At 37.2% G+C, this 144179-nt stretch overlaps 1 protein-coding gene and 4 long non-coding RNA genes across 6 annotated transcripts, besides 5 other annotated features; 2 read left to right on the plus strand and 3 right to left on the minus strand.

The window, feature by feature from the left end:
• Positions 1-11173: 11173 nt before the first annotated feature.
• LOC105379136 (uncharacterized) lies at positions 11174-25565 on the plus strand. Its single transcript, XR_948692.2, has 3 exons — positions 11174-11368; positions 24237-24276; positions 25510-25565. It is a non-coding gene; the product is annotated as an uncharacterized LOC105379136 (long non-coding RNA).
• On the minus strand, positions 11684-29880 carry LOC105379135 (uncharacterized). The gene is made up of 4 exons (XR_948691.1): positions 29786-29880; positions 21321-21356; positions 14490-14643; positions 11684-11815 (listed from the first exon to the last, which is right to left on the minus strand). It is a non-coding gene; the product is annotated as an uncharacterized LOC105379135 (long non-coding RNA).
• LOC105379134 (uncharacterized) lies at positions 29211-31919 on the plus strand. Its single transcript, XR_948690.1, has 3 exons — positions 29211-29296; positions 31159-31255; positions 31770-31919. It is a non-coding gene; the product is annotated as an uncharacterized LOC105379134 (long non-coding RNA).
• Positions 31920-33386: 1467 nt separating this feature from the next.
• On the minus strand, positions 33387-65398 carry LOC105379137 (uncharacterized). Of its 2 annotated transcripts, none has more exons than XR_948694.3 (3): positions 65347-65398; positions 36407-36578; positions 33387-33772 (listed from the first exon to the last, which is right to left on the minus strand). It is a non-coding gene; the product is annotated as an uncharacterized LOC105379137 (long non-coding RNA). The 2 variants fall into 2 exon arrangements; XR_948693.3 differs by lacking the exon at positions 65347-65398 and adding an exon at positions 51260-51344.
• Positions 54034-55233: an enhancer, noted in NCBI's record as "BRD4-independent group 4 enhancer chr5:116277759-116278958 (GRCh37/hg19 assembly coordinates)". NCBI's record gives its function as "activates an origin of replication core promoter dependent on BRD2, P300/CBP, MED14 and CDK7 cofactors, and independent of BRD4, by STARR-seq in HCT116 cells {active_cell/tissue: HCT116}" and the evidence as "EXISTENCE:reporter gene assay evidence [ECO:0000049][PMID:35650434]".
• Positions 56246-56935: an enhancer, noted in NCBI's record as "NANOG-H3K27ac hESC enhancer chr5:116279971-116280660 (GRCh37/hg19 assembly coordinates)". NCBI's record gives its function as "activates a minimal SCP1, AML or CMV promoter by ChIP-STARR-seq in naive H9 embryonic stem cells {active_cell/tissue: H9 hESC(naive)}" and the evidence as "EXISTENCE:reporter gene assay evidence [ECO:0000049][PMID:30033119]".
• Positions 57628-58317: an enhancer, noted in NCBI's record as "OCT4-NANOG-H3K27ac hESC enhancer chr5:116281353-116282042 (GRCh37/hg19 assembly coordinates)". NCBI's record gives its function as "activates a minimal SCP1, AML or CMV promoter by ChIP-STARR-seq in naive and primed H9 embryonic stem cells {active_cell/tissue: H9 hESC(naive and primed)}" and the evidence as "EXISTENCE:reporter gene assay evidence [ECO:0000049][PMID:30033119]".
• Positions 114330-114988: an enhancer, noted in NCBI's record as "H3K27ac hESC enhancer chr5:116338055-116338713 (GRCh37/hg19 assembly coordinates)". NCBI's record gives its function as "activates a minimal SCP1, AML or CMV promoter by ChIP-STARR-seq in primed H9 embryonic stem cells {active_cell/tissue: H9 hESC(primed)}" and the evidence as "EXISTENCE:reporter gene assay evidence [ECO:0000049][PMID:30033119]".
• Positions 125216-125717: an enhancer, noted in NCBI's record as "H3K4me1 hESC enhancer chr5:116348941-116349442 (GRCh37/hg19 assembly coordinates)". NCBI's record gives its function as "activates a minimal SCP1, AML or CMV promoter by ChIP-STARR-seq in naive H9 embryonic stem cells {active_cell/tissue: H9 hESC(naive)}" and the evidence as "EXISTENCE:reporter gene assay evidence [ECO:0000049][PMID:30033119]".
• LOC107986375 (thymosin beta-15A-like) lies at positions 131513-131650 on the minus strand. The gene has a single exon (XM_047418000.1). The coding sequence runs from the start codon at positions 131648-131650 to the stop codon at positions 131513-131515; it is 138 nt and encodes a 45-aa protein (XP_047273956.1).
• Positions 131651-144179: the final 12529 nt, after the last annotated feature.

Genomic DNA, 144179 nt, shown 5'->3' on the forward strand with positions numbered 1-144179 from the left:
CACACCAAATGTTCACCAGATGCTTGCAGCTGGCATTTCCAGATAGCTCCCTACACAGCAAGTGACTGGCCCAGGCTGCTCATCCCCTGCCTGCAAGCCTGTTCTCACACTTGCCTTATAGAAAGGGAGAGCAGCAGGAGGGTGGTGATGTCTCTCCAGGGGCACACTTCTAATGTGGGCCCAACTGTACTAGGCAAGGAACCCCTTCCTGCAGTGAGACCTGGGCAGGCAACTGCTGACCCTGTTCTCTTGCAGTTCCAGCCTGCACCATGGGACATCACCGGTAACTGGCCAAGCCATTTATACACACAGCTGTCCCAGGCACCAGAGTCTTGACGCTCAGAGTCAGGCCCTCAGTTCTGGTATTTTTATATATCACTAGTGGGAGCAATTTTTATTGGCTTCAGTAGATAACTTTTTAAAGATGACAGAGGAATTATAAAGAGTGTCCAAACTTGAATTGAAAATGTTATATATGCCTTTTTCAGGGTACCAACATAAGCATAGTATACATTTAATTAACATTTCATTTTATGTAGGGCTAGCCTACATTAAAATTCTCAGAACACTTACATTAGCCTATGGTTGGATAAAATTGTCTAGCACAAAGCCTATTTTATAATAAAGTGTTGAATATCTCATGTAATTTATTGAATATTGTATTGAAAGAGAAAAACAGATGGTTTTGCACCATCGAAAAGTCAAAAAATCATAAGTTGGGGACTATCTATACACACTTTTTTTTTTTTTTTGGTGAGACAGAGTCTTGCTCTGTTGCCCAGGCTGGAGTGCAGTGGTGTGATCTCGGCTCACTGCAACCTCCACCTCCCAGATTCAAGCAATTCTTCTGCCTCAGCCTCCCGAGTAGCTGGGATTGCAGGCATGCACCACCAAGCCCGGCTAATTTTGTATTTTTAGTAGATATGGCGTTTCTCCATGTTGGTCAGGCTGATCTCGGCCTCCTGACCTCAGGTGATCCGCCTGCCTCGGCCTCCCAAAGTGCTGGGATTACAGGCATGAGCCACCGTGCCCGGCCCTATCTATACATATTTTAGGGGAAGATGGGTATTCATCAACTTCCAGATCCTCCTTACGAAAGGCCTTTGGAAATCTCTAGCTAATGTGGTAAGGGACACAGTTTCTGCTTTCCTATATCATGGTCCTCTTTCCTTTTTTGTCTTTGGGTTTCTCTTCTGTGGCTTATGTCATTGTTGCCCCATGCCAATCCGTGATAAGATAATGTAGAATCTTCATTACTGCCTTTTCATTATTACTCCTCAGTTTGATGTTCTCAAATGGTAGTGTTCATTAGAAGTATCTGGAGATCTTGTTTAAAAGAAAATGCAGCTTCCTGGCTGCACTCTGAGAGATGCAGATTTAACAGGTCTAGAATGGGCCCCAACTGTCTGTGTTTTTAACAAACATGCCTAGGTCATTCCAATGTATGTGACCCATGGATTGCACTTTGAGAAACATTGCTTTAAAGTTTGCATTTGAAAACATTCCAAGTTTGTTTCAAATACAGCCTTTGCCAAAGCTTTACTCTACAAAACGCTGGTTGCCCACTTTGTTAAATAAACTCCAGGAACAGCTTTTGCTGCTTACCTTGTCTTGCAGCTTTCTGTAACTCAATATCCTGTTTGGCCTCTGATCTCTTTATCCTCATGTATTCTCTCCTGTACACTAGGGTAAAATAAAAGAATTTTTATTCTGCCAAAAGTGTAACTTTTAGATAAAGGTCCTAATTAAAAAGAAATCTCCCTATTATACACAGTCATGTATAAATACCATTAAGCACCCCTCAGGCGGCAATTATTGGATTTTTATTGTTCAAACAACTGGAAAGATATGCTTGTGGATGGTCTAGTTTTTAGAAAACATGATAATTATCTATTAATCAAAAAGATGTCTTCTGTTTTCATTGCACTGTTTACATATATACATATACTTATTTATATATTAGAAAAAGAAAAGACAGTATACGTTCAGCAAATTTGATTCCTGCTTTAACTTCTAAATTATCCAATTCTCGTTCCCTTTTATTGCCACTGGCATACATTAAATAATGGGCACATGGCAATCCAGGCCTATACTTTGTTAACACCAGCCAGCGCTTTAATTCCAAGGATCTATCGAGCAGGCAACTGCCATTTTATGTGGTTAAAAAAGAGTAAGCAAGAAGATTGGTTTTTCTGACACTGAGAAGCAGAACGTTTCCACAACATGGCAGCTAATGCTATACCATATGTTAGGATAGCAAAACTGTGACCTCTAGGCCAAGTCAGGCCCATCACTTATTTTTGTAAGTAATGTTTTATCAAAGTACAGCCATGATCACTGGTTTATCCGCCTATGATTGCTTTTATGCTACAACATCAGAGTTGAGTAGTTTCAGCAGAGACTGCATGGCCCGCAAAGCCTATCAGACTTGCTATCTGGCCCTGTGCTACAGGATGGGCCTTTCTGTGGTCACTGTCCACATAGAATAAGTAGCAAGAGCATGTATAAGATTTGACCCCGAGGGGAACTACATTTCCTGCAGCCTTTCTGGAGGATTGGGATCACTCACTGGCTGAGTGTTTTGTTGTATTCCCTTTGGAATTAGTATAGAGCAGCTACATTTAAAGAACATTTACAATACTTTTTATAAATTTTCTTCTTTTCTCGCTGGCTTTAAAAATGTAAACATTTCCCAACTCATTTTCTAGGTAGAAGAACTTACCATTATAGATACCGTGAAAGGGATCTTATACCAGGGTTTTCCAAATAGTATTCTGAAGCACACTATTATTCTTTTACATCCGAATACATTTTTTTTTTTCTTGAGACAAGGTATCGCTGTGTTACCCAGGTTGGAGTGCAGGGGCACAACCATACCTCAGCGCTGCAGCCTCAACCTCCTGGGTTCAAGCGATCTTCCTGTCTTAGCCTCTTGAGTAGTTGGGGCTACAGGTGGTATGCCACCATGCCTGTCTAATTTTTATTATTTTTGTGGAGATGGGGTCTTGCTTTGTTGTCCAGGTTGGGCTTGAATTCTTGAGTCTCAAGCTATCCCCCTGCCTCGGCTTCTGAAAGTCCTGGGATTACAGGTGTGAGCCACTATGCCTGGCTTTAGATCTGAATAAATTTTTTAAATTAAAAAGTTCGATAAGTAATGGGGTGAACAAACTTTTACTTTTTTATGCTGTAGAATTTCTCAGAGCTTTAATATGCTCCAACTCTAAAAATAAACTATACCATGGAATATCTTCCAAACTTGTTTGTGTAGTGTTTACATATTTAACCAGAGAATATTTTTTGAGGAATAGTAATTTTTGAGAGAACATGGATTGGAAAGTGCTAGCCTAAGTCAAGTCCTTGCCTTTTATAGTGTGGTACTAAATAATTCTAAATAAGCATGATTTGCTTTTTTGCAAGTTTGTAGCAGGAAATTCTACCCTCTTAGTTGTAGCCCTGCTCACCTAGTTGAAACACTATTAATTTGTGGCTTCAAAGTCTGTATTCACAGCATTCCAGTGACTTGATCTGCTCATTCTAATTGTTTTAAACACTGTTGGTGTTAAAAACAGCCTCCAAAGACTGCCTCAAGAGCTTGCTCAATTATTTAAGAGGCTAAAGCAGGAAAGCAATATATCCTGAGGGAAGACACACCATTAATTAACATGTCTTCTGTCTTATCATTGTCCTTCTTCACGTTTTATCCCATTGTCAAATTTGTTTAGTTTATTAATAACTAAGGAAGAGGTGGAGCATGGTGGCTCACACCTGTAATCCCAGTATTTTGGGAGGCCGAGGTGGGTGGACCATCTGAGGTGAGGAGTTTGAGACCAGCCTGGCCAACATGGTGAAAGCCCGTTGCTACTCAAAATACAAAAAAAAAAAAAAAAAAAATTAGCCAGGCGTGGTGGTGCGCACCTGTAGTCCCAGCTACTTGGGAGGCTGAGGCAAGAGAATCACTCAAACCTGGGAGGCAGAGGTTGTAGTGAGCCAAGATCATACCACTGCACTCCAGCCTGGGCGACAGAGCGGTGAGACTCTGCCTAAAAAAAAAAAAAAAAAGCCATGAGACTCCATCTCAAAAACAAACAAACAAATAAAAACAAAACAAAAGAAGAGTTTGGTTGCATTTGGAACCTGCAATGTTTGTGGTCTTGTGGAAAAAAGAGTGATATCGGTCAGCTGGGTGCAATGGCTCACACCTGTAATCCCAGCACTTTGGGAGGCTGAGGCGGGTGGATCACAGGGTCAAGAGATTGAGACCGTTATGGCCAACATGGTGAAACCCCGTCTATACTAAAAATACAAAAATTAGCTGGGTGTGGTGGTGTGTGCCTGTAGTCTCAGCTACTCAGGAGGCTGAGGCAGGAGAATTGCTTCAACCTGGGAGGCGGAGGTTACCATGAGCTGAGATCACGCCATTGCACTCAAGCCTGGTGACAGAGCGAGACTTTGTCTCAAAAAAAAGAAAAAAAAGGTGGTATATTTATTATCTTACTATGTGCAAGAAGCTTAGTTTTTGTTTCTGCCTTTCCTTGTGTGTTGGGTTGGAACTTTACTAATAAAACAGTCAACCAGTAGACTAAGTTAATGATACATATGCCTTGACAAAATTTTTTCACTGTTTGTTGTTGTTTTTGATGGCTACAAGACTTTTATTATTGATATCTTCTTTTTTCCTCAGTCACAAATTAATTATTACATGTAGATTTGCTAATGTACTGCCCAGGTGGATTGTACTGCCTAATCCATCCCAAACCACTAATACTATCAATGGTTCTGGAATAAACTCATTATCCTTCTGCTCTGAGCCAATCAGCCCCTATTCTGGTTTGATAGATGCTGGAGACATTTATGAGATTTAAAATTAATATTTTCTCTGATAATTTAAGACATTTGGAGAGTGTCACGTGGGCATTTTAACTACTTTCTCCAAATTACTTTAGATGGCAATCTGGAAGCCCAGCCACCTGGAGCAGTAAACAAGCAGGTGTGGACTAGGCAGCCCAAATCCTCTAACTCAGGACAGACAGTGTGAAATTAAGATGGGAAACAGAGAAATGTGGTGGTGCCCTGAGACATGAGCTGCCTCCACAAGTGCTCCTGCAAGTGAGTTTCTGCTTCTGGAAACAAAACTCTAGTTCATATTGACTTTCTGTGATGTATCTGTATATGTCAGTCAGCAGTTGCTATGTGCATCAGGATAGCAGTGACCAAAGGCAGTGGCTGTTTTTTTTTTTTTTCCTCCCATGCCCTCTTTGTGAGGAAAGCCTAACATCTTAATCAGAAATAGCATGTGCCTGTAGGAATCTGATGTTTTTCTCATTATAATTCCCACCTGTGCAGATGGCAAAGCACCTTTGCCTTGGGACAGATGCTCTCCATACACTGCTCACCATTGGTTCTCTCTTATCTCCCAGATTGTGAATTTTCCAAGTGTTAGAGCTGTTTTTTACTAGCTCATGAGAGCCTGTATTTTACATATCTCTTCTCAACTCCATGTTCAGTGATGTTGAGGGGCTTTAAAGTGGCCAGATTGAGAGTATTTGTAAATTAAGGCCTCCTTCCCCCTACCAAGGGGACTGGTTGGTAAACATTCACTGGCAAACCACTGGTTCCTTCCTTCCTGATCTAGCCTCCCTGGACTTAACTTTGGCCTGTAGAACTTCAGTACCCACACAACCCAAACTAAATATTTCTAATTCTTTGTACCTGACATCTTTGGTTCATTTATTGCTTTATTTATATTTGAGCACATGCCAGGCACTATGTTACAGTTCCAGGGATGAAAAACAATATGCCTTATCCTTTAAAAAAAAAACAAAAACTTACCGAAGTTCAGGTGCAGTAGCTCAAGCTTATAATCCCAGCACTTTGGGAGGCCAAGGCAGGAGGACTTCTTGATCCCAGGGGTTTGAGACCAGCCTGGGCAACCAAGTGAGACCCTGTCTCTACGAAAAAAAAAAAATTAGCTGGGCATGTTGGCAAGTGCCTGTGGTGTCAGCTACATGGGTGACTGCGGCAGGAGGACTGCCCAGGAAGTCGAGGCTGCAACATTTATATCATCCCCAAAAGAAACTGTATATATCCCAGCTTTTGCTCTCTCCCTGCTCGACCCCTTTTTTAACCACTAATCTATTCTGTCTCTGTAGAATTGCCTATTCTGGACATTTTACTTAAATGGAATCATATAATATAGCCTTTTATATACCTATTTATATGATCTTTTATATCCGTCTTCTTTTACTTAGCACAACATTTTTTTCTTTTGAGATGGAGTTTCGCTCTTGTTGCCCAGGCTGGAGTGCAGTGGTGCGATCTTGGCTCACTGCAACCTCCGCCTCCCGGGTTCAAGCAATTCTCCAGCCTCAGCCTCCTGAGTAGCTGAGATTACAGGCACCTGCCACCATGCCCGGCTAGTTTTTTGTATTTTTAGTAGAGATAGGGTTTCATTGTGTTGGCCAGGCTGGACTCGAACTCCTGAACTCAGGTGATCCACTCGCCTCGGCCTTCCAAAGTGCTGGGATTACAGGCGTGAGCCACCACACCAGGCTGTTTTCTTTTTCTCTTTTTTGAGTCAGGGTCTCACTCTGTCACCCAAGCTGGAATGCAGTGGTGCGATCTTGGCTCACTGCAACCTCTGACTCCAGGGTTCAAGTGATTCTCCTGCCTTAACCTCCCAGGTAGCTGGGATTATAGGTGCTCGCCACCACGTACAGCTAATTTTTTGTATTTTTAGTAGAGATGGGGTTTTGCCATGTTAGCCAGGCTGGTCTCGAACTCCTGGCCTCAAGTGATCTACCTGTCTCAGCCTCCCAAAGTGCTGGGATTACTGGCGTGAGCCACTGCACCTGGCCAGAACAGTTTTCAAGATTCATCCATGTTGTAGCATTTATCAGTACTTTATAGCTTTTTTAAAATAGACAATTTTGTAGGTCAGTTTTATTTTTATTTTTATTATTTATTTATGTATTTATTTTTGTAGAGCAATTTTAGATTCACAGCAAAATTGAGAGGAAGGTACAGAAGTTTCTCATATCCCCCCACCCATGCATAGCTTCCCTATTATTAATATCCCCCACTGCAGTGGTACATTTGTTATAATTTATGAACCTTCATTGACACATCGCAATCACCCAAAGACCATGATTTACATTAGGGCTCACTCTTGGTGTTACCTGTTTTATGGATTTGGACACATGTATAATAACATATATCTACCATTATAGCATCATGCAGAGGAGTTTCACTGCCTTAAATATTCTCTTGTTCTATATGTTGTACGGGAGTTAATATACCTTTTCTCTTTACGTTCTAGGTTGATGTTTGAGGATGTTATAACAAAAGACAGATTAGCAGGAAGAAAGCATGCAAATTTAGTCACATCCAAACATATGTTTTTCTCTTGATAATCTGAACTTGGAAAATAACTGGCAGGAAATTTTTACCTTCTTTTCTCAACCGGACACTACAGACAAAGATCTGGGAGAGCTGACTTTAGTAAGAATTTTTACATTTTGCCAGCTTTTATTCATTGTGCTAGAATCCCATCCGTAGCTCTAAAGCAAATGGGGTTTTCAGCCACCCCATGTTGGGCTCCAGAAAACGTTGGTAGTGGAAAAAATAATCTTTTTCTCTACTCTACCTAGGTTTATGGCTGACACCCCTTTAACAATACAAATTAACAAGAGAAAAGCATACATATTCATTTCATATAAGCTTTATGTGACATGGGAATAACTGTAAAGAAGTGAAAACTCAAATAAATGGTTAAACCTGCGTATTTCTATGCTAGGTTTGATGAAAAATGGATAGTATGGATAGTTATGGGTAAATGTACCAGGTCAAAAAGGGTATGATCTAATGGTAACAAACTGAGGGAAATGTAGTGAGACCCATTTGTTCAGATTCTTCTCTGTGACCCTTTGTCTTCAGAGATATGGATATTCATAAGACCCCCATGTGAGACGTACTCTCCATGTACCAATAGGATAGGAACTTCCATATCTTATGAAAGTCAGAAAATTCATCCTAGGTTTTATGACCTGCTTCAGGAAAGAGTGGTGTGGGGAGGGTGAGAGTGACCTTCTTGTTTCTGTTGCTTTCTCAAATGCCAAGGTGCCATATTTTGGGGAAGTATATTCTGAACCCAATCAGTATTCATCTCCTTCTTCTCTAACCCCTGGCAACCACTGATCTTTATACTGTCTCTACAGTTTTGACTTTTCCAGAATGTCATATAGTTCAGGTCATGCAGTATGTGGCCTTTTCAGATTGCCTTCTTTCAGTTAGTCTATGCATTTAAGTTTCTTCCCTGTTTTTTCATGGCTTGTCAGCTTATTTCCTTCTACCACTGAGTACTATTCCATTATCTAGATGTACCTGTTTATTTATCTGCACACCTACGGCAGGCCATCTTGGATGCTTCAAAGTTTTGGCAACTATGAATAAAGCTACTATAAATATCCGTGTGCAGAGTTTTTGGTAGGTAAAAGTTTACAAAACCTTTGAGTAAATATCCAGAAATGCAATTGCTGAATCGTATGATAACAGTACGTTTAGTTTTGTAAGAAACTGCTAGACTATTTTCCAAAATGACTATAGCATTTTGCATTCCCAGCAACAATCAAAGAAAGTTCTTGTTGCTCCATGTGCACTTTATTTCTAACTGCCTAACATTCAGTTGTATGTATGAATATTACATGTTACTTATTTTTTTAAGAAATACCAAACTGTTTTCCACAATGTCTATACCAATATACCTTCCACTAGCAATGTATGAGGGTTCCAATTTTAATACATTATCAGCAATTCCTTTTATATTCTGATTTAAAAAAATTATAGTAATTCAGGTGGGTGGTATGTCATTATGATTTTGATTTTCATTTTTCTAACCCCCAATGATGTTAAACATCTTTGCATGTACTTATTGATATTTGTATTCATGTATCTTTTTGGGAGTTACACTTATTCAAATCTTTTGCCCCTTTTTTTTCCTTTTGTTAGTGAGTTGTAAGAGTGATTTATATATTCTAGATACTAGACCTTTTTCAAATATGTGATTTGCAAATATTCTCTCCCATTTTGTAGGTTGCATTTTCATTTTCTCAATAATGTTCTTTGTTGTTGTTGTAGTTGTTGTTGTTTTTGTTAAGACAGGGTCTTAATAAAAGCTGGAGTTCAGTGGTGTAATCATAGCTCTCTCTGCAGCTTTGACCTCCTGGGCTCAAGTGATCCTCCCACCTTGGCCTTCCATTTACTGAGATGGACAACACTGGAAATAAAAAGACAGGTTTGGGGAGAATAATTAACATGCTGTTTTAGATTTGTCGATGTTTTAGATTTTTATTTGACATCTACAAGAGCAAAGCTGGAGATATAAAATTTGGAAGTCAATAGCATATTTGTTCTTTAAGGTCTTGTGACTTGATGAGATTACATAGGAGCAGACTCTAATAGAGAGCTAATGAGGTCACAATACTGAACCCTCGTGTCTTTCTGACATTTGGAGGTTGGTAAAAGAGGATTCATTAAGTGGGAGAAAAACCAGAAGACAACTTGACTTTAGAGCTGGATAAGTAAAAATTAAAATAATATTGATAGTTATAGTAATAAGGATGAGTATAACACAAGGTGGGGAACTGTCTTCGTTTGGGAAACTCCTTGATAGTTATGTTAAATCTGTCTCTTAGAGTACAGATTTGAACAAAATAAAAAAAAAGATTGCTAATCTGCTATTCATAAAAGATAAGCAGGAATTTGGAGGACAGGGAGAATTTTAGTGAGGGTATTGGGAATAAGGGCAGAGTGAATGACTAAACAACACAGTAGGGTGGCTGAAGAACTTCTAGATTTTAAGTTATTTTAATAGCTAGAAGTCAATTCATCTGTTTCCCCAAGACTTCAGTAATATGTGCTACATAGAAAAGAGCTTTTAGTGACTGGTGTGTGTGTGTCTCTGTGTGCATATGTGTATTCATGTGTGCAACAATGAAGACACTCATATAGATTGGGTTCGGAGCTGAGCAGAGAGGAGGGGCAGAAGAGGCCACCCGTCTTGAGAGAAGAGTGGAATGCAGACTTATGTAGCAATAGAAATTTGAAGGCAGAATGGACATGGGAAGGGAAGTCATCGGGAATGCAGAGACATCTGGGGGTCTGGGATTGAACTACCTTCTAGGTTATACCTCTATGACCTACTAGCTGCCTGATTCCTCCACCATGTTAACTGCTTTGGACTAGGATCTCTTGTTACTTAACTCTTAGTATTTATGCTGATTTCCTTAGTTGCTTGGACTCCCATTCCTGCCTGCTGCTGGACAACACCATTGGGTTATCACTTTGCTCTGGCAGTACTCTTTCCTTTTAAAATAGGCCAAATGAGATTGATGTGTATTTCCTGCTTCTAAAGAAATACAAATAAATTAAATGAGAATGTGGCCTCCTCTGATGCAAAGAATGTATCTTGATATGTTTTCAGCTGCCAAGCTTTCAAAATATGCCCAGAATTTTTCCCCACTACTAGGTTTGTCTAGTTTTTGTCGATAGTGGTGATTAACTTTTTGTGTCATCACTTGTATAAATTAACTCTAAATTAAAAGAAAATCTTTTTTGTTCTTCCTAAACAAAAGTTTAATTTTTATGACCTTTGCTACCTTTTAGATAATGGCCAGTTGATTGTATTTTTTATAGACTCTGAATCTTTATTTCAATATCTGAAGACTAGACAGAGGATACACAAAAAAAGACTACATTCAAGTAACAGAAAAAATACTAGACTTATAAATTAGTTTTCAAACTCCCCAATAGTTCTTCATAAATAGTTGGATTAAACAATACTATTTTTTTGGTTTCTACCTAACCTTGTTCCTTCTTTAACTAACTGCCTCTTATCTCTCCCTTTCTCTCTTCCTTCTTTTATTCACAAATGTGTCCCATAACCTCTAAAGCTAAAGAAATTAGACGTACTGAACCACTGTTGAATAGAGGAATTTAAGAGCCCCAATCTGATCTATTAATAAGTTCAAATCTCAGCTTTACCACTTCCCATTCTTGTGATCTTCATAAGATGTTTAACCTTTGTGCTTTGGTTTCCTAACCTTTAAAATGTGGATAATAATAGTACCTGATCACATGGGGCTGCTAGGGAAACTGAAATAGATTATACACACACGAAGTACTTAGAGCAATGCCTAGCATAATAAACACTAGCTGTCATTACTTTCCACATTATCTCAGATTTAAACAAGATACTAATACTAGAGGGAAATAATTAAAGTATATTTTGCAGTGTTGTCTGTTTGTACAGAAGAAGTAACTGGGGCTGGGAGAAAGATTCAATGTATTTGAAGAATAGATGAAAAAGAGCCAGGTAATGGTCTAACTTCTTTAAGCGAATTTAGAAAATACTCTACCAGTTAGTTTGCTTTCTTGCTTTCCTTTTTATTTTATTTTATTTTATTTTTTTTAGAGATGGGGTCTAGCTATGTTTTCCAGGCTGGAATGCAGTGGCATAATCACAGCCCACTGCAACCTTGAACTACTGGACTCAAGCAATCCTCCCACCTCAGCCTCCCAAGTAGCTGGGACTGCAGGTGCCTGCTGCTGTGCCTGGCTTATTTAAAAAATTTTTTTTTTGTAGAGATGGGGTTCTTGCTTTGTTTGTTGCTCAGGCTGGTCTCAAACTCCTGGCCTCAAGTGATCCTCCTGCTTCAACCCCTGGTTTGTTTTCTTTATTGCTCTTCATCTCTGTGACTCTGCTACTTAGATGTCATTGAAAAAGAGCATGATGTCTGCAGTCCTCATATTTGTCTTGCCACTAAGAAAAAAAAAAGTGACTTTGAGCAATTTATTTAGCTTTGGGAGTCCTGATTTCTTATATCTAAAATGGAAAGAGTAACTTCGAATCAAGTGAACTTTGGAAATGCACTATGAAAATATTACCAAGAACCACCCTTGTCTGGAAGCTTTCTAAGATGCTATGATTGCTCAATGAAGGATGGATATGATTTTACAAAGTTCATCTGGTCTTTGCAGAGTGACTTACCCACACGAGTTCTGCTCTATGTTTCTAGGAAAATTACTTCAATTAATCCCTGAATTGTAGCCCTCTCCCCTGGTGCAGCAGACAACAGCTGTTCAATACTCCAGAACAGGAGACAGTAGTTTTGGTATAAAAAAGGGAGGATTCATTTTTTGTTCAACTATAATCACAGGGGAGTTTTGGGGATGGGTGGAAATTTTTCCAGAGGAGAATAATTTCCTCTCCTTTATTCAAAACAGAAAGCAAATACAGATTAACAGCTCCTACCCGTGCAATGACAAAAGAAACTCAATTCGGTCATGGTCCTTCTCTCTTGGCTGCTCATCCTTAGGGCCCAAGCACTTGAAAAATCTCTGAATCACCAACAGACTAGAGTATAATAGCCCTTTTGGAGCAGTTATGGTCTGTCTTGTCAGAGGTCTTTGGGGGACACTTTAATCCTTGTATTAATAATACAATAGCCTGAAAATGTCTTCTTGGAAATCATCTGAATGTACCATTACAAACCCCCCATGAGTTAGCAATCCAACTCAACCGACTAAAAACTCCTTTCCTGATTTAGATAAAAATTATGTCAGGGCATGAACAATATTATAACACCTTAGAACACTTTTCTTTTTTGTTGGAAATTGCAGACACTATAAGTTTATATTAGAGACCTATCACCTATAGGATTTCAGTGGAAAAGTCATAGCTATTATAAATATTCTCTTTTAGTAGCTAAAACCATAAGCCATTTCTTTTGGCCTTTCTAGTAGTGCCTCTCAAAAATGGTCAAACTGATTTACATTAAATCAAAACCATTTGCCCTTGCACAGGTCCTTGGTTTTCTTTGTGGTATGTTTGTGTAATTTTTTTCATTAACCGGTTGAGGCATTTTGGCAATTTCAGTGCTACAGGGAGATTAATGGAAGTTTAATTCAATAAACTGCATAGCATGAAACCCAGTGCCCAAAGTGAAGTGATGTGAGCTATTTTAATAAGGCTCTTAACTTTTCCTCTTTCCTCCCAAGACCCATGTTGGCTCCTGCCTTGACAAAATTATTTGTATATCTCTCAGAGCTATTTTCCTGATTGTGCAGAGTGTGTAACCAAGGTGGCCTATTTGATCCATTTAGTTTTTGTGGAAGTTTGTGCTTGGCTGAATGATTTTCTGTAAAGCATTAGAAAATGTTCTTTCCACCTAACCAAAGGGAAATGTAATGAGGAAAGTGCTTCCTTTTCCAGCTGAAGGAACTGATGTTCTGTATTAAAAGAAAAAGTCAGAAAAGAATTAGTAGGATATTGGTGGAAATAAGTCTTGGGTGGGGGAGCTCTCAAGACTCTAGGAGAGATGACTCCCAAAAGAGGGAGTTAGATGCTGATGAAAGAATTAATCATGAAGTTCATAGAAACTGAACAAGAACAACAAATTACACTTAGCAAAGCAGGAAGAAAAAATATAACTATAAATGCAAGAATTAATGAATTAGGAAAATAACAAAATTGGCTGGGCATGGTGGCTCATTTCTCTAATCCCAGCACTTTGGGAGGCTGAGGCAGGTGGATCACCTGAGGTTGGGAGTTCGAGACCACCCTGACCAACGTGGAGAAACCCCATCTCTACTAAAAAATACAATACAAAAATTAGCCAGGTGTGGTGGTGCATGCCTGTAATCCCAGCTACTTGGGAGGCTGAGGCAGGAGAATCACTTGAATCTGGGAGGCAGAGGTTGTGGTGAGCCAAGAGTTCACTATTGCACTCTAGCCTGGGCAACAAAAGCCAAACTCCATCTCAAAAAATAAAATAAAATTACAAAATTATTAAATGCATCCCATAGTATTTCTTATAATAAGAAAACAATAACAAATACAAATATTCAAATAAGTTACTAGGTCATCTATTTGTGAAAAATAGAGAAAAAACACAAATACATAATTAGGAATGAGAAAGATGAAATACCCACAGATAGGATATCAAAAAAAAGTATCAAAGAGCAGGCTAGTTTATATGAAGACCTTAATGAAAGAAATTGTTTCCTAGAAAAATATGAATTATCAAAATCAATTAGAGAAAAGTTTAAAAACCTGGCCAACTGAATATTCATGAAAAAGATGAGAATATTGAAAAATCTCCATAAAAGATTTGAGCCCACATAGTTTCACACAGAATTTTTTTAACTCCTTAAGCCACAGGTGATGCCTGTTATTTCTGCTGTTCTGGTATTGTTTTGTCTGGTTTTATTTTGTTCTTTTCTCTTTCTTCTTTTTCTTTTTCTTTTTTAAACAAAGCCAGCCAACCTTGACAAAATTAACACACACCCACTCACACATAAAATAGATTACTCTCACACGTGAACATTGATAAAGCAACTCTAAGTAGAAAAATTTCAACAGAACTTAAGAAAAAATGTTAACCCTGATCAAGTAGGGTGTGTTAACATTTTGTGATTGCCATGTGAAAACTCACCTGTGACTCTTTAAGAGTCCGTATTGGTTTATGGACCCAGTAGGACCAGGCATTAATGTGACTTTAGACGTAAAAGTATTCACAGGCTTAAATAATGTCATTCTCTTCTATTTTTTCAGCTTTTCTTCTCTCAATATGTTGACTACACCTTCCTCTGTGGGGAAAGGGAAATGGCAGTCAGCAACTTGAGGTTCATATTCTTTTTTTTTTTTTTTTTTTTGGAAATGGAGTCTCGGTCTGTCGCCCAGGCTGGAATGCAGTGGCGCGATCTCAGCTCACTGCAAGCTCCGCCTCCGTGGTTCACGCCATTTCTCCTGCCTCAGCCTCCTGAGATGCTGGAACTACAGGCGCCCGCCACCACGCCCAGCTAATTTTTTTTATTTTTAGTATAGACGGGGTTTCACCGTGTTAGCCAGGATGGTCTCGATCTCCTAACCTCGTGATCCTCCCTCCTCGGCCTCCCAAAGTGCTGGGATTACAAGTGTGAGCCACCGTGCCTGGCCTGAAGTTCATATTCTTGAGGCTCAGAAATGCCAGTCGCAAGAGACTGTCTTTCTTCCGGCACTTTTATAGCCCCCTTAGGAAGGAACTCTGGCCGATATTGTGTTGTACGCCCACCTCTGGGTCAACCCACTTTATTGTTTTCTGCGCGTTGTCTTTGTGCCCTTCTGTATAGTCAACGATTGAGTACTCCACCAAAAACATGGAATGGGTGAGAGGTCGCTTCTCAAACAAGAGGATGCTGGTCAGTCAGTACAGTATGTCCATGATCTAAGGTTCATGATCAAGTATGGCTCAATGTTATATAGTATTTATTATTATTGTACTATATTTGTAGTTCAAATGAGAACAAACATCGGATCCATTTCTTACATGCCAAAAATGCATTTAATAAAATTCAACATTCATTCTCAAAAAATTTTGTAATTAAAATGGTAATAGAAGAATATACCCCCAAAATAGGCATCTCAAGCTAACAGGTAATGTAGGGTTTAGTGGTGAAATACTGAAGGACTTTCCGATAGTAATTAGCTTGATAAGAATAGCATCTGATCAGTATTATGACTTAAAATGTTTATGGGATGCTTGTTAATATGTTTAAACACTGTACCAATAAAAAGAGATACAAATTTGAAAGGAACAATCAAATTATCATTGCCTGAAGATTATTTAACTAAAAATTCAAGGGATCACAGGGAGATCTGTTGGATTCTGTAATATGGCATCTCGCACATTTCACTCTTGTCTTATTCATCCTAAAGCCTTCTCACAAACTAATGATTCTCAGTGTGTGGTTTCCAGACACCTGGAGGTTCCCAGGACAATTGGATGGGGTCAAAACTGTTTTCACAGTAATAGTAAGATCTTATTTGCCTTTGGTACTGTGTTGACATTTGCAGTAATGGTAAAGCAATGGTTGGCAAAACTATTGGCACCTTAGCTGGAATCTGCTGCCATGTACTCACAGTATAAGAAATTGCTAGTTTCACTTAAGGATGTCTTACTCCAGCAGCCTAAATGGCTAATTCTATTAAATCTAGACACTTGAATAATATCACTTTAATATTCTGTGTGAGAAAATGGGAAGTACATATAAACATAAACACTTCACTTGCAAATGGCATACAATGGATGCCCTGGGGAAAAACGTGTCATTCTTTGAATTGTGAGTTGAATTAGCCACTTTTTACACTCAACGCCATTTTTATTTGAAAGCATGACTGACAGACATATTATGGCTATTTAAATTTAGGTATTTCGCAGAAATTTTATTTAACATGAATGACATAAGCCTATCATTTCAAGGAAAACAGCTGACAATATTTGTTGTCAATGATAAAATTCAAGTTTTTGAGCAAAATTAGAATTTTAAAAACCTTAAATCTGTCACTAGGAGCTTGATAATTTCCAAATACGTAGAGACTTTCTTATGAAATTGGTGGTGATATTAACACATGTAATTTTATTGATAGTATAATATAATATGTAAACATTTGGAGCACCTTCAGTTAGACCTCTGAGTCAGGGATCTAATATTTTCTAATTGACCAATGTATGCCTTTGAGAATTTATCAAGCATGAATGAAAGATCCATTCAAAGTACAACATAGACCAATAGATTTTCATATACCAGGCAGGGCATGAAAAACTCGTTTCTATAGTTTCAAATTTCTAAATTGCATCTTATCTTTAAGAAACTGTACTTGCCATATTTTAATGGAGCATCAAAAAATAATATACACAATTATTTGGAAAGGCTATTAATATACTCCTTCTATTTCCAACTTTATTTTTATATAAGACTGTATTTTCTTCATATACTTCAAGCAAAGCAACATATTGCCGCAGACTGAATGCAGAAGCCAATTTAAGAATGCAGTAAGAAACAGCTATCTTCTATTCAGGCAGACTGAAGACATTTTCAAAGTGTAAATCAATAAAGAAATGCTGCAGTTTTCACTACATTTTTTCATTTGGAAATATACAATTTTCACAAAAATTTTTTTTGATAATATGTAATAGGGCCAGGTGCGGTGGCTCACGCCTGTAATCTCCGCAGTTTGGGAGGCTGAGGCGAGCAGATCACTTGAGGTCAGGAGTTCAAGATCAGCCTGGCCAACATGGTAAAACCCCGTCTCTACCAAAAATACAAAAATTACCCTGGCGTGGTGGCAGGCACCTGTAATCCCAGCTACTAGGGAGGCTGAGGCAGGAGAATCACTTGAACCCAGGAGGCGGAGGTTGCAGTGAGCTGAGATGGCACCATCGCACTCCAGCCTGGACAACAAGAGTGAGACTCCCTCTCAAAAAATAAAAATAAAAAATAAAAATATGTAATAGATTTATTGTTCCTTGTAATATATGAATAAAATTTTTAAAAATTAGTTTTAATTTCAAATATTAAGAGATATAACTCATGTAAAAAAGCCCATTGGAGAGCTTCAGTGATTTTTAAATGAGGGGTTCTGAGTTCAAGGAGTTTGAGAACTGCTAGCATATCTTAATCTCTCAGTTTGAAAATCTCCCTCTCAACTACAGGCATGCCTCATTTTATTGCACGTTTCTTTATTGCACTTTACAGATATTGAGTTTTTTTTTTTTACAATTTGAAGGTTTATGGCAACCCTACATTAAGCAAATCTATTGGCACCATTTTTTCAACAGCATGTGCTCACTTTGTATTTCTGTGTCACATGTTGGCAATTCTCACAATATTTCAAACGTTTTCATTATTATATTTGTAATGGTGATCAGTGATCGGTGATCTTTGATGTTACTATTGTAATTATTTTGGCATCCCTTGAACCATGCCCGTATAAGATGGCAAAACTGAACTGATAAACATTGTACGTGTTCTGACTCTTCCACTGACCAGCCGTTTCCTCTCTCCCTCTCCTTGGGCGTCCCTGTTCTCTGAGATAAAAAGATCTTGAAATTAGGCCCATTAACAACCCTTCAGTGGCCTCCACTTAGAGTGAAAGGAAGAGTTTCAAGTCTCTCACCTTAAATCAAAAGCAAGAAATTACTAAGCTTAGTGAGGAAGGCATGTCAAAAGCTGAGACAGGCTGCAAGCTAGGCCTCTCGTGCCAGATAGATGAGTTGCTAATACAAAGGAAAGTACTTGAAGCAAATTAAAAGTGCTACTCCAGTGAACACACAAATGATATGAAAGCAAAACAACCTTATTGCTGATACAGAGAAAGTGTTATTGGTCTGGAATAAAGATCAAGCCAGCCACAACATTCCCTTAAACCAAAACCTAATCCAGAGCAAGGCCCTAACTCTTTTCAAATCTGTGGAGGCTGAGAGAGGTGAGGAAGCTGCAGAAGAAAAGTTTGAGGTTAGCAGAAGCTGATTCAGGAGGTTTAAGGAAAGAAGCTGTCTCCATAACTTACAAGTGCAAGGTGAAGTAGCGTGTGCTGATGTGGAAGCTGCGGAGGTTATCCGGAAGATCTAGCTTAGATAATTGGTGAAGGTGGCTACAGTAAACAAAAGATTTTTAATTTAGACAAAACAGCCTTATGTTAGAGGAAGGTGCCATCTAGGACTTTCATAGCTGGAGACGAGAAGTCAGTGCCCAGCTTCAAAGGACAGGCTGACTCTCTTGTTAGCAGTTAATGTAGCTGGTGACTTTAAGTTGAAGCCAATGCTCATTTACCATTCTGAACACCTTAGGTCCCTTAAGAATTATGCTGTATCAACTCAGCCTGGGCTCTATAAATGGAGCAACAAGGTCTGAACATCTGTAAACATCTGTTTACAGCCTGCTTTACTGACCACCTTAAGCCAGCTGTTGTGGCCTACTACTCAGAAAAAAGACTCCTTTCAAAATATGATTTCTTATTGACAATGTACATAGTCAAGCAAGAGCTCTGATAGAAATGTACAAGGAGATTGGTGTTGTTTTTAATGCCTGCTAATATAACATTTATTCTGCAGCCCATAGATCAAAGCGTCATTTTTACTTTCAAGTTGTATTATTTAAAAATACATTTCATAATGCTATAGCTGCCATAGGTAGTAATTCCTCTGATGGATCTGGGCAAAGTAAATTGAAAATCTTTTGGAAAGGATTTAGCATTCTAGATGCCATTAAGAACATTGGTGGTTCACAGGAGAAGGTCAAGATATCAACAGAAGCAAGAGTTTGGAAGAAGTTGCTTTCAACCCTCATGAATGAGTTTGAGAGGTCCAAGACTTTAGTGGAAGAAGTATTTGCAGATGTGGTGGAAATGGAAAGAGAACTAAAATTAGAAGTGGAGACTAATGATGGGACTGAATTGCTGTAATCTCATGGTAAAACTTGAATGGATGAGGGTTGCCTCTTTTTTTAACTGCTAATTTATGTTCAGGGTACATGTGCAGGTTTGTTACATAGGTAAACTTGTGTTGTGAAGGTTTGTTGTACAGATTATTTCGTCACCCATGTATTAAGCCTAATACCCATTAGTTATCCTTCCTGATCCTCTCCATCCTCTCAACCTTCATCCTCTAATAGGTCCCAGTTTGTGTTTTTCCCTCTCTGCACCCATGTGTTCTTACCATTTAGCTCCCACTTATAAGTGAGAACATGCGGTATTCGGTTTTCTGTTCCTGTGTTAGTTTGCCAAGGATAATGGCCTCCAGCTCCACACATGTCCCTGCAAAGGCCATGGTCTCGTATAAGTTGTTCTCTTAAAAGACGTGTACACATGTATGTTCATTGCAGCACTATTCACAATAGCAAAGACATGGAATCAACCTAAATGTCCATCAATAATAGACTGGATGAAGAAAATGTGGTACATATACACCATGGAATAATGTAGCCATAAAAAAGAGAGTTGCTTCTTATGGATACACAGACAGTGGTTCTTGAGATGGATTCTACTCCTGGTAAAGGTGCTATGAACATTGTTGAAATGACAACAAAGGATTTAGAACATTTAATAAACTTAGTTGATAAAGCAGCAGCAAGTTTTGAGAGGACCGACTTCAATTTTGGAAGAAATTCTACCGTAGGTAAAATGCTATCAAATGCTATCAAACACTATCACATGCTACAGAGAAATCGTTTGTGAAAGGAAGAATTCATTGATGTGGCAAACTTTACTGTTGCCCTATTTTAGTGAATTGCCACAGCCACCCCAACTTTTAGCAACTACCACCGTGATCAGTCAGCAGTCATCGCCGTTGAGGTAAGGCCCTCCACCAGCAAAAAGACTACAACTCACTTCAGGCTCAAATGATTGTTAGCATCTTTTAGCAATAAAGCATTTTTAAGTTAAAGTATGTACACTGTGTTCTTGACATAATGCTATTGCATATTCACTAGATTGCAGGATAGTGCTAACATTATTTTTATATGCACAGGGAAACCAAAAAAATTGGTGTGACTTGTTTGATTGCTAAACTCACTTTACTGTGATGGTCTGAAACCAAATCTGCAATATCTTTGGGGTATGCCTGTACCCCAGCTCTGTCTCATTCTCTACCATTGAGCTTGAAGTAAAGTCCCCAACCTCCCAATTTCCTAGACAGGATGATACCACCCAGTGAGGAGTGCCTGTGCACCCCTGTGTTTCTCCTTCATGGCACAGTCACCAACCTCCAGGTTGCATTCCCTCTTTCTGCCTTCTTACTGACTAAGTCAAAGAAGTCCTTTCTTGTACTTCCAAAGTATTTAAAGGGGCCTTTGGATCTAGTTTCAACATCTAGGGCAGTGCTTTGCTTGCAATTAGTCAAATTAGGCTATTTTCAGAATACAGTAGTCCCTCCACATTTGTGGGTTTCACATCTGCAAATTCAAACAACCGCAGATCAAAACTAGTGTAAAAAAAATGGCAATAAAACAATAAAAGTAATAGAAATAAAAAATACAGTATAACAACTATTTCCATAGTATTTGTAGCAATGTTAGGTATTATAAGTAATCTAAAGATGATTTAACATATACAAGAGGATGTGTGTAGGTTATATGCAGGTAGAATGTCATTTTATATAAGGGATTTGAGTATAGTGGATTTTGGTATCCATGGGAGTCCTGGAACATATCCTTTGCAGATATCAAGGGGCAATCGTATATTGGTTCTATTTGAAAATTTAATTTAAATACCAAATTGCAATGATTAAAATTGGTATGATCTTATTTTGGTGCCTCTATTTCATTATTATCTTATTCTCTATCATCGATCATAAAGCCCTCTTTCCTCTCCTCCTCCCTCACCCTCAGCTGTAGTGAAACTGGTTAATGTAGGATATTTTAATGCCAAAAATTGAGGGACAGACTCATTGCCAATAATTCAGTCCAACCTGTGTAAACATCAGAGATTAAAGATTGTTGCTTCTTACCTTCCCCACTTCTAAAAAAATAGGTCGCTTTGCAATCTGGAATGCAGAAAAGAGAAGAGTGGTTAGTTTAGTTCTGATTATTTGATTACTGTGGGTCAGTGAGGCTCCTGCGAGGATCCTAGACCATCATTTTTTCTTGCTAAACTTCCTGTATTGTGGAGGGGAGGGCTCTCTCACTTTTAAGGTGCCTTGATAAATTAACTTGGGTAGACCTTTTCTGAGGGTGGGTGAGCACGTTTCTTCCAGGAATAAAAGTCTCACTTAAAAGAGTGAAATGAAAACTGACCAAGAACAAAGGCATCATTAATTTCAAGTGGAAGAAATAATTCACAAAGCTGAGATAAGTCACTTCTCATGGGTAAACTATTTCCTTTTATATACTTTGGTCACCTTGGTATACACTACTATACAGAAACCTACTGGAATACTTTTATTTATGCTCTTAGATTTTCAACACCATTAGTCCCATGAGCTCAAACTTCAAAGTGTACCCATAGCTTCATTATTATTCCTCCAAACTTTCCTTCTCCAGTAGCCCACAAACTTTTCACCCCCTGAGTAGGTGAGCAGTAGTTACAGATATGATATTTAAGTTCTCCTCCTCTTGGCCAGGTGCCACTTCTTGTGGTTAAGGGAAGAAGCATAAAAACTTATTAAAAAGTTCTGAAAATACATCAGACACTCAACACAGTGTGTGCTCATGATTTGTGTGGAAATGAATTACAAAATGTAGATTGAATTTCCCCCTAAATTCAAATGACTTGAACAAAATGAAAGAAAATAGTACATGGCACAGATGTAAGCACCATGTAATTTTTCTTTCATATAGTTTTTATGAAAGCTCACCATTGTCTATTTTACTCAGCCCTTAAGTATTGATTTAGACTACTATAATTTTTAAAGTCAACATCCAAAATTATTGGACTTTTTTTCTCTCACAAAATCAAATCTATTAGTGTTTTAAGAACATTTCACTTGAAAAAAAAGTCAGAGAATCTTCTCCATCTTCTTCTGATTCTTAACATGCTTTTGAAAGTGGAAAGTTTAGTTCATTGCTGAAAGTTACTTATAAGTTGATGTTGAAGTCCATGTGGAACCCTATGCATAGGATGAATATATATTTACACATGTGTGAATACATTTGTGTGTAAATGTATGTGTGTATATATATTTTCTTTTTGTTCTACGTTTATTTTAAAGGCCTGATAAGTCCTGCAATCCCTATTTCTAAGCATGAACTTCTACAAAATGAAATGTCGTTGTATTATATTATTATATTATATGTCAGATATTATATAATTTTGAGATTTCCTACAGGCTTGTTCTAAACATTAAAAAATAAAGCATGTCTCCAATAGTGTGTTCAATTTCCTGCATGATCTTTGGAAATGCTGTAATTAAATAAAATGTAACACATGTGGGATCTGTACTCTTGCTTATTATGACTTTAAAGGCTTCAAGGCCTTCTCCCTGCATACAAGTCAAGATGCCCAGAATAAAGAATGGCAAGTGATAGTTTTTTGGTCTTGCTGTAACTTTCCACTAATCATCAGCAGGTTTTGAGACTGCACTGTAGAAATCCTGGATAACTCCTATTTATTTTTTTTAATGTATAAGCAATACATGGAAGGAATACTGAATGTTTGGTATCCAGACTTCTTGTCCTCAAGCTATGTACCATAAGGGAAATTGAGGCTCAGAGACTTTTTCTAGGATAAAAATAGAGCGCACACATCTAGATCACCAACATCTCTCTGCTAGGATTCAGATGTCCTATCTTTATACACTTAAAAGCAGACCACAAATGCATGTGTTATTCAGTTACATATATCCTTTGCATTTCCTTGATGCAGTTAAAATTGTGACTGTATTGTTTGATGTCTTAATTTCCTTAGGCTGTCAAGATGATGTCTGCTGACTCTAAATGTCAGACCTCCCTCATTACTGAACATGCAGGAAGTTGAACACAGCTCTTAAGAAATTTACATATTTAAAGGAACTCATGCAAGCTGAAATAGAAATAGAAGTCATATGAGAGTTTTTCTGTAGCTACTGTGGATAGCAGGATTGAATGGAGTGATTAGGACTGGAAAGTGCAATAGGGAAAAATAAATCAGATCAGCCCAAGAAATAGGGAACCATAAGAGCAGTGATTCTAGGTTAGATTACAACAAACAAGGTTTTCTGGGTAGGAAATACAGTTAACAGTGTTGGAGAACTTGGCTTTTGGACAGTAACTATTACTGGGTTTCACGGCCTGTTTTAGGAGAGATGGGGTAAGGGGAAGCTGAGAGTGACCTTCTAGCTTCTGCTACTTTCTCAAATGCCAAGGGGCCATATTTTGGGGTAGCTTGTCCTGAAGCCCAACCATCCTATATGTTTAAACTAGTTACTTTATCCTCTTTTGGCTAAAGGAATAAAAATTACCTTAACCATACCAATAGAAATACAAGTTAGAAAATACCAATTTGACAGTAGCATTGAAGTTGATTGAGATAGAAGACAAATGTGACTCGGCAGTCACATCTCTCCATTGTCTCCCTTTGCGTGTGGGCTTTGTCTCCCATCAGTGTCCAGTAGAAGTTTTTGTATGACTTAGATGGAGCCATCCACCATAAAGTGGTGACAATGATCCACTATGGTGAACTTCACTGACGGGAGAAGAGTGTAGAGCAAGATCAGATCTGCCTAAAGCTGAGAACATCCTTGTGGTGCTGGTTGTAGAAAAAATCTCCAGTGAACCCGTCTTAGGTCATTCTGTTTTCTCAGATTTTTTGCCACCACCATGCTAAAGACTGGTAAAAACCAAAGAAGTTTGTATTTTCTTATGTCTGTTATTTTAAGTAAAGATGGCAGTATGGGCAAAGTAAGGCACAGAAACTTCAAACATTTGCCTAATTTTTTTTTCTTTTCCAGGACAGCAGTTCCCTTCTCATTTGGGATCGTTTTTGCCTGTGTAAGTATATTTTTCAGGGTCCAGTGAACTGAGAAGTGCTGTTCATTATGAGGTGATGGCTCAGATCAGCCTTGTTGGTGTAGAATGGAATGTCCCAATGATGATGGCAGCTGTGCTTGTCTACTTGTTTGTTCTAAACAGTTTCTACACATTTACAGGGTGATTTATTGCAAGCCCAGCTGCTTTACTTATTTTGTCAGTAGTTGAAATTAAAAATAATTCATTTGTAATTGAATCTCAGAGAGAAATAATATTAAATATACTTTCAGTCAGAGAAGGGGCAGAAAGTGGAAGTTTGTCTCATGAGTTAAAGCCATCTGTACGAAGATGCGCGGTTGTTTAGGGCGGACCTGTGGATGGTGGTTGGAATGCATTTTTAACTTCAGGACATGCTTTCTTTTGGGGTTTGAGCTTAAAAATAACTGTGTTTTTATGATTAGCATGACTAGCACTAGTAATCCAGAAATGAAATAAGACTTTAAAACACATGTGCATACATTCACGCCTACACACATGTATTCTTGCACACACACACACACACACACACACAAACAGTACTGCATAGATTCAGAATGAAAGTTCAAAAAGACCCAAGTGGAAACATTTCTAATAGAACTAAATGAAAGGAACACTGGAGACTGAAGCAAAGAAGGGATTTAGTAAAGGTCAGAGAAAGCTACAGTTCGTTAGCAATGGTTCTGACAACAGTTTTTGCAGTTACTGTGTCCTTCAGAATAGAGAATTGGGTTACACTGACGACTTCATTCAGGCCTCTTTTTTGTTTTTGTTTTTGTTTTTGTTTTTGTTTTTGAGATGGAGTTTCGCTCTTGTTGCCCAGGCTGGAGTGCAGTGGCGCTATCTCGGCTCACTACAACCTCCGCCTCCCTGGTTCAAGCGATTCTCCTGCCTTGGCCTCCCAAGTAGCTGGGATTACAGGCATGCGCCACCATGCCCAGCTAATTTTTTGTATTTTTAGTAGAGATGGGGTTTCTCCATGTTGGTCAGGCTGGTCTCAAGCTCCTGACCTCAGGTAATCCTCCTGCCTCAGCCTCCCAAAGTGCTGGGATTACAGGCATGAGACACCACGCCCGGCCACCATTTGTTTTTTTAAGCAGCATTCACTTTCTCCATTTATTCATATTCTTTCATTTGTTTACATATTTGTTTATTTATTCCATCAGTCATTTTAAGAGGAGTTTACTGGGAGACTTGTGTATTCTTTCTTCTTTGTAGGGTCTGTGGTAACCCAAAGTCACATGGATGAAGCCTCTGCTTCATGTGAGTGTCCTAGGGAGACAGGTTTGTAATACATTGTTTTTGTAGTGAGTACGTGGAGATAGTTGTAGAGACAAAGTGCTGTGGGACCACGAAAGAGTGACAGCAGTTTTACTAAGGACAGCAGTTGGTGAGGTTCTTATAATTGGTCCCTGACCATTCAGCTTGTCTTGCCATCCAAGATCCCCTTGGCTAAATTCCAGGTGAGTCTGTTTTCTCTTTTTCTATCTCCACTTGTTTTCCTTCTTACCATCCTTTCTCTAGGCTTTACATCTCCTTTCTCATTCATTGAAGACTTGAGTTAACCATTTTTTTCCTTCTAATTTGTGGGGAAAGGTGCCATTTTCCTTGGCCTTCTGTGTTGTGTGTTGACCTAAACATCAGGGAAGTCCTTTCCATCAAAACATTAATGCATCAGTCTCACAGTATAACAAACACAACTCTCTACAATATGATCTTATCATACCTGGGAACCTAGGAGTCAGAGTTGTGAGGCATAAAGAAATCAGATGCTGTGCATGATTTTGTTTGGTGGAAGAGAATAAATCAAGGAATCACAGGTTCCAGGTGACTTCTGAGAAAAATGTGTTGCTTCTTTGAAAGGTAGGATACAGGATTCTAAAAAGGCCTCTGGGCTACTAAAGGGTTGAGAAAATACTTAGATATATTGGATTTCACAGTGGTAAACTTATTACAAAGAATATTTAAATGAAAGGTAGTTGCTATGTGACACAGATATGGAGAAGAGATGATGTCATTAGAGACATCTTCATTTGAACGGTATGGGCTTCACATGGATGGTAGAAGTGAAGTCACAGTTTCCTTCCACTCATGTCACTGCATGCAGTGGCATCTTATCATGTCACTTGAAAAGATTCTTGAAAGCCATTGTCAAACGACTGAAAGAAGAAGACAAGCAGATGAGCTATTCTCTGGAATACAAGTAAGGGAAGACACAGAGACCAGAGGCTACCTCAAGGCCCACAGACAGCATCCTTGAGGCTACCTGCTTACCCTTTAGGAGCTGGCTGCCTCTTAAGAATGAGGAATGCATTTCTTGGGCCTCAATTTCCAAATATTTTAATTGCGAAGCTTGATTAGATCAAACTTTCTCAATTTCTTTTCTGCAGCAAATTAGAAGTGTGATGAACCTTCCATGTGCAAATCTCAGAGCACTGATTGTGCCTAAACCCTTTTCTTTCCCATAAAAGAAATCTTAATGGAAATTAAGCAAACTACCATTATTTTAGGAATGGCCTTGAGTTCTCACCAATTTATATAAGCAAATTTTTGTACTTTAATGATTATTAGTATTAAGTTACTTATGAATTCCTCACATTGTTATAGACAACTGCCAAAAAGGACAACTCCAAGAAGCTGGAAGATCTAACATTCTAGATTTCATGTTTCCCAGTACCTGTGAAGAAAGGGGTTAATATAGCCAGGCCTGAGATTGCTATTCATAGAAAGGCCTGTCAGTAAGATTGGCATTTGACTGGCATCTGGGAGCCTGACTGGTAAACAGTCTCCAGCATTGATATAAAACTTTCATTAAATGATAAAGCTGGCTTACCTGGTTTGTGCAAACATACGGTTCATGCTGAATACTTACTGTTTTTCTAAGGGTCTGGAATTTTAGTATATGCTAGGCAGAGGATGCTTACATGACCAGTCCCCAGTCATGGGGTGCTTAGTCTCTATTGCGCTTCCCTGATAAGCAACACTTAACTCATATTGTTGGCACAATTACTTGCTAGAGTAGAATTAAGGGCATCTTATTTGACTCTACTGGGAGAGGACTCTTGGAAGCCTGTATCTAATTTCTCTTTGTATCTTTTTCCTTTGATGATTTTGCTTTGTATCCTTTTGCTGATGTCTCTATGCTGAGTCCTGTGAGTCCTTCAAACAAATCTGGTGCTGGAGATTCCGATACAGGCCACATACTGATTTTTAAAAAATCTTTTATTAAATGTTGCCTACTAAGTAACTTTTGGGGGTGAGGAGACAGAGTAATGGGGCAAGAGCAAAGATGAGTAACATACAGTCGTGCCCCAGTTTAGTGGGTGAACTTGACTTACACAAGGAAGCAAATGCAATAGAGAGTGATGGCAGGCGGGGCAGGAAGTGGGTGTGGGGTGCTGAAGGTGAGATGAGTATGGTGGAAGTTAACTTAACATTTGTAATGGGGTTAAGAGGATTATAATACATGGTGCTCTTAATGCCCATTGCAATGTATAGACGATTTAGGGAGCATGACCTGAGTATGGAGGCAAGGAAAAGTCCCAAAAAATGGTAAAAAAAAAAAAAAAAAAAGAATAAGGATATATTTGAGAAGGGGTGTTCTGAGACACAAGGGCCCAGAATCATGTATTCAACTTTCTTCTAACTAAAAAAGAAGGGAATGGTATTGAGTGAAGAATAACTTCAAAAGAGTCATCAACTTCAGATTGGAGTTGCAGGAATTCCAAGTCAGCGAAATCAAATCTAAATCCTTGAGTAGCAATAAGCATGGTGTGATGATAATGAAAATAATAATGACTAAACATATTGAGTGATTCCTGTGTGCCACATACTGTGGTAAGCTATTATATGCATTGAATCTTTTAATGATCCTAGCAACCTGTGAGGTAAGTACTTTTCTCATCCTCCTGTTTTAGAGATACAGAAGTAGAGGTCCTGAAAGTTACTTTTCTCAAGGTTATAGACCTGGTAGACCCTACTTAAAACTTCCATGCTCTACTGCTGTGGAAGTTAATAGAAGGTTCGTCTGTTGAAGGCAGGACTTTTTTCCTATCAGCATATGCCTTTTCTAGGAACACTCTACAGCTCATCCAAGACAATGGAGTCCTGAGGAGAAAGGCAAAAGCAGCAACCTCTCCCCTTGCCTAATACCATTGTCACAGGAGTATGAGGAGGCAGTGGTGTGCAGTGGTTTAGTGCCTGTCTTTCGAGTCAGTGGAAACTGGACTAGACCTGCTCTGTTGCTTATTAGCTAACTGATTTGGGACAGGTTGCTCAGATTTCTCTGTGCCTCAACTCCTTCATGTATAAGCTGCAGAAACCTACTATATACCTTAATGTGGCTCCTGCGAGGACTGAATGCTATAAGATGGTGATTCTAAATTGGTGGCACACTGCCTGGTCCATAGTAAGAACTCAACAAATGGTAGCTATTACTAGTTAGTTGGAAATAGAGTATTCTCCCACCAATTTCCATTTTATGGCCACTTTTAATTTACCACTAATTACCTTTTGATGGCGTTGGCATACAGCATTTAATTGACTGAAAAATTCCATTAATACTTCATAATGAAGTACACAAATTATATGGGGAAAATATTGTGGTGGTGTTCTAAAGGAAGGCCTACTTTTTCCTTCTTCAAATATCTAAAATTGTGAGGATGACTGTATCTCAATAACTTGGTAACTGTCAACAGTTTAATGTGAATGGGACCATTAGGCTCCTCATGAGTGAGCAATACAGTCATTTTGCAGTCTTACCTCTTTGTGTACTCAATCAAGGAAAGTGCTGTACTCTTAGTCATGTCCCTCTCTCCACCACCGCCATTACCATGTCCATCAAATCCTATCCCTGGGGTAATTTTTGTTTTGTTTTGTTTTAGATAGAGTCTCAATCTGTTGCCCAGGCTGAGGTGCAGTGGTGCGATCACAGCTCACTGTAGCCTTGAACTCCCAGGCTCAAGCGATCCTCCCACCTAGGCCTTCTGAGTAATTGAGACCATAGGTAAGTACCACCATGCCTGGGTAATTTTTATTTTTATTTTTTGTAGAGTTGGAGTCTTGCTATGTTGCCTAGGTTGCTCTCAAACTCCTGGGCTCAAGCAATCCTCCTGCCTCGGCTTCCCAAAGTGCTGGGGTTACAAGCTTGAGCCACCACACCTGGCCACTAAGGTAATTTTTGGATTTGTGTCTTTGCTCAGCCACCAGCATTACTCTTAGGATGAGAGTGTTAGCACTCCTGGTAGGTACTCATGTCCCATCCTGTGAACCTTAGTCACATTGCTGGTTCAGCACACTTGGTGAAATGGTGACAACTGTTGAGACTTCTTTGTGGACACTTTCCACCGTCTTTAATCCTCTTCATCAACATGCTGCCTCTACCAGTGTCCTGAATGATGTCCTCAACTATATGTCACTAGCTGCCTTCTCTCTTCCCCTGGCCTGCCTTGAAAAAAAGGTTAAAAAAAAAAAAATTGTGCTCAGAGCCACTTACGGATTGTCAGTTCTTCTTTCTCAATGATCTTCAGTGACCCAAAGTCCCTGTGTCGAGGCCTTGAACCCATGCCATGGGCATTAACATTTCTTCTTACAAGGCTGAAGGGAAAGGGTCTACAATTAGCTTCCTGGCTATTCACGTAAAGGGGCTTTTTTCCACCCACTCTCTCTCACTCTTGCTGGTATGTAACTCCACCATGACTCCACCATGACTCCACCATGACCTGTACTTCCTCAGCCTTTATTTCTCCTCTATTTGCATTGAGGGTGTTTGTTCTTAGGTATTACTTTACATGTACCCTTACTAAAATGTATCAATTGTTATTGCCATTTGAAATATTTTCTGGCCAGACATGATGGCTCATTCTTGTAACCCTAGGACTTTGGGAGGCTGAGGCAGGTGGATCGCTTGAGCCCAGGAGTTTGAGACCAGCCTACTGGTCATGGTGAGACATGGCAAAACCCCATCTTTACAAAATAAATAAATAAATAAATAAATACATACATACATACAAAAATTAGCCAGGCATGGCAGCCCATGCCTGTAGTCCCAGCTACTTGGGAGGCTGAGATGGGAGGATCACTTGAGCCTGGCAGGTGCAGGTTGCAGTGGGCCAAGATAGTACTACTGCACTCCAGCCTGGGTGACAGAGAGAGACCCTGTTTAAAAAAAAAAAGTTTCTGTTGTTCCAGAGTTCTATCTATACAAATTAATTATCTGCAAATTTGATGAGAAATTCTTGATCTCTCTTTTGAAGATAGAGACAACAATGTTTCCATATTCCAGTTATTCATACACAACACCTTCAAAACTTTTTGCTATATGTACATACCCCTGTACTTTTTGCCAGTGTGCATACCCCTGTACTAAATGTACATACCCCATACTAAATGTAGGCACCCCTGTATGTACATACCCCTGTACTTTTTGCCATGTGTGCATACCCCTGTACTAAATGTACATACCCCATACTAAATGTAGGCACCCCTGTATGTACATACCCCTGTACTTTTTGCTATATGTGCATACCCCGTACTAAACTTTTTGCTATGTGTACATACCCCTGTACTATTATTTACTTAATAAAGTCAAATCTTCCCTGGTGAGGCAAAATTGCTATCAGTGGAGAACCACGATGTGGTTCATGCATATGTGGGAGAACAATGCAGGTCTCCTTGCCTTAATATTTCCTCTCTGAGTACAAGCTTCAGGCCAATATGAGATGTAAAACCAGACTACACATATGGTTTATGGAGGCTGTCATGCTGTCATATAAGGAGACCAAATAGGTTTGCTAAGATTTATCCTTCTTTTAGTCATATTGGTTTCTATGAAGTCCCTAAATCAGGGGTCTGTCCTTTTTTTTTTAGAGGGTCTAAAGAGGAGCTACTTTGTCACTCATCACTCGCTTGAATATTCATCAGCAACAGAAGAGGAAGCTGATCTGGGGGGTGCCGGTGGTTGTCTGTAAGTCACACAAGGAGTAGATGGTTCACAGATCAGCAGATGCCACTGCCACCTTTATCTTGTCTGTGTGTTCTTCAGTCGTTCCTACGATAAGGCTTTTGTAAGGAGCATAGTGCTCTTTCCCTTTCTATGGAAGTATACTTGTATGTGGATAAGTATCCTTGTATGCTAACTACTGTAAGAGAAACACATAGTCAATCCTACAAATAAAAAATAATATTTTGCTCAGCTCACAGTTGGGAATGGGTTAGATGGTCCTCTGAGGCAGCTGGCTGTCCTTTAAGTGTTTACTCAGGGATCTCAGCATTGCTGCCTTTGACTATGTGGCTATGTCATCTTGGGCCAAGAGATCACAGAACATTATCTGGGACAGCAGTTACATAGTTCTGGTCAAAACTCTAAAGAAGGCATGTGAGTGATTAAAATTTGTCAAATTCAGTGTTAAGTGACAACCTGCATCTGGACTCCTAGATAGCCAGTGTTTGATGGAATCTCCCTAATGTTGGCTCTCTAGACCATTCGTTCTAGGGACCTGTCTGCGCAATTGGACTTCCTGCCATGTCTCATGGTGCCTCCCTGATGTCTCCTCACCTGCAACTCCAAATCCCAGCCACTCTCCGTCTGCATCCCTCAGCTACATAGTTCCCTTTCTGGTCCTCTGCATGATGAGGTAAGGCAAGTAGACTGGTTCAAACTTCTCCACTGGGATTACAAACTGTGATCCCAGACAATGAACCATGGCCTCCTAAAGTCATAAGCCCAGGCATTCCAACAAGACAGAATGTTGAAAAATGCCTTCTCATGTCAAACGTGATTAGGCGAATGAGAGAACATACTTTAAAAATAATAAGGTCTGAGAGAAATGTGTTTTTTTTAATTACTATATTCCTATTAGAAATGGTGTCATGGTAAAAATAAGGAGACTTTCTCCATCAGCAAAACCCACTCCAGTCTTACTGCAGTGTGGTCACCCTTGACAAAGATGAAAAGGTGAGAAGAGTTTTGATTGTTTTCATCCTGAGGTGTATGGACAGGTGTTTGAATATACTTAGTGGGTTTACATAAAAACACTAAAAAAACTTAGAATATTTTGGTGAAGATAATGCAAAATAAAATGTTAAACTAAAAAGTCACATTTTCAGTCTTCTGTTAAGAAGTGTTTTTTCTCCATGAGGAGGATGACATAATTTTTCTTCATTGCTTGTATTCATCATACCTGAGAAATATTATTGGTTATGTTTTATATCTTGATGAGTTTAATCATGTACATTTGATGCTAGGCCAAAATGGGAAAGAGGCAAGATGTATCATCCAGCCGTCCCATTCCTGTACTTTTAGTTATTCTTGTTGGTTCATGTTTCCCTCAGACACAATTATTCTTAGGCTGTATTGTAGGCTGGGGATACTATAGATCAAAGTTAATGGATTTGGTTCTTTTGTATTTTTCCGGTTGTTTGGGCAGGGATGGTTTTTCTTTCTTTCTTTCTTTTTTTTTTTTTTTGAGACTGAGTCTTACTCTGTGGCCCAGGCTGGAGTAGTGGCATGATCTCAGCTCACTGCAGCCTGCGCCTCCCAGGTTCAAGTGATTCTCATGTCCCAGCCTCCTGAGTACACTCAGCTGGGACTACAGGCATGAACCACCACACTTGGCTAATTTTTTTTTTTTTTTTGTATTTTATAGTAGAGATGGGGCTTCACCCATGTTGGCAAGGCTGGTCTTGAACTCCTGACTTCAGTTGATCTGCCCGCTTTAGCCTCCCAAAGTGCTGGGATTATAGGTGTGAGCCACTGCGCCTGGCCTGGACAAGGATTTTAAAGAGCAGGGTGCTAGCAACAGATGATGGTTGCATTGAAGCCTGCTCCTCTCGTGCCTATTGATTTTGTTTTTACTGCTATTCAGGGAAAAAAAAAATCATCCAATGAAACTAATATACACTGAGGTTTTAGGGGACTAATATATTGCTTCCATTAGAAGAAAACTTTTTCATCTTTCCAAAAACAATAGTGATTTTGTGATGTTAAGCTATTTAGAAGAAAATGCAACTGAAAGCTTTAAATGCATATGTATGTACTTATAATCGAAACTAGGGTGCCTCAGAACACACTTGCCTGTGGAAGTTAATAATGGAGCAACAATAATCGTCATAAAACTGTGTTTCTTTGGACGCACTTGGCCTGTCAATTTTGTCCTCAGTGATTTTGGGGTTCATCAGGGAATCCTTCTTCTGCACATGTGTCCTTGTGACCAGCAGTCCTGCTGTTGCCCTGACTGCTCATGCTGCTCCTGAAGCCAGTGAAGCTCTCTGAGGCCTAATAGCCTTGTCATCTTCTGATGTTAGGAGACTCCTAATGTTGCACATGCTCTAGGTACAAGCCCCGAGCAAAAAATGTCCTCTTCTCCCTCTCATGGGTGCATATATTCTAAGCTTTGGAATCTTGCTCTTTAGTGAAACAGATGCTGCAGTGCGTTGAGTGGTGGCTTGCCGGAATGTTTGTTCATATCCTGACTCCTGAAACCTGTGAATGGGACCTTGTTCTTGAAAAGAGTCTTTGTCAATGTATTAATAATTAATGTAACTAATAATGAAGTAATTATTAATTACTCAGTGTAATTAAGGATCTCTAGATGAGATTATCCTGAATTATTTAAGTGGATACTAAGTTCAATGACAGGTAGGTGTCCTTGTAAGAGACAGAAGAGGAAGAGACACAGACAAAAGACAAAAGAGGGGAAGGCCATGTGACAATAGAGACAGAAATTGGGGTTATGTGACCACAAGCCAAGAAAGGCCTGGAGGCATCAAAAGTTGGAAGTGTCCAGGAAGGATTCTTAGACCCTTTGGAGGAAGTGTGACCCTGCCGCCTCCTTGATTTCAGACCTTTAAATTCCAGAACTGAGAAAGAATTTTTTTTGTTGTTTTAAGACACTGAGTTTGTGGTGATTTGTTACAGTAGCTAATTAGGCACATAATACAAGTATACTTTTCAGACTTCATTTCAACCACTTTTCTCTAAGACTCAATATGAATTCCTGAGGATTGGGTTTAGGACAATCTACATGACAGACTGTGATATACTCAAAATCAATCCTCAATCAGATATTGACTCAACCTTCAACCACACTATGTGCCTCAGCTTTCTCTTCCCTTGGGTTGAAATTTTTTCATATATATATATATATATATATATATATATATATATATATATATATTTTTTTTTTTTTTTTTTTTTTTTTTTTTCTCCTCAGAGACTTCCCCAGAGCCTGTGATAGGCTGGATGTCACACATGAAGTGGGTTATCAGCAGCCATGTTCCTTGGCTTCTGGTCATAGTATTAGGTTGATGCAGAAGTTGTGGTTGCTGCCATTACTTTCAATGGCAGAAAACACAGTTTCTTTTGCACCAAACTACTAAGTTCAGAGGTAGACACCTAACTCACACCTAGCCACCCAGTGGGGGTGGTGGTATTGAAACCTAGAGCAGTGGGTGGATGAAGCTATCACATGTAAATTTGGAAATGGGTATGGCCATGTTTCATGTAGTATACTGGGGAAGAGGAAGTGTGTCTTTAGAGAGAAAAAAGGATACAGGTAAGAGAAAGCAGGTCCCCAGTGTGATCCCTTTCCTGGTTCTTTCTCAAGAGCATTTTGGCTCTTAGTTCCCCATCATGAATGTAACACATTTGCACTTTTTTTTTTTTTTTTTTTTTTTTTTTTTTTCTTAAATAAGGTAGAGTTGGTTGGTATTTGTCATGAAATAGTCCTTAGTGAAAGCAAATCCAATTTCTGGGCTCCCCAGTCCTTCCTAGAAGCACTGAGTCCCTGCCATCTAGCACTTTGTAGGTACAAGGCACTCTGATCCACATTATCTCATCCCAACTTTGTGTGGGAGGGTGACCTTTGAGACATGGGCAGAGGAGATTTGACCCATCCTTAACATTTAAAGGCACTGGGCTTAGAGAGGATGACAGGGGCTCTGGAATCCCAGTGCTTCCTGATCAGTTCTATTCTGTTTAAAACAAATTAACAACCAAAGCAAGACTAAACGGTCCCGGCAGGATGTGAATATGAAAGATTCTTCAGCATAGAAGGTTCAGAGCAGGAGGAATAATGGAACAAGTATATTCCATGACTACATTCAGGGCAGACAGTGGGAAGGAGGGGGTTGGAGGAAAACAGAATTGCCCAGTCTGAGAACTATTAAGAGCTCCCAGCCCTGGGAAGGATGGATGACAAGGGAGCACCAAAGAGGTAATTGGGCCCCTGATGTGAGGAACAGTCATAAATAAGCCGACAAAGTCACAATAAGCCTAAAGCATCCAGCAAGGATTAAGCCCCATTAGCTAACCTGTTAACATAGAGGTATTTGGCTGTTAGAAGACAGTTTTACTTTAACCCATGCATTGTCTGTACCAGAAAACTGTAAATAGAAAGCGGGCTTTGTAGGTCTATATGTTTTAGATTTCAACATTTTCTAAAGAGTTTGGGAGCATAAATAGTGAATATCAGAGAGGACTCTTGTGATTCCTGTCATCCTCCTCATTTTCAAACGTCATTCAAATTTTCTGTTTTTTTTTTTAATAATAATTATCAGTCACTACTCTCTCTGCTGCAGCCTATTTTTCTCTCTAAGCTTTTGATTTTTATCTGCTTTTTCCCAGCAGCAACAGTTTTCAGGTGTGAGGCCAACTATAGTTGAAAATCCACCCAATGGTTCAGTTATCATTTAACTGATATTTTATTGAGCACCAACTAGGTGCCAAGCATTGTTCTAGAAGCTCAGGACACATAGTGAACAAACATTTCTGCCTTTTTGGAGCTTACATTATAAAGCAGATGAAAAGGAAAAAATGTTATGGGAGAAAATAGAACAAGAGAAGGGCTGAGGAGCATGGGTTGCAAGTTTCAAAAGACTGGTAGTGGTGGTTATTATTTTCGGTCCATCTCCTAGCTGCTGAAGTTTTCTATTTGGCTCATCCTCAATCCTAAATGCTTCAGGACAGGCACTATGTCCCTTATTTTAGGATTCCTGCTTCAGTTAGTTCATTAGAGTTGAGATAATCCATGCTAAGAGCCCAGGATTAGAAATTTAGCCCATTAAAAAATACTAAGCCATGAGGATAAAAAATATTATGTGTGTGTTACCTACTTACATCTTTATACTTATTCCAATGCCTTGTTGAATAAAAGGACAGCCTTCTTTCTTCTTTTTCATATCAGGATTGACATTAATCATGGCATCTACTTGTCCTCCATTCACTTTATTATGAAAATCATTGGGATGGAGGAGGAAAAGTCAGTCTTCCATAATCAGCCTGGCTGTTTCTGACATTTTTAGGAGAAACAAAAGGAATGTAATTACTATTATTATCTATTTTTTCAGAAATGCAAGATAATTTTTAATTTATCCTCTATGACACCCTTCTTGTTTTCTCTGCCTTCTGAAGAGTTGACATCAGTGGGGAACTACATTTGAAGTCCAGCAAATCAATCTTTTATTGAGATTTCAGGATCCAAACTTGCATAAACTGCTTCATTCAGACAGCTTTTCTGCCTTTGCTGAGTTCTAATCTTGCCCTGCAGGATCAGCTATGTAATTTTTGGGGCCCAGTGCAAAATGAAATATGAGGCCCTTGTTCAAAATTAAGAATTTTGAGATGGCAGCAGCAGAGCATTAAACCAAACATGGGGGCCTGCTGAATGCACCATGAAGCTGACGCTGCCTCCTATTCCTGTTTTTGAATCAGGTGTTTATTTGCTTTAAAATCCGCAGTAAAAATCCAATCCAATGAAAATATATGGTGATACTTTTCAGCCTTAATTTTATGAGAGAAACATTTTAGTTATATATAAACTGAGAAAGAAAACTAGCAAAGGATTTACTGGATGTATAAAATTGAGAAAGCACAAGCTCTTTTTGTTTAATATAAATATGTAATTAAAAGAAAAATTATTAAAAATAATTCATCTTAGAAATAATCTTGAGAGTATAACTTGAACACTTTCTTATTAAATACAATAATAGCTAAATTATAATCTGCTTAACCAAGCTTCCCTGGTCTGCATATCATGTTCACATTCCAGGAAACATTTTGAAATAGGGAAATAGAATAAACCAGATTTTCAGGGCTAGTATTTGGAGACAAGGGAGGTGAGGAAAATACTTTTCATTTTGGAAGACTGCCATGGGAATCATCTATTTAAGATAAGTTTTCTGGCTCACAATTGCAGTGATCTTGCTCATCATCATCATTATTATATGATTTATATTTAGGAATATGTCATACATATTACATGATATATTTAATTGTATACTATACATCATGTAATAATGACAGGATATCACTATCACCATTTATATTTAGGGATATATCACTATTACATGATGTGTAATATGTCCATTGAAGCAAATACTCACCTTTGGCACTATCTGAGCAAAACTGCCAAAGGGAACCAAATTCGTATTGAGCAGTTCTGATTTGAGAGAAAGGTACAGGGACACATACTACTACATGCACCTAGGTGCACATGCACTATCATACTTACACACATCATATTTTAGAGCAGGGGTTGGCAAATATGGCCATCAGGTCAAATCTCGCCTGCAGGCTGTTTTTATAAATAATGTTTTACTGGAACATCACCACACCCATTTGTTTACTTGTGTCTATGGGGTCTTTGCACTGCAAAGGCAGAGTTGTGTAGTTGCTGTGAATTCCACACAACCTTCTAGGATAATAAATATCTTAGAATATTTATAGAAGAAAGTTTCCTGATCCCTTGTTTACCATCATTTAACTGTTGAAATATTTTTCTAGTAAATGATTACACCTATAAAATAAATAATAAAAGATACATTGTTTATCTACATATATTAATTCCTATTTATACATATATATCTCAAGGCAATGATTTTGACAGTTTAATTGGCATAAAACAATATCGAGACAAGTTATTTTTCTCTAATTGTAACAGACAGGACTATATTGCTCTGTATTCCTGGCATGATTTATTTGGTTCTCCGTTTGTCTTCTTTAATATGCAGGGCCACCAGCAGGTTAAACAGTTGTATATTTTCCATTTAAAATTTCCATAATCTTTTTTGTGTGTGTGTGAAAACCTAAAAATTGTGGTAACTTACCTGGAGACCTTGTGGAAACCATTTTGCTTTGATTTTTCCAATCACTCACAGTAAATCAGCTACTGAATATATTTCCCCGTTAGGAGTTTTTGTTTTTTTTTTTCACAGTTTCAAAATTATGTGATTTACTTACCAGTAACAGAGAATGAACTTAAAAGAGTAGTTTAAAAAATGAACAAAAATGCCAAGAATGTAACATAGAATTTAATTTTTCAACAGGTATTATTTACTTACTAACATAAAACCAGTCACTTTACTTTCATAGATCAAGTTTAAACCATACACACAGCAAGAGAGGTGAGCATATTTTCTCAAGCAAAAAGTAAAGGCGGATGATTATGGAGACAGTGTGTGTAGACTCACAAGGTCTCTGGGAGAGAATTATTTGAATTGGTGACTTTAAGGAAACCTTGGGTGTGGTATTTATATATTCTTCCAGGTAAATTTATATCACCCCTCCTTGCCTTTTAGAAAGATTATTTTTATTGAGCACAGAATAGTTATCAAAGAATATTTATTACATAAATATAAAGTATCAAGCATGATAATATTCACTATTTAATTTAGGGAAAAGAACATTGCCATTGGCTTTGACATTTCCTATGTGCCCTTCCCCATCCCAGCCTGGTCTCCCCTCTCTCTCAGAAGCAACCAATATTCTAAATGTTATTTCTCAGCCCTTTCTGCCCTTTTAATTTATTTATTGTTTTATGTTTCTAGGAAATTTTATCACATCTATAGATTCATGCAACCGTAGCTATAATCAGAATCCAGTACTTTTCCATCATTGCAGATAAATTCCTTTACGGTACTCCTAAAGAGCTGTACTCTGCCCCAACCCTAAACCCTGGCAACCACAGATTGGTTCTTCATCACTATAATTCTGTCATTTTGAGAGTGGATTGGCTTTTTTACACTCAGCATAATGTCACTGGGGTTCACCAAAGCTGTTAGTATATGAATAGTGTGCTTTATTTCTGAGTGGTATTCCATTGTGCTATAGTATTATAAAAAGTACTATAGTTTATTTATCCATTCACCCTTGAAGGACATTTGGGCTTTTTTTTTTCTCCTAGTTTTTGTCTATTATAGGTAAAGCTGCTATCAAAATTCACATAAAACTTTTTTGTGTGGAAATATAAGTTTTCATTTATTTAGGATAAATACCTAAGAGAGCAATTTCTGGGTCATATGGTAAGTATATATTTAATTTTATAAGAAGATACTGAACTGCTTTCCAGAGACACTACATTTCACATTCCCATCAACAATATGCTAGAGGTATGATTGCTCTACATCCTTGACAGCACTTGTTATTATCAGTATTTTTTATTTTAGCCATTCTGATAGGTATCTCTAACAGGTAATATAGGGGTATCTCATTGTAACTTTAGTTTGCCTATCCCTAGTGGCTAATGATGATGAATATCTTTTCCTGTGTTTATTTGCTATCTGTTTACAGTTGTTCCCCTGTATCTACAGTTTCACTTTTTGCAGTTGACTGCAGTTTGAAAATAGTAAGATATTGTGAGAGAGAGAAAGAGACCAAATTCATATAAGCTTTTATTGCTCTATTATTATAATTGTCCTATCTCATTATTAATTTTGTTAATTTCTTTCTATGTCCAATTTATAAATTAAACTTTATCATAGATACGTAAATATAGGAAAAAATCATAGAATGCAATCAGCCCTCTATATCCACAGGTTCTGTGTCTGTGGATTCAACCAACCATGGCTTGAAAATGTAGTTAGGTCTACAATGGTTGCCTCTGTAATAAATATATACAGACGTTTTTCTTGTCATTTTTTTCATAATCTATACCAAGCAACAACTATTACCATAGCATTTATTATATATTAGGTATTATAAGTAGCCTAGAGATAATTTAAAGTATATGAGAGAAAGTGCATAGGTTATATGCAAATACTGTGCTATTTTATATAAATGACTTGAACATTTGCAGATTTTACTAGCCACAGGGTGCCTAGAGCAAATCTCCCATGGACACTGAGGGACGGTTTGTATGGGGACTCTTGGAAGTTATCCTGTGCTGATAATGAGGGACTACAGTATACTCATTGGCGAAGTGTTCATTCAAATCTTTGGGTTGTTTTCTAATGGGATTTTACATGAAAAAAATGCTCAAAACCATTAGTCATCTAAGGAGATGCAAATTATAAGGAGTTAACACTACATGTCCACTAAGAAGGCTCAAATTGAGATGCCTTAAAATGCAGTGTTGATGAAGATATGGAGCAACTAGAACTTTAATGCACTGCTGGTGGGAATGTGAAATGGCTCAAGCACTTTTGAAAACAGTATGACAACTTCTTATAAAGTTAGCCATATAACCAGAAATGAAAACATATGTTTGCACAAAAATGTCCATACTGCTTTTATTCAAAATTGTCAAAGCCTGGAAACAAGACAAATATCCATCAGCATATGAATGAAGAAACAAATTATAATACTTTTGTACAATGGGATACTACTTAGCAATAAAAAGGAACAAACTATTGAAACATGCAAAAACTTGGATGAATATAAAATACATTATGCTGAATGAAAGAAACCCAAACTAAAAGAATATATATTTTTATCACTCCATGTATAGGAAAGCCTATAGTAGATAAAACTATAGTGCCTAAAAGCAAATCAGGATGGTCTGGGAGAAGAAATGGGGAGTCTCAACAAAGAAGAATGAGGAAATTTTCGTGACTAATGGAAATGTTCTGAATCTTGATTAAGATGGTCGTTTTCCAGATGTGTACATTTGTCTGAACTCATTGAATTGTACATTTGAAATGGATACATTTTATTTATATAAATTATAGCTCAGTGGGGTGATTAAAACACTTAAGAATATTTTCAAAGTTATTTTTGGGATGAAATGTTATATTAGATAATTCTGAGGCAGTCTAATTTTTCTTCATTTACAGATAAATTTTCATTTCTGCCTAGATCCTAAAAAGATCTTGTTTTCTTCATTTTTGTAGATTAGTACATGTTTAAATCTGAATCTCTTTTCATGAATCTTGTTCGTGCTTTCATAATGCCTTCAATCTGAAAGATTTGGAAAGCTGTAATTTTTTTGCTCTCTATTTTTTTCTTCTCTTTCTCCTTCCTCTGTTGCTTATTTTCTTCCAGTAATTTTGATCTCTCCTCTTGAAACATGATATATTGTTGTTTAACCCTCTTCTATTCCCATCTTTTCTAATTTTTTAAATCTCTCTGCCTTTCTGAGAACTTCTTAAGTTTCTTCACGCTGACTCCATTTTCCTGAGACCCAAAAATGCTTCTTACACTAGCACTGGAGTTTATTTTAATCGTGAATTATAGCTTCAGTTTATTTATATCCTTTCTTTGTCTTACACTACTACCTTTTATTTTCTCTTGTATTCTTTCATTGTGGCTTTTACTCCATTTCTCCAAACACAGCACTTCTTTCATTCATTTATTTCTATAATTTTATTCTGGTTGCCCATCAGAAATAATTTTTAGAGTGGGTCCTTGTGTCCATTGAGATTCTTTTGGTGCATACAACAGAAAATGATTCTAAATTAAGGAAGAAAAAACACGTTCAATGGCTTACAAAACCAGGGGGACTGGAAGGAGCCAAGGTAACAGGCTGATGGTAGGAATCACACACTATTGCAGTGATGAAAAACTCCAACCCCTCTTCAAGACTAAATGCCAGGCAGGGGCACTAGTTTATCTCAATTGAGTCAGATAACTGTCTCTTGGCTAGAAACCAGGGGGACTTCCCAAATACAGTCTCAAGGTATTGTCTCCAATAGAGAAATATTAATTCCTGAAATATAAAAAGATCTGTTAGGAAAGGAAGTAAGTTTTTGGTCACCAAACCCAACAGATACCCCAAATAATCTTCTGAATTGTTAGGATGGTATTTCTCTCTCATTGTCCTGATGTATATCTTCTTAAGTATCTTGCTTCTTGTTTTTGCTGTTTTCTTGTTTATTCATCCTGGAATGAGGGGAGATCTCTGCAGACCCTGTATTTGCCAATGGATATAGTAAGGCTTTTTTCTCCTGTGTTAATCCCAGCTGATTCATTGATAAACTTATTCAGCAGGATGGATGAAAATTCACACTCCCAAGAATTTAGTGCTTTGAGGCTTTAAAAAGGCTTCTACTCTTTTACATTTTTTGACTAATTTACAAGAATTAAACTTATCAAGATGGAAAGGGACACAGCTCCTTTCTCCGTTTACTCCTGTTTTATTGTTATGGTGGAGTTGAAACTGTCTAGTGAATATAATAGGATTTCTATTGGGATGCTTTTCTCTAGCCACCTCTTATAGCAGTGGGTCTGTGACTGATAGTTCTAAATGGTACAGGGCTGGGTTACTGAGTTGGAGGACAGCCAGAAGAGCAGCCCAAACAGGAGAGTCTGTCTAGGTCCTTTCAGGCTGCTGTGTCAGCTTGTTTTCTGCTGCTAAAGCCTGTGTCAGTTGCCCAAGAATAATCAAAGCTTACTTGTAGGTTTTGTATTAGTAGATCTTTCTTATAATTTTTAAGTATTTTTTTAGTGTCACTATGTGTTTTTTAAGTGTTAATGATTTTATAGATGCTTTATCAGAATATTAGAAGAGATATCAGTAACCACCATTTATCACAGATTCCATTTACTAAAGTAGATAGAATATGTATAGTAGAATACGCACTTATCACATATTCTATTTATTAAAGTAGCAACATATTTAAGCATTAGATATTTAAAGAGTGCCTTGTTTGTTTTCTGTGCCAATTAGAGGTACCTTCAGGATTGCAAAGGAAGATGGGAAATGAAAAGGTTTCTCTATGGGAGGCTTTTGGAGTTTGCCTACTTTTTCTCACTTCCACCTTGGGTAGTACTTTTGCTGATTCATTTAGCAAATCCTTATCCCCAGACAGGCCTGTGATCAGCTCTCCTGGAGGCTGATCACCATCTATAACAAGTGATTGGACTCCATGTTGGGAGAGACATTTATTTTTTCAAGAATAAGGATTTAAGAATTTCTTTGAGATACATTCACAGAATTACTTCAATCAAATGCATGTTTGTGCCATTGTCTTCCTTATAATGGTATTAAAATATGTTCTATTAAATATTAGAAGTCTGATGGTTTTTTTGAAAAAATATAATTTCTGTAGAGGTTTATCACAATAACTAGGGCTGTTTATGAAACTGCTGCTACAAGGGAAAAAAAACAGGCTGGCCCACTCATACCAATATGGAAGAGAGAACAGCAAATGAACAAAGTGAAAAGGCCAGTTTTTCTGTTTTCCCTGACTATTCAAAAGTATCTAATATAATTTGTTCCAGTGCTGAGGGCAATTAGAATCTATATCTCTAAACTCTTTGACTGAAGTAAGCTCTAAGCAAAGGAAAAAAGACAAGGTATAACTCAGAGAAAAATTTAACCCATTCATCAAAATTAAGCCACATGAATAAGTAAAGCTAGGCATAAAGAAGAGAGAAAACGTATTTCATTTTTATCTTTTTCTCCAAGTTGAAGTCAAATGCATGGGAAAAACCTCAGTGCATTTCATTTCTGATGCTTTTGAAGTCTTTTCTTGAAACTGCAAATTATTGCTTTACATCTTAACATCAAGCTCTAAAAGTGATTGTTGTTTATTCTGGAAGTTCGGTTTTTAAAAATTCCTTCTTGTCAAAGAGGAATAAATCCTGACAGGCATATAACAAGAACCAGTGCTCCTTTTTATAGCAAAGGGTCTATAAAATAAAAATGCTCCTGAGTAAAAAAGTGACCTCCAAAGAGACTTTATTAAAAACGTCTTATTATGGAATTCAGTATATCACTTTGGAGGGCTAGTTAGGTGGCAACCATATTGGAGACCTATTATTGTTTTCCGCATAATAGTAAATATCAAAATAATAAGCATTTGACATATTTCACTTGGAAGAAGTCAAACTCTCTGAAGGTTTTTCTGAGTTGACTGACATCTGACAGGGAATCCCTAATCCCTTCCCTCTAAATGATTGCCTGTGATCTCAGGGTTTTGACCCTGCATTTGTCTGCTTTTTGTGAGCTTCTCAATAGAAAGATGCTATCAAGTGCGTGTGTGGTATGGGAATTGGCTCACAAGACAAGGTTGCACAGGGTTTATGTAGCCATGTGTTTCCATAAAGTCTACAACTGCAATATTCAGGCGGAGAGATAAGAACAGTTTTTTTTAAAGAAGAATATCTTATTATTTTGTCAAAACTCTTGGAAATCTATGAATACTAAAGCCAAATTAAATGAAACAAATACTTCTTACGTTGGTTTTATTTTTACTCTCTTATTTCAAGTGGCTTTTGAAAGCCCTTTGCTTCATTTGGAAGCATTCCTTTGGCCATGGCACATGAGAGGGGGAAGACCTATTACAAAAGGGAATAAAAATTACTTAATCTTAATTCATAAAATCTTAGATTAGAAGCAACCTTTGAGATCATCAGTCCAATCTCTTTCTGAAGATAATCATCTAGGCTCGCTTGAGCATTTCTAGTGATTAGAAACTCATTATGTTTTAGAGAGTCATTCTCTTTGGGGAAATTACTAGAAGATCTTTCTTATCTTGAGATTAAATCTGCATACCTGTTAACTTCTACATCTCAGAGCAATACAAAGAAGATGATTAATCATTTCATTTAAAAATAGTTATCTTAGGCCTCTTCAAATGTTTGAAGAAAGTTTCCATGTCCCCACCTGAGTCTCCCCCTCAACCTCTTTCCCAAGGTTAAACATATTCACTTCCTTCAACCATTTCTCAGAGAAAAAAGTTTTCAGAGTTTTATCAGACCAGTCACCTCTGCATGAAATGACAGTATCTCTCTACAAATTTCAGCTTAGTTTTGGCCAAGTAAGATCACTTTAAGGAGTTCTCAACCCTGCCCATGCATTTGAGTCGCCTGGAGAACCTTGACAAGTTTTACTTCCTTTGTAGACATTCGATTTCAGTTGATATGGGATGAGACCTGGACATTAGAATTTTCTAATGTAAAAGAAATAAAACCCCTTCTACTGAAATCACCTGAGTCCCAGGCAGGGCTTTAGAATTGAGAGCAAAGCTAGTTAATAAATGTATGACAAGGCCCAGCTGAATTTTGAGCAGGCTATCTAAACATTTCAGGAGAAGATGATATTTACCATTTACCAAGAAGCCTGGTATCAGGCTAAGTGTGAACTAATTTAAATACAAAACAATAAATAAGAGCCTGAGGCTCAGAGCAACTAAGTGACGTGACCAAGATGATATTGGCCACAACAAAGAGGCAAGGAGATTCCATACTAGGCTATAGAGACCTTGAGCCAACCTCTTTTTGGATAAACTGGTTTTCCTTCTTCCATTACTGTCTCTTCTAGAACAAGGGCCTGAAATGGAAATGGTGGCTGTTGGACCACAAGAGTCAGTTGCTCTTAGGCTGCTTCCAAGCCTAGTGTGAGAGAACACTGAGTGAGGCCCTTTGCTATCCAGATTACTGAGGCAGTCCTGGGTAAGGTGGGCCTCTCCCACTAGTGCCCTTGCCCTGCATCCTTGCCTACCAAGCATCCTGAATACAGGAGGTAAAACTAGGGGTGGAGGACAGTGCTGTTCAGAGACTGAGTGGCCTGGCTGCAAGGACATTTAGCACAGAGGAAGCCAGTAGGGTTTGGTGACAGTCCCTACCATGGCCTTCATGTTCATTCCCCTTCGATACTTCAAACCAGAGCAGCGGGCCTTTCTCCAACAAGTATGTGAGAAAAAAAAATGGGATGGACACTTGGAACTGAGTAAAGAAACAGATCAATTTGACATACTGAGCATTCATTCCCAAGATCCTTATATAGCTGAAGAACTATCTGGTACATATATATCAACCATGTTAAATACTATTCACCATGGTCTGACCATCCCACACAAACCACTTCCTCAGGGCACGTCCTTCATCCCTGGCATCCCAAACCCCGTGTGGGTTCTCGTGGAGCTTTTTTAGTAAGGGCAGTCATGAGAAAGCTTGGAGTCTCTGGAGGACCATTTTCTTTTACTTACTTTTGTCATGTTATTTTAAAAAGAAAAAAAAAGCTTTGCCTTTTTAGGTTCATCTGTGTTTGATTTTTAGGTGATTACTTTAGCCTATGAACCTGTAAGCATTCAGGGACTGGGTTAAAATCCTGCCTGTTACTTACAAATATTGACCCTGACAAGTGACAAGTAGTGATCTGTTTATGAAATACGTTTTGTTTTTAAATCTGTTGAGGAACAGACTTGAGCCAGATTAGTCTTGTATCTCACTAAAACTTTAGCCATAAGAAATATGTATTGTTTTCTTAAGAGTTTGCTCATTGACTATTTTAGTGTCGGTTCCCCTGGAAGTAGACCTTGAGTCAACAATTTGAGTGCAGAAGTTATTTGGGAGTCAAGGAACACTAGCTTGGGCAAGGGGAATTGATGTAGGGAAGGAAAGAGAAAATAACAAGTGAATTATTAGGCCACCTCTCACAGTGGGGTAGCATAATTGCATGGAGAAACTCTAGAAAGGTAGTGTAAAACAAGTCTTAGAATTATCCTGCCAAGGAGTAAAGGAGAGGGGATATTTATGCCCCCACATCCATTAGTCATTGGACAGGGACTTTCTCTGGTAGTTCTCACGTCTACTCTTTAAAGATGCAGAGGCTGGCTGGTGGAAGCCTGGTTGGGCATGCATGAAAATAATACGTGGGTGAGAAGAAATTTGAGGGAAACACATTAGACATGTTAAATGTGGTAACTAAGAGGAATAAGGGAGTTTGTTGCATCTGGAAAGAGAGATATAAGCAAAAAAAGTTATAAAAATTGTGTTTGTAATTTAAAAATTAGTGTTTTCTACAAGTCTTCAATCAATTTTTTTCTTAAGCCATTATTACCAGAACTGTACGTAATTTTCTAGAAGTATAAATTAAAATGGGTTTTGGCTCATACTCATCTCTAGAGATTTTTGAATCCTGAGTCTCTCTTCCAAAATATTTATTATTTCTCCCAAACTAATGTTAATTTAATTCAATCTATGTGTATGTACTTGATATGTAATTTCTACTCAGCACAGTGCTTGCCACTTACTAAAGAAGCTTAGAGTGAGAATCCAAGTGTTTCAGTGTCAACATATTGCAATTTAAAAATTTTAAACTAGGTATATCCAGGTGTCCAAAAGTGCACATATGACCATTGTGACAGTTAAAAGACAGCCACAAGTTCTTTGGCATTCCTCTATTGAGAGGTGGGTCTGTGTTCCCTGTCCTTTAGTTCTGGTTGGGCTCTGTGACTACTTTGATTAATAGAATGTGGCAGAAGCAATGCTGTGCCAGTTTGCAGGTCCTAACCATATGGTGCAGTGCCAGCGGCTTCTACTTCCCATATCTGGAAATACTTATATTTGCAGTGTTTCCTCTGGGTAATCCACTGCCAGGATGTGAAACTCCAAAGCCACCTGATGAAGCCTTGTGTAGGTGCCCCTATCAGTAGCCACAGCTGAACTCCCAACAGATAGCCAGAATCAACTGCCAGCCATAATAACAGTCCATTTTGGGTACTGAGCCCAGTCAAGAGTTTCCATGACTGCTTTGCCAGCTAATATCTAACTATAACCTCATGGGACACCCTGCATGAGCCTAGTCGACTGACAGAACCATGAGAAATAATAAAAGCAATTTAGTTTTAAGGTACTGAATTTTTCATTGAGGGGTGGGGTTAGTGGGGGGAATTGTTACACTGTAATAAATAAGTGGAACATCTATGTGGGTTTTAGGGATGGTTTCTTAGAGTTGTAAGAAGGTCACTTATATAAGACCTTCTTATTGTACACAAGATGTTCACTTATTTTGAGTTAGAGGATGAGTATGAGTTATCCATAAAACAAAGTTAAAGAAAATGATAAGAGCAAAAAGAGCCTAGTACGTTCGGGAAAATGCAAGCAATTTAGCTTTACTGAGACTAAAATGATAATAAGGAAAGCTAGAAAATTGGGTCCATTGTTCAAAGAGGTTTCTATGTACTATGTTGAGGATCTGGTGCTCAGTCTTCTAAGTGGTTCTAATTGTTCTCAGAAAGCTAACAGTCTGAAGTCTTCAACTAATTGGATAATAATGAACTGAGGGGTTCATCCAAGTTGTCTCCAAATATGTTAATCGGCTTTGATCAGGCTCATTCATTCATTCGTTCAAAGATTTATTGAGCTCTTACTGGGTGCTAGGTGTTAAAGGGATCAGAAAACCAATAAGTCATAGTTCCGTTCCCTCAAATGCTTAGAGTGTCTTTGATATTCAGATGTATAGGAAAAAGTTAAAAAAGACACAGAGTCAAAGATGATACATGGAAAATTACACCTTCTGAATGCTCTAGGAGTTAAGAGAAGAAAACACGATTGTGGATTCCCACCCAAGAGGGTGTTCTTGAGCAAATAGGCTCACTTCCTAATGTGCACAAAAGCCAATCGCAGTGGCGTTGGCTTTTGAGAAAAGAAAAGCTCTATTGCAAAACCAGCCAGTAAGAAGACAGTAGTCAAGATCAAATCTATCTCCCAGGTTTAAGTTCTGGGGCAAGTTTTAAGGAATCAGAGGGCAACGGAAAGGATTTAGGGATGTTGGCTTGGCAGGGTCTGATTGGAGGGCTTCAAATTTGACCATTTATGGTAAGGCACGCTGAGGCAGATTTTTGGCCTAGATCTTCCAGGCCAATGGACACCTTGCTTCTGAAAGAGCTCTGGTGTTCAGGTTCTGGTCATGTCCCAGTCTTGGCTCTGAGGGGAGGAATCACTGGTCCTAGATATTGTTAGAAACCAAGGCTTTTTGTACTGTCCAGGTTACATGACTTGTTTTTGACTCTGTTACACTTACTAGGTAACTCAACATTTTGTTATCAACATAGTAGGGTAAGCTTGGGCGGGTCCCACGGTTACAAAGGGACTGTGGTTATTTATATCTTGGGAAGGAACTAACACTATCTCAACCCAATCCCACAGGAATACTCACTTTCAAAAAAGACTGATTAGGTATTTTATAAAATAATAATAATGAAAGTAAACACTTAAATTGCATTAACTATGTGCTGGCACCAGTCTAAGTGCTTTAAATATTTTAACTTATTGAAAGATAGAAACTTAATCTCAAACAATCCTATGTGGTAGTACTAATGATATATATATATATATATATATATATATTTTTTTTTTTTTTTTTTTTTTTTTTTTTTTTGTTGGAGATGGAGTCTTACTCTGATGCCCAGGCTGGAGTGCAGTGGCATGATCTTGGCTCACTGCAAGCTCTGCCACCCGGGTTCAAGTGATTCTCCTGCCTCAGCCTCACAAGCAGTTGGGATTATAGGGGTCTGCCACCGTGCCCGGCTAATTTTTGTATTTTTAGTAGAGACGGGGTGTCACCATGTTGGCCAGGCTGATCTTGAACTCCTGACCTTGTGATCCACCTGCCTCAGCCTCCCAAGATGCTGGGATTACAGATGTGAGCCACCACGCCTAGCCTAGTGCTAGTGATATTATCCCCAATCTGGAGAGAAGCAATAGAGTCATTAACTTGTCTATGGTCATATAGCAGTAGGTGACAGCACTGGGATTTAAACCCAGTTGCTACTACTAGCCAGCACACTACTGCCTCTCATTATTATACTATGGAATTTATCTGAATGTGTTTTATGAAACATAACTTTTTAATGACAAGTTGATAACCTACTTTTACTTTCTTTGTATATTAGCTATCGGCGCTCTTAAAAAATAACAGAAATATTATATAATCAAACCATCCATCTATCAGTCTATTATTTGGCTATTTTACACCATTTTTACCTTAATGTATAACATAGTATACATCTTATATACTAGATATATACTTATAGCATACATCTATAAGTAATGTATAAGATAGAACTAAATTGATTTTTATTGCTATGGATACTTTTTGATAAGTAAAATAGAATTAGAATTTTATTTCGTAGATGGGGGACAGTAACCCAAATATTTGATTAAGCTCTGAAAGCTGAAATGCATGAATGCTGCTGGTTGAAAGCATGTCTGTACCATAGTTTTTACCTTTCTTTTGTTCTTGTTTGAACTTCATTCAATTTGGCCAATTTAGCCTGAGAGAAAGTGGCTTTCAGTGAAAAGAATGTTGGTGAAGAGAGAGCAGACAGCTGTGGCAAGAGAGAGTGAGGCTTTTGCTTGCATAGTAAGGCAGAGCAGAGGCTGTCCCCAGAGATCCCACACACATCACAGGGACGGCATCTGCATGACTGGCTGAGTTGCTGTTTCTTTTGTTTTGATTTCCCCCAGTCCCCCACCCTGCCCCATCTCCAACAAAGCCATATTTAGTTAGTACTCTTAAGAAAATCACAGCCTCATTAGTTTACAAAGACAATTAGGAACAAACAGACCAGTACTTGCTAACTTCTCATCTTTAAATAGACCAGACCCAGAGAGATGAATTGTTTGGAAATGCTGATAGAGGCAACAATAATAACAGCAGCTACCATTTACCGAGAATATATTATATGCCAGGCTCTGGTCTAAGCATTACGTTCTTTATTCTTCAAAGCAACCTCATGAGGTGGGAGCTATCACAACCCTGTTTTAAAACTGTAACAACAGGCTCAGAGATTGTCAGTAACTCATGAGAGCCACAAAGTTGATAAGGATTCAAGTCAGGACTTGAATTGGCTAGGTTCTGAGAAGAGTAACCTGTGACTCTCTTAGGACATTGTTTATCAAAGGTAGGTAAGAGTGCCTGGCTTTGTTTGTTTTATTATTATTATTATTTGTCTGATGCTTGGAAAATTCCCTTCTCTCTGAATCTGGCAATGTCACACTCATAGTTCACCTTAGATGCATTTTTACCTCTCTATTTGGTGGCTCTTGTTGGGAATTGTGAACTCTCATTGAAGTCACTGTTGGTGATAGTTGAATAAATCTAGCAGAGGCTGGAAAAACAGAGTTGGCTGCTTAATGAGTGGTGATCAAAGCAAGTCAGAAGAATCCACATGCAGAACTGGCAACCCTGTCCCTCACTGCAGCAGTTGTGGAACCAGTTCTCCTAATAGACTCAAAGCATTTGGGTAATTTTGCAGGATGCTAATTTTAAAAAAATATTTTTTTGCTTATTTTGCATGATGCTAATTTTAAAAAAGCATATCTGTAAGATTTCCCAAAATCCTATTCTGAGATTTTCTTAGTCCCAATTAAGATATCACATGGCATTAATGGATTTTTTTTTTTTTTAAAGACCACGTTTTGAAGGTGCTCGGGCTTTAGAATGTGCAATCTTTTCTGCTCTCCGTCCTTCTCTCATTTCCCCTCTTGACGTTTTGGGATCCGGCAGGCACCCTCTTGACATCAGACCCAGAATATGTGTATTAGTGGCAGCTGCCAAGGGAATAAACAGGACACAACAGATGTGGCGACAGCCGGAGTGGACTCAGTTCATTTTGAATGGTTTTTCAAGTGAGGCTCAGCCAGGCAGCTCACAGACCTCATCATGTGTTTTTGTTCTTGTTTTTGTTAGTTAAAAGGCTAGTTAAAGGTACAATACATTTGTACATGAATAAAGAAGTCTTAGAAGAATTTAAAAATATAATATTTTCATCTGAAGACCTACATTTAAAAGAGGGCTTCCTAGCATGCTTAGTCTCCAAAACATATGTAACAGTTTATGTCGACTGCATCTCTAGTTATTGACCATGGCAAAGCTTTCCTAGATAAATTTCCCTAGAAAGAAAGTCAACAAATCTTTTAAATCCTCAGCCTCCAGATCACTTCAGCTGGGACTCTGGGGACCAAGCCTGAACTTGGTTCCCATTTGATCCATCTGGGGTTTAGCCTACCCACCTGGATTTCAAAAGGCTCCCCAGGTAGCTCTATTATATAACCAAAGTTGAGAACCATCGATCTGGAAAGATTTCATCTTTCCAGGGCAATTTCCCTGGGCAATCATGATGGCCCAGGGGTAGGGAAGTTCACAATCCTTTCCCTTTTGACAGGTTTATCATGAGTTGGGACTAATTAAAAAGCCTATGGAGAAAGAGATTGAATCCAAAGCTGTCATCATCATTTCCTATCAGTGTGACTTTGTTTAACCTCTGTAGTTTGGTGTCCTACTTTTAAAATTACAATAATAGCACCTTTCTGTGGGGTTGCTTTTAAAACTAAATGAGATCATTCTTGGAAAGTATCTAGCATAGATCCTGGTGTTTAGTAAGTGTTTAATAAAGATTGGTTTCCTGATGCGCCTCTCCTTGTCATTCTGTTGAGGCCAGCCGCATTTGAGAACACCTCTGTGTACACACACACACACACACACACACACACACATATATATATTTCATATTTATGTTGACTTCTTCCTAGGAAATGGGTTATGATCTAGATAAAATGGAAATGCTTAATAAATACTTGTTGACTTGAAGTGGATAATGAGGTTGATGTCCATTCTCCGGTGGGAGATGCTATGGCTGGGGAGACATTAACACAGAGAGAAGAGGAATATTATCGAGTCTTTACCCCACAGTTTCCTTTACATGTGTTTATCCCTGGGTAACAAAAGAATTCTAAGGTATACCTTCAGAATGAAGAAAAACAGTACTTTCTGGCATCACACAATGCCCTCCAGTTTTGGCCTTCAGATACATTTTATGTGGAGTAGATGGGCACTTTACTTGTGTTGGTTTGACACATTTGGGTTTCATATCAGATTTTAATTGACGAAAATCATTTTTCTGTTAGAGAATTTTGATGATCATTTCTAGTCTACCTTCCTCTACAGATGGGGGAACTGAGGCCCTACGAAGTTAAATGATCTGCCAAGTTATCCCTGAAAGTAAGTGACAGAACCGGGTGGTGTCCTCGGCTCTCCCAGTCTCCTCTCTGGCCTTCCGGTCTTTCCTGCATAGTCTATGGTGGTGTTTATCTGACCTGAATGCAGGTCAGCATCACCTGGGGAATCTTGTTAAAATACGCATTCTGATTCAGTAGGTCTGGGGCAGGTCTGAGTCTTCATTCTTACATGCTCTCAGTTGCCAGAATGAAACAGCCTTCAAGTGTTAACAGTGACTTCCTAGCATTTTGCTTAGGTGCTATGCAGACTTTAAGATTCACCTCTAACTGGCACGTTTTCAATCTCTTACCTTTTCTAACATGGATGCTCTCATTTGCAATGAATCTCCTCTTCTTTCCACTGATCAGAACCCCATGATTCAGCCAAGACTTCCCTCACTATTTCAGTCTCTCACTATTTCATTCATCTCCTCTCAACTCTCACAAATTAACATTTAATTATTGTCTTGATGTTTCCACAGATTGTTTTGTATGTGTTAACTTCTTTATAACTAGATCATAAGCCCCTTTAGATGAGAATTATAGCCTGACTTTTTACAATGCTGAATATGTGTAAATGGTTAATAAATATGCATAGGCTAAGAAAATCTTCCCACGTCAGTTTGAGTGATGCATGGTAATGAGGGATTGCTGACTTCCTTATTCGTGAGTGTATCCTAAAGTAAACGCCACTGTCATTATTATTATTTTCATCAACACTGCTTTATTATTATCTTCATCAACACTGCTTTATTATTATTACCTCTTTTTCCCCAGGTAGTCCGCTGGGTCTTTGCACAATGATGATTTTCTGTAGAATTTCTAAAACATCATTTGCTTTACTCAGTTGGTTGTAGTCAGTTGTTCTTAGCAATAATAATGACATGTTGAGAATCATCTGATGGGCTTTGAACACCCTGAGCAGAGGCTAGCCAAGAGCAGCTGGCTGGTTAATTGTGGCCTCCAGTCATTACCAGGAGAGTAGTGCCAATGAGGGAAGAAAAGTGCTGTAACTGCTGCAAAACGTATTTAAATCACATTTTTTGGTACAAATTCATAGTTTAAAAAATTAAGTAGCAATAAAATCCTTAATATGCCGACCATTTTCATGGGCTTGAAACAATAGACACAAAGACCTGGCCTGAAAAATCACATCCTCACCAAAAGCCTGTGAGGTTATTTGATGGTATGTGTGGCTCCTGCCTTCCAGAATTCTCTGTGGGTGATGGATGGGGATGGCCATGGCACTGCTGGCTGCATGAGCACCTGAGAAATGGCCGCTTGAAAAAGATCATTTTAAAACAGAGCCATTTGTGAATGACTGGAGTTTATGTTGGTTGCCCCTTTTTTATATGACTCAGAATATATTAATTATGTTCCTGTGCCTGGGGCCTTTCATGTCGAGTTTAAGTCGACAGTGGATCACAAGTGCCAAGTTATAAAATCCTGAAATAAGGGTTTCTCTTGGAAACCTTGGAACTATATGCTAGCAATTAGAAAGACTGACTAATGCTCTGGATGACCTCATCATCTCTTTTTTCCTTCAAGTTCCACAGCTTTATGGTCATGTTGCAATTAGTGATGTAGTGACAGAATGTGAATAGAATGTTGTCACTATGATGGCTGTTTCTACTGTCATTCTGACAATATTGTTGTTACTTCGTAGAACATTAAGGCCCTCAAGTTTCCTAGGTTTAGGACTGAACAACTCCGGGAATCTGAAAGATGATGCAAATAAAGAGGAAGACGGACATAATCTCGAAGGGAGAGAAAGGAGCTGGGAATGGGGGATCATATTCTAATAGCTCATCATCACCACATGAAACATACAATGCAGAGGTAAGTTCATGGCTCTGTAAGGTTAAACAATTCTCAGGAGGCTCACGTATTAGGAAGGATGTTGGAAAGTGTATGGCCAGTGACATTTCATTTTTGTCAGTTTTAGTGCTTGATATTTTAAAGAATTACCTTAATTAGATGTAGTTAATTCATACTTAAGTTGACTTCGTTACAAAAATTCTTTTCTGTGGTTCTCTGGCTTTCATTATTATTAGAACAAAGAATCAAATATTTTAAATAACTTCTGAGTTCTTGTCCATTAGCAGGTAGGGTTCTTGAATTTTGAAAATGAGATGTGAAGAGTGACAGTCTATATATCTCTAAAACATCCCCAAATGAATTGAAGTTTGTTTTCAACTCTGAGCTCCACTTGGCTACAAGATGATAGTTGTTGTTACTGCTATGGTCATATTTGCTGCCATTTTTACTGTACTCCTTTCTGAAACGTCAAGGCCCTAGAGTGCTGGCATGTTGGTGTATATGACAGAGCAGAGTCAGGAATCTGAGGACACCAAAGGAAAAATGGAAAAACTCCCACAAGGAAGAGAGAGATTATGCTTAAAATATGTATCTTTATGAAAACATGCCGAACTCTCCCTATCCATTACAACCAGATCCATTGCTTTAAAATGGTACCTTTATGAAGTCATCCCCTTATTCAAAAACTATGAAGGCTTCCCCATGCCTATAGCATAAAGACTGAATACTGCATTTGGGCCTTCAAGACTTGCCGCAGCTGGCCTTCCTCTACAACTCAAAACGCACCTGCCCCATTTTCACTACACGTAAGGTTCTTTATCTCTACGTTATGGCTTTCCTTCCTGATGACGTGGTAAGCACTTTGTTGTCAGAGATCTGCTTTATTTACTTTTATATCAATTAAAGCATCAATGTCTGCCTTTTTTGCCCCTTTCTGGAGAAATCATCTATGCCCCACTCCCTCCTTTGGGCCAAGGTTAACACAACCTCTTCCCTTCCTTAATCTTGACAAGGCAGCAGCTACAGCCCTAGTTGAGTCAGAGCTGCAAGTTAAACTGTTTGTCCTAGATCAGGCAGGTTGTATGCCAGAGATGAGTCCAAACCATGCTGTGCATTCAAGCCACAGACCTTTCCTCTTCCAGAGCATTGATCTGTGTTTTGCACGTAGGCTCCCATCTTGGTTTCTTTCCTTATCACCCCAGTGAATCATCTGGTGGCCCAGAATCACCATGCTCTTCACCTGCATTAAACTACCGCTTGCCTGATTGCACTCACACAGCTGCCACACCCTCCCCACCATTTAACCTCGTAAACTTGTTTTGGCCTTATAAGCATCAAGACCTGCCTAACTCTGCCCCAGCTGGAAACCATGCCTTGCATTGCTCAACTTCCTTTGTCGAGCATTCTGATCCTAGATAAGTATCTTTGCAAGCTGCCTAACTATTCCTGGATTCTAGAGTTTTGTTTCCCAAGCATATTCACATACTTTCCAACTGCATAGCGTTTAGCAGAAGGCAAAACTGTTGTTTCCCTAAGAAAATTTTAAATTCCTATTTCCCTGGAGACATAATAGGTAACATGCCCTGAAAATGTCCTGTGTGTCTATGACTTAGTGCACTGAATTCAAAAGAGTTCCTGAAGGGTGAAATCATTAGCATATTTTATAATATTCAAAGATCATTGACAATAAGGGAATTGTATATAACCTGCTAAATGTGTTGTTAATAGTGTTAGAAATTTTAAGTGGAAAAACAGGTATTGATAACATTTAGGATGAGTCAATACAGAAACTCTAAGTATTCTGAAATTCAGAAAATTTCACCTGGATTTGGTGTCTACTTAAATGATATACATGTCTCAAATAAGAATATTATTTCTGCTTCATGTTTTTGAGAGGAATAACTAATTGCATTATGTACCTGAGATTATTTTTATTTATTTACATCATTTGTTTTTATAATTACAGTATTTTTTTTTTTTAGATAGAGTTTCACTCTTTTGCCCAGGCTGGAGTGCAGTGGTGTGATCTCAGCTCACTGCAACCTCTGCCTCCTGGGTTCAAGCGATTCTCCTGCCTCAGCCTCCCGAGTCGCTGGAATTACAGGTGTGCGCCACCACGGTGCCTGACTAATTTTTGTATTTTTAATAGAGACAGGGTCTCGCCATGTTGGCTAGGCTGGTCTTGAACTCCTGACCTCAGGTGATCCACCCGCCTTGGCTTCCCAAAGTGCCGGGATTACAGGCGTGAGCCACTGTGCCCTGCTATAATTACAATTAAAAGGTGTCTTTTGGAGGATATAAGAAGAAAAACTATTAGTCAAAAAAGCAAAACATTTGCTATAATCATATATCCCCCAATCATAATGATTATCATTCTCCTCTCTTTCGCTCTCCCTTTCACGTCACCATACATATCATTTCTTACCAAAATTAAATCCTTCTTTACATACATTTTGTACCTAGCTTTTATAATTGGCAAAAGTCTATGAACATATTTTCATACTAACATATATTCATATTATCTCCTGTAATGACCCTATGCGGTTCCTTTCATGTGCGTCCATGTGAAGAGACCACCAAACAGGCTTTGTGTGAGCAATAAAGCTTTTAATCACCTGGGTGCAGGCGGGCTGAGTCCAAAAAGAGAGTCAACGAAGGGAGATAAGGGTGGGGCTGTTTTACAGGATTTGGGTAGATAAAGGAAAATTACAGTCAAAGGGGATTTGTTCGCTGGCGGGCAAGAGTGGGGGTCGCAAGGTGCTCAGTGGGGGAGATTTTTGAGCCACGATGAGCCAGGAAAAGGACTTTCACAAGGTAATGTCATCACTTAAGGCAAGGACCGGCCATTTTCACTTCTTTTGTGGTGGAATGTCATCAGTTAAGGCAGGAACAGGCCGTTTTCATTTCTTTTGTGGTGGAATGTCATCAGTTAAGGCAAGGACCGGCCATTTTCAGTTCTTTTGTGGTGGAATGTCATCAGTTAAGGCGGGGCAGGGCATTTTCACTTCTTTTGTGATTCTTAGTTACTTCAGGCCATCTGGGCGTATACGTGCAAGTCACCGGGGATGCGATGGCTTGGCTTGGGCTCAGAGGCCTGACAGTTCCTTGTATTGATTCCCTGTAGTACCACTAGTCTCTTATGAATGGATATCACAGGGACTCATCTTTTTGCTATTTTTAAAATGTTGCGAAAATATCCTTTGGTCTACATCTTTGAGATCTAGTTTTTTTTTTTTTTCCTGTAAATATGCAGAAGTAGATGACTGGTGCAAAGAATAGGTAGTTTTCAGCTTTCAGATATTTACTGCCAAATTGCTCTCAAGAAAATTTGCTTCATGTTATCTTCCCTATGGCAGGGGATGGATGGGACGGCTCTTTTCTGGAGACCCCACTGTAGTTCTATTGATTAACAGGGCTCTTGTAAATTTCTGTCAAGCTGACAGGCAAAAAATATTGTGTATTGTTTTATTTTGTTTATCTAATGTATTCGTTAATTTAACAGTTATTTGTTGAGTACCTATTATGTACCAGGAACTCTTCAAGGGGTGAAGGGAAAGTATAAAACAAGACAGAAGATTTCCTTTCTTCCATGAGGATATAATTCTAGTGGGAGAACCAATAAGCAAACCAGCAGAAGAATCTTAGACTGGGAGACGTGCTAAGCTGAGAACTGGGGCAGCCGGTGCCTGGGGAGCTACACTGGAACTGTGATTGTGAAACCAATTCAAAGAGGTAGCATTTACAGTGAGACCTGAATGACAAGAAGGAGCCAGATGTGCAGTGATTCTCCAGGAAGGAGTTCCAGGTATCGAGAACAGCTGGCATAAATGTTTGAAGGTGGGTATAGCAGCACTATTCACAATAGCCAGAAGGTGGAAACAACCCTAACGTCCATCAGCAGTTGAATGGATAAACAAAATGTGGTATATCCATGCTATGGAATATTATTCAGCCTTAAAAACAAATGAAGGACTGATACATGATAATGTCAGGCCTCCGAGCCCAAGCCAAGCCATCTCATCCCCTGTGACTTGCACGTATACATCCAGATGGCCTGAAGTAACTGAAGATCCACAAAAGAAGTAAAAATAGCCTGAACTGATGACATTCCACCATTGTGATTTGTTCCTGCCCCACCCTAACTGATCAATGTAGTTTGTAATCTTCCCACCCTTAAGAAGGTTCTTTGTAATTCTCCCCACCCTTGAGAATGTACTTTGTGAGATCCACCCCTGCCCACAAAACATTGCTCTTAACTTCACCGCCCATCCCAAAACCTGTAAGAACTAATGATAATCCATCTCCCTTCGCTGACTCTTTTCGGACTCAGCCCACCTGCACCCAGGTGAAATAAACAGCCATGCTGCTCACACAAAACCTGTTTGGTGGTCTCTTCACACGGACACACATGAAACTATGACTTGGATGAACCTTGAAAACATTAGGTTAAGTGAAAGAAGCCAGTCACAAAAGAAGCCAGTCACATACATATTGTGTGATTCCTTTTATATGAACTATCTGGAATAGATTAGTCCATAGAGACAGAAAGGAGATTAATCATTGCCAGGGGCTGGGGTGGTGGTGGAGAATGACTGCGTAATTTGTATCGAGTTTTCTACAGGTGTGATGAAAATGTTTTCGAAACAGGTAAGGGTGATTGTTGAGGACATTGCGAATGTACTAAATGCCACTGAATTGTATACTTTAAAATCGTTCGTTGTTATGCGAGTATTAGCTCAATTTTTAAAAATGTGCTAAGGTGAGTATAAACTTGCTTGGTGAGAACAGAAGGGCTGGAGTTAGGTACATGTGAGAATGAAAGGAAGGTAGATGTGAGTTTTCTCTCCCAGGAGCAGAAATCTTTTGCATCTACCCCTTTCCTAGTAACAGTGGCTCTTTCCCTAGATCCTGTGGGAAAGATGGCTTCCCACCTCCTCCCCGGCGATAGACTTGTCTTAACCTGCATCCCTCCCGGTAAGCAATGAGTGTATGCCTGGACCCTGGGGCAGGAGAGTTTGCTGCCCTCTGCTGGCAGATACGGCATCTGCTTCATAGGAGAGAAGGGTCTGGGGAAATAGGAAGTGTGTTTTCTCTCCCCAGCAGCTGTTGATCACTTCCTGCAGGCTGCATCATCCGGCTAACTTTGCGGAGTAGAGGTGGGAGATTTCTCTTCTGCCTCCTTTGTTCTGCCTGCAGGCTTTCTTGTGGGAAAGCAAGGTAGCCAGGGAGCCCACACTTCTATGAGTCTGGAGTTCCCGGCTATTCTATACTGACAGTCTAGTCCATGCTTGGCCTTAATGAATTTCTTAAAATTTTAGTTGATTTCTCCTTACTTGCTTGTATGCTGCCTACTTCTTTTTCTCGTGCTCTGTCGAAGATGAAATAGTTATATGCCTTGTCTGTGCTTGGGAGGGTTTACGTCTCCTTGGAATTTAGTTCACTTAGTGCCTAGATTGCTCAGCTCCAGAGAAGGTATGATTTTGTAGGTCATCTGTTTTTTTCTTATCGTTAAGTTTGGAGTGATATTAACTTATGGCTTTCTACAGTCGAAGTGGAAGTATGTGTGTGTGTGTGTGTGTATATATATATATATATGTTTGATCTATGTATAGATTTTCCACTCCAATCCATAGATCCAATCCACTGTTTTTCCACAGTGCCACTAAGTTTTAATTACTATAGTTTTATAATATACTTTAACCAGTAGGATAATTTCTCTCTCATTATTCATCTTTAATGAAAAAAAGATCTGGGTTATTCTTGTTTTTTTTTTTTCTTCTAAGTGATCAGCAGGATTATCTTTCAAGTTCTCCAGGAGATCTCATTGAAATTTTTATTGGGATTATGTTAAATATTAGAGTAGTTCTTTGTCAGCATTTTCAAATTCTTGAAGGACTATTTAGAATTCTAATTCTTCTTGGGTTAAATATGATAATTTATACTTTCTAAAATATACATTATCAAGGTTTTCACATATAGTAAAATATATTCACATTTTATAAAATATTTTCTATAGGATTTTAAAATCTATAGTTCTCTAGTTATATTTGTTTAAAATTTTTTTGATTTTTAGTTTATTTGCATATATCGTAGAGGTATATATTTATGGGGCACATGAGATATTTTGGTACAGACAGGCACAGTGTAATAATACCATCATGAAAAATGAGGTATCCATCCCCTAAGCCTTTATCCTTTGTATTTCAAACAATCCAATTATACTCTTTTAGTTATTTTGAAATGTACAGTTGAATTATTATTGACTATAATCCTGTTGCACAATCTGATTATATTTCATTTCTGATTTTTTATTCTACCTGATAAATCTTTCCAGAGTTTATCTTTTTCAGTATGCATTTTGCAAACATCCAGCTCTGAGGTTTATTCTACTGTTGCTTTCCTGAACCTCAACTTTCTCAGCTGCTAAGTTGAAGATAATAGTATTGACTTCACAGGATTGTCTTAAGGTTTTGATGAGACAATAAAAGTAAACATTTTGGGCTGGGCGCAGTGGCTCATGCCTGTAATCCCAGCACTTTGGGAGGCCGAGGCGGGCGGATCATGAGGTCAGGAGATCGAGACCATCCTGGCTAACACGGTGAAATCCCGTCTCTACTAAAAACTACAAAAAAAAAAAGAAAATTAGCCGGGCATGGTGGTGGGCACCTGTAGTCCCAGCTACTCAGGAGGCTGAGACAGGAGAATGGCGTGAACCCAGGAGGCGGAGCTTGCAGTGAGCCGAGATCGTGCCACTGCACTCCAGCCTGGGTGACAGTGCGAGAGAGCGAGACTCTGTCTGAAATAAATAAATAAATAAATAAATAAATAAATAAATAAATAAAATAAACGTTTTGGCATAGTGTTGGTCACATGGTTAAGATTCAAAAAATAATCCAATGATCATCACTGGATTCTGTTTTTAAACATATTCATTCTCCTCTTCCTCTTCTTTAGGTTAATTTTACAACTTTTATTCAAAAGCCTTGAATTTCATACTAATTTAAAGCTATTTATTTATTTATTTATTTATTTATTTATTTATTTATTTTTTCTCAGTGTAGGCTTACCCATATCCTATAAATTTAGCTTTGAGGGATAACATTAAAGTTTCTAAGCCAGGCATGGTGGCCTAGAAACTGTAACCCCAACATGTTGAGAGGCCAAGGCGGGTGGATCACCCAAGGTCATTTCAAGACCACCCTGGCCAACATGGTGAGAACCCATCTTTACTAAAAATACAAAAATTAGCTGGGCGTGGTGGCAGGCACCTGTAGTCCCAGCTACTCAGGAGGGTGAGGCGGGAGAATTGCTTGAACCCGGGAGGAGGAGGTTGCAGTGAGCCAAGATGGCACCGTGGCACTCCAGCCTGGGCAACAAGAGTGAAACTCTGTCTTAAAAAATAAAAATGAATAAAAATAAAAAATAAAGTTTCTGAATTGATTGTAATTAAAGCATTGATTTTCTTCTTGGGTCAACAATCATTTAAAATAATAGTTTTGAGAGATTTCTGTTTTGTTTTGTCCTAATTTTCAAATTCATTTACTATTTTTATTAAGAAATATGATCTATTTTTACTACTGAGCATTTATTGAGGTATTTTGTAATACCTCAAGATCAATGGAAAGAATCTTTATTCTCTGTTTGAATAGTACAAAGCATCATATATACTGACAGTAACGAATGAGAAATTATAAAATTTAACTTTCTTATGCTCTAAAGCTAAGGAAAAGACTTTTAAATGCTGATAGCTGAACGAGCAATTAAGTTTGGCTGAAGTGAGGCTGAACGAGCAATTAAGTTTGGCTGAGGTGGAAAACTATTTTAAAAATAAAGGCTTCATAGATGAGATTTGGGTATGAAGAAAGCTTAAACTTGTAAACAAAATAGGAAAAGATGAAAAAGGGCAAAAACAATATTAACATGTTTTTGTTTTGTTTTTTCCCCAAAGGATATAATGAGCTTTTCTCTACATAAATGAATCTTTTTGTCAGCTTAGGAAAAATTTCTTCTATTATATATGTCAGTATTGTTTTTTGTTCCACTTGTTCCATTATGTTCTTTGAGAACCCAAATTGTTTATGTTTAATTTTGTTTCTCTTTTCTATCTATAAACTTCGTCATTGTTTTCTTCTGAATTTTGGGAAACCTCCTTGAGATTTTCCTCTCTATCGCTCATTAGATTTTTCACATAGTCTTTCCCTTTGTTGACTCCAAAATGAATTTTATTGTTTTTATTTTAAGCCATTAATTCCCTAGTAAGTTATGCTCTTTTTTTTTTATCTATTGTATCTCTTACAAGTTCCTCCTCAGCTTTATTATTATGATTATTTTTGCATTATGCTGAGCATGCAATTTCCTGGAACTTTCTTCTCCATACTAGAGATCATTTTTCAAAGGCATCTTTTTCCTCTGAATTTTCAGAATGTTATTTTTGCTCTCTTGGTCTCTACTATTTTTGAGTGGGCCCAGTACTTTATTTTGTACCTTTTTATCTACACTTAAATAAAATATAGATTTGAGTATAGGTTACTCCAGTCCTGTTTATGACGTTCTCCTAAATCTATCCTATTGGACCTAAATCTGGTCCAATCTCTACACCCTCTTGGGGAACCTGTATACCACAAAAGGTATAACCTCTACAGCTGCTACTACCCACCCCACAATTGAGTATATACAGTAGTAACTCTTTTCACTAGTCTCAACACAACCAATCTGTACCTTAATTTCTTCTCTAAAACATACACAGTATTTCTCATGCTACTCTGAATGTTCATGGATAACAGGCCACTCCCTAGTATGTCTGTATAATTCTGATTATACTTACCAGTAATCACTTTGCTTGTTTCCCAAATTTGTTAATTCCAGTTGGCTGTTTTAAGAATTATATGATTTAATTGCATATTATGTAAATGGATGAATACATTTAGAATTAAGGAAATATCATCTGTGAAATACATATTTGGAAAAGTAATTTGCTAATAAATAATGCTGTCAAAATAGATGTCAGCAAGAAAATGGTGAAAGATTTAAATATGTAAAAATCTGTAAAGATTTTATACTTACATTGTTCCACAGAATATTGAGTTTTCAATTTTTTTAAAGAACTAAAATTTGGGATTATAGATAATGCATTACTCCAAGAAGACGGTAGGAAACTAATCAGTGGACTCATTATCAAACAAAAGGCTTTAACGAAATATTTGTGAATTACTTTGTTTTACATATTTAAGTTGAAATACTTAGAATATATGTTTCACTTTTCTGGTTTCCTGCTTTAACCAAGGAACAGACCAGAGTTTAGCAAATGCATGAGTTCTGCAAATAATAGTTGTTTCTTGTCTAGAATCTTTTGCTTCTTTTCTTTGTGTAGCACTTTACTTGTGGGGGTACACTTTTAAGATTGCAAATCACCGTCACCAATATGCCACTCTATTCTCTAACCTTTGTTTTCTGGGAGCAACTAAATTTTAATAAATATCATTTGACATGTAAAAAAAGTTTAAATTCAAAATAATAAATACATATGCATGTGTATGCACACTCACACACACATTCACACACACATACACACACACACACACACATGCATGAAGAGTTCTTGTAAACATTATTTTACCCAGCTCTATTTTTGTAAGGAAAAATGAAAGATATGACCCAGATTTCCTTGGGGAGAAAAGTTTTGGAATTAAACTACACAGGATATGCAAAATAAATGAACTCAAACAAACTGCAATGCAGTGGGAGTTCTTCTTTCATGCTGTAAACTCATTTGTCAAAATAATAGTTGCTATATCTACATGGATGACCTATATGGCCTCTCATTAACTTGGTTTGATTAGACAGCTAAACTATTTAGTAGAGTCTGAAGAAGATTCTCAATATAATTGGGAGCCCAAAGTGGATAAACCAACACTAAACAGTAAGAATCTAAATTCATTATTCAAGTAATTTTTGATGCACAAAACCACAGAAGAAATCAGGATTATCTCTGAGCATCTTTGTGCTGTGATAACAACCACTTATCTGTGTACGCAGATAAATCGCTAGAACATCGGATAGTGCAACGTATTTAATAATAATGTGGAAGAAGTTGCTCATAAGAGCTGATTATATCTGTTGATTTTCCTAGTTATTTGTGGAACACACTTAATAAGTGTTTATTGTTAAAGAACAATAGGAATAAAATCAATCATATATGTATGCTTTCAAATACTTATCTGTTCTAATTATTGGAGCCAATTTGAATTGCATCTTCTCTTTGGCAAATGACAGTTGAATTCATTGTAGAGGATACTCACATCTTTGACTCGTTAAAAATGATGACAATGGGCTGTTTTCAGTTTGTCTCTGTTGGTTGCCATAGTTTCCTAGGATACAATGACTCCCAGTTTCCATGGGCACACCACTGGCTAGGGCTGAAATGTTCTCTGTCATGGTGCAAGGGCAAATCTGGGAGCATCCTCTGTTTAAAACTGCATTTTTGAAAATTTCAAGATGGAGGCATTAATGAAAATAAAATAACAGCAAGGACTCCTTTTGTACAAACAAGGTACAATAATAAAGAAATGGTGATGGTAGGCAAATAGCCATAACAATGAAATTCATCAAGAAGGCAGATGGAAAGGGAAAGGGATAAAGAAGGAAGGGGGACACAGAGAAGGAGAGTCCGGAGCTTAGGGAAGAAACCACAGATGCTGTTTCAATTATTTGTATCACATGAGTGAAACAGAAATTTTCAAAAATGGCCTAGTTAGGGGCCATTTATTTAACAATAAAAGTACTTACTTTATTCTTTCATTTTATATTGACTCTAGCTTTTGGCACCTTTTTACCTCTTCGTTTGTGTGTGGCTCAATTAAAAGTAAACCAGCTCTTAGCTGAAGAACTCCTAATCCTGAAAGCTGTTTCCTTCAGTGTTAAATCAAGCCCCTGGTCTTTTCTACAAATTCTCATGCTCACATTTTTTGTTTTATGTATGGATTTCCTTTGCCTCTTCTTGCCCACTGTTCTCCAAGTTTTGTATGCCTTTCCTTTTTTTGTTTGTTTTCTGTGCTCTACAACCTACTTTCTCATAATCTTCATCTCAGCTGTTTTTTTTTTTTTTAAACATTACTGCTTTGTCAATGTGTTAGGTTCCCAGTGTATAGTTTTATGCTTTTTTGGGTCCTCTTTGCTGCCTGATAATAAGCTGCTGAGATAATTTACTAAGCTGTTTTTGCTTTTTTGGGAGGCTATTTAATGTGTATATTGCTTGCTGCCACTGAAGTTCATTAAGAAATACCTAGTTTATTCATTATTTGCATTCATTTATATCGCTTCATTGTAGGGGAGGAGATATATCTTTTCTGAACCCATCCAGATTTATGAATGGGTCCCTACAACAAAAGACAAATTAACAAAAGGGAAGCATGACATTTATTTATAATATAAGTTTTACATGACATAGGAGCCTTCATAAGGAAATGAAGACCAGAAGAAATGGAAGAACCCGTGTATTTTTTATACTAGCTTTGAGGAATAAGTGGATGAAATAGAGAAGATAATTGGATTTAAAAGTATGATTTAATGGTAATAAATCAGGACGAATTTAGTAAGAACTGTTTGTTCAGATTCTTCTTTGTGACCCTGTTATCTTCAGAGATAAGGATGTTACTTTCCTCTGCGTATAGGGAAGGCACCTCTCAAGTGAGGGTCTTATGGCCTGCCTCAGTGTATGGTCAGAGAATATTTTCTAGGATTTATGACCTGCATCAGGAGAGAAGGATGAGGGAAGGTGAAAGTGACATTCCTGCTTCTGTTTTCTCAAATGCCAAGGTGCCACATTTTGGGGGTAGTGTGTGCTGAATTGCATCACCGTAAAAATTTCTCTTCATTTCCAAAAAGTTGAAAAGATCCATTTTTCTTGAAGCTATACCTGAAAATAAAAAATTTCCTCTTTTTTAAAGAAATATCAGAACAATACAAGTGTGTTAGTGCCATTTATACTCTGCTGGGCCATGAGCTTGGAGTAAGTACATTGACTGTCTCCAAATAATTCAGAATTTTTTTGAAAAGAATGGAAGTAGCTTAGGATATTAAGTTAAAGAAGTTGATTGAAGAGCTAAACTTAGGTGTACTTGTATATGGGTTGTTCTCAAACTATAGTGTGCATCACAATTACTGGGATGCCAGCACAGATTGCTGTGCCCAATCACCGAATTTCTGGTTCAGTAGGCTTGGAGTGGATCCAACAATTTGTGTTTCTAACAACTTCTCAGGTGAGGCTAATGCTGCTTGTCAAGGGGCCACTCTCTGAGAAAGACTGTTCTATATTAGATAGAACACATTAATGTGGTCACTGAACAGTTAAGGAAGCTGCTAAATATGATTAAAAAGCTTTTGGAAACTCTCAGTACCTTAGGTGCTCTCTTCCTTCTAGTAAGAAGGGCATTCAGCCTATCCACATTGAAAATGAAGTAGAGAATTGAGGCTATTTTCAGAGTAATGTAACCACTAAAAAGCATGTTAACCTTGTTCTCTTGCCATTTTAGATGTTTAGGTTGTTTTCAAGACTATATTATTAAGATAATTACCTTGCTTTTTAATGATCTTATTTATGTTAATAATGTGGGTTTTGTTTTGTTTTTGGTTTTTTGTTTGTTTGACAGAGTCTCGCTCTGTCACCCAGGCTGGAGTGCGGTGGCGATCTCGGCTCACTGCAAGCTCCGCCTCCCGGGTTTACGCCATTCTCCTGCCTCAGCCTCCCAAGTAGCTGGGACTACAGGCGCCAGCCACCATGCCTGGCTAATTTTTTTTTAGTAGAGACGGGGTTTCACCGTGTTAGCCAGGATGGCCTTGATCTCCTGACCTCGTGATCCGCCCTCCTTGGCCGCCCAAAGTGCTGGGATTACAGGCATGAGCCACCGCGTCCAGCCGTTAATAATGTTTTAAAATAAGTTGGTTGGCACATCCATTGCTTTTGATGTCCAGAATGAACTTACCGTGGACAATTTTCAAATAGTTAGGCAAATCTCTCAGAACGTACATTACCCTGAAGTGAAAAAAAATTTATTTCACTAACAAATCAGATTCAGTAGTTGTAAATATTCCATAAACAATTATAGTTCATATCTAGAATAGAAGGCTTATTCGTATTATGAAATCTATTGATAATACAATATATTCTTGGATAAATGAAATTTAAAAAGCCAACAGCAACCAATCATTTAAATATTGCCAAAAAGCTATTTGGCAGTATTTGCCATGTATTTCTGATGCCAAAAAATGAGAAAGTAGGAATACTGTAGGTGGTTAGTTCTTTAACATAAGAAATGTATATATTCTATCAATCAATCAATCAATCAATCATCATCTGGCCAATCTAATCTAAAGACATATCTCTAACCAAAGTCAGAAACAAGAGAAGGGTACTCACTATCGCTACTATTTTTTACATTTTTATTGAGGCATAATTGATTTCTTTTATGATGAAATAAACTACACATATTTAAACTTCACATATTTAAAGTATATAAGTTTTGACATATGTTTACACTTGTGAAACGATTACTAGGTATAAAATAATGAACATATTCACTACCCCTAAAAAATTCCTTGCATCCCTTTGTAATCCTTACCACCTGCCGCACCTCACCCCTCTTGCCCTGGCCATTGCTAGAAAGAAGAGTACACACTATGGGATTCTACTTATTTACAATTCTAGAAAATGCAAACTTATCTATAGTAACAGAAACCAGATTAGCAGCTATTGCCATTATTTTTCACCACTGTTTGGGAAATACAGTAGCCAGTATTATTAAATATGAGAAAGAAAGAAAGAGCAAAAATGTTTGAAATGAGAAGAAAATAATTATTTGCATGAATATTATTGTTTACATAGAATATCCAAAATAATTTAAAAGATTAGGAGAATTCAGTAAGCTAGTAGCTTCTAAAAATCAATCTGTAAAAATCAATCTTTCCTATATGTAAATACCAATGAGATCATATAACTGAAAGAACGTGTTTCTAATAGCAACTAAAAATTAAAATATTTAGATGCAAAGTAACAAAAATTGTGAAGTTTGTATATGGAAAATTGTTTTAAGCCTTACTATACATGTCCATTTTGCCTAAATTAATCTATATATTCATTTAATCCCCATGAAAATAACAGTTTATTTTGCCTAGAACCTAGAACCTAAAACAATGCTAAAATCCATCTTGAAAAATATAGTTGTGGTTGTTAATCACTGCTATCTTGTAGGATCATTCTTTCACTATTTTTTCTTCAGGATTTTTCCAGCTTGTATTACATAACAACCACAACTATATTAAATATTATGGAAGCAATAAACACATCAAAGAAATGTAATACAGAGGATATTATTTGGGATAAACTAGGTAATAACAAAGTAACCCTGAAATCTTGAAGGTTTAACAGAATGAAAATTTCTTGTTCATTCTTCGAGTCTATTATTGGTCAGTGAAGAGTAGGGGGCTCAGATCTGTGTAGTCATTCAGGAACCCAGTGTAACGTTGACTCAGATGTTCTAGCAGTATCAACCCAAAATAGTTTTTCTTCAATCTTCCCAGCAGGGTAAAACAACTTGGAGAATCATGAATGTTTATTTCCTCTGTCTCAGCCCGGCAATGAAGTAATTAGATCAAAAATGGCCTTGCCTAACTGCAAAGGGGTTGAAAAACACTGGCTTCTACACACCCAGGAGATACTAGAAATGTCTGTGATAGAAAGTTCAGAAATAGCCCCCAATACATTTAGCAATACAGTTTGCAATATAGGCGCTATGTCAGATTTATTGGAAGAAAGGATATTACCTAATGCTTTGGTTGAAAGGCATGAAGCACTGAGCAGCAACATTTCTACCTTGTTCCTTATGCCAGCATAAATGCCAAATGAAAAAGAAGTTTGAAAAGAAAGGAAGTTCTAGAAGAAAGAAGAGACAAATCTAATTTTCAAGTGACAAAGAACTTTCTAAGCAAATAAAATAAAATTCATAGATAAGAATATGGACACCCAGAAGAAAACAGTGAGATGTTTAAGCTGGCAATTTGGGGAAAAAAAAAGAGAAAGGCCAATTTCAAACTCACTCATGATTAATATGTTAAAAAAGAATAAAATAACTTTTTTATCTAAAAAATACAAAATTTGATTATACCAAATATTAATAGTTGGAGAAATGCATATTTCATTGTCAGGAGTGCAGACATTTTTATTTTATCAAAACATGTGTATGTATATATATTAAGCATACGTAATATGTATATAAATTCTTTCCTCTTTTACTTAAAACGAATTATAAGAATCTAACAGTGGTTAGTTTTCAGAAAAGATCCTATGGGGAGTGTATCTACAGGAGGGGAAAGTTTTATTTTTTTTCAGTGTTTGATTTTTGCTAACCCTATATGCATACTGATTTTTTATGTTACTGTGAAGTTTATGTGGTGAGTTTTGTTTCTTTTTTGTATATCTTAATATTTAACAAAACAGTTAGAAATTATATATATATATAAAGTAACTAATAAAAACATTTTCTTCAACATCATTATTTTTCAGATAGTAAAGGTAAATAGGAAGAAAGTAAAAAGTGAAATTACAAAATGATAGGCTGCAGTTATATATGGAGTATAGTCTCTAATAAACTATTACAATCCTGACTCTCACTTTCTCTCACTTTCTTGGTGCATTTCCTATCAATTTCAAAGAAGTCTCATTAAATAAAGAATATATTTCTTTTTTTTTTTTTTTTTTTTTTTGAGGCGGAGTTGTGCTCTTGTTGCCCAGGCTGGAGTGCAATGGCACGATCTCGGCTCACTGCAACCTCCTCCCCCAGGGTTCAAGAAATTCTCCTGCCTCGGCCTCCCAAATAGCTCGGATTACAGGCATGTGCCACCAAGCCCAGCTAATTTTGTATTTTTAGTAGAGATGGGGTTTCTTCATCTTGGTCAGGCTGGTCTCTAACTCCCGACCTCAGGTGATCTATCTGCCTCTGCCTCCCAAAGTACTGGGATTATAGGCATGAGCCACGGCACCTAGCCAATAAAGGATATATTTCAAAGTCAAAGTTCTTTGGATAAACAGCTTTATGAACATTGATTTTTACTATATATATATATATATATATATATATATATATACAATTCATAGAGTAATTCCAAGATCATATGCGTGCTTCCACAAAATATCTATATAGGATATGTATTGATGTGGTATTTGTAATCACACAATCACAGAAATACCACAAGTATTTCTTTGGCACAGTTTAAAACATGGTACAGCCATAAAATGGAAGTGTTACAGCATTTAAAGAGTGAAGCAAATATATGACTTATATGAATAATACCTAGGCTACCGTGCTATGTGAAAAAACAGTGAAAAAGCAGTGTACAGCATACAATATTTGTTTAAAATAATATAACCTCTGTATGTACAGGCAGTGTGTGTGTGTGTATGTGTGTATAGTCTTATTCTCTAGGAATACAGTAAGTAACTGATAGCAGGTGTTGCTCTGATGAGAGTGGGAATGAGGATAGAAGATAAATGTATTATTCTTTGTTTAGCTTTTTATATTGTTTGATTTCTTTTGCCATATAAAATATTATTTAAAAAAGTGAACCAAATAACCAAAGAAAAGCACGTATGTTCTGCCTTTATTACCTTAGACATATAAGCAAACAATATTCAGATAAATACACCTTAATTTTTGAAATCTTGTCTTTCATTGACTTTTTGTAAATGGCGATGTCTATGTTTTTATGTGTGGAAGTCATATTACCTTCATCATGATGAAAATAACTCCTCCAGTCTACAAAGAATCTTATTCAGTCAAATTTCTTTTTCTTTAAACTCAATAATTTGAAAACAAATATTGTGGACAAATGCAGGCTATTAAGTAGTGAAAATGGCTGTTCACAGACAATCAGATAGTACACTTGTCCCCAAGGTCCCCACTTCCTGGCTCTTAGGCAAATCATGTCAACTGAGTTTCAGGCTTCCTCACCTCAAAAGTGGGCATGAAACACACATGCTGCCTTACAAGATTCATATGCACTATCTGTCAAGTGTGATACAAACATGTACGAAGAGGCTTTACAAACTGTGATGTTCAATTCACATGTAAAGAGTTAGTACTGATATTCCTTTAATGTCAGTAGAATGAATGCTCTAGAGATGTGTATAGAATATGGATATGTAGGATTAGGCATTAAAGTTTTGCCTCAAGCATATTCTAGTCCTGTACTCTGTTAGTTATTTTAGAGAAAGGGAGATAGAACAGCTACTTAATAAAAAACCAGGAAGTACAGTGTCCTTGGAGAAGTTAGAAATCCGAGTTCTGAAAGCTTATATGAAAGCCTCCCTGGCAGCAGGATGTTCATTCACAAATTGCCTCTACACCAAAGGAAAATCCAGGCATAGATCCAGAGAGGAATAAAACTCTATTAGAATTCAGTTACTGTTTATTTTGTTTAACTTTTTAACCCTCTGCTATTTAATTCCAGTTTTAATTACAGCGGAAGCAACACAAAAGCGAAATAAATTGGCTTTAAAAAATTCTTCATATATACATACCTGTCTATTACCAAAAAGTTAGCAAGAAAGATATAATGACACTAATTACCTTTTCGCTGTACTTGTCACATCGTGTTTAGTTTTCTCTTTTGCAATGGCCTTTTGTTCAGTAGCTCTGGAAAACTAGGTGATCCAGTCCACTTTAACATCCCTGACATCTTATGAGCAAATGATAAGCAATATTTTGGGTGACTGCTGGGGTAATTACAAATTTAGTGATAATATATGCAAATCTCATGTGAAGGAAATTATAGGTCACTGTTGTTTGTATCATGCCATTTCTGTGGTGATAAAACAAATTGCTGTTAATTACCAGATTATTACCATCCTTAATTTTGATAATTCTAGGCTATCAAAACAGTGTTTTGAATCACAAATCATATTATTTAGTTTTTCCAACAAGATGGTAGCACAGGGTTCCTCAATCATAATTCCAGCAAATACTTGAGAGTGTGTGTGCACGCGCATTTGACAAATTCATAGCTATTATAGAGTAAACAAGGATTATTCATGAGTCTTGGGAAGATGAGCAGTTTCCTTTTCACTGGCCAACATACATATTTCATTCCCCGAAAGCTTCACTTCTGAATTATTCTGCATAAATATTGCTCTTCTTATAAGCTTCCCTGTCCCCTGGAGAGAAGTGAAATGGAAAGCCAATGAGAGGGAGTTAAGGCATATTGGATAACATAACAAATTCTCAAAAGTTAAAACCTTACGGTGCAATCCACATGGTTGCTGGTGTTTCCCCAGTCATTTTCTCACTAAATGTTGGACAATAACATTGAAACTACCCTAGGAAGTGGATCAGACTGCATTCAGCCTCCAGCCAGCATTAAAACACCCATGCTTGGAAGGCTTGATTGCTATTGAGGGCCCTGGAATGACATGAATCCTTGCTGTTGTGGCACCATTTGTTGGTAAAAATGAAATTCTATGTTCACCATTTTAAGTGAGGAGGTAACATAAATTACGGTTGGCTCTCCTTATCCTTGGGTTCTGCATCCTCAGAGTCAACCAATGTTGGGTGAATAAAAGCAAAAACAGTAAATATAATATAGCAATAAAAGTAATATGAAATTTAAAAACCAATACAGTATAACAACTATAACAACTATTTACAGAGCATTTACACTGTTTTACGTATTAGAAGTAATCTAATATATTTTTATTAGATATATATTTTTTCTTTTTTTTCTTGTTTAGAGACAGGCTCTTGTTCTGTCACCCAGACTGGAATGCAGTGGTATGCTCAAAACCCTTGGCTCGAGTGGGCTCGAGTGATCCTCCTGCCTTAGTCTTCCAAGTTGCTGGGACTACAGGTGCATGCCACCATACCTGGCTATTTTTTTTTTTTCATTTATTTCACTTTTTATAAAGACAAGGTCTTGTTATGTTGCACAGGCTGGTCTCAAACCCCTGATCCCAAGCAATCCTCCCACCTCAGCCTCCCAGAGTGTTAGAATTACAGGCGTGAGCCATAATGCCCAGCCTAAACACGATTTAAAGTATACTGGAGGATGTACATAGGTTGTTTGCAAATACATATTGATGTGTAGGATTAGGCATTAAAATTTGCCTCAAGCATATGCTAGGTCTATACTCAGTTATTCTAGAGAAAGGGGAGATAGAACAGCTATATTTAATTAAAAAAAAAAAAGAGTAGTGTCATTGGAGAGGTTAGAAATCTGACTTTGGTATCCTAAGGAGTCCTCCAATGAATCCCCCAGGATACCCTGGGACAACTGTATATACCATTGACAGCTTTATTTGACTGGATATGGTTAGCAAGGTAATTACTTTATATTCGTGGCATTTAAGTCCATGTCTTTTCTTGTTTGAATATAATGATTGAAATAATTTTTAGTGTTTAGTGCTTGTGGGAGAAATTCTCACTTATTCAAGACTCAGTAACTGAGATTCAATTGCTCTGTTCGTAAGTGACTGAGTTGAAAAGAAAAAAAAAGAAACTACAAAACTCTTGTAGAATAATACATGTGGAAAAAAAAGCCACCTCATATAAATATAGCTAACTGTACTTGCAATGTCACTCATCAAAAAGGCATTTTAGTGCTTACAGAAGCTACATTTCAGTCTAATACTAATTTTTCAAACTTGAAAACTTTCTCAAATCCATAAAGACAACTCAGTGGGCTATAAACTCAACATGTTTTCAAAACTCATAGTTATTTACCCCTTACTGCAAAGAGACTGAAGTTGTTCAGGGAAATATTTAACTTTGGTATTGTTTATAAACAATGTGACAAATGCCTGTCTGCCTTTCTTTGTATTCCAAGGGCAGGGAGAGAACCTTCACCATTTAAAGTGTCTTCTTCCTCGCTTACCTGTTTTCTCACCCATGCTTCCTTAGTGTGTGTGTTTTTGAATTTTATGTATTTCTTATTTTATAGGACACTGCCACACCCCTACAACACTTTAGGTAAGAACATTTTGAAAGAAATGTGAATCTATGGATTCAAATCTTTTTAGATAAAAGTTTCTATGGGTTCATTAATCGATTATTTCTATCTTTGAAAATTTTCTTATCTAAATTGTTACTAGGGGTGTTGCCCTTCTCCAGCTGTGACTGCTGGGGAAAAATTTTCAAGAGTCCCTCCTTTCTCCCCAAACAGAAATTGCAGTTGTTGATTCAGACTAAATTTTAAAAAATTTTGATTCTTTGTGCCAATGCAATTTATATAAAAATGACTTAAAGTCTTTCAAGTTGTATAGAGCTTGCAATATTCTATAACAGTCACACTGACTTTTCTCTAGTTTGAAATCCCATTGATTTAAAGATAAATTTAATCTGTAGGTTAAATTTTTGAGGCATTCACACGTCTTGCTATAAGCTGTGTTTAAGGAACAACGTCATGGTCAAAAAGCTACTGATTTTTTTTTTTTTCAAATCTAAGTCTTCAAAGGAAATATGTCCTGACCCAAATGAATCTCCTCGGCCCTTTTGTGGAGTCTTGTGATACCTACACATGGTCAGATTGTTTGAGGAATCATGTAATTGGAGGGAACAAATTTGTACCTCACTTTTCAGCTTTAACTAGACAAGTAATTTAGTACAGCACATAAAGCAATGGCTAAGGAAAAGACGTTTCTCTAAATAATGTAAACAAATGTCTAATTAGAAAGCTGATGTTTTAGGCTAGATTTTCATCAAAGTTCACTAAATAATCATACAGAGGATTATGGAAAATTTGAGGGTCAATAATATAATTTCATACATTTTTGATGTAGTTCTACATATTTTAAGTATTCTTGAAATTTGTATTAGTAGGGAAATATCAGTCAAGAGTCATGTCTCCCTAAAAGGCTAAAGCTATATCTACCTTCAAAGATTGACAGATGAGACTTGAGGGCAATCAGTAAAAAGGTAAAATCTAGAAGGCATTGTTTCTCTTGAACTCCTGGCCTCAAGTGATCCACCTGCCTCAGCCTCCCAAAGTGCTGGGATTACAGGTGTGAGCCACCGTGCCCAGCAAGGCATTGCTTCTGAAACACTAGTATACATAGCCATCACTTCAGTGGCTTCTCTAAAATGTAGATCGCTGGGTTCTAACCAGTGGATCTTACACAGTGAATCTCGACTAGAGCCCAGGAACTTGGAATTTTTAATTAGTTTCCCAGATGATCCTGATAAACATGACTTATAGACTACTCTTCAGAGAAAATTCTCTAAGGTAAGAATAATTTGTACTGGAACTTTCCAGAATAAATATGACAGAAACACATGTCAGGCTTTTACTAAATAGATATACTAAGGTGTGTATATATACATATGTGTATATATATACACACACACATATATACACTCACGCATATACATATATATACATATATGTGTGTATGTGTATGTGTGCGTATATATATATAATGTCTATTGAAAGAATAAATGATGGAAGAAATACAAGAAAGAAGTTTCATCCCATTTATATTCTTAACAATGCGTCCACTGTCTAGTCCTGTTTATATCGTTAACAATGTGCCCATTGCCTTCATCCTTACTGTAGGGCACATGAGGGAGGCAGAGTTACCTCCTTCCATCTCTAAGATGCTGATGCCTAGTTATCTTCCAGAATAGATAAGCCCTGACAAACAGTGGATAGAATACATTTCCTCGCAAGCTTTATTTCTCACCAAGTCTACTTTGGTTCTTAGAATGATGGTTTTAATTCAAGTCTCCTGGTTTTAAAAACGATTCCTGTTTACAGACATCTGATAGTACCTTAAGCTCCCGACATTGGAAAGTTCTGCTTATTTGAACTGCAAAGGGAAGGCAGAATAGATGCCATGATTATTAGAGCCTTGGGTAATTCATGGTGGGCAATATCCTGACACCTACTTTAGCTGACTGTGATCTAAACATGGAAAGTCCTAAATATGCCTATGTAAATTCCAGGGAGCTGCTAAACTGTTTCTAGCGGTCCTGGTAGGCATTCATCTGAGACATTTTGTAGAGTGTCTGTAAGGCAAAGCATTTCTTCACTGGGTATGCATTTCCTATTTTGATGATCTCAGAGATGTTCTCATCAGAAAATTAACAGTGAATTACAGAGTAAATATTGTTGGGAACCATTCTTCCTCTGCCTTTCTACTTTCCTCTTGTGGAGAAGAGTGAGCAGATGAAAAGGTAGTCCAGGATTGTCTTGTGCGTCCTTCTACATCCCCAGAGAAAACAGGGCACTGAGTATCCCCACTTTGTGCCCGCAGGTTCTATGGAGCCTTGAAGTTCTCGGGAGCTTGTATCAAATGAATAAAGCTGAAGGAAGAGGGGAGAACAGGAACTGAAATGGATTTTACAGAAGGGAAGGGTTTATCATGCATTGAATGATGGTTGTGGCTTGATTCTCCCCAAGGATGTATGTTGTGTTGTTTCTGCATCAGCCAAGGCCATGACTCTGACTTCTGTCCTTCAGTTTGTTCTTCATAAGTCTGGCCAAGAGAAGGTAAAAAGAGACACTAAAGGACCTTGGTATCTGCAATTCTCATAAACCTGGCAGGAAAAGGAAATTTTAAAGAAATATTATATCTGGTTCAAAGTTACCCGTCAAGTCTGTGTCAGATCTTGGAGTAAAAAAACTAAAAAACTTTTGCTTCTCAGATCAAGACTCTAGCTATCAAAAATTCTCATGACCCTGTGAACTCAATGAGAGAATTCAATAGAAACTCTAGTTCTCATTCAGAAGACCATTTAACAGAGGTACACACTAGAAATTTTAATAGTTGAAAACTGTTGTATCTTGGATTGAAAAATTGATTTACAGTAGATTTTAATGCTCCCAGCAAAAGATTTTTGGCATTTTATATCCTACTGTTTGTCACTTTTTTGGTACTGACACAACCATAAATCTTGATTATAGCTTCATTTCAAGTTAATATAGACTCTGTACATGTAATCTTCAACTCCTTTTTCTTCTGAAAATTGAGAACGTATTAAAACTAACCTTAAAATTTCTGTAAAGCAAAAATATCAAAAGTAATCATAATGATATATCCTGTGTGATGAACCATGAAATATTAAAAGATAATAACCAGATTTGTGGAAGGCACACTATATATAAAGAAATATGTGGCTCCATGCAAGATTGACCATTATATTTCCAGTTAACATGCCTTCATATATTCTTTTTCTACTGTGTAAGAAAGTACTATTTTTTATTTAACTTTTTATTCTGAGATAATTGTAGTCACATACAATTCTAAGAAATAATACAGAAAGTTACTATGTATGTTTTACCCATTTCTCATAATGTAACATCTTGTAAAACTGTAGTACAGTGTGATAACCAGGATATTGCCAATGATATAATCAAGATGCAAAACATTTTCATCACCACAAGGATTCCCCACATTGACCTTTTTCAGCTGCACCCATCTTTCTCCTGCCTACTCTCACCCCTTAAACACAGGAAATCACTAGTCTCTTCTCCATTTCTATCATTTTGTCATTTCAAGAACGTTATATAAATGGAATCATACAGGAATTAGCCTTTTGAAACTGGCTTTTTTCACTGGGATAATTTTTGGGAAATTCATACAGATTGCTTAGTGTATCCATAGTTTATTCTATTTTATTACTGAATAGTATTCCATGATAAGGATGTCAATCAGAATGTTTAAGTATTCACTCACTGAAGGGTGTTTGGACTGTGTCCGATTTTTGGCTCTTGTAAATAAAGCTGCTATTATCATTCATATACAGGTTTTGATTTCTCTGGGCTAAATTACCAGGACTGCAAATATTTGGTCATCTGGTAGTCGCATGTTTAATTTTTGAAGAAACTGTCAAACTGTTTTCCACAGTGGGTGAACCATACTACATTCCTACCAGCAATGTATGAGTATCCAGTTTCTTTTTACTTCTAGTGTGATTAGGAGTTTACAATCCCCACTAGGCTCCACTGATACTTCCCTTGCTGGTAAGGATAGCAGTGCCTTATTACTGCTCCCTACATGGTCTCTGCTGACTAGGGGGGGACATGGGATGGAGTGGGGTGATCTGATTACCATTAGATGGTGGTGAAAGTTTATCAGGCCTCCTCTGATACCACCCCAGTGGGGAGAGGGATAGACATCTCATTGCTGCCAGGCAGGGGTGGAAGTTCAGGATCTCCATTCAACCTTATCTGATACCTCTCTAGCAGGAAAACTGGGATGCCTCACTATAGAACTTCAGCTCTGTACTTGGCCTCTTCTGATATGGATGCAGATTGGGACATAGTTTTCTGTGGTGTCTGGCTAGAGTAGGACAGTTATTGTCAAAGTTTTCATGTCTTGCTAGGCTGTCCTTTTCCTGGTCCTTTGGCTTGAACAAATAAGTTTTCATTGGGACTTTTTGTTTTTGGTCTGTGGCTGTTGACCTTACTGCTTGATATGGTTTGGCTGTGTCCCCACCCAAATCTCATCTTGAATTGTAGCTCACACAATTTCCATGTGTTATAGGAGGGACCTGGTGGGAGGTAATTGAATCATAGGGGCTGGTCTTTCCCATGCTGTTCTTGTGATAGTGAATAAGTCTCACAAGATCTTGATGGTTTCATAAGGGGGAGTTTCCCTGCACAAGCTTTCTCTTTGCATGCTGCCATCCATGTAAGACATGACCTGCTCCTCCTTGCCTTCCACCATGATTGTGAGGCTTCGCCAACCATGTAGAAGTGTGAGTCCGTTAAACCTCTTTCTTTTGTAAATTGCCCAGTCTCGGGTATGTCTTTATCAGCAGCATGAAAACAGACTAATACACTGAGTTTCTGGCTTTTTCAACCCATCTCTGGGTATATGCAGCAAAAAGAAACCCCATAGAACTCACCACTGTAACTTTCCATGTGTTCTCAAGATCTCTAGGCAGAAAACAGCAGAGAGGATAGCCTCTTTCCAACTTTCAGAGTTTTCTTATGTTTGTTTTCTATATAGGATATACGGCTATTAGTTGTACTTTGCAGGAGGCATAAGGAAAATTGCATCTACTCCATTTTCCTATCAGTGGAAGTCCTCATACATTTTTAACAAACATATTAGTTCAACTTTCTATAAGATCGTCAAGTAATTAGCTTGATTCCTTCATTCACCCAATCAAAAAGCATTTATTGAGTTTCAAGTCTGTACCAGGTACTAGACTAAGTAACAGAATACAAAAATAAGTAAGATGCAGTCCAGGCCTCGTGAAGTTCACAGTCCAATAGATCATCAAGAAATACCAAAACACCAAACCAAATTAAACCAAACCAACAAAAACCAATTACAAGAACATAATAACAATAGTCATAGTGATATGCTCAAGACGTCATTTTTGGTAAGATGTCCTCTCAAAACTCTAAACTCCCACCCTGTGTCCCTTATATTCCAGCAGTCCTGGAATGATGTGATACATGGCAAAGGCAAGTTCAATGGATATTTTTTAGACCTCTTATCGGAATATTAAATGGAAAAAATTAACATAATAATGGCATTACAATTTTAAGTCAGATTATGGCATATGGAAGCTAAAAATGCTCCTTGCTGGCAACGTTTCAATCTCTGGAAAAACCTTTAAGTCATTAAAGGTAGTTGACAAGTATTTCTGGTCTGACTTTCCCCTAGTTTCTTTTTTGTGCTCTCCGATGCAATGTTTCTGGCTTTCTTGTCTCCTCCCAGGCGGCAGATGTGGGCATCACTGTTTGCCCTTAGTGATCCTCGAGCACATACTTGTGAATTTGGTTTTTAGAGTGTTCGGAAATTGATGACATATATTATCAGAAGAGGTGGTGAAGCAAAAATACTGTAGTTGTTAAATCTCTGAGTTTCTTTCTTTTTTTTTTTTTGTTTTACTTTTCTCTGAAGATAACCCCGTATGATTTCCTCCAGCCCTACCCTGTTCCTTCAGCACTTTCCCATTCCTATTCAATATCCATCTTTTTCTTTCATGCTGTCTTTTGTAGTCATGAACCAGGATCCTCTCCTGGTGAGAGTGGCCCTCACTCTTGCTCAATCTAGCATACTTAGTAACACATATGCTTCCTGAATTTTCGTGTTCCTGCATATTCTACTTTCAGTATCTTTGCAAATCAGTACCTGAACTAGAAGAGTTTTTCAGAAAAATGCATGTTTCCTTTTAATTCCAGAGTCTCTAATTCTATTTCTTTTCTTCCAATTCAGAAAATTTTATTTCTTTATAATTTAAAACCATTATTCTGTAGTTATACTTCTCTGAGTTTGTTATAAAACCAGAGCCTAGGATTGTTTGGGTCTTATTGGCTCCCTGCCCAATATTCCCCAGTTAGTTAACTCCATATACAACAACCTTGATAAATGATATAGAATATTATACAAGCAATGCTTTCTCTCTGACCTCCTCATGTTTGGGAAGATCGTAGTTTTAATGTCTTTATTCTTTTCTTTGGGAAATATGTGAGGTCTGAGTATCTGTCTCTTTGCACTTAACATTTGCACCCAATTAAATGCTCAGCAAGCAGACACAAGGGGAAAAAAAAGGAAGAACTGATAGCTACTAGGACATACATGAGAAAGAAAAGGGCAAAAGGGAAATTCTGCCTAGTAAATTGTCACAGCACATCACTTAACTAAAGTGGCACTACTTGAGAGTAAGCTTTGGCTACTCAGAGAGGTCTTCCTAGAATTTTCTGTTCTCATGAAGATCTCTTCAGGTAAGTGTAGATTTCATCAGAATGAATAACTTTACCTCTGAATGGGTACTTGCTGTAATGAATTTGTTTTGCATATCTATTCCTATTAGGCTAGCGTAAAGTAATACTTAGGTGTTTTGAAAATCAGCTTGGAAAGAAAATCTCTATGCTTATGTTTACAAGAACGACATGCTATATTTTACAATGTTTTTTTAGTTGGTGCCAAAAATAGTTCAGCTCTGCAATGAGGCACTGGAATCAGATTTGATTTAGCATGACACACAAGCTAAAGAAACCAAGTCCTCAGCATTGTTGCTAGCAGAATGAGGAATCCACCATTCTAAACTTTTAATTAGTTGATAATGCTTAAGTAGACAATCGAGATGTGATTTTATCATTTGCATTTTGTAATGGTTTTCATTTTGACCAAAGTTTTTAGGTCTGCTCCAATTATTGCCCTAATTCCCTCATGCCTACTATTATTATTCCTTAGGTCTCTAAAAAAACATATGTAGGTTAAACTGCTATAACAAAGAAATTCCCACATGTATAATGGTTCACACACAATAGACATTAAATTCTTGCTCATATCACAGGCTGGAGTTGGTAGTTAGTAGGTGGCTTTTCTCCAAATTATGATTTAGAATTTGGATTCCTTCCAACTTTTGCCACTGCCATCTGCTAGAAACTGGTTAAAACTGGCAACCGGCCAAGAGAGATACATCCACTCTTAAAACCCATGCCCGGAAGTGATGCACATTATTTACACTTGCATGCCATTAGTGATAACTAAGTCACTTAACCCAGCCTAACTTCAAGAGAGACTGGGAAATGTATTCCAGCCATGTGCCCCAGACATAATCTGACTATAATGGAAGGAAAAACACTGGTCTCTGCCACATGTCTACAAGTTTTTCCTTTAAAAAAATCAGCTATACTTCTGGAGATTAGTCTTTTAGGTGCATATCTCTAGTAGAAGTTCACTAGGATTTTCTATGTTCAAACTTCGGTGCAAATAAGAGATCTCCCTTGGGAAATGATATGATTCCTTTCCAAATTTTGATCAGATTTTGCATCTAGATAAAAATGACCATGAAGATGTTAAATCAAAGATGTGTACTTTTATTTTCATCACATTTTTTTGAGGCGTCCCTGAGCATTTTGTCTGAAAAAGGCCTGTGGTATCACACCCATGAATTTGAAGGATTTGAAAATTAAATGTGTAACATGAATTCAATTTTTGTTGTCCATGAAACTGATTCTGTCAACAATTAATTATTAATTATCATTTGTTTTTAAGAAACTATTAAATGACTAGTACTGTGCAAGGTGCTAATGGAAATGTAAAGACTCATCCTGTGCTCTGAAAATCCTCAATATTGGGTTCAGAATATGTGAAAACGGTGGAAGAGACAAACAAAAACACAGAAAGTGATTTCACGGACAGGCCTAGCATTAAAATTTGTTACAGATTTAGTAAAGCGGCACATCCATTGACCTCATATTACATATGACATGGAGTGTTAAGACGCATAGGTATGTCACAGGAATTTGCCAGCTCTGATAGGTCTGGTATTTGTATGTTAATGAAGTGAAAAAGATTCAACTCCATTGGATTGACTTAAAGATTTTCAAGAGTCAAAGAGCAGTAAGAAAAAGTCACCACATCAAGAGTGATTCTCAAATAAATCCTGATATTAAAAACAGCTTCCACCATTAACAGTACATATTTACGGATAAAGTTTTAGACATTTGTTTATATTATATTAAAAACTTATATGTTATATGTTTAAACTGGTCTGCAGATCTCTTAAGTGACAACATTCATTTTGGATAGATCTGTAATTCATAAAAGTCTTCTACTCTTGGAACGGTATACTCTTTGTTACCAGAAAAGACTGCCCAGTGTGGTGACTCGGTTAGAAGTTTAACTCTCAGTTACCTAACAGAGGGCACAGTTCCATCATTATTATTATTTTTAAATTTGCCTTTATTTATTAATTTGATGTACTAGTAAAGAAAAGGAGAATCTTTTTTTGTGATAGGCTTTTTTTTAATCGAGGTGAAATTCACATGACCCACAACCACTTTAAAGTGTACTATTCAGTGGCATTTAGTACATTAGCAATGTTGTACAACCACCACCTCTCTCTACTTTCCATAAGTATTCAATCTCCATATCCCCCTTACCCAGCCCTCTGCAAGCGTGAGTCTCTCCTGTCTCTATAGATTTGCCTATTCTAGACATTTCATATAAAAAGAAGCATACAATATGTAATCTGTAATCTTTTGTGATTGGCTTCTTTCACTTAGTATAATATTTTTGAAATTCATACAAGTTGTTACGTGTGTCAAAACCTCATGCATTTTTTATGGCCAAATAATATTCCATTGGATGTTTATACCACAATTTGTTTATCCATTAATTTATAACAGGATTTCATTATTGAGGCTTTATTAATTACATACAGTATGGCTTAACTTAAACAATGACACATTTTGTGCAGCACAATTCCATTTTATTTTTAAAAGTACATACACACATAAAGAAAGAAAAAGAGAATGAAGGAGGCAAAAGAGAAGTAAGAGACAGAAAGGAAAAAACACTTGGAAGGATGTATTTCAAAATTATTTTCTGAATGTTTGCAGTCAGCATACATTAATTTTATATTCAAAATAACTGTCAGTAAGCACATATACAATATCAAGTCTATAAATTGCAGCATTTTATTGCATGCAGGCAGTTTCCAGGCTTTAGTGTGGGAAAGAAGAAATCAAGCTGAGATTTGCGGTCTCACTGAGTTGAGGAGGCAGTGATCAGAGAGACTAACACAGCTAGAACTGGTGAGGCAGAATGCCAAAATGATAGGAGCTACACAGAAAGAGACCTCCATAGATCTTCAGAGGGATCACCTAGAGTCTTTGGCTCAATATTGATCTGCACAAATGCGACAAGGAATTGCTTGACAACAGAAGAACAACAGAACACAAGAAAGAAATAGATACAATAATTTCCAGAGCTCACACAGAGCTGATAATTGTTTGCATTCTCAGCAGCAGAGTGAAATAAGCTCATAATCCATGGGCATCAAATAGCAGAATCTTCAAAAGGATATTGCCTTAGAAGTAATATACTTAGGAGTATATTAGCCCTAGACTAAAGACTGGTCTAGTCTCTCCCTAAACAAAGAATAAAAGAAAGCCTAGAAAGATCCAAATGATTTCAAGTGACTTAACTGTATGCTCCACCCTTAAAAAAAAAAAATCCAACACAAGTTAAAGTAATATAATATAGCAAACAAAAATGTAAAATTAATACTGTATTGCATCCAATTACACATTTCTTTGTGGTTTTCTTTGGGTTTATTTTGTTTTGAGTTGATTGGGCTCCTTGTATCTTGGGATTAATATTTTATTTTATTATTATTATTTTTTTGAGATGGATTCTCTCTCTGTCACCCAGGCTGGAGTGCAGTGGCACGATCTCGGCTCATTGCAAGCTCCGCCTCCCAGGTTCATGCCATTCTCCTGCCTCAGCCTCCCAAGTAGCTGGGACTACAGATGCCTGCCACCATGCCCGGCTACTTTTTTTGTATTTTTAGTAGAGACAGGGTTTCACTGTGTTAGCCAGGATGGTCTTGATCTCCTGACCTCGTGATCCACCTGCCTTGGCCTCCCAAAGTGCTAGGATTACAGGTGTGAGCCACCACACCCTGCCGGGATTAATATCTTAAAAAATCACATTTGAGAATATTTGGACTATTATTTGTTTTCTGCCCATTTTTCCCTCTTCTCTGCTTGTCCTTGCAAGTATGTTGGACTACTTGGCATTATTCTCATGTCACTGAGATTCTGTTCATTTTCTCTTAAGAATGTTTTATTTCTGCACTTAAATTAGGATTTATTTTAATTGATCTGCCTTCAAGCTCACTGATTTTTTTTCTGGTATCTTTGATTTGTGTTTAATAAAATTTTCACTTCAGATATTTTATTTTTCAGTTTTATAATTTCTATTTTTAAAATATAATTTCTAATTTTCTGTTGAGATCCCTCATCTGTTCACTCAACATGTTCATCTTTTCCTTTAAATTCTTGAACATATTTATAATACTTTTTTAAATGAGTTTATCTGTTAATTTCAACATTGGTGTCATTTCTATAATTTTTTTCTATTGACTAATATTTTCCCCCTAGTTTTAGTCACATTTAGGTCTTTGTTTGCCTCATAATTTTAAAAGTTAATGTTATTTACTATAGGCTGTGGAGGCTACATTATTGAGAATCTCAGTTGTGTTATCTTCATTTAATAGAGTTGGGTCTTCTTCTGGAAGGCAGTGAATTTATTGAAGGATCTTCTTGAACTCATAAAGTCTTGTTTCTTGTTTTTTTAAGGCAATTCTAGAGTAGTTCTTCTTCTAAGGTTAGACGAGCTCATTTGTAAGGTGTATTCTTATTGGTATCTCAACTGAGTATTCAGCAGGTTCAGAAATATCTCTCTCTACAAAGGATGGTCGGAACTCCAACATCTAACAGCACTGTGAAATCTCCAGAATGTGTTTTCAGCTCCTGAATCCCAGAAGCTGTTTTGTGCCAAGGCTTATGGAATATTGCCTACATGGACATGCATAGCTTAGTATTTAGCTAGACTCAAGGGGGCCTTTATGCAGATTTCTGTGCAGTTTTTTTCCATCACTTTGTGGTCTGACAAATTCTAGCCTTTTTAGCAGCCCTGAATTCTAAGTCCTCTACCTAGCTAGACCTCTCTTGTCTGTTGGAACTGTCCTTTTCTGTACTACGATTTTGAGAGTAGCCCTAGGCAGAAAGCCAGGGTAGGTATGGTGCTCTACCCATGTTTTCTTGCTGTCAAGGTTGATGGCCATGTACTATTAATTGTGCAATGGCTGAAAACTGTTGCTTTACTTAGTTGTGTCAGGTTTTATAGTTATTTACATTATGAGTTATGATACCCATTGGACCATGATAGCCAAAATTGGAAGTTGCTTATTTACTTTTGTTTTCCAGACAAGCTAACATTGCATCCAAATTTCTTCACTATTTATTATGTTCTAGAATGCTCTTGCCTCCATCTTTCCTTGGTCTTGTCATCATGCAGATCTCCATTCAAATGTTACCTTCTGTGATCACCAGATCTAAAGTATGAGCTCCTCTAGTAACTATTTCAGGACACTTTTATTTTCCTCATAGCCTTCATTACCACCTGTAATTACCTTGTTTCTTTATTTGTATGTCTTAATCATTACTGGGTTTTTCACTAGCATGTTAACTCCTTAATAGCAGTGACCTTTTCAAACTTGTTTACCACTGCACTCCCAGAGCTAGTAGAGTGACTGGCACTGGTAGATGTTTAAGAATGCTGGTTAAGGGCAAGGTGGCTCACACCTGTAACCCCAAGCACTTTGGGAGGCTGAGGCAGGTGGCTCACCTGAGGTCAGGAGTTCAAGACCAGCCTGGCCAACATGGTGAAACCCCATCTCTACTAAAACAAAAATACAAAAATTAGCTGGGCATGGTGGCAGGCACCTGTAATCCCAGTGACTTGGGAGGCTGAGGAAGGAAAATCACTTGAACCCAGGAGGTGGAGGTTGCAGTGAGCCAAGATTGCACCATTGCACTCCAGCCTGGGTGACAAGAGTGAAACTCCATCTCAAAAAAAAAAAAAAAAAAAAAAAAAAGAATGTTGGTTAAATAAAGGGAGACAGCAGAAAGTTGCCAAAGTCCTTAAACCCTGGATTAACCAGGTGTTTAGTAAATACCCCTGGCTAACGTGCTATGGAGCAGCTCATGTGAAGCAGGTTTAGGTTTCAGATGTCTGAATAGGCTAGTTCATTCTGAATGTTCTTGAGGGTTCACCCTTTCATCTGGCTTTGGCAAAATGTGCTCACCTTATGTTGAAATTGAGCATAGCATGCTTTTTGTCAATTTATTTCATTTTATTTCATTTAGTAATTCATATTTTAATAATATTTTACAGAAACATACGGTGTATCAGAAAACCACATTCTGTAACTGGATGTATTAGCAAAAATTTTATGAAGCTGTCCTCATGATTCAATGATTATTTCTGCTTTCTGAATAAATCTTGGCAATTAAATAATTAATATTTGGCAAATGTAATTTTGTTTATGAAACTTCTGTTTAAAGTTTGAAGGATAAGGAAAAAATCAGAAATATTTCTTAAACTAAAAATATAAGTAAAATCTAAAGTAATTTCAATGTTTTCTGCTACTATATATTTTTAGTTATTTATCCACAGAGACTAAAAATCTATTTTACTTTTTTGCTTTTTTCTGAATTTCTAGTTTATCCCTCCATAAAGTCATACATTTTGTTTCCTTGTATGTCTGATCATTTTAATGCTCTTTCCAAATGAAATTATTTTCCTGTTTTAAATAACTTATATGCTTATAAAGTCACTTATAAACATTTATTTCACATTTACATTTGTTTTAATCTTTTAAGACTAGGTACTTGCAATGAATAGAAATCAAATAAAGATATATAATTTTAGCACATCCCATATATTTTGTCTTAAATGTCAATACAGAAAATATTGGAAACAACTTTTGGTCACAAAATAAATCTCAAAAGGGTAGGAATGTGCTACAATATTAGAATATAAAGAAAATGATTCTAAGTTTCTATATCATAATTTTCCTTGCAGTAGATTTTAAAATTAAGAAGTATTCTTTTCAGAGTAGTAAAATGGAAGAGCCTATAAACATCTATGTAAACTAGTGCTTTAAGAATGTACAACTACAGGCACAATTTTGGCTTTCGTCTATGTATTAAATGCCTGGGAGATCAATGAGGGCTTTTGTAGCATCTGTTGAAAAATAGTATGTTATGCTTGAGACATGCTGAAGAAATTGGAGCAGTATTTTCAGCACTCGTCTATGACTTGATGAGAAACAATAAGAGCAACAATATAAGATGCATGTCAAGAAAAGGAGGGTTTTAAAAGGTTTGAAAATATTGACATTAATTGTCTTTGAATAAGTTTAGGGAAGCAAGGTCTTCTTAAAGTTTTAATGTTAGAGCACTGAGATGGTGCATAGATTCTCCTCACAGCATGATGAGCCAGGACCAGATGCGCTTATGGAACAAGTTTCCTTAATGCACATCACATGGAAAACAATTTTCAGAATGTAGGTCTTTGTTTCATAAAGCATCCATTTCAATTAATATAAAACCAGAGTCAGATTTGGCAATGATACAGCAAATTAGATTCAGCACACTCTGTTCTTGGTGGAGACATACCCCCAAAACCCTGAAACTGGAGTTTTATTAGGAATTTTACATTCTTTGTCTATTATGTATTTGGTTTTAAAATTCAGCAGTTGTTCCTCTTTCTGAAATATTATCTACAAGGGTCCTAGTTTATCATATTTTAATAAATACAAGGCTCATTAAAAAGGTTGAAAATGGATCCATGTGGCATGTAAAAGACAAATGGGAAGTGTTGCATTTCGATCTCCTTCAGTCATACTGAGAAACACCTCCAAGCTCATTTATTTGTCATGAGATGACACCTATTTGAGAAAACTGGATCATGCCTGTCAGTACGTCATAGACATTAAACTACCACCTAACAAATAATCTATAGTTCCTGATAACTAACAAAGCACATCCACGTGACCCTCATGGTGGAAGGATTGAGGATCCTTTGTGCTATGCCTGTTTTCATATGTACTTTCCTCCTCCATATTAGCTCTCTAGAATTTTGTGCAGCAATGCCAAAGTTCTCTAGTTCAGGAGCCTAAACAGAGCTATTCATTGTTCTTTTATTCTTTATTTTCTTACTTTTGTTGATTGGTTAATTCTAGATGAGATGTTCAATGTTCCCACTGAGAAGTGGCTATTAGGTAAGGATCTTGGAGACTTGAGGGTACTGGTCACATGGGTATGGAGGATTCCATACTGCATTCCAGGCTGAGGAAGTGGCAAGTGCAAAGACCCTGAATCTAGTAAATATCATTGGTCTTAGATTATGCATCATTTATTAATTCATGCATTTTCTTATACATATATCCACTTATTTAACATCTTGTGCATAGTTACTATTTATAAGGCTTTGGGTTAAGCATAGGAAAAAACTGAGGTAAACCATGCATACTAACTATATTAAATAATATAAACTTTTAGATTCAAATGTAAGTAAAACATGGATAGTGGTCAGTTTTTCCTCTGCTCTAAACACAACAGGCTTTTTACTCTTCCCAGCACCAACCATACACTTCATGCTTTTGTACCTTTTCATTCTGCCTAAAATGTTATTTCCCCATTAACACATGGTTAATACCCTGACTGCCTTCAGAATGTTATTTTAAAAGTGGCTTTTCAGTAAAGACTTTCTTGGTCACCTCATCTAAAATGTTACCCCCTACAATATTATTTTCCATTTTTCTGCTTTATTACTATAATTTTATACTTAGCATGTTTCATCTAACATGCTGTACATTATATTTATTTTGTTTCTTGTCTAACTCCTTCACTAGAATGTAAACTCTATGAGGGTGAATTTTTTTGATCTCTTTTGTTTATTTTTATTCCTCCAATACCTAGAACAGTTCATGACATATGATAGAATGCTCTGTAATATTTACGGTCAAATGGGTAAATTTGTTCAGTGAAAAATGCAAAGTGCAGGACAACATGTAGAGTTTTGTGTGAAAAGCGGTGAAAATAAGTGTGTGTGTGCTTGTATGTACACAAAACACCCCTGCAAGGGATCATGAGAAAGCAAATCATTGGTTAAATAAAGGCTGAGAACAGTGTATTTGGAGAGGGAGATTGTTCATTGTATATTTTAAAATACATTTCAACTTCTAACTATGTGAATTAAATATTCAAAACATCAGTTAAAAGTAAAATAAAATACTCACAAAAAAATACAAGGTAGAGAGTAGCAAGCACAAAGAAAAAGCGGATAAAGGGCTAGGTGATTTCTAATGAGGGAAACACAGAACAGAGTTGGCTCTGAAGGCTGAGTGCTGGGTGGGCACTACATGACCCTGGAGGAAACAACCCGGGTGAGGAGAACAGCATGAGTTGTCCAGATGCAGAAAAGACAGGGTACAGCTCTGGAAACAGAGGTAGTTTTGTTCAGCTGGAATCAAACATTTAAAAAACTGGAAAAAAATGTATCAATAGTTGAGAAAAAAATTGTGGAGGCCTCAATTGCCAGGTTACACAATTTGGATTTGGAATTGTCAAATAAGTTCACTCAATAATAATAACATGATATACACCCTAAAATTCTATGGTATTGTTAAGGTGCAGATGAACAAGAGTAGACATACATTAACTTAAGAAGCTAGATAAGGCCATCTTGAGAGGAGAATAGTAGAGGGACAAATTAGACATTTAATATTTTTACAGATTGGTATTTTTCTTACAAAAATTATGATACATATTAACTACAAAAGTATTTAATCAATATGACATAAATATGGCAAAATTACAGTCTTTACTGTAAATCAGTTTCTCAGAGGTAACTATGTCCTTATAGATACATGTTTACATTATTTTTCTGAATTTAAAAAATAAATATATGCTACTTTAATGATGGGGTTCACATTGTGTATACTGTTTTTCAATTTAATTTATTATTTTGGCATCATTACATGCCCATTTGTACAGGACTAAGACATTCATTTTATAATATATGATGTTCTATTAAGGGGACATATAATTATTTTAAGCAGTTCAATATCAGTAGATATTAGGATTTTTTTCTGTGTTTTTGTTAAAGACAATAAATATTTTCAGTTAAAAATATCTTCAGATATTGCTATATTTTTATTGCTATTGCCCTTAAATTTTCATTGTGTTCATGAAGTTGATAGGTATTTGAAAGCTAGCTTCTATTACAAATTACTCAATATAGAAATTCTAACAATGTTAGAGAAAAATTGAGAACCAATTTTGTGTTTTAGTTATTTATTGGTATAACACACCGCCTCCAAATTTGTTTTTTCTTAACATCAATTTGTTATTTCTTTCTGCTTCTGTGTGTTGACTGAGCACCTGTAGGCATTTCTCATTTGGAATCATTTATGCTGTTGTAAATAGATGGCACCAGGGTCTGGAGTCATCTGAAGGCTTAAGTGGGCTGGTGCCTAAGATGACCTCTGCATTCATAGTCAGGTGCCTCACTCTCCATGCTTTCACACTTTTCACTTCCTCTCCATGTGATTTGGCTTTTTAAAGAATGTGGTCTAGTAGTGTACCTCATATATGGTAGCTAGCTTCGAAGAAGCAAGAAACAATTCACCAGGCCAGTTAAGGATTATGCCCAGAATTGGCATAGCATTACACCTGTCACATTCTTTTGGTTAAAGCTGTCACAGAGCCCATCTAAGTTCAGTAAAGTGGAGAGACTAATTCTCGATAGAGGAGTGGCAAATTCAGATCACAGAAGAACGTATGCGATGGGAGATCTTGTAATGATATTTTGGAAAAATACTATCTGCCATAGTATGTTATGTATGTTCTCTTAGGAGTAAAGTTTCTACTTCACCTTTTCTTTTTCTGATAAGAAGCCATCTGTGTTACCCACTTGAATTATGGCTACAAGATGCACCTGGTACTAGTTGTTTACCCAGTCATTGTGTTGTTTGTGCTCAAGTTTCTCTACAGTTTCTCTCTGTATGTCATGCATACAAGTTGTAAAAATGTAATAATTCTTTCAGTAAATATTTATTAAGCACCTACTGTGCACCAAGTCCTTTCATCTATCTACAGAGATGAACATTATACATTTCACATTTTCAAACTGTCTGTCTCACAAATGAAGTAGGAAAAACAGATACCTAACCAAATGTAACAAAGTGTTAAAGACGCAATGGGAGAAGATGTCCTTTCAGAGTGGGTTGGTGTAAAACTGGGAGAGTGGTCATCAAAAGGTTAATAGTGGAGATGTCAGAAGATGAGGCTTGCAGATAAATTAGAGTCACTAAAATCTGCTGATGAGATTTGAGACTCATCACAATGGTTAAAGTGTGGCAAGGCATTTGAGATAGGGAGAAAAGTCAGGAAGATATAAAACAGATGGACAGAGGGGACACGAATGGTTTTACATTCTAGAAAAACAAAATATTGTAGCAGTGATATAGAGAATGAATAGGGGGAGTATAAGATTAGAGGCAATATATTATAGTACAGTATATTTCTTGGTGAGAGGTAAAGCCTAAATTAAAAATAAAAGGGAGGCAAAAGAATGGAGATATGATACAGACACAAAATGGTTTAGCAGGTAAATTTATAGATTTGTTCATTGACTGCTTGGGTGTTAGGCTGAGAAAGAGAAGGGAATCTAGGCTGACTCCCAAGTGTCCCAGAGGGCACGTGGTGCCTGGAAATGCTATACACACACACAGAAAGATGCAGGAGAAAGAGAAGAATTTTAAGAATCTGTTATTGAAGTCCATGGAGAATCCAGGTGAAAATGTCCTTCATTCCATTCAAAGATCTTAATCAGGACATATAGATTTGAGACTCATCAGCAAGTAAGTAGCAACTGAATGTATAAGCTCAATTAGCTCCTGATATGGTTTGGCTCTCTGTCCCCATCCAAATCTCATCTCGAGTTGTAATCGCCATATGTCCAGGGAAGGAGGTGATTGGATCATGGGGCAAGTTCCCCCATACTGTTCTGGTGATAGTGGGTGAGTTGTCATGAGATCTGATGGTTTTATAAGTGTTTGACAGTTCCTCCTTCACATGCTCACACTCTCTCCTGCTGCCTTGTGAAGAAGGTGTCTGCTTCCCCTTACACCATGATTGTTAAGTTTCCTGAGGCCTCCCCAGCCATGTGGAACTGTGAGTCAATTAAACCTACTTTGTTTATAAATCACCCAGTGTTGGGTAGTATCTTTATATTATCTATACTGGATACAAAAGCAACTGTGGTTTTTGCCATTGAAAGTTATGGCAAAAACCACAATTACTTTTGTACCAACCTAATGGCAGCATGAGAACGGACTAATACAGCTCCTGTAAAGGGAGAATGTATTAAAGAGACTGAGCAAGGAAGACAACCAGGCAAGAGTGTAATAGGGAAATGGGTAGACAGAGTTGCAGGATGAGAGTAGTGTGCAGTGTACTAGTTCAAGAGAAGTCAGACAACGTAGGTCAGCAAAGAGTCCATTCCATTCGGGCATTAAGAGACACTGGTACCTTTGCCAGAGGCTGTTCAGTACAGTTTTGTCAGCTAAAGACAGTTTTGGGTCAAAAGGGTGGGGGAGAAGTGAGACAGGAGAAACGATTTTAAAATTATAGCGTTGTTTTCAATACAGCCATGTGTTAAATAACAATATTTCAGTCAGTGATGGACCACGTATATGAAAGTGGTCCCATAAAATTATAATAGAGCTAAAAATCCCTATCGCCTAGTGACACTGTAGCTATAGTAACATCATAGTGCAATGCATTACTCAAGTGTTTGTGGTGATGCTGATGTAAACAAACCCGCAGCACCACCGGTCATATAAAAGTATAGCACACAGAATCATGTACAGTACCTAATACCTGACAATGATAATAAATATTTTACTGGTTTATGCATTTATTATACTATGTTTTTTAATCATTATTTTAGAGTGTACTCCTTTTACTTACCTAAACAAGTTAACTGTAAAACAGCCTCAGGCAAGTCCTTCAGGAGATATTTCAGAAGAAGGGAGTGTTATCATAGGAGATGACAGCTCTGTGCATGTAATTGCCCCTAAAGACCTTTTGGAAAGTAAGTTGTGGAGGAGGAAGAGAGTAATATTGATGATCCTGACCCTATGTAGGCCTGAGCTAATGTGTGTGCTTTTGTCTTTGTTTTTGTCTTTAGTTTTTGTCTTAGTTTTCATTTCTGTCGTTAAGTGATGCTAGATTGTATTTACTTCAATATTTTGATTTATTCCACTTTTAGTGGTATTCTTTTTATGTCTAAATGTGCAACATACTTTATTCTGTAACTCCATTACATACAGCTTTAAGGCTGACTTATTTCCTGATAATCAGTTTTCTCTAAATCTAAAAATAGTATATATATGTGGGTTGATTTGTGAACTACATTTTTTCACATGCTATGTTAGCATCTAGATGAACTTAATTCCTTGTCTCAACAAACTTTCCTCAACATGCTTAAAATGTCTACTTTAGAAAATCATTCTTACAGGTTTAAGTGTTTTCATTCTTATGTGACCCTCCTTAAAATATAAACTTTCTTGGTTGATATAGCATCTTATGAATGAAATTGCATTGAGAAGGGATAGGATAGACTGTGGTGGGAAAGGATATAAACTTTCAGTATGAGCATGGGAGGATGGGTTGCACTGGGGCATTTGGAAAGTAACTTGAATTCCCAGAAATAGTGTAACTTCTGCTATCTAAATTCTGATAACATTTCCAGCAGGGAATGAAATAGGGGAATAGTCTTTACTGAGTATCCACTGTGTTCTCACATGTATGTTATCCCATTTTGTAGTCACAAATATCCTCCAGGGTAGATATTATTATCCCTATTTACAGATGAGAATATTAAGGCCCCTAAAGGTTGAATTATTTGCTCAGGTTTGCATTGCTCATTAAAGAGTGAGAATTTGAATGAAAAATTTTCTATACCCTTTGCACTTTCGAATACTTAGGCTGACCCTATTCCTACCAACATGTGAGACTTACCTACATTCCTGGGTTTTTTGTTCCTGTGCCTCAGATTAGAACTGAAAGTCCTCCATCTTCTCCTTCTCATACATTTTATTGTATCAGTCAAGATTCTTTTGGTTGCTAATAACAGAAACTTAATTATGATGGGTTTAAGCAGAAAAGGCGATTTATTGGCTCACATAATTTAAAGTTCTGAAGGATATTGAAATTTAGGTATAGTTGAATTCAGGGATCACAAAAAAAGGTTGTCAGGAATTTTTTTTTCTATATATGGTCATTCTTTTCACTTGTATTGGCCTCTTTCTCAGACAGGGTGTCCCCATATGGTGGCAAAGGTCACCAGTAGATGCTCCAGGTTGACATTGTACTAGTTGAGTAGAACCAGATGAAAGAAAATGTCTTTCCGAAAACTCTTCAAATACATCCTGCTATTGTTCCTATCTGACTGTCAGTTTCAGTCACATGCCCATCCTTGAACTAATCCCTGGGATGTCTGGGGGGTGCTGTTCTCAGTGGCTGGCTTGAGTGGACATCCTCTCATGAGGCTTAGCTTCACCCAAAACACTGCAATCAGAAGTAGGGGAAGGGTGTTTCTCCACAGGAAAATGAAGATGCTAATAAGAAAAAAAGGGGAATAGAATCCTGGACGGTCAGAAATGACAGATGTCCACTACTCATTTTCACATTATTATCCCCCTTGGGCCTTATGCTCTAGTCAGTGATAAAGACATGATTATGAAATAATTTTCTAATTTGCACATTCCTACCTGTTGTTTCCCTTCCACTCCACCAGTTCTTTTCAAAGACTTGATCTCAGAGCTTTCTCCATCTTTACTCTGCATTCTGAAAGCATTGAGAGATTTGCTCATTTTCTGAATTATATTTTGGTAAATGTTCTTAGGTTGTTTTATATATATGTGTGTGTATATATACGTGTGTGTGTGTATATATATATGTATATATATGTGTGTGTGTGTGTGTGTGTGTGTGTGTGTGTGTGTATGACCTTTTCCATATATACTAGAGCAGGGGCTACCTCTTATTTTATTTATGTAAGTATTCAAAGCCCAGGAGATAGGAATCTTCACAGTAAATAGATTATAATTTGTCTGGAAGACAATCATCCTCAGCCTTTTTCCAGGTTACTCAATGAAACTAAAAGGTTGAATTTAGGGAAAGTCATTTATTAGAATGCTTTGTGGTTATATTGGAAGAAAATAATTTGAACCCGCCAAAAGGTATTTGAAAATAATTTGAACCTACCCTTCCATTAAGATACTCATTCATTCATTCATTCATTCATGCTATGTTTTGTTAAAGATTTTTTGGGCCGTTCCTTAGAAGGTTTCATATTTCTAACTGATGAATGAAGTGCAACTCCACAAAATTCCACCTTTACTCTATCTTTCAACTTCAGTTCCTCTTCTTTTCTTCCTTGATGCTTCTCCCATGCATTATCATTCTTCCTTCCTTTTTTCTTTTTGTCCCACCGCATTACTCCTTTCCCCTTGTAGCATTCCTTCTCCATTTCTTGAGTTAATTAGCACTATAATTAAATTTTATTTGACTACAGCTTTTTAACCAATCCTTAAGAGATAAGTAGCAATAAAAATTATTGAAATTTCTCTGTTATTCCTTTGTCCAGGATAAATTATGTTCACACCAAGTGAGTGGAAAATAGGTATCATTAAGGGCCTTTCTTTTTCTTTTTCTTTTTTTTTTTTTTTGAGATGGAGTCTCAGGCTGGAGTTCAGTAGCTCAATCTCAGCTCACTGTAACCTCTGCCTCCTGGGTTCAAGCGATTCTCCAGCCTCAGTCTCCCGAGTAGCTGGGATTACAGGCACCCGCCATCATGCCCGGCTAATTTTTTTGTATTTTTGTAGAGACAAGGTTTCAGTATGTTGGCTAGGCTGGTCTTGAACTCCTGACTTCACGTGATCCACCCGCCTTGGCCCCAGAAATCGCTGGTATTACAGGCTTGATCCACCGTGCCCGGTCAAGGCTCTTTCTAGAAACAGAATCCAAAGAAAAAAAGCAAATTAGTATAGAAATTCTCATGAGCATCTACTTGGTAGTTCTGTATCACACAGTGAATATGAGAAAAAAATTTCTTCCGACAAGTTATTTACAGGGCAGCTTTTATTTATTTTTATTTTTACTTTTAAATTATACTTTAAGTTCTGGGATACATGTGCAGAATGTGCAAGTTTACATAGGTATACACATGCCATGGTGGTTTGCTGCACTATCAACCCATCATCTACATTAGGTATTTCTCCTAATGCTATCCCTCCCCTAGCCCCCCACCCCCCAACAGGCCCCAGTGTGTGATGTTACCCCCCCGTGTCCATGTGTTCTCATTGTTCCCATTTATGAGGGAGAACATGTGGTGTTTGGTTTTCTGTTCCCGTGTTACTTTGTTGATGGTTTCCAGCTTCATCCATGTCCCTGCAAAGGACATGAACTCATTCTCATCCTTTTTTATGGCTGCATAGTATTCCGTGGTGTATATGTGCCACATTTTCTCTATCCAGTCTACCATTGATGCGCATTTGGGTTGGTTTCAAGTCTCTGCTATTGTGAACAGTGCTGCAATAAACATACATGTGCATGTGTCTTTATAGTAGAATGATTTATAATCCTTTGGGTATATACCCAGTAATGGGATTGCTGGGTCAAATTGTATTTCTGGTTCTAGATCCTTGCGGAATTGCCACACTGCCTTCCACAATGGTTGAACTAATTTACACTCCCACCAACAGTGTAAAGCATTCCCATTTCTCCACATCCTCTCCAGCATCTGTTGTTTTAATGATCTTTTTAATGATCTGACTTTTTAATGATTGCTATTCTAACTGGCATGAGATGGTATCTCATTGTAGTTTTGATTTGCATTTCTCTGATGACCAGTGATGATGAGCTTTTTTATATATGTTTATTGGCTGCATAAATGTCATCTTTTGAGAAGTGTTTGTTCATGTCCGTTGCCCACTTTTTTTTTTTTTTTTTTAAGATAGAGTTTCAGTCTTGTCGCCCAAGCTGGAGTGCAGTGGCACGATCTTGGCTCACTGCAACCTCCAGCTTCCGGTTTCAAGCGATTCTTCTGCCTAAACCTCCCAAGTAGCTGGGATTACAGGTGCCTGCCACCATGCCCAGCTGATTTTTGTATTTTTAGTAGAGACGGGGTTTCACCATGTTGGCCAGGCTGGTCACGAACTCCTGACCTCATGGTCCGCCCACCTTGGCCCCCCAAAATGCTGGGATTACAGGTGTGAGCCATCACTTTTTGACGGGGTTGTTTGTTTGACAAAAGCAAGCAATGGGGAAAAGATTCCCTATTTAATAAATGGTGTTGGGAAAACTGGGTAGCCATATGTAGAAAGCTGAAATTGGATCCCTTCCTTACACTTTATACAAAAATTAACTCAAGAAGGATTAAAAACTTAAATGTAAGACTTAAAAACTTAAATGTAAGACCTAAAACCATAAAAACCCTAGAAGAAAACCTAGGCAATACCATTCAGGACATAAGCATGGGCAAAGACTTAATGAATAAAACACCAAAAGCAATGGCAACAAAAGCCAAAATTGACAAATGGGATCTAATTAAACTAAAGAGCTTCTGCACAGCAAAAGAAACTGTCATCAGAGTGAATAGGCAACCTACAGAATGGGAAAAATTTTTGCAATCTATCCATCTGCCAAAGGGCTAATACACAGAATCAACAACTTAAACAAATTTACAAGAAAAAAGCTTTTCATTAATAGCATGAAAAAAAATCCCCTTCATAATATCTTCATTCTAAGCAAAATATTCCACCACGTAATTTCATAATTTCATGAATTTTAGTATAATTTGTTAAAAAATTATTAGTATAAATTATTTATTTGCTAATACCAAAATAAAATTAGACTAAAAAATTCTTTTCTTGTATTACAGCAAATCTAAATGAAATGGAATGGTTTGTGTTGTTTTATTCCTTTCAAATATTTATCAATCTGGCAAAAAAATACATCCTAACACTTTTTCTTGATAAATCCTGGTTCTAATATTTTTTCTTGTTTAATGTCTGTACAACAACTGAATTGTTGTATAAAGAGAAATGAGGGCCGGGTGTGGTGGCTCATGTCTGTAATCCTAACACTTTGGGAAGCCGATGCAGGCAGATCACCTGAGGTCACGAGTTTGAGACCAGCCTGGCCAGCACTACTAAAAATACTAAAATTAGCCGGATGTTGTGATGCACACGGGTAATCTCAGCCACTCAGGAGGCTGAGGCGTGAGAATTGCTTGACCCAGGAGGTGGAGGTTGTAGTGAGCCAAAATCACGCCACTGTACTCCAACCTGGGCAACAGAGTGAGGCTGTCTCAAAAAAAAAAAAAAAAAAAGAGAGAGAGAAATGAGAAACTGTTTAAATTTGCATCTTAGTTGCCCATAAAAATTTGGTTTTTATTGTTTTATTATTGTTTATTATTTAAATTACTACAATTATTTTATAATTGTTTATTTCTTTTCATTGTTTTATTGTTTTATTTTGGCTTTTAAAATTCTAATTTTATTGTGCTTTACTGCAAAGTTATTGTAGATGTATATCTGTTTTAAATAAAAGAAAAATAAAATGAACATATTATAAAGCAAGGCAAGCTTCAGAACAAATCTCAAGTGCAAATAATTTTCCTGTTCTCCTACTGAGGAAGAGAAAAGTAGGAATTGAACCAAATAACACTGCCACGATATTATGGTGATGTCCATGGCAGTGATCCTGGTGGTGAATTGAGAGCAATTTATTTTTTATACAGGATATTTAACCTTTCCTGACAGTATGAAATGCTTCATAAAGATATTTTCCTGTATTTAGTCTCTAATATCTCATGCACTAATATCCCAGAGAGCAAGTCTATGCAGGACCTAAAGGGAGAGATGAAAATGAATGGACATAACGCTTGCCCAACAAAGTTTATAGTCTTGTTGGAGTGGCTGTAAATTACCTTTATTTTTGATTATTTTTTCTGCCTTGACTTGAGAAAATCCCAGCTAGGTAATTGTAAAAGCAAAGCAAAATAAAACAACACTCTACTCTGTTTTTGTTGCCTGGTTGAAAAAGAGAGAATATTTTAAAACATATTTTCTTTATTTTCCCTTAATATTATTGTAGTATATTTGTGTATATAATGATATGTTATAATATCATATGATAATCCTATATAATACTAGAAATAATGTATGATATACCATATATATCTATGATAATACTATATGATAATACTATGTATACTATATATAATATCTATGATAGATACATGAGAACATGTCATATGATACTATATATGATAATACTATATATAATATCTATTATATGATAGATGTATTATATATATTATATGTATATATATTTTTGTGTGTGTGTGTGTGTGTATATATATGTGAAAACATATATAATTCACATATATATATTTAGAAACAGAGTCTTGCTCTGTCTCCCAGGCTGGAGTGCAGCAACATAATCATTGCTTATTGTAACCTCGAATGCCTGGGCTGAAGCAATCCTCCTGCCTCAGCCCAGCAGGTAGCTAGGACTACAGATGTGCTTCACCACACCTGGCTAATTTTTGTTATTTTTTTGTAGAGAAGGGGTCTCGCTGTGTTGTCCAGGCTAGTCTCAAACTCCTGGCCTCAAACTATCTTCCCAACTCAGCTTCTCAAAGTGCTGGAATTACAAGTGATAGCCACCATGCCCAGCGTGTCATAGTACAACTAACACTCAGTTCTTTGCAAAGCTTTTGTCTCCCACAGTTGAGAATGGTCCTGAAAAGATATATACAATTAACATAATGTGGCCTATAAGATGATAATCATATTGTATCAAAGCAAAAGGAACACGCACATTTCCTATACGTTGAAAAGGTGGTCTTGCATTTTCTATGCTGAGACCAGGAGTAATTTGTATATGAAAGTTGCTCACAACACATGCATGCATATGCACAAATATTCAATAAAGCGATCACTGAAAATAATTTTTTTGTAGCAGGCATTTACAAACAATGGCTCAAAATTGTGTGACAATCTCAGTGGTCCTGTGGCCATATCTAAAGATGCCCAGAGCCATCCTAGATTTCTGCATGGCCCTCAAGAGATGGGAGACCAATAATCTTGGAGATACTGTTGAAAAGTGCATGTAGAGGCTCAAAGTCAGTACAGGACAGAACTCTCACAAAGGATCAGAAAGCCTTAAGAAATACACAATTACAGGTTTCTGTTGAGAGGAAGTCTTTTAGCCATTTTTTATTGTTACACAACTGTTTTTTAAACTAACCAAAGACTTCCCCTGCATTCCATTGGTGCTTTTATGTACTTTAAAATTTTATTAAAAAATTTTACATGTAAGTATATGAAATAAACGTAAAGATCAACTTCAATAAAATGAGTTCATTCAGTTCTTCATTTAACCAACTCCTCTTAATGTAAAAAATATATAATTCACATTCCACAGATTTATTTTACCACCAGATTTGAGATAAATCCACACTGCTGATATATCTGTTCTGCCTTCATGCCCAGAATTTTCCCCAGTGGCCTGAAAAAATGAGAGCAGACCTTCCTAGAGAGCCTGTCCTATGACCAGGGACTTACACACAGGCGGACTCATTCTGAATCTCTAGTAATTAATTATCATCAGTTGTCTCACTGACAGCTGGGGGCCACATTTAGCCAACCAGCTGCCCTGCATTGTACAATGCTATATTTGTTCTAAGCCCCTTGGGTGATTCTTGCTGTATGTAAAATAGCAGCAGTTGTAGTACCATTTGCTTCCGCATAGATGCTTTATGACTTGTGTGTCAAGACTATGGCAACCCTTCAGGACCAATGAATGCCTGGTAAATACCGTGAGATGACTCCTTGGCCATGAGCAGGGAGAACAGGAAATTATTAAACCACAAGTGGAAGTAAAATAGAACACCCAATAAAATGGCATTAAAGTGTGAAGTTAGTTCAAGTCTTATTTAATTATTTTGCTTATTAGGGATTTTATATAGAGATTTTAAGTGGAAGTTCAAACCCTCAACAAGGACCCCTGTGAATGTTTGTGCCCAGCTATAGAAAATAGTCTGGGGCAATACATGTCTTATCAGGCTGTGACAAACATAATTAACAGAGCCTAGCTGGTTACTATATCTTATTGATCTATGAGTTAACAGATGATATTCTGTCTGCAATATCCGGTGCCCCTATCTGTTTCTTTATATATCCACAACATACTCTTTTGTAATATATCAGAATGAATCTGAGCCTTGGAAGGAACACAGTGGAGTAAGAAAATCCTGAATTTGGTATGTTATTCAAACAAAACTTCTCAGACTTAAGATGCCAAAGGCTAATAGATTCATAATCTTAAAGAAAGTTCAGAAAACTGGATGCTGTTTTTGTCCTGAATTTCCTTTTGGTGTTTTTAACATGAACCTATGAAATGATTTTGAATACTTTACATGTTTAGCAGAGACTATTTTTCTATTCCTGGAATGCCCTTCAGATAAACTTCTTGTTTATCTCTTTGTCTGGCTCCTATCTTCCTGGGAGTTTTCCCTTATGAATTTAATATTAATTCAAATGAATGCAGGACTGGAGGTGGGAATTAGTCTCAATTCTGAATAGGGGTCAATTCTGAGTTCATACCAGCTCTATCATGTCCACATGTTTTTGACTTGATCAGATTTATCAGAGGCCAGATCTAGTAGTGTTTGTTCTGGGACTGACTAGTTACTGCTAGTCTCTTTTTTGAAGTGATTGCTATCATGGACGTCAAAATTTATTAAAGCTCAATTCATGACAACTTTGTAGTTAACACCTAAACATTTTTTTTTGAAATCCAATAACAACAGTGTGCATAAGGACCCGTAATTATGATATATTTTTGTGTATATGTGTGTGTACATGTGTATATATTTACTAATAGTGTAACTAGAAACTTGGTTTCAAACTGTGTCTATAAACTTAGATTCACATTCTTGAAGACTTCTTTGAACTATTAGTCACTTAGGATGTTAGTTGAAAAAGATATCATCGTACTAAAGCAGTCCTAGTAGTCACTGCAATTTTGCTCATCTTTTAGAACTTCTTTTCCTAGTTTCAGTTTGACATTCCTCTGACATGAATTTGAAAAGTATATCTTAGCTTTGTAAAATTCACATCAACATCTGTTCACCACTATAAAAGTTTATAGTTATGTGGAAATTTAAAATGTAAATCAGATATCATTTTCTGTTACAACTTTCGATTAAAAAGAAATGGCTAGATTTTAAGGGAATCTATGTTAGCAGAAGGATTCTCAAATAAATACCTTTTTACGGTAGAATCTAAGTTCACGCTAGCCAATGTCATTTTTCTCTTTTGGTGTCCTTTTGTGTTTTTGACATACAATGGGAAACAAGAGCCTTCTCCAAAATACTGCTAGTAGAAAAAATTAAAACTTGGTAATACAGGGTAATCTCCTGTCCTAGTCTACATTTTCTTAGGGATGATAGTAGTGTTCCTGAGGAAAGTTGAAGGCTAGTTCTTCCACTTTCAAACTTGCTTCAAATTTCTCCATCAAAAAAGAGAGGTTTCTCTGACCTAGAATGAGGTAAACTTCAATAATGGGGACAATGTTAGTGAAAAGGCTTTACACACTGTTAAGTGATTTACAAAACTACCTCAAATAATAGAAACTCAATAATGGCTTTGGAATGAGTGAAGGTACAGAAGGAAAACTGCACAATAAAAGCAGAGAAAAAAGTCAGACCCTTGCTATGAAAGAGAGGCTTTTTATCCAATGGCATTGTAAGTTATTTACTCTTTTATTCCTCTTAACAAATGAAATGTATTAGGAAAATTAGTGTTCAGACAATATGTTAAACTTAAGGAAATCAGAACTTTGTGAGTAATTCATCAGCATCTCACATGCTTGAGTGTTGGGAATTTAAAAATAGAAGAGTGCTGAAATTTATGGCATCTAAAGTTGAATGTCTATAATAAGTAAAAAATAATGTCATGGAGTCTTTCATTTTCAGTTTTCACAATTCAACTTATCTACAAACCTCTTCTGTTTTCATTGTAAATAGTAAACCTAGCTATCACTGTAAAGTCAGCTAATAGGTAAAAATGCTCATTTATCACATTTTGATTCTTTGACTCCAATCAGTAAGATAAATGAACGGACTTTGGTGTCAGAGATACCTACCTTTGCAATTACTCTCAGCTCTGAAAGTGTTTCTTCATCTGAAAGTGGTCATAATGGTACTTATCTTTTAGAGTTGTTAAGTATTAAGATATGTGATATGTGAAAGGTGTTTCAGTCCGGTGTCTAAATGCACAAGAAATGGTGGCTATTATCAAAACAACTTTCAGTGGTCCTGTCTGGTTAGGGTGACCATGTAATTTATCATCCAAGACAGGGAGCTTTTGAGAATAAAAGCAGAAGCTACTCATAATTACATTAGAACACGAGGCATAAACCAGGACTATGGGCAAACTGAGAACCATAGTCATCCTATTACTGACATATCCATCCTAAAGTAGGGTAGGCTTGCTAGACATGAAAGAGAAACAATACATAAACCTCTAGTTTAAATGTGACAAACATTGCAATTTGAAATTTTTTCTCCCCTTTTAATTTATTTGTGTTATTGCATGAATTGTAAGATAATAATTAAGAAGTGAGAACTGTTTTGTTGGTTTGGAATAGAGAGGCTCTGCTGTAGGACAGAACTGCCTTAGACACACACACAAACAAACGAAAACCTTAAAGGTGAACTGATCTCATTTTACATATAAAGAAACCAAGTTGAGAGAGGATAAATAACTCAATGAAATCCACAAAATTAGCGTAAGGGACACTACAAGTACAGTCTGAGTTTGCCCACTGTCTACTTTCAATCTCATTATAAAAATGGAGTGCCTGTCCCCTCCCATCTAAATATCCCTTATAATGGACCTTTGAATGAGCTCTGTCCATATTAACCAGAAACAATCTATACTTATCAGTACTGTGTTCCGCCCCCAGACATTTAAAATAACTCAAAGCATGCCTAGATGTATGAGAGGTTGGTGATTTTCACCATAAAATATATTTATTTTTGGCCCTGATGAATTTGTATTTACAATGTCTGATATTTAATTGTTTTAAATGAAAGGTGTTAATTTAGATCAGAGACAAGAATGAAAGAAGAAGGGTGTCACAAATTAAGATTTGGAGCACTTTGATGAGGATTTTAGATTATTTGAAGGTGTGAGGCTTGATAACCCAAAGAGATGAAAGTAAACAATGGAATTGGAAGAGCATAACATATTTCAGAGTAATAAGAGCTGACATTTATTGATTACTAGGTATATGGCAAGTAGCATAATGCTTCATATGGATTATTTAATCTTTGAGGTTGTCATATAATATAGATAATATCATTATTCCAACTTTAAAGATAAGGAAACATTAAAAAAATAACAAAATGTTAAATAGATATCCTTAAATGTGATTATGTAAACTATTATTTTATGTAGTTTACTTTGTTCACATATACCTCAACCTGTACCAAACAACAACAGCGCAACATTTAAGATGACTTGCAAAGATAGATAAAATACAGCATAATAAAATACATTTAAAAAAAGACAATGAGGCAAAATGACCATATGTTAGGAAAATAGGAGGAGCCAGAGACAGAAGGGTAGACAAAACAAGCAATAAAATAAGCACATTTGCTAAATATTGGCCACATTAAATCCAACATGAATGAAGAAATAGTAAATTACAAGACTCATGAGGTCCATAAAGTAAAAATAAAGCAACTTTTGGAAAAACTCTTTTGCTACTGCTATTGAGACCAGAGAACATTTTCTCTAAGGAGGCCTCATAAATGATAATAGTATTAATCACTAACATTTAATTCAGTACTTTGCTTCCGTTACCTCATTTAATCTTCATAGAAAACTGGTAGTTATTCTACTTTTAAAGATGAGAAAACTGAAGCACAGAGAGGTTAAAGAAATTCCTTAGAGTCACACAGCTAGTAAGAAGCAGAACTGTGATCCCAACCCAGGTCTATCTGGGTCCCCAGCCAGGGCTTTTATACTAAATCACATCAATTCTTGCAAGTTTCCATGCAGTGTACACTGGAATGAATTGGAAAGGGATTTTCCTGTTTCTCACCACTCCCCACAATAGGCTGCAATGAAATCATTCCAGGCAGAATTAGGCAACGACAATTCCATTGGTAGTCAATCTAACCAACAGTCAAGGATGGATGAAGCTGGAAGTCATCATTCTCAGCAAACTAACACAGGAACAGGAAACTAAACACCATGTGTTCTCACTCATAAGTGGGAGTTGAACAATGAGAACACATGGACACAAGGAGGGAAACATCACACTTCAGGGCCTGCCATGGGACTGGGGGCAAGGGGAGGGAGAGCATTTGGAAAAATAGCTAATGCATGTGGGGCTTAAAACCTAGATGATGGGTTGATAGGTGCAGGAAACCAACAATGCACATGTATACCTATGTAACAAACCTGCATGTTCTGCACATGTATCCCAGAACTTTCAAAAAAAAAAAAAAAAGAATGTATGTCTCACGCTTAATTCTTTTTAGGACACAGCCTTAGAACAGAATGTCACAGTTTGCTGGACAGCCTGTTATGTTGTGAATGGATAACAGGGATGGGGTGAGGATCACCTAAGTCCCCTGGATAACTAGTTGTGTCTTGGATAGCCATAGTCCCAGGCTGGTTGCTTCAGGTCTCATAAACTTGCTCAGTGATCTAAATAGATGGCAGAAACCACGATCTTCAGCTGTCGTTGCTCTTCCAAAACTACCTGAGCCTGGCCAAAGGGGTGCTACCACTTTGCCATCCATTCTAGCCTCCAGTTGTAGAGCATAACCCTTGCCCATTTGTAAAGGGCTCCATGAAAATATTGGAGCTGTTTGTGTTTCTGTACACAGTCCAAGTGTGGCCACACAAAAGTGGGGAAAGGAGAGTGAGGGACAGGGTAGGGAAGGGGTATCTGGCAGGTGCAGTTCAAGTAAACACATAAATATCTCTCTTACATAATAAATACTTCTGTTTGTGACTGAATGTCCTTCTGAGTTGCAGCGTGATGACTAACATACTGCAAATGAGAACTTCATTAAAAAAAACTTGGTATGAAAAAGTGTGATTGGATTTGAGATTCATTTCTACATTACATTAGATAGTAGAAGAAAAACAAGAGCTGAAGCTGCTTGAATAAAAAATGCCAACTGTTGTCAATCTTTAATTGGATATGAAAAATAGCCCTGGACTTCTTTTCTTTTTGTTACCAGCTTTCTTGAGGTATAACTGATGTACGATAAACTGCACATATTTAAAGTGCATAATTTGACAAGTTTGACTTATGTATATACCTGCAAAACCATCACCACAATAAAGAGTGACCTTATGGATTATTCTCAAAAGCTCCCTCTTGTCCCCTTCTCTTCTACCCGCTTGTCACTCACCTTTTTCCTGGCCAGTGCCGGTCTGCTTTCTGTTACTGTAGATTAAATTGCATTTTCTAGACAAGAGTTGGCAAACTACATGGCCTGTGGACCAACTGCCTGTTGTTGTAAACAAAGTTTTATTGAAACACAGCTGCACTCATTCATTTATGTGTTGTCTATGGCTGCTATTGTGCCATAATACCAGAGTCCAGCAGTTGCATCAGAAATTCTATGGTCTCCAAATATTTAATGTCATGCCCTTTACAGAAAAAGTCTATTAACCCTCATTCTAGAGTTCACATAGGTGGAATCATAGGGTATGTACTTTTTTTTTTTTCTGGATTCTTTAATTCACTATAGTTATTTTGAGAGTCATCCATGTTGTTGCATGTAACATAGCTTTTTAATTTTATTACTTTTATTTTTTATTACTGGGCAATAATCCATTGTATGACTATACCAAGATTTGTTTATTTATCTACCTGTTGATGTGCATTTGGATTTTTCCAGTTTGGGGCTATTATAAACAAAGCTTCAATGGACTTTCATGTGCAAGACTTTGTTTCGCCATACTCGTTCTTTATTTTTAGATAAATGCCCAGGAGAGAAATAATTGGCTTATAGAGTAGGTGTATGTCTAACTTGACAAGAAACTGCTAAATAGCTTTCCAGTTGATAGATCCATTTTTTTTTTATTCCCATCATCAGTGTATGAGAGTTTCAGCTCCTCCACAACCTTACCAATGCTTGGTATGGTCAGTCTTTTAAATTTTCACCATGTTACACACTACTTTGTGCAGTGGTATCTCATTATAGTTTTAATTTCCATGTTATTCATTACTAATAATGTTGAACATGTTTTACTGTGTGTATTTTCCATCTGTGTATATAAATGTATATATATATATGTATATATATATATTTTGGTAAAGTCTCTATTCAAATCTTTGCTTATTTTTATTTGGCTGTTTGTTTTCTTATTGTTGGGTTTTGAGAGTTCTTTATATCTGAATACAAGTCCTTTGCCAGATATATGATTTGTAAATATTTTATTCTAGCCTGTAGTTTGTTTATTTTCTTAACTTTTTTTTTTTTAATTTTGAGACCAGGAGTTTTAAATTTTGATGAAGTCCGATTTACTGTTATATTCCTTATGGATTATACTTCAGATGTTTTATTTAAGAAATCTTTACCTAGCCTAAGGTCACAGAGACTTTTCTCATGCTTTCTTCTAGAAGTTTTATGATTTTAGGTTTTATATTTAGATCTGTGATCCATTTTGAGTTAATATTTATATATGGTGTGAAGTATGGATAGTTGTTTTTTTTCTTTTTCTTTTTTTGGCATGTGGATATTTAATAGTTTCCTCACCATTTGTTAAAAAGACTAGATGAGGCCGGGAGCAGTGGCTCACTCCTGTAATGCCAGCACTTTGGGAGGCTAAGGCGGGTGGATCACGAGGTCAGGAGTTCAAGACCACCCTGGCCAAGATGGTGAAACCCCGGTCTCTACAAAAAATACAAAAATTTGCCGGGCGCAGTGGCAGGCACCTGTAATCCCAGCTACTCCGGAAGCTGAGGCAGGAAAATCGCTTGAACCCAGGGGACGGAGGTTTCAGTAAGCCGAGATCACACCACTGTACTCCAGCCTGGGCGACACAGTGAGACTCCGTCAAAAAAAAAAAAAAAAAAAAAAAAGACTAGATGATAGCGGACTAGATGCAGAAGATGGCTGACTAGATGCAGCTGCCACCGAGGGACCCGGACAACTGGCACACTCCTAATAGATCTCCGGAAGACAGTGACAGTGGACGGAGGGAAGACACAAGCTGAGCTCAAGGAAGAATCTGGGTACCCTGCAGAGCCCTACTGTGCACCTGGACTCCTTCCTGACATCCAACGACTACTCCTGGGAGAACGGATGAGTTGATCCGGAAATTAGCAACCCGCTCTCACTACGGGCTTCTGGAATCACAATAGCAGGAGACCCTTCCACACCATGGACACTTAAGTTGTCAGGGAGAGCTGCTTCGAGAAGTGGTAGGGGCAGCACACCAGCTGATGCGGAACCTAGAGCGTTTGGTGCTGAGCGTCTGTAGCAGACATGGCCAGGGACGGCCACCCCTCTAGGCTCTCTTTGGCTCCCATACGAGACTTTAGCCCTAGGGGAACAGTGGGGCCTAACTCTACAGCGCGGTCTTGACCATCAGACGGGGCTGGTCCGACCTGAGGGGTCGACTGACCCCTTCTGGGGCTTCAACCTGGCTGTGCCTGCTTTCAGGGCAGCCTCAGGTGCCCTGGTGACCTGTACCATAGCTCCTGTGCTGGTGGAACATGCCTGGCTGACAGAGGGCTCCAGCGGGGTGGCCCCTCACAGCCACGCACCAGCCTGCTTACTCCCTCCACTCACTGCAACTTCCCTGGGCCCATGGCAACCTTCTACATCGCTTTGCTGGCTCGTGTGTGCGTGGGCAGGTTTTGCTTTCCCTGCCCTACCGATATTAATATCAAATTAAATAAAAAGAGTTAGTATCTCTTTTTATGTTAGTATCAAGGTAGATATCATTGAAAAGAATATTATCGGGGCAAAGAATGTAGTTTCATAATGATAAAGAGATCAACTCATCAAGAAGACATAAAAGCCCTAAATGTTGATGCATCTAATATTAGATATTCAAAATTAATTAAGCAAAAACTGATTCAAATATAAGGAGGAATATGTAAATTTCAATAACTGTAGTCAGAAATTTTAATATTTCACTCTCAATAATTAATAAGAAAACTAGACAGAAAATCAGTAAGAACAGGCCTGTCAACTAATTTTATCTAAATGATATTAGTGATGTCACAAAATACTCCACACAAGTGCAGAAGAGACATTGTTCCTAAGTGTACACAAAACATTTACTAAGACAGACCATAATCTAGATCAAAAAACAAATATCAATAAATTTAAAAGAATTTAAGTCACATAGAAATATGAGCCACAATGAAATTACAAAAAGAACGCATAGCAGAAAGTTCTCTAGAGAATCTGTAAGTATTCAGAAACTAAACAACACACTACTAAAAAACTCATAGGTGAAAGAAAAGATGAAAATAAAATACAAAACATTTTGAACTTAATAAAATAAAAAGATAATATGTTGGAATTTGTTTGATGCCACTAAAACTGTACTTCGGGTGGACGAGTTAGTAATTATTGCCTAAATGCTTACATTAGAAATGAAGAAAGAGCTCATAGTAATGACCTCAACTTCCACCTTAAGAAACTAGAAAATGAAAAGTAAATTCAATCTAAAATAAGAAAGAAAAACAGAGATCAAAATTGAAATCAATAAAATTGAAAATGGAAAAGCAATAGTGATAATTAACGGAACCAATTTTTCTAAGAATATAAGTAAAATAAGTAGACCTCTAGCTACAGTGATCAGAAAGAGACAGGATATAAATTACCAACATCAAGAATGAGAGAGGTGATTTCACTACACATTTACACAAATAATCAAAGGATAATTAGTGACTGTTATGAATAACTTTATACCAAGGAATTTGACCACTTAAAGGAAATAGACAAATTTCTGGAAAGACGCAAATTACCAAAGCTTACTCGAGAAGAGATAACCTAGTTAGACTTGTATCTACTTAAGAAAGTGAACTTATAGTAAACACATTTCTACAAAGGAAAACCTAGGCCAAGATCATTTCGCTGGTGAATTCTACCAAGTATTTAAGAAAGGAATTATACCAATTAAACATAAACTTTTTCAGAAAATTGACAAGGAAGAAACATGCATAGCTCATTCTGTGAGGCCAGTATTAACCTGATGCTAATATCAGGCAAGGACATTGCAAGGGAAGATAACCATAGACCAATATAATTCATGAACATAGATGCAAACATTCTAAAAAAATTTTTAGCAAATCATATCCAACAATATATAAAAAGCACAATACATTATGACAAAGTGAATTTTATACCAGGAATTCAGGTTTGGTTTAACATTAACAAATCAATCAATGTATTTCACCATATTAAAATGCTGGAAAAAAATTAAAAGAAAATATTATCTTGGTATATGCAGAAAAAGCATTTGACAAAAATCTATCACTTATTTCTGATTAAAAACAAAACAACAAACAAAAAACTCTGAGCAAACTAGGAATAGATCTTTCTCAACCAGATAAAAGACATCTACAAAAACAACATCAAAACTGGCTAACATTATACATAACTGTGAAAAGCTGAGTGATTTCCTCCCAAGATCAGAGAAAAAGGCAAAGATGTCTGCTATTGCTATTACTACTTCTAATCAACACTGTACTGTGGGTTCCAGCCAGTGCAATCAGGCAATAAAAATGAATTTTAAAACATCCAGATTGAAGATGTAGAAACAAAAGTGTCTTTGTTCACGGATGACATTGTCATATATCTAGAAAGTTAAGTGGAATCTACACAGAACCACTAGAACTAAAAAAAATGAGTTTAGAAAGTTAATTGGAATCTACACAGAACCACTAGAACTAAAAAAAATGAGTTTAGAAAGTTGACAAGATCCATATATAAAAACCAATTGTGTTTCTATATATTAGTCACAAAAAAAATTGAAATTTAAAATAAAATATAGCATCAAAAATATGATGGGAACAAATTCAACAAAAATGTGAAAAACCTGTGTACTAAAAACTACAGAAGAGTGCTGAGAGAAATTAAACTATTTAGTAGAATCATAGGTCAAAAGAGTCAATACTATTAAGTATTGACTTGTTGCCCAGGCTAGAGTGCAATGGCACAATCTCGGCTCACCGCAACCTCCACCTCCCAGGTTCAAGCGATTCTCCTGCCTCAGCCTCCTGAGTAGCTGGGATTACAGGCATGCACCACCACCCTGGCTAATTTTGTATTTTTAGTACAGATGGGGTTTCTCCATGTTGGTCAGGCTGGTCTTGAACTCCCGACCTCAGGTGATCCGCCCCTTGGCCTCCCAAAGTGCTGGGATTACAGGCGTGAGCCACTGCGCCCGGCCCAGCAGTGTATTTTCTAAAAATTGACAAGCTAATTTAAAAATTCATATGGAAATGCAAAGAACATAAAGTATCCCAAAAAACATTAACTAAAACAAAGATGGAGGGCTGGTTCTTCCTGATTTAAATACATACAAATCTAGAATAAACAAAAGAGTGCAGCATATTGTGTAAAAATAAACAAATAGATGAATGAAACAAAACAGAGGGTCTAGAAATGTTCCCATGCATATATAGACAATTGATTTTTAACAGAAATGAGAAAGTCATTTCTGTGGATAGCCGTCTTTTTTAACCTTTATTTTAAGTTCAGGGGTACATGTGCAGGTTTGTTATATAGATAAACTCGTGTCATGGGGGTTTGTTGTATAGATTATAAATTGTCACCCAGGTATTAAGCCTAGTACCCATAACTTATTTTTCCTCACCCTCTCCCTCCTCCCACCCTCCATCCTTTGATAGGCCCCAGTGTGTATTGTTCCCCAATATGTGTCCATGTGTTCTCATCATTTAGCTCCCACTTATAAATGAGAATATGTGGTATTTGGTTTTCTCTTTCTACATTAGTTGGCTAAGGATAATGGCCTCCAGCTCCATCCATGTCCCTGCAAAGGCCATGATCTCATGCCTTTTAATGGCTGCGTAGTATTCCATGGTTTATATGTGCCACATTTTCTTTGTCCAGTCTATTATTGATGGGCATATAAGTTGATTCCATGTCTTTGCTATTGTGAATAGCGCTGCAACGAATATACACATACATGTGTCTTTATAATAGAGTGTTTTTTTTTTTTTTTTTTTTTTTTTTTTTTTTTATTGATCATTCTTGGGTGTTTCTCACAGAGGGGGATTTGGCAGGGTCATAGGACAACAGTGGAGGGAGGGTCAGCAGATAAACAAGTGAACAAAGGTCTCTGGTTTTCCTAGGCAGAGGACCCTGCAGCCTTCCGCAGTGTTTGTGTCCCTGGGTACTTGAGATTAGGGAGTGGTGATGACTCTTAACGAGCATGCTGCCTTCAAGCATCTGTTTAACAAAGCACATCTTGCACCACCCTTAATCCATTTAACCCTGAGTGGACACAGCACATGTTTCAGAGAGCACAGGGTTGGGGGTAGGGTCACCCATCAACAGGATCACAAGGCAGAAGAATTTTTCTTAGTACAGAACAAAATGAAAAGTCTCCCATGTCTACCTCTTTCTACACAGACATGGCAACCATCTGATTTCTCAATCCTTTCCCCGCCTTTCCCCACTTTCTATTCCACAAAACCGCCATTGTCATCATGGCCCATTCTCAATGAGCTGCTGGGTACACCTCCCAGACGGGGTGGTGGCTGGGCAGAGGGGCTCCTCACTTCCCAGTAGGGGCGGCCGGGCAGAGGCGCTCCTCACTTCCTAGATGGGATGGCGGCCGGGCAGAGACGCTCCTCACTTTCCAGACTGGGTAGCCAGGCAGAGGGGCTCCTCACGTCCCAGATGATGGGCGGCCAGGCAGAGAAGCTCCTCACTTCCCAGACGGGGTGGCGGCCGGGCAGAGGCTGCAATCTCGGCACTTTGGGAGGCCAAGGCAGGCGGCTGGGAGGTGGAGGTTGTAGCGAGCCGAGATCACGCCACTGCACTCCAGCCTGGGCACCATTGAGCACTGAGTGAACCAGACTCCGTCTGCAATCCCGGCACCTAGGGAGGCTGAGGCTGGCGGATCACTCGCAGTTAGGAGCTGGAGACCAGCCCGGCCAACACAGCGAAACCCCGTCTCCACCAAAAAAATACGAAAACCAGTCAGGCGTGGTGGTGCGCGCCTGCAATCGCAGGCACTCGGCAGGCTGAGGCAGGGGAATCAGGCAGGGAGGCTGCAGTGACCGAGATGGCAGCAGCACAGTCCAGCTTCGGCTTGGCATCAGTGGGAGACCGTGGAAAGAGAGGGAGAGGGAGAGGGGGGAGAGGGAGAGGGAGGGAGAGGGAGAGGGACGAGACTGAATACCTTCTAACATGTTTGTTAGCCATTTAGGTTTCATAATCTTTGCCTTCCCTGGTGGTCTAGTGAGTAGAATAATAATATCATCTAGGCTGGAATGCGGTGGTGAGATCTGAACCTCAACCTCCTGGGCTCAAGTGATTCTCTCACCTCAGCCTCCTAAGCAGCTCAATAGAGTGTTTTATATTCCTTTTGGTATATACCCAGTAATGGAATTGCTGGGTTGAATGATATTTCTGTCTTAGGTCTTTGAGGAATCACCACACTGACTTCCACATGGTTGAACTAATTCACACTCCCACCAACAGTACATAGGTGTTCCTTTTTCTCCACGACCACACCAGCATCTGTTATTTTTTTACTTGTTTTTTCCTTTATCATTTTAATAGGTTTTGGGGGGAACAGGTGGCGTTTGGTTTCTTGAATAGGCTCTTTAGTAATGATTTCTGAGATTTTGGTGCAACCATTACTGAGCAGCATACACTGTACCTAATGTATAGGCTTTTATCCTCCACCCCCTGCCCCATCCTTTCCCCTCCAGAGTTTCCATAGTCCATTGTATCATCCTTACGCATTTGTGCCTTCATAGCTTAGGTCCCACTTATGAGTGAGAACATATAATGTTTGGTTTTCCATTTCTGAGTTATTTCACTTAGAATAATGGTCTCCAATTCCAACCAGGTTGCTTTGAATGCCATTATTTTATTCCTTTTTCTGGATAAGTAGTATTCCATGGTGTGTGTGTGTGTGTGTGTGTGTGTGTGTGTGTGTATGTATATATATCTCACATTTTCTTTACCCATTTGTTGATTGATGGGCATTTGGGCTGGTTCCATATTTTTCCAATTGCAAATTGTGCTGTAGGTGATAAAAAGTCTTAAGACAGCCATTATTAAAAGCCAAAATTGACAAGGAAATTTGGTTACTTCTGTGTCATACAACCATTTTACATAAAAATTATAACTATTAATAACATACACTAAGTTATATCAGAATTATAGAAGTTTCTTATAATTTTGGAACACATACCAATAAAAGATTTATACAAATGCAGTGCCCCAAAAAGGCAAACACTATTTCATATTTGACAATACTTCCTCTATGACTTTTATACTGAATAAGCCAAATTTCACCTCTTCATTAGGGCATTATTGATGCCAAATCCAATTCTTAATAAAATGTTATAGACAAATGTATTCAGTCTTAATCAGTCTGACCATAAGGTAAGATTCTTATAATCATTTTATAACCCTTTACAAATTTTTGTTAAAGAGCAGATCGGTGCTCCAAGAAAAATTCTGTTGTACTTTTATTTTAATGTTCAGTTTACAAATAAACTGAATAATATCCCTTTAATTTTAGCCAATATGTTCACTCATATAATTATGTATTTATTTATTTTTTTGAGATGAAGTCTCACTCTTTCACCCAGGCTGGAGCGCAGTGGTGCAATCTAGGCTCACTGCAACCTCTGCCTCCCAGGTTCAAGCTATTCTCCTGCCTCAGCCTCCCGAGTAGCTGGGGTTACAGGTGCCCACCACCACGCCTGGTTAATTTTTGTATTTTTAGTAGAGATAGGGTTTCACTATGTTGGCCAGGCTGGTCTCGAACTCCTGACCTCGTGATCTGCCCGCCTCGGCCTCCCAAAGTGCTGGGATTACAGGTGTGAGCCACTGCACCCTGCCCATAGTCGTCGTCATCGTCGTTGTCTTCTTCTTCCTCTTCTTCTTCTTCTTCTTCCTCTTCCTCTTCTTCTTCCTCTTCTTCTTCTTCTTCCTCTTCTTCTTCTTCTTCCATTTCTTCTTCTTCTTTAAATCCTTTTAAATTTCTTATTACCTAACTCTAGCCATGCCAAATAGCCAATATTTCTGTGCTCAGGGAGAGGAAAATTCAAGACCGTTTGTGGAGGGGAAGACAATTAAAAAATGAGAAAGGTTGCCTAAATATCAAACCAGAAGAGTCATTCCTTACCCCAGTATTAAACCTGGGCTTCCTTTGTAAAATGGCAATGCCTTAACTGCTGAGCTACAGCATTAGGCGGTTTCCATTGCTTTTCTCAGAAGGAGTCCACAGCAGCCAATTTTGAGCTTGCAATGGCTTTTAACTACTCAAGATAATTTTGAGAGCTCACTATGACATAAACTCCAAAATTCCTGTTTCCTGGATGACAGAGACCAAGAGAAAGTACTGCCATGGGGTTACAAGGTCAAGCTCCCAAGGACATTTTTCAACATGTGGTCTCTGGACACAATGAAAGAATGGACAGTCACTCTGAGTAACAGAAAAGATAGAAAAAATAAAGGAGAGAAAGAGAGAAAAGCATGGCCTACAGCAGAGTGGGGAAGGTGAGGAGCTCAGGGAGGCCAGAGAAAGACCCACCCATTTCAGCAACACTAAATCAAAAGTTCAGGCAGCTGCTTGTTGGTTGTGAAGGGAACTTTTCCAGCAGTCCCATCAGCTCTCAAGTTTCCCCTTTTGGGGAGAAAAAGCTCCTCATGCCCTGTAATCCTGTACATGCCTAATCCTGTCACCCATAGCTGTCAGCAAAGAGTGCAAGGCAGATTAATCCAAAGAGAATAGTGGTTAACCCATCCCGTAGTGCCAAACCCATTCTTAGCTGAGAGGGCCTTTACTGAGAGGGTGGCCTCTAATCCCCTCTGACATTACTAAGTTGGGCCTTGAACACAAGTTTGGTCAAGCGTCCTTGACTTTTATTAAAAAGGCCTTTAATCAACTCTGTCTTAGGAGAGACTCTAACTCCCTTTACTTGGGCCTCTAACCTAATCCCATCCTTTACCCAGGTACCCCACCACTTATCCAAAGTCAGCCCATCAGTGCTGCAGTCTATTTCCTTTGGGTCAGGGGTCTCCTCAGTATTGTCCCTTCGGGGTTTGCCAGAAAGAAGTTACTGGAAAAAAGGGGTCCCAATCTAGACCCCAGGGGAGAGTTCTTGGATCTCTTTCAAGAAATAATTCGAGGTGCGTCCATAGAGTAAAGTGAAAGCAAGTTTATTAAGAAAGCAACAGAATGAAAGAACAACTATTCCATAGGCTGAACAGTCTATTTTTTTATTTTTAATAATAGCCTTTCTAACTGGTGTCAGATGGTATCTCATTGTGGTTTTGGTTTGCATTTCTTTAATAATCAGTGGTGTTGAGCTTTTTTTCATGTGCTCATTGGCCACATTGTGTCTTCTTTTGGAAAGTGTCTATTTATGTGATTTGCCAACGTTTTAATTTTTTTTTTGTAAATTTGTTTAAGTTCCTTGTAAATGCTGGATATTATACTTTTGGAGTTGTTTTGTTTTGTTTTGAGACGGAGTCTCGCTCTGTCACCCAGGCTGGAGTTCAGTGGCGCAATCTCGGCTCACTGCAACCTCCACCTCCCGGGTTCACGCCATTCTCCTGCCTCAGCCTCCCGAGTTGCTGGGACTACAGGCACCCGCCACCACACCCGGCTAATTTTTTGTATTTTTAGTGGAGACGGGGTTTCACCGTGTTAGCCAGGATGGTCTCGATCTCCTGACCTCGTGATCCGCCTGCCTCGGCCTCCCAAAGTGCTGGGATTACAGGCGTGAGCCACAGTGCCCGGCCTATTGCTGGATATTATACTTTTGTCAGACATGTAGTTTGCAAAATTTTTCTGCCATTCTGTAGGTTGTGTGTTTACTTTGTTGATAGTTTCTTTTGCTGTGCAGAAGCTCTTCAGTTTAGTTAGATCCCATTTGTCAATTTTTGCTTTTGTTGCAATTGCTTTTGGTGTCTTCATCATGAAATCTTTACCTGCGCCTGTGTCCTGAATGGTATTCCGTAGGTTGCCTTCCAGAGTTTTTATAGTTCTGGGTTTTACATTTAAGTCTTTAATTCATCTTGGGTTAATTTTTGTATATGGCATAAGGAAGGGGCCCAGTTTTAATATTCTGCATATGGCTAGCCAGTTATCCCAGCACCATTTATTGGATAGGGAATCCTTTCCCCATTGCTTGTTTTTGTCAGGTTTGTCAAAGATCAAGTAGTTGTACATGTGCGGCCTTATTTCTGGGTTCTGTATTCTGTTCCATTGGTCTATGTGTCTGTTTTTGTACCAGTACTATGCTGTTTTGGTTATTATAGCCCTGTAGCACAGTTTGAAGTCAAATAGCATAATGCCTCCTGCTTTGTTCTTTTTGTTTAGTATTGCCTTGGCTGTTCAGGTTCTTTTGTGGTTCTACATGAATTTTAAAAAAGTTTTTTCTAGTTCTGTGACAAATCTCTATGGTAGTTTAATAGGAATGGCATTGAATCTATAAATTGCTTTGCCAGTGTATTAGTCCATTTTCACACAGCTATAAAGATACTACCTGAGATGGGGCAATTTATAAAGGAAAGATGTTTAATTGACTCACAGTTCTGCATGGCTGGGGAGACCTCAGAAAACTTACAATCATGGCAGAAGGTGAAGAGGAAGTAAGGCACATCTTACCTGACAGCAGAAGAAAGAGAGATCGAGGAAGTGCTACACTTTTAAAACCATCTGCTCTCCTGAGAACTCACTATCAGGAGAACAGCATGGGGGAAACCACCCCCATGATCCAATTACCTCCCTCTAGGTCCCTCCCTCAACATGTGGGGATTACGACTTTAGATGATATTTGGGTGGGGACACAGAGCCAAACCTCAGGAAACTTACACATGGTGGAAGGTGAAGGAGAAGCAAGCACCTTCTTCACAAAGTGGCAGGAGAGAGAGACAGAGAAAGTGAAGGGGAAACTGCCAAACACTTTAAAAACCATCAGCTCTCATGAGAACGCACTATCATGAAAACAGCATGGGGAAGCCATCCCTATGATCCAATCACCTCTGACCAGGACCCTCCCTCGACATGTGGAGATTACAATTTGAGATGAGATTTGGCTGGGGACACAGAGCCAAACAATATCAGGGAGTATGGCCATTTTAATGATATTGATTTTTCCTATTCATGAGTATAAAATGCTTTTCCATTTGTTTGTGTCATCTTTGATTTCTTTCAGCAGTGGTTTGTAGTTCTCCTTGCAGAAATTTATTACTTTCCTAGTTAGCTATATTCCTAAGAATTTTATTCCTTTTGTGGCAATTGTGAATGGGAGTTTGTTCCTGATTTGGCTCTTGACTGACTATTGTTGGTATTAGGAATACTAGTGATTTTTGCACACTAATTTTGTATCTTGAGAATTTTCTGAAGTTGTTTACCAGCTTAAGAAGTTTTTGGACTGAGACTATGGGGTTTTCTAGATATAGGATTAGGTGTGCAAGCAGGAATAGTTTGACTTCCTGTCTTCCTATTTGAATACCCTTTATTTCTTTCTCTTGCCTGATTGCTCTGGCTGGGACTTACAATACTATTTTAAATGGGAGTGGTGAAAGAGGACATCTTTGCCTTGTGCCAGTTTTCAAGGGAATGCTTCCAGCTTTTGCCCATTCAGTATGATGTTGGCTGTGGGTTTGTCATAGATGGATCTTACTATTTGAGGGATGTTCCTTCAATACCTAGTTTATTAAACAGTTTTTAACATCAAGGGATGATGAATTTTACAAAAGCCTTTTCTGCATTGATTGAGATAACCATGTGTTTTTTTTTGTTTTGTTTTGTTTTGTTTTTTGAGACAGAGTCTCACTCTGTCACCCAGGCTGGAGTGCAGTGGCATGATCTCGGCTCACTGCAAGCTCCGTCTCCTGGGGTTCACGCCATTCTCCTGCCTCAGCCTCCCGAGTAGCTGGTACTACAGGCACCTGCCACCACGCCCGGCTAATTTTTGTATTTTTAGTAGAGATGGGGTTTCACTGTGCTAGCCAGGATGGTGTCGATCTCCTGACCTCGTGATCCGCCCGCCTCGGCCTCCCAAAGTGCTGGGATTACAGGTGTGAGCCACGGTGCCCAGCTAATCATGTGGTTTTTGTCTGTATTTCTTGTTTATGTGATGAATCACATTTATTAACTTGTGTATGTTGAACCAACCTTGTGTCCCAGGAATAATGTCTACTTGATTGTGGTGGATAAGCTTTTTGATGTGCTGCTGGATTTGATTTGCCATATTTTGTTGAGGATTTTTGCATCAATGTTCATCAAGAATATTGACATAAAGTTTTCTTTTTTTGTTCTATCTCTGCCAGATTTTGGTATCAGGATGATGCTGGCCTCATAGAATGAGTTAGGGAGGAGTTACTCCTCCTGAATTTTTTGGAATGGTTTCAGTAGGAATGCTACCAGCAATTCTTTGTCATATGGTATAATTCATCTATAAATCTGTCTTGTCCTGGGCTTTGTTTGGTTGATAGGCTATTCATTATTGATTCCATTTCAGAGCTCATTATTGGACTGTTTAAGGATGTAATTTCTTGTTGTTTTAGTGTGGAAGGGTGTATGTGCCCAGAAATTTATCCATTGCTTCTAGATTTTCTAGTTTAGCTATATAGAGTCATTAATAATATCCTCTGAGGGTTATCTGTATTTTTGTGTGGTCAGTGGTAATATCCCCCTTGATGGTTCTGGTTGTCTTATTTTGTATCTTCTCTCTTTTCTTCTTTATTAGTCTAGCTAGCAGTCTGTCTGTTTTATTAATTAAGAAAAACAGCTCCTGGATGTGTTGATCTTTTATTATTTTGTGTGTCTCAATCTCTTTCAGTTTAGCTCTGATTCAGATTACTTCTTGTCTTCTGCTAGCTTTGGGATTTGTTAGCTTTTGGTTCTCTAACTCTTTTAGTTGTGATGTTAGGTTGTTAACTTGAGATGTTTCTAAGTTGTTTTTTTTTTTTTTTTTTTGAGAGGGAGTTTCGCTCTTGTTGCCCAGGCTGGAGTGCAATGGTGCAATGTCAGCTCATTGCAACCTCCAACTCCTGGATTCAAGTGATTTTCCTGCCTCAGCCCCCCAAGTAGCTGGGATTACAGGCATGTGCCAACACAACCAGCTAATTTTGTAGTTTTTAGTAGAGACAGGGTTTCTCCATGTTGATCAGGTTGGTCTCGAACTCCCGACCACAGGTGTTCCACTTGCGTTGGCCTCTCAAAGTGCTGGGATTACGGGCATGAGACACAGTGCCTGGCCTCTAACCTTTTGATGGGGCATTTAATGCTAGAAATTTCCCTCTTATCACTGTGTTGGCTGTATCCCTGAGATCCTGATATGTTGTATTTTTGTTCTCATTAGTTTCAAAGAACTTCTTGATTTCTGCCTTAATTTCATTATGTACCCAAAAGTCATTCAGGAGCATGTCCTCATAATTGTATGGTTTTGAGTATTTTCTTAGTCTTAATTTGATCTGAGAGAGTGGTTGTTATGATTTCAGGTCTTTTGCACTTGCTTAGGAGTGTTTCATGTGTGATCATTTGGCCATTATTAGAGGATATGCCATGTGGCAATATATATTCTATTGTTTTTGGATAAAGAGTTCTATAGCTGTCTATCAGGTCCCTTTGATCCACTGCTGAGTTAGGTCCTGAATATCTTTGTTAATTTTCTGCCTCAGTGGTCTAATACTGTCATTGGGGTTGAAGGCTCCCACTATTACTGTGTTGGAGTCTAAGACTCTTTGAAGGTCTCTAAAAACTTGCTTTATGAGTCTGAGTGCTCCTGTGTTGGGTGCATATATATGTAGGAGAGTTAGGTCTTCTTGAACTGAACCCTTTACTATTATGTAAAGTCTTTTTTTGTCTCTTTCAATCAAAGTTAAAGTCTGTTTTTTCTAAAATTAGGATTGCAACCCATGCTTTTTTCTATTTTTGATTTGCTTGGTAGATTTTTCTCCATCACTTTATTTTGATCCTATAGGTGTCTGCATTTGAGATGTGTCTCTTGAAGACAACATACCAATGGGTCTCAGTTCTTTATCCATCTTGCCACTCTGTGCCTTTTAATAGGGCGTATATCCCATTTACATGCAAGGTTAATATTGATATGTGTGATTTGATTCTGCCATCATGATGTTGGCTGGTTATTACGCAGATTTGTTTGTGTGGTTGCTTTATAGTGTCAGTGATTTATGTGTTTAAGTGTGTTTTTATAGTGGCCAGTAGTGGTCATTTCTTTCTAAATTTAGTGCTTCCTTCAGGAGCTTGTGTAAGACAGGTCTGGTGGTAGCAAATTCTCTCAGCATTTGCTTGTCTGAAAAGGGTCATATTCCCCCTTTGCTTATGAAGCATAGTTTGGCCAGATATAAAATTCTGGGTTGGAATTTCTTTTCTGTAAGAATGTTGAATATTGGCCCCCAATCTCCTCTGATTTGTAGGATTTCAGCTTAAAGGTCCACTGCCAGTCTGATAGGCTTCCCTTTGTAGGTGATCTCACCTTTCTTTCTAGCTGCCTTTAACATTTTTCTTTCATTTCAACTTTGGAGAATCTGATGATTATGTGTCTTGGGGATGATCTAGTGAAATGGATTGGTGCAAAAGTAATTGTGGTTTTTGCACTGTTGAGATTTGTCATTTGATATTGGAATATATTTTTAAATAAATGTGTTTATGTTATACATCATTTTAATGCACATTTCTCACTTTATTTTTTTGTTAATGACTTATTGCTTGCTGTTCATTTAATATTTATTTTAGACTATCAAGATGATGTTAGACAAAAAGTAAATTTGAGTGATTTTCCCATTCAAGTTCAAAATAAGTCATAAAGCAGCAGTGTCAACTCACAACATCAACAATGCATTTGGCTCAGAAACTGCTAATGAACATACAGTGCAGTGGTGGTTTAAGAAGTTTTGCAAAAGAGATGAGAGCCTTGAAGATGAAGAGCATGATGGCCAGCCATCAGAAGTTGACAATGACCAATTGAGAGCAATCATTAATACTCTTACAGCTAAATGAGGAGTTGCCAAGGAACTGAATGTTCAGCATTCTACAGTTGTTCAGCATGAGAAGAAAATTGGAAAGGTGAAAAAGCTCAATCAGTGGGTGCTTCATGAGCTGAGTAAAAATAAAAAATTCATCTTTTGAAGTGTTGTCTTCTCTTATTCTATGAATGATAATAAACCATTTCTCTGTTGGATTGTGACATGAGATGAAAAGTGGATTTTATACAACAACTGGTGACAACCAGCTCAGTGGTTGGACTGAGAAGAAGGTCCAAAGCACTTCAAAAAGCCAAACTTGCACCCATAAAAAGACTTGGTCACTGGTTGGTAGTCTGTTGCCTGTCTGACCCACTACAGCTTTCTGAATCCTGGCACAACCACTGTATCTGAGAAGTATGCTCAGCAAATCGATGAGATGCACTGAAAACTGCAATGCCTGCAGCCAGCATTGGTCAACAAAAAGGGCCCAATTCTTCTCCATGACATTGCCTGACTTCACGTTTGCAACTAACGCTTTAAAATTGAACAAATCGGGCTACAAAGTTTTGCCTCATGTGCCATATTCACCTGATCTCTCGCCAAACGATTACCACTTCTTCAAGCATCACAACAACTTTTTGTAGGGAAAATGCTTCTACAATCAACAGGGTGTAGAAAATTCTTTCCAAGATTTCATCAAATCCCAAAGCACGGATATTTATGCTACAGGAATAAACTTATTTCTTGACGGCAAAAATGTGTTGATTATAATGGTTCCTATTTTGATTAATAAAGATGTGTTTGAGCCTAGTTATAATGACTTACAATTCATGATCCAAAACTACAATTACTTTTGTTCCAACCTAATATCTTACTAAGGTTCTCTGCATTTCCTGAATTTGAGTGTAGGCCTCTCTAGCTAGGTTGCGGAAGTTCTCATGGATGAAATATGTTTTCCAAGTTCTTACACTCTCCCCATAGTTTTCAGGGATATCAATAAGTTGTAGATTTGGTCTCTTTACATAATCCCATGTTTCTCAGAGATTCTGTTTATTCCTTTTTATTCTTTTTTCTCTATTCTTGTCTTCGGGTCTTTATTTCAGAAAGCCAGTCTTCAAGCTCTGAGATTCTTTCCTCAGCTTGGTTTATTCTGCTATTAATACTTGTAATTACATTACAATATTCTTGTAGTCTGTTTTTCAGCGCTTCTGTGTTGATTTTCTTCTATACTGGCTATTTTGTCTGTCACCTTCTGTATCATTTTATTGTGATTTTTAGCTTCCTTGGATTAAGTTTTGATGTTCTCTTGCATCTCAGTGATATTTATTCCTATCAATATTTTGAATTCTATTTCTGTCATTTCAGTTATCTCAGCCCAGTTCAGAACCCTTGCTGGAGAGGTAGTACAGTCTTTTGGAGGAAAGAAGGCACTCTGGCTTTTTGAGTTGTTAGAGTTTTTGCACTGGTTCTTTCTCACCTTTATGGGCTGATGTTTCTTAAGTCTTTGAAATTGCTGACTTTTGAATGTGTTTTTATTACTTTATTTGATGACCTTGAGAGTTTGATTGTGGTATACAGTGGGTTCAGTTGATTGGCTTCATTTCTGGAAGATTTTAGGGGGACCAGTGCTCAGCTCCCAACTCTTGGACTGAATTCTGTAACTCTGGGGAACTTGTATCAGGCTCTGACTTTGTTATCTGACTCCTCAAGTTTAGGGATCCACTGCACTGTGTGGGGCTGAGGTGCTTCCAGATTACTGGTCACTACACTCTGATGGGTGGTGCCAGCCAAAGCTTTTGTAGTGCTGTATCAATGAGATCTATTCTTGTTCGCATGTGCCAGTAGCAGCAGCAGCAACAGCTTAGCAGGGTGCACGCTCATCAGCTGCTGCAGGGTGCTAACAGTTGCCAGGCTACCTGCCTACATGTAGGCATTCACAGCAGTGGCAGTGACAGCATGACTCAGGGGGGTGGGGATGCCTGCTGCATCTGTGCACGTGATCATGTTGGTGGTGGTGTCAGCATGGGTGAGGGACACGGAAAGACACAGGTCTGTGTGCACTCTCTGTGCCCCCTCAGGCAGGGGTGATTGCTCAGGGCAAGGGAGGGTCCATTCTTCTCGGTGCCTAGTTTCACTCATGTAGCTGTGTTTGCACTGAGGTAGAGTTCTGGCTGGGTCTGTGACCCCAAAGGCTCTGACTGCAATGGTCTTATGTTAGGTCAACAGGGATGGCATGCATTCCCACCACAGCACTGGCAAGGCAGGGCGCATGCAAGCAGATATATGTTTTGCAAATATTTTCTCCCAATTCATATGCTACCATTTTATTTTGTTGATTGTTTCTTTTGCTGTACAGAAGCTTTTTAGTTTGACACAGTCCTACTTACCTATTTTTCTTTTGTTCTCTGAACTTTTTGTGTCATGTCCAAAAAGTCATTGCAAAGTCCAGTGTCAAGAAGCATTTCCCTTATGTTTTTTTCTAGGAGTTTCAGATCTTACATTTATGTCTTTAATGGATTTTTAATGAATTTTTATATATGGTGTAACATAAGGGTCCAATTTCATTCTTTTGCATGGAGATACCAGTTTTACCAACACCATTTACTGAAAAGACTATCATTTCTTCATTTGGTTTTCTTGGGGCCCTTATCAAAAAGTAGTCAGCTGTATATTTGCTTAGATTTATTTCTAGGTTCTCCATTTTGTTCCCTTAGTCTATGTGTCTATTTTATGCCAGTATCATACTGTTTTGATTACTATAACATTCTAACATAATTTGAAATCAGGAAGTGTGATGCTCCTAACTTTATTCTTTTCTCAAGATTGCTTTGACTATTTGAGGTCTTTTGTGGTTCCATATTAATTATAGGATTCTTTCTATTTTTATGAAAAATGCACCTAATCTGTTCATTATTTTAGGTGGTATGGATATTTTAACAATATTAATTATTCTAATTTATGAACACAAAATATCTTCCCATATATTTGTGTCTTCTTTAATTTCTTTTTATCAGTGTTTTATAGTTATCAGTATATAGGCTTTTTAGCTCCTTGGTTAAACGTATTTCTAAGTATTTTTTTATTTATTGTAAATGGGATTGTTTACTTGATTTCTTTTTAGATAGGTCATTATTGGTGAAAAGAAATGCAATTGATTTTTGTGTGTTGGTTTTGTATCCTGCAACTTTATTGAATTTATTTATCAGTTCTAGTAGTTTTTTTGGAGGATGAGGGGAGGGTTATTTTTGACTGGATGCCAAACATTGTAAATTTTATTTTTTGGATGCTGAATATTTATATATTCTTAAAAATATTTTTGTATTTTATTCTGGGAAATAGTTTGATTCTTTTGAGTACTAATTTTAAAATTCTTTAGGTAGGTCCAGAACAGGGCTTAGTCTGAGGTTGATTGTTCCGTACTGTGAGTCAAGACCTTCCTCATTAGTCTATTCAATGCCCTGTGAATTATTAGTTTACTTTGATTCTTTCAGATGGTTTCCTCCCTGGCTTTGGGTAGTTTTTTGTTTGTTTGTTTTTTGTTTTGTTTTATTTTGTTTTTGCATATATACATTGGTCAGTACTTTGCTGAATACTTGTAGGGGACCATTCACAGATCTCTGATGTTCTTTCTGTATGTAGTTCTCTTCTCTCTGGCATTCTATCAATGCTCTATAGCTGCCTTGATCACCCTAGATTCTCACCTCCATTTCTTCAATTCTGGGAGTCCTCTGAGTTAGGCTTTGTCTTCTTTTTCTATTCCTCCCCCTGAAATTCTTTTAAGGCTGTAGGTTGGGGCACTGAAGGGCTCACCGTTTTTTTTTTTTTTTCAATGTCTCTCAGATATCGCTATCCTTTGTTGTTTTATGTCCAGTGTCTTGGATATCATTCTTTCATCTATTTTTTATGGAATTATTGTTTGTTTCAAGTGGGAAGGGAAATTTGGTTCCTGCTACTTCATCTTGGTTGGATTTATATTTTTTGTTACCTATTTGTACAAATAAATTTTCTTGTTGATGGTGACTCTCAAGATTTTGAATACATCATTATTGAAAAATCTTGACCAAGGATTGTATCTAGCCATTTAAAGCATTAAACTTAATATTGAAAAACTGTATTCATGAAAACAAGCTAATGATTTTCATTAAATATTTTAAAATATTTTATTTGGACATATTATTCACATTAATAATTATTAGCTTCTCTAGTACTTTGCATTTTGTGCTTATAATTACACAAGAAAATGTAATGAATTTTAAAATCAATTCCAATTTAGATTCCCTTAAATCCCTCTAGTTTTCCACAGAGTGCTATACAAATATTATACTTTTTTATTTGTACCATTACATGAAAAATGTTTGGAAGTGTTGACTTTAAAAATCTGATTCCAGCAGCAAGCTGTCTCTCTTGAAAAATGTCTACAGAAATCCAATTTTATATATAATTTGGGGGCACCTTTAGGACTTCCTGAAAAACGATTCATGGGCTTCTTCATTCAAGCCTTTCTGTTCTAGTGAAAGGAGGGACTGCAGGCCAGCCTTCACTAATATTGTCTCTCTCAGCTGAGCATTTGAAAAATATTTATTAGGACTGAATTCAACTTTAAGAGTAAAAATGCATCTTTAGCAAGGGCTGGGTTCTACTGTCAATACTTACAGCTCAAGTCATGTACAGTTAAATTTACTTTTGAAAATCTCTTGATTCTCCTGTAAAGTGAAATATCCATGTTTGTGTATACAATCCTATTTTGTGATTCATAAAGATGCTGAACTTTGAGAACCCCTGAGTTTGAAGGAAAAAAGGGAATTTCTATATATAGATGTTTGGGTTACTATTACTGCCTAAGCTTTTCAGTCTCTAGGTTAAATAGGATAAATAAAGTTGGAAATGTCTAATGTGCACCTGAAGGTACAGGGTTTAGTTGGAATCATTTTAAGTGTAAACATCTATAACCTAAATACATGTAAACAGATTACTTTGTTATCATGAGGATTGAAGTATTGGAATCTTATTTTATGAATATTGGTGGAAGGTGAAAGTGGTTTGTATTCTAAAGTTAGGGTCGGGTTTTTTTTTTTTTTTTTTTTTTGGTATAGAGAGAATTAATTATCCTTAGTAAGCTTAGCAATTTGAGAGCTCCCAATGTCGACTGAAATATCATTGCAAATATCTATAATATTTGATTCACCCCTAAGCATGAAATAAAGCATGACCTCGTAAATTTTGAAAGTCTTTAAAGTTCAATGTTTTTTATATTTTAGGACATAATAAAGTTCAAATGCCTTAAGAGTTAGGTATGTATATGTCTATGTAACTTAAAAGATAAAATGTAAAATCTAACCACATAATTAATATGAGTAAAAGCCACAAACTTTTCTGAGCAGAGGATTCCATAATATGCCCTAAGATACTACTACCTCCTTCTAAAGTTTTGAAATCCCCTTTTACGGGGAATACAATAACGACTTCAGTTCAGTAGTCAGAGGAATAAGAAGACTCTCTCTAATTGTGAGAAAAAGAAGAATTGAATAGCCATAGTTTACTGGGGTCTTCTTTCATAAGAATGCATCTTATAACAGTGGGTTAATTTAGAAATATGCACAAATGATAAAAAAATGTACACGCCTCAAAAGATTTCTTGTTTAGGGATACACATGTATATGCTAAAATATTATGCACAAGAAAATAGGCAATGGCAAGACAAACTAAAAAATATTTGAGTACTGATGGTGCTTGGTTATTTCTGGCCCGAAGCAAAGTGATAGGCTGGGGATGGAACCCATAGATAGAGTCAGTGTAGGTCTCACTATGTTCTACTTTTTGACTTGGGTGATGGGTTTACAGATACTCATTTTTATTACTATGCTTTACAAGTAATATATTCATTACATCCATTCTTTGAAATAGTAAATATTAGATTTAAAATAATAATTAAGGATGTTATAAACTTGAGGAAAAAATTATACTATTAATATTTTTGTGTTAAAATATTATATTATTGATATTTTAAGTAGTTATAAACATGTAAGAGAATATGTCAGAAGCTTGGCAGCCCCTTACTGCTAATGGAAAATGTGTAACTGAGTAATTGATTCAGTATTCTGATGTTCAGAAAGTTTACCAAGTGAATAAACAGTGTTGAGATATTAATATTATTAGATTCAACATATTTATAAACTTAATTCATTATATTTATGAGTTACTTAATTTGATATTTGTGTTTATTAAGTCAGAGAAAAGAACTTTAAGAAGGAAGTAAAAGTCATAAACTCAAGAAATGTATTTAACATGTTTGAAGATGTGTGGCTAAGACTTAATACAACCAAATATTATTCAAAGTACTTAAATAACTGCTGAAATCTGTTAGATTTATAAGTAGATGGTATCATTGGTAATCTAAATTTCTAAGCTTGAGGAAGAATCAGGATTTTTAAAACTTTTTTATTTTAATAAATTTAACAGTAATGTTTAAACTAAAACTAAACTTCCAATCAATGTTTTCTGGGAATAAAATAACATATTCATAACACGTATTCAAAATATATTTAGATAACTTTCCCAGATAAGTGCAGAATCTTGGTCTTTAATAATCATTAAAGCTGGGGTAGGGTTGAAATCATCGTATGACAATGTAGTTACCTGAATAGAAGGACAGAGTAATTTCCTAATGAGAAAGCCACTTTCTGCTAGGAGATGAGTCAATCAATTCTAGCATGCTTAGTCAAACCTTCCTTAAAGTGAGTTTGGGTTCATTGTGATGCAAAGATATACTGTAATCATGGCCTCAAATTTTATAACACAAAGGAAGAATGCAACCTCTTTGTCCTGGGGAAACAATTCAAATTAGCTCTTACAAAATAGCCACCTCCACTTTTAAACCATGAAAATAACATAGACTATTAATGAAGACCAACTCAAAAGTCTACTATTCAAGTCAATGAATTAATGAATAAGTTGCTATCATAAAACTATTAGCCATTACAGTTAAAGGTGAGGTCTTTTCAAAAGGATGACACTGGTTTTAATATACAGCCATGCACTGCATAATGTTTTGGCCAGTGACAGACTGCACAGATGATGGTGGTCCCATAAGATTATTATACCATATAACTTTTTAATATAATATTGTATTTATTATTTTATTGCTACATTAGAAATGAAAATAAACTGTGAGAAGCTGCAAAAATGTGCAACCTCATGAAGATTATGGAGAACGGAGGTGCCCACTGTAGAAGGTTAAAATTGCCTTATCTTGTAGGGGGTACAAGGACTATATACACAAAGGGCATCAATGGTAAGATTATTGACAGCATCTGCCATCTGGAATTTATGCATCAATGGTAAGTTTAAAAGTAAGCTTAAGGACTGGGAGCGGTGGTTCATACCTGTAATCCCAGCACTTTGGGAGGCTGAGGAAGGTGGATCATGCAGTCAGGAGTTCGAAATCAGCCTGGCCAACATGGCAAAACCCCATCTCTACTAAAAATACAAAAATTAGCTGGGTGTGGTGGCGGGCACCTGTAGGCCCAGCTACTTGGGAGGCTGAGGCAGGAGAATCACTTGAACCTGGGAGGCGGAGATTGCAGTGAGCTGATATCGCTCTTGGTGACAGAGCAAGAGTCCGTCTCAAAAAAGAAAACAAAACAAAAAAGTAAGCTTAAGGAAACATTGGCCACTTCTGACCTCTTAGCCAAGGTGTACAGATGAGAAGACAATGGAAAATCTCTAACATTTCTACAAACGCACTGGTTTACAAAACCGAGACTCTCAAATGACGTTGAAATTTGCCCTTGGGAGGAGATCCCATTTTAGAATGTTTGAATATACTCTTTCTCCTGCTGGATAGTTTCCTGTGGCAGAAGAGTATTTTTTTCTTTGTTATTAATTTTCTTCAGTTTTTCCCTGTCAAACTTCCCCACTTTTGACATGTCTGGCTTATAACTCATCTTGACTAAAGAAAGCCTGTTGTTCACTCTGGACTAGATAGCAGCACCATATTCTTACTGTGTTTTTTCTATGTTTAGGTAGACAAATAGTATTGTGTTCCAATTGCCTACTGTATTCAGTGCAGTAACATGCTGTACAGGTTGGTGGCCTAGGAACAATAACCTAGGTTAGTAGAGTATGCCACCTAGGTTTGCATAAGTGCAGTCTATGATTTTCACACAATGACGAAATCATCTAACAACACATTTCTCAGAATGTGTCCACATCATTAAGCAACATGAGACAGTAATTGTTTTGTTTCTGGCTGCTATAAATGACAACATCAGCTGTTGAACAAGGCTGGTCTTGATTGTAATCATAAAAGTAAAATTTGTAAATTTAAAAGAAAAAAGCTTATATTTTCTATAGAAGGAAGATTTACATCCAAAATTGTTATTAAGTAAGTTACAAGTTTAAAGAAATGGGCATAATTTAGGTTTCAGATGGATCCCTTTTGACTCTCAACCCAGGAGCGGAGAAGTTTACAGTAGAGAAAATCTTGGGCTAGCTGTTACTTTGTGTTGCAATTTTCTTAGATTTTCTTGGGTCTTTTACTTAAAGACTTAAGACATTACATAACAATGAGCTTGGAAATAGTGTTTTTCTCTTTAATATATAATTCTCTTATGCACATACTTAGTTTGCAGTTGTGGAGTCTATAATTCAGCTCTGCAATGACATTGGTGGGAGTATTAAGTAATGAGTGCAGAGAATTGTACAAATGTAATACAACTATTAACTTTCATCCTGAAACTTCAGATCTTTTATAAATTACATTGTCATCACTAGTCACCTACGAAGTTAAAAGACCTGTTCTACAGTAAGAGACAAAGAATTGAAGAGACTTGCTGAAGGTCACCGAAGACTGAGGTTTTTATCACTTAAGAGGCCAGAATTTATAAGATTTGAACATGGATGCCTACTTTGAACTCAAAGGAAGAATGGTTTACTCTTTGGGAAGAATCTGGAGATCAATTCCTGAATGTAGGGATGACTTCTATTTAGTCATGGGATGAGGATAGAATGTAAACATATGTTTAAGCATGAAATGGATTGGGGTTACCTTAAGAGCCAGGTATTATGCTACTTAGGAGACACAAAACTATATGATGAGTCAGGCTATAGTGTGTATTTGGAAGATAGAGGGAGTGGTTGACAGAGAGAGAGAGAGAGAATGAGAGACAGACAAAGAGACATATAAAGAGAATGAGAAAATAATATTCTCTATAATTATGCCAAATTATTGACATATTTTCTTAAAAAAAAATTCACAGATCACAGTTATAGAAAAATGCATTGCTGTATTTTTATCCAAGTGTTCATTATATAAGGATAGAAAACTGTTCATTTAATTATATGAATAGCACTTAACGTCATGTAATCTTGTTTGAAGACTTATTTATTTGATCTCCTTTAGACAAAGTGACAATTCGATTTTCTTTAGCTTTGTTAGAAAACCCTTCATCTTCTAATTATATCTTTTGGTGCATGAGTAGACACAGAGCAATAGATAACACACTGACAACTTGCAGACCTAAGGGTGAATATCTATTATCACAACTCCTAGAGTTTAGACCAAACATTAGTGAAATTGATGTGTTTTTCTAGAGATGAAGTAGCAGAAAAGACTTTTTAGAAGAAAGGACTTGTCTTCTAAAATATAGGCAGCTGTTGAAAGTATTTAGACTAAAATTAATTAAAACAAATGCATAATAAAATAAAATAAGCAATAGAAATATGCTCCTCATGAAGGATAAAGTTCCTAGCTTTGTATGTGAGCAAAATGTACCGTCTTGAAAATTTTTCTAGGAGAAATGAGAGCTAAATTTTCAGCTCTGGCAGAGAATTTTAATTATCAGAGCAAGCTGAAGATTTAATGGATATACCTCTAGAATGTGAGTAAAATAAATCATGTTCCCCAATGACCGATTTCAACTTAATTTTCTGCTAGAAGTGAATAGTCCTGAAATTCTGATTACTCTTATTTTAGTGATGTCCAGTGTCCCTGCATTAATTTAGGGGTATCAGTCATTATTGTATTCAAAACAACAAATACAACTTAATGCAATGAATCACCGAGAATGACATAATTTATAGTGAATATCAAGATCTGCATCAAGGTTTGCTCAAACAATAAAGATTCATGACTGTGAAATATAAACTGTGGATAATAAATTTGTAACTTGAGGAAATTTTCATATAATGCTGTGGGAAAAGGTATATCAAACATTAAAAAATGAGTGTATGCTGGTGTTCTTAAATAAGGGGAGAAATCAAAAATCCTTTATTTCTTCGTAAAACAAAGAACTTTTATCATACAGTGCCTGTGACCTTAACCTCAAGAAAGAAATGAACATTACCTTCCTCTGCTTCCCATCCCTGCAATCAGCTTTTTTTTTTTCTGCCAAGGATAAAATCTGTTGTCAAATTACCCTATTGTCCTGAACAGTGGACAAATAATAGAAAAGCTTTGAACTCATAAAACATGTTTCATCCACAAAGTACAAAACACTTCAAAAAAGAATAACTCATACATTCACATAATCACCAAATCCCCTCTTGCTGGGGTGGTGATGGGGGTAGGGTAAAAGTTATAATTATGTGTTCTACTGTATCCAGGGAAAAATTAAACTTAGAAAAGTAAATATTCTCAGATAAGGAAGGATTGAAAATATCAATCCTTCAACAGGACTCAAAGCTTATTAAACTCAGTGATGGGCAAGTGGTTGAATGTGGATTTGGAAGAAATGGGAGTACACTAGGATTGGGACTGGGTGAGAGAGGAGCCTCAGATGACTCTGAAGATTGCACAAATGCCTCATTTCAGTTGTGCACTGGAGATGCTTCTTGGCCTCATCTTAGCACCAGCAATCCTACTGCTAGGGCAGTAGTCCTGCCTGATGTAGCACTGCTGACTAACCTTGGATATGTGCTTCTCTTTCTCTCTCTCTCTCCCTCCCTCCCTTTCTCTCTCTACAGTGTGTGTGTGTGTGTGTGTGTGTGTGTTGGTGTGTGTGTTTGTGTGTGTGTTTAGGGGTGGGTAGTGGTAGTGGTGATGTTGGATTTGATTGGGTCCAGACCAGGAGGAAATCCTGGCATATGGTAGGCATTGGCCAGGGGTGCCAAATGTCTGGGCCGCATCAGCAGTCACCGTGCACCTGCAGCCTTCCAGGCGCTCTGCTAAGCACAGGGCTTACTGTATCTCCTTTAGTCCTTACACACCCTTTAAATATGTATTATATAACAGAAGAACTTTGCGGAGGCCATATGTATTTCAGGATCAGGGTCTATGATTTGAACTCAGTTCAGTGTGACTCCAAAGGCAGTGCTCTCCATTCCGTGGTGGGATTTGTCCATCTCATTTGGTAACTCAGAGAGTTCTGATCCACAGCACTAGGTCTATTCTAAGACAAGGCAGTCTCATCCATCTGGCAATGGAAGAGAAAATTTAGTATCTTATGACCCCGAAGTCATGATTCAGAAAACTATAGTTTAGATACTAAACATGAATAGGTCATTGTGACTATTTTATTGTGATGATATTCAAATATATGACATTTTCTTTAGTGTTTTTTGCTTTTTTAATGGAATTATAGGGAACTCTATTTGTTCCTTACTCAATAAGCATTACAACCTTTTTTTCTTTCTAGTAGAATTTCAATTTTATTTAGGTATCAACCCTTTTCCAGTCAACCTCTTTGACTCAGAGGATGCTAAATCCAAGCTTAACTTCAGATGTGGTTTCTGATTGATTTACTGGTGGTAGTCCCATCACCACTAGCAACAATTGGTCCAGGAACCCAAACTTGAGCTAATCATTTAATTACAACTACATTGTATTCTTAGTCCAGGCATAGGTACTGATGATGTAAATTGGCCCAGTTCGTTTGAAATGAAGAACTTCAATTGCATAATTGTGGAAGTCTCTCTTTTCATTCTCTGGATGCTGCTATAGTTGTCACTGGCCTCTATCCAACAATCTAAAATGAACACAAAATTTCAGTTCAACAGAAGAAACAAGTCCAAGAGCCCTATTGTACATCGTGATGACTATGGTTAATAACGATATATTGTATGCTTAAAAACTGGTGAGTAGATTTTAAGTATTCTCACCACACAAAACATGACAGGTGTGTGAGGTAATGCACATGTTAAATAGCTTGATTTAGCGATTCAACAATGTATACATATATCAAAGCACCATATTGGATACCATAAATATATGTAATATACAATATATTGTACACCATAAATATATATTTTATATATTTATACAAATACATATTCAGCACTGTATACATATAACAAAGCATCATATTGTATACCATAAATATATATAAATATTATATATAATATAAATAAACATATATAAAATATATATAATATAAATAAACATATATATCATATAAAATATTATATATAATATAAACATATACATTATATATAAATATTATATGTAATATAAACATATACATTATATATAAATATTGTATATAATATAAACATATACATTATATATAAATATTATATATAATATAAGTAAACATATATATTATATATAATGCTTTGATGATGCATACATTGTTGCTTTGATATATGTATACAATGTTGAATCATTAAATCAAGCTATTTAACATGTGCATTACCTCACACACCTGTCATGTTTTTGTGTGGTGAGAACACTTAAAATCTACTCAACAGTCTTCAAGAATATATATTATATATAATATATACTATATTATATATAGTATTAATTATATATAATCATATATACTATATTATATATAGTATTAATTATATATAATCATATATAATATATTATATATAGTATTAATTATATATAATTATATATAATATATATATTTATATATAATTATATATTATATATATCATATATAATATATAATTATATATAAATATATATAATATATATAATATATATGATTATATATTATATATTATGTATATTTTATAATACATTATATATTATATATTATATAATATATAATATATTCAGCATCCAGAGAATGAAAATACATTTTATAATATATTATATATAATTATGTATAAATAATTATATTTTTATATAATATATAATTGATATATGTTAAATATATATATTATATATTATATATACTTATCTATATATAAATATTTATATAATATATAATAAATATATATTTTATATAAATATAATATATATAATTATGCAGTTGAAGTTCTTCCTTTCAAATGAACTGGGCCAATTTACATCAGTACCATGCCTGGACTAAGAATACAATGTAGTTCTAATTAACTAATTAGCTCATGTTTGGGTTCCTGGACCAATTGTTGCTGGTGATGATGGCACTACCACCAGTAAATCAGTCAGAAACCATATCTGAAGTTAAGCTTGGATTTAGCATCCTCTGAGTCAATATATATATATAATATATATATATTTTTTCTACTTGTCAATTAAAAAAACCAAACCTAGATGATGTAGTGAAAGGCAGGTCAGGGAGAGGAAAACAACCTGGGCTTTTTATAGTCTCTCTGAGTCACTGAATCAGCAAAATCTCAACTTTCTGTTTTTTTATGAGAAAATAAATGTGTTTACTGTCTAAATCAATTTAAGTCTGAGTTTACTTTTACTTTCAGGAATGAGCTTCCAAGCTGATGAGAGAATCTTTCATTTTTTTTCTTCAAAATATGAATGCCAATATTATCTGGTTAATCATAACATTAGTTGGAATTTGGAATGTAACCATTTTAAAAGCATAAATGTAAATATTTATGTAGACTTTTTACATACATTTATGTATAAATATGTACATGTTATATAGAAATATACATAATATACATGGCAGTTAATTATGTTTCTACATTCATTTTTGTATAGGTAGGGCATATGTTATTAATATTTTATATTTTAAGCTCTTAGAATATAGAAACTATAGTTCTAATTATTTTTTCTCTAAGATTCCCACTATAATCTTTTTGGTGATAACTAATGCATTCTGAAATAGAGGGTCTCAATTAGCCATTCTGACAATCTATCCAGTTCTCAGGAGTCAATAATCTGAGTTTAGACTGAATGTTACAAAATATGAATGAGAAGAATAAATTATAAATTTTGAGGTTAAGTCTAAGTCATGTTCTAGTAGAAGGTACAAAACCAAAAGCAAAGGGGAAGAAATGCAATGTGTTTGAAAATCAGTGAGGGTTCTTTTTGTCTTTGACTTGCCTTAAATTCCTTGTTTGAATTATGATAAAATCCTGTGGGTTTGATCTGGTCATCTCAACTTCCTGTCCAACAGCACTTTCTGCTTATCCCAAAGAAATATTCAAAAGGGAAGCAGGAGGTTTCTAAGGCAAAAACCAAAATGTGTTTCAGTTTCCTTGTGTAGTTTGAAGCACTGAAATCATGTAAATGTATTCAGAAGATCTTTTTTGATAATTTAGAGACCATGCTTTGTAAATGATAAGCAATACTTTTTAAAACATATTTAAAAACATTTCAAACCAAATCTACATAAATAAAAGGCTATTAGTTACCTGGCAAAAAAGGCCCCTCACCATTTGCCAAAAATTACTTTAATATTTGTGGAGCCCCTGATGCCTCAAGAATCAGGATTCCAAAGTTTCATAATGGCTGTACTAAGGCAGAATCACTTTCAACTTAGGGAATTCTAAAAATTAAGAGCCTGGAGCCACTTAGGAGTTCCTAAATATAGAGTTTGAAAAGGACTAGAATTTAATAATGTCCATGAATTAGACGAGTTTGTTGCACGATGGATAAGGAGGATGTCATACATGTGTATAGCATAGGTAGATACACTACCAAGCCATGGGGTAGTTTTGATATTATAGCAATTGGTGAACTCCAGGGAACATTTTCAAAAAATCCTACTATATTAAAAGTGGACTTAAATTACTACATTAACTTCCTCACTCCACCTTATACAATGTATTACTTTTCATTTCTGCATCATATGGATTCATGGTGGAAACAAAATTTGATGCAGCAATGCCCTTAAGGCAGACAATCAAATTAAAATGAAACTGGAGGATAGGTCTAAGCACCCACTAGCAAAAAGGTCTTAATAATTTGCTGTTACCACTCTGGAAAACAATTACTTTACCAGCTGACTAGTTATTTTAAGTAGGAAAAGTCCAGTTTAATGTTTTAAAAATTGAACAATGGCAATACATTTGCAATACATAATATTAATGATAGGTATATTCATCCTGCTTTCCCCTAGATGTAGCCATATTAAATGAAATTCCTCCTATATAACTGTAAATTTTAATTTCTTACCAAGCCAAGCATGAAAAATTATTTCAGGTGGTTATTAGAAATATGTAGGGGCTCTTAGAATTGCTCAACTAAAGTACCAGTTGGCATTTATTACTGCTCTTGTTACAGAATTTTGTTATATTTCTGACATTTATCCCACCATTTATTTGTGAGTGGTAAGAAATTAATATATCTAAATGTTAGGTCTTGTGGTAAGATGTATTTATAATTTCATTATTTGAGGTGGAACAAAACACTAATTTGGAGTTTGGAGAGCTTTGGAATATCAGAAAAACTTGCAAATCTGTATTTTTCTTATCTCTAGAAAATAATGAAAGGTCTTCATTGTGATATAACCTGTTTGAGAGTAATGAAGTGATGTATTTGAAAACAATTTTTAAAAGTGCAATGTGCTATATACTATTGTGAGATTTTATTTACATACTTGAGAACTAGCATGGTCTATCAGTTTGAATGCTTTCAGCTGCAAGTAATAGAACCTGCAGTTTCAAATGGCTTAAACATAAGGATATTTAGTATCTTAATTAACAACAAGTCCATGAGTAGGGTAGCTACAGGGTTTGCTAACTCAGCAGTTAAATGGCATGGTCATGGATCCACTGAAAATGTACTTTCCTTTTATAGAATCTTCCTATTCTTAACTGGCCAGCCAACTTGCCTCGTGATCAAATACGGCTACATCTTTCTAGGAGTTTGATGCCTTATACAAGACTTTCCTTGAGTCTCTTTGAAGAATCTATGAAGCCATTCCCTGAAATCTTTATCTCCTTGCCAACAGAATTCTCTTCATGTATGCCCCCTTCTTAAGTTAACCATTGTTAAGAAACACTGGATTTAAATGGTTGGTTTAGGCTCGCGGGTCCCTCCTTTCTTCCCCTCTGGCCCAGGACTGGGAATCGGGAGTCAGCCTTTACTGACTGTGCACAGCAGTACTGAGACCCAGGCTGGGGCAAGGAAGAAGGAGAGGTACTGACCCTTGTGTACAGACCAACAAATGTTGCTAAAAATGGCCTTAGATACAATCAGTTCTGTGTATGTTAGGGTGCTTTATATTTTTAGCACAACAAAGCTCTATGTAAATTAGCTTGATTAACAAAGGAGTTTTATTAGCTTAATAACTGAAAAGTGCAGAGTTCCAACTGATATCAGGCATAATTATATGCAGATGTTGAGGTGGTACTCTCACGGTTTCAGTCCCTTTTTGTATCAGCCTCTGGATTGTGTCCCATTCTGTAGACTGGCTTCATCGTTGTCTTCAGTCTGGCTTTTCAGCAGCAACATTGACTGCAGTTGTTTCAATTTTACACCCTTATACCACGTTATCTAGAGGAAAAGAGAACTTCTAGTCATTGTAGAAAAGAGAAGTTTAGATCCCAGGAACTCTAGCAAATGTCTTCTCATGGCCCACTGGTTCTAACTGGGGTCTGTACTCATTCTTAAACCAATAGCTGTGACTAGGGGGTGAAATCTGCTCATTGGTCTAACTTGGCAAGGGCCCAACCCTGGAGTTTAGGCAGGGTCTGTAATATCTAGACCTCAACACAGATCATGGGGTTGGTTGGTTCGTTGGTTGGTTCCTCAATCACAAGGAGACAAGGGAAATGGATGACAGGGAGGCTGTCAGAATATGTCCAATGTGTAGTTAAATTACAGATAGCAAAGTTGACACACATAGACATCAAAATGGCCTGTACCAGCACATGTTGATTATATACAGTGCCAGAATGTAGGACTTCTAACTCTCAAGGAGGTGCTTCTTCCACTATGCCACAATTTTTTCCCTTTATCCTTGAATATTGTCTCTCATCATAGTCTGTTTATTTGTTTACTTATTTATTACAGTCTTTATGAACAGTTCTATTGGAGACAATTTTCCATATTTGCACATTACATATATTTTCTTAGAGCTGAAAGAGTTTTGGCTCCCCATAAATTGAGTTTTCCAGACATAAACATCGTTTCAAATCTGCTTTGTGCAGAATGTGCTTGTGGTATTCTTCTTAATTTGATGTACTTTAGGAAATATAAAAGAAAGTTATGGTTTAACTCTTTTCCTATTGAAATAAACCCCTTCAAGACTCCCAACTATAAAAAGAGTATATATATTTTATTATATTCACAAATGCCTTTATGAATGAAGCTACAGTTAATAATCTCAAATTAATGCTTGTACATTGGTTTATAAAAATGATTATCATAATTTACAATCTGTTTGACATTTATTTTACATTGCAGCTATAAGGTATATTCTGTTGCCTGACAGCTTGACTTGTAGAGGAAGACATTACATGTGAAGAAAATCTCATTTGGCTTCTTCCTTTGGTCTTAACTATTTGCTTGGAAAACCCATGGGTAAATATCTAGCTATGATTCAGTTCAGACCAGCAGTTCTGTCATTTAAAATAAAGTTCTACAGTGGGTTTGAGAGAAAATTCAGCACACTGAAGAGTGTTACTTATCACAGTAAGGACAGTGTGACTTTATTACTTAATAAGTGAATACAACAGCTGGATTTTGGACTTGGCATATTTGGAGTAAACTAGATATTATGACAAGCCTGTGAATCTTTGTCAGGGGAACCTGGATTTTGGTCTCAGCGAGCTACCAGTACACTTTGAGGCCACAGGCAAGTAGCTCATTTGTCACATAAAGAGATGGCAAGGGACTGCTGGTTGTCACATACTTTTCATAGCATAAACTTTTAAACAAAGACAACTTTACGTGGAAGCCATTGCATAAACAAATGCAAAAATGTTCCAGTTGAATCAATGGAAGGCTCAAAACTCGGCCAGAACCCTGTTTCACTTTTCTGCCTTCCTCCTCTTCCTTCAGCTGCAACTGAAGTGTCTCAGCAGAACCCAGGACTCCACAAACTGGATTTTTCAAATTGCAGAAATAGGTGATTTATTTTAGAAACATTATTTGAGCATCTACCATGTGCCACTAAGTGGAGATGCAACAGTGAGAAAATAAACCAAAACAAAGTTGCAGCTCTCCTGGAGCTTATATTCTGGCAGGAAATGACCAAAAAGGCAAATAAATAAGCAAACAAGATAATTTTGAAAAGTGATGAATAGGGTGCCACGATGGCATTTTTGGTGAGTCTGGGGACTTCACTGTCCAATGAGGGCAGACAGGAAGGTATCACTTAGTAGGTGACTTTCAAGCTGGCTCCTAAAAGATCTAGAGGGAGGAACAAGCTGGCTTGTTCCAGGAATAGAAGAAAGGCCAATGTGGCTGGAGTGTGAGGAGGGGGATATGCAAAGACCATGTCAACTCCAGGCTTTACATCATGTTGAAGTTTGAATTCCATAATAAAAAAAAATGAGAAACAATTTGATTATTCCAAAGAGGAAATGATAAGTTCTGATAGTCATTAAAATGCTTCCTCTGGTTGCTGATTGGAGGATGGAAAGAGAAACCAGTTAAGAGAGTTTCCCGGGGGTCCAGTAAGAGCTGATCCTGATTTGCACAAGGGTGATGACAGTGTAGATGCAAAGCAAAGGGGGAAAAATAAAGTATATTGTGTAAATTGATTCAACAGGACTTCCTGATGGACTAAATATGTGGAATGAGGGATTAAAGAGGAAACATAGTTTTATATTTGAGACACTGGGTAAATGGGGTGACTTTACTGAAATCACTGGGGTTTAGGGAGAAAGAGGCTACAGTCATGGAAATAAAAAGTTTTGTTTAAGATTTATAAAGTTCGAGTTACCTTTTAGACAGCTAATTGGAGATGTCAAGTGGGCAATTTGATATATAAATCAGTGGAAAGTTCAGGGTGATATAAATTTTGGAGTCATTGACATGCAGATGATATTTAACGCAAATGGAGGGGATGAGATCACCTAGGGAGAAGGAGTGGAGATAGAGAAAAGGAGAGTGCTGAGGCCTGAGATGTAAGACATTTTAACATTTAGACCTTTCTAAGAAAATCTCTCAGGTCTTTCTTAGTGCAAAAATATCTAATTATAATTGTAAGAAATGTTAAATCTCCTTTACTGTATTTATTAAGCTCTTTTCACCTGCAACATTCTGTTATTGCCTCAGACTTCATTTCTCTGTCTTTTGCTTCTCTCTTTCCTCTTAATTGGAAATATGTGAAAGTCACTGCTTAGCATGACATCATAGATCTATTTGTTACATATATTGTGATAGTAAGTTGGCATCTTCTTTTGTTGAAGTTATGGGCTAGTGGCTCTTAGTTATGGGACTAAATGGCTTCCAGCTACTGGCTGTCAAACATTTACATGACTGTTGATTTGCGGCCCATGGAGAACTCACCAGCAACCAGGACTCATCTTGGATACTGGAAACAACAGAATAAGTCCAGTTTGGATAGTCACTTCTGAGGAGTCAACACTCAAAATCTTGCCTCCATTTTCTGTGCCAGCTGAGAGGTCCATTGGTGAGTATTTTATCCACTAATGGGGAAGCAGGTGGGTAGCCTACTGGGCAGAAATAAATTTTACCTCTGTGTGCCAAGGTGGGTGGGCTAATTCATAACCTACGGTAGGCTGGGCTATCCATTGTCAAAAAGACATGATATTCTATGAAGATTCTTACTCATGGCTTTCAGGCTTGTTCAGTTGAAAAGAGTATCCTAAGCACAAACCATTGTAAACAGAAATTGCCTATGCTGAAACTCACCCAAATCCAAAGATTTCCCTCACAGCACTTTTTTTTTTTTTTTTTTTTTTTTTTTTTTTTTTTTTGAGACAGAGTCTCACTCTATTGCCCAGGCTGGAGTGCAGTGGTGCAATCTTGGCTCACTGCAGCTTCTGCCTCCTGGGTTCAAGCGATTGTCCTGCCTCAGCCTCTTGAGTAGCTGGGATTACAGGTGTCCACTACTGCGACTGGCTAATTTTTGTATTTTTAGTAGAGACAGGGTTTCACCATGTTGAGCAGGCTGGTCTCGATCTCCTGACCTCAAGTGATCTGCCCGCCTGGGCCTCCCAATTTGCTGGGATTACAGGCGTGAGCTACTGCACCCGGCCAGCACTTTCAATTAATTAGAAAATTCTGAGGATTCTACTTTTAAGGTCTGTTTCAACTCTCACGGTATCTTCTCTTTTCCATGGCCATTACTCCTATCTATCCACTGTGATGTTTCCTCAGTACTAGTCATCTGTTGTTTACTGTATTGGTTAGCTATTACCACAGTAATACTGTGCAACAAACTATCT

This window comes from Homo sapiens, chromosome 5 (genome assembly GCF_000001405.40).
Source record: "Homo sapiens chromosome 5, GRCh38.p14 Primary Assembly".
NCBI classification, from domain to species: domain Eukaryota; kingdom Metazoa; phylum Chordata; class Mammalia; order Primates; family Hominidae; genus Homo; species Homo sapiens.

Bases quoted from the DNA above. Each gene is read 5' to 3' on its own strand.
- LOC107986375 (XM_047418000.1), bottom strand. From the start codon at position 131,650: ATGAGTTATAAGCCAGACATGTCAAAAGTGGGGAAGTTTGACAGGGAA.